General features: G+C 41.3%; 2 protein-coding genes and 1 long non-coding RNA gene across 4 annotated transcripts; 1 reads left to right on the forward strand and 2 right to left on the reverse strand.

Annotated features, from left to right (window-relative positions):
- Positions 1–24,527: 24,527 nt before the first annotated feature.
- Positions 24,528–76,974, reverse strand: PCP4 (Purkinje cell protein 4). Its single transcript, XM_042789028.1, has 3 exons — positions 76,910–76,974; positions 56,312–56,363; positions 24,528–25,327 (listed from the first exon to the last, which is right to left on the reverse strand). The coding sequence occupies exons 1-3, from the start codon at positions 76,916–76,918 to the stop codon at positions 25,200–25,202; spliced, it is 189 nt and encodes a 62-aa protein (XP_042644962.1). The 5' UTR covers positions 76,919–76,974; the 3' UTR covers positions 24,528–25,199.
- Positions 76,975–96,280: 19,306 nt separating this feature from the next.
- IGSF5 (immunoglobulin superfamily member 5) lies at positions 96,281–129,802 on the reverse strand. 2 transcript variants are annotated; one of them, XM_033011307.2, is made up of 9 exons: positions 129,545–129,802; positions 126,588–126,788; positions 118,539–118,859; positions 117,199–117,507; positions 111,882–112,013; positions 111,350–111,374; positions 108,119–108,231; positions 106,054–106,130; positions 96,281–97,235 (listed from the first exon to the last, which is right to left on the reverse strand). In XM_033011307.2, the coding sequence occupies exons 2-9, from the start codon at positions 126,643–126,645 to the stop codon at positions 97,167–97,169; spliced, it is 1,104 nt and encodes a 367-aa protein (XP_032867198.1). In that variant the 5' UTR covers positions 126,646–126,788; positions 129,545–129,802; the 3' UTR covers positions 96,281–97,166. The 2 variants fall into 2 exon arrangements, with proteins under 2 accessions (XP_032867198.1, XP_032867199.1); XM_033011308.2 differs by lacking the exon at positions 108,119–108,231.
- LOC116965886 lies at positions 110,945–121,545 on the forward strand. Its single transcript, XR_004409761.2, has 3 exons — positions 110,945–111,047; positions 114,374–114,485; positions 119,807–121,545. It is a non-coding gene; the product is annotated as an uncharacterized LOC116965886 (long non-coding RNA).
- Positions 129,803–137,729: the final 7,927 nt, after the last annotated feature.

Genomic DNA, 137,729 nt, shown 5'->3' on the forward strand with positions numbered 1-137,729 from the left:
CAGTAGCTTTTTACTCCAAGATACCTTTATTCCAGCACTCTTCATTCTCAAAATAGCATTTTCACATATACAGAAAACATCTCGGGATTTTTCACAAACTAAAAGTCTTGGCCACATCAGAAGATGTCAGGTATAACCTTGATTCTTCAAACAGTTAAGCAATCTCCTTAAAAGAAGATTTAAAGTATAAACACAGAAACTGCTTTGACATGTGCAGCCAAAATACTTTCCAGTTGCAAAGCCAAAACTCTATTTATGGTGCACTTCTATCACGAAAAACTGATGGTGTGGACATGCTGTTCGCTGACATGTTTGGGGTGGGCTGTGATGGGTTGTCCTGAGTACTGTGCTCTGGAGAAGGCTGTGGGGGCAGTGGTGGGAATTTGCTCCTGGTGGGACCCGCTGGTCCCTCCTGGGGCCACTCCAGGTGCAGCGGCTGATGCTGCCCAGCACACCCGGGGTCCCCGGGCCCTACAGAGCTGCAGGACTGGGGGCTGCGGTGGTGAAGTCACCGAAGGCTGAAAACACTGCTGCAGGCTGGGCCATGCACATGGTTTTGTGCAGGGCTTTGGGGTCTTTTTTTTTTTTTTTTTCAAAAAAATGCACATACATTTTTAAAGGTTACAAATTTTTGTGACGTTTCTGTTTCTCTTTTCTTGCGGGTGGTGGTGTAGCTGACGAATTGAAGCCAAAGTGTAACCCAAATAACTGTTTACTGAACTCTTCAATTTTCTCTTCCTGGCTACCTCTGAGACCTGGGCAGTGCTCATGTGGCTGTTCATAAGTGCTTCTGAATGCTGAATTTGACCCCAGTCAACCCAGACAGCATCTGTCAGATGGCAAAAACTGGCTCCTGACTGACAAATAGAGGAGCAGTATGACTATAAAAATAAGGGTGGTAGGTGCAGCTTATAAAGCTATTGGATCACATATCATGCAAGAACCTCCCATACAACTAATCCCAATTGACACTAATTTCCATGTTTTTTGAAATGTTTTTAAATTGTCATTACACTTTTGGGGGGCAGTTCAGAGCTCCTCTCTCCTAAAGTTAACCTACAAAGAAGCTACAAGGTCTGCAGGAAGGCTCTTTCACCAAACAGCTCCTGCAGAGAGGGATCCCTGCTTTTCTTCACTGAGTCCCATATAATGGGAATTCATGCTATGGGCCACATCCCCAGCTAGTAAAATTGAATACCAGTCCTCTTCCAGCTGATGATATTGTATTGCTTTACACTACTAATAAAATTGGTCTCCCTCTTTTATTTGGGGGTGCAGGGGGCGGGGAATGGGGGGACGTCTGTCTACAGATACAGACATGGTTTTGCATCTGTATGTATAAGACACACTGTTTAAGTTACAGGTACCTATGTATGCAAACACATTTAAATTAATATATGCTTGCAATATAACCAGTGTGTCTTCAATTCATATGCAGGTATTAGGTAATACAGTACTTTACACATACACAGAACTCAAGTAAAGAGTATGGGGAATAACTTTATGTTGAAAACAGACATGCTTTCGGGCAGATGAGTTCTTTTTCAAGTCATCTTCAGGGCTCATATACCCCAAACTTGTGTTTCTTCCTTTTTTTATACCAGCTATTCTAATAAATAATTGTATCCTTCCCTGAAAACCTTGCTTCACCTAGTAGCCTTAGCCCATCACAGCTATAGCAGAGTTCGTGTTAGCTGAATGCAAACTGCTGCTTTCTCGAAGCTTTCTCATGGACACACCATGCTGCCCAGGCCTGACACAGCCCCCTTTTCCTATCTGTGGAAAATTACTGTTATTTTTCCAGGCTGTGTTTGGGTTGTTTGTCCTATCACAGCCCCAAACACTGCAATGCATAACACAGCCCCTTGGTTCTGTAAGTACATGGGGGCTTGAGATCTGCTACTCTCTGGTGTATGGAAAGAGAAGGCTTAATTAAATCTGTCTATCAGTAGGTGAAAGGCTTCTCTTTTTTTTTTAATGGGAAGATACACAGGTAATTGCCTTTTCGATTTATCACCTCCTGTATCAGGGCTACTGGCACAAGGCATAGAAGTATTGTACTCTGAGTATTGGCACGAAAAGGGAAGATGTGGGGGATTTTCTCTGGCAGTCCAGTTTGGAGGACCATCTGGACAGCAGCCTGGGAGCAATTCATCAGCTCTGTAAAATGAAGGTTAGAAGCCGAATGTCTTTTTTCTTCTGTAAGAGCTAGTTAAAAGTAAACCAGATTCTGCTGTAATCAATTATTAAAAGCTGTTCATTTAACATCACTGTGATCTGGCGTAAGTACAGACAGGGCAAAGTGGTTTTCCAAATCTTATTGACTTCCCTAAGTATCCTATTAGAAGACAAAAATGTGAGTTTGTCAGCAAAAATATCTGCTGGAGGAAACAACACAAAACTAAATGAGATTTGGAGAAGGAAAATAGTTAAATGGGAGCTCCTGGTGCAAAACAAAAATTGCAATGCTTTAATTTTAAGTGGCCCAATAAAGGAAAATATGCTCTGACAGCCCTTTGATATACCAATGTCTGTGGGGCATAAGGGTCTGCATCTGGGATCATGTATATGTTCTATACATAAGATAAAAATGTATGCATGCGATAATATAAGTATGTGTGTAGAGTTAACCATCACAGGTCTGCACTCTGGAGACAGAAGAGGTGATTCACCCCCTCCTTTGCTCCTCTTCTGCTCTGGTCAGTATTTCAATGAGTCATATTTCACCATCTGTTTTAGGAGTTGACTGTGCATAATGTACGTGGTAGAGTTCATAGAATCATAGAACACTTTGGGTTGGAAGGGACCTTTAAAGGTTATCTAGCCCAACCACATCTGCAATGAGCAGGGACATCATCAACTAGATCATGCTGCTCAGAGCCCTGTCCAGCCTGACCCTGAATGTTTCCAGGGATGGGGCATCTCCTACCTCTCTGGACATCCTGTTCCAGTGTTTCATCACCCTCATTGTAAAAATTGTCTTCCATATATCTAGTCTAAGTCTACACTCTTTTAGTTTAAAACCATTACCCATTGTCCAATTGCAACAAGCGCTGCTAAATTCTTATAAGCCCTCTTTAAGTAATCAAATCCCACTATAAGGGCTCCCTGGAGCGTTCTCTTCTCCAGGCTGAATGACCCCAACTCTCCCAGCCTGTCCTTAGAGGGGAGGTGTTCCATCCCTCTGAACATTTTTCTAGCCCTCCTCTGGACCCACTCCAACAGGTCCATGTCTTTCCTGTGCTGGGGACCACAGAGCTGGACACAGCACTGCAGGGGGGGTCTCACAAGAACAGAGTAGAGGGGCAGAATCTTCTCCCTTGACCTACTGGCCACACTTCTCTTAATGCAGCCCATGTACCTTCATTTGGCCTTCTGGGCACATTGCTGGCTCACGTTCAGCTTTTCATCCACCACTACCCCCATGTCCTTCTCCACAGGGCTGCTCTCGATCCCTTCATGCCCCAGCCTGTACTGATACTGGGGGTTGCCCTGATCCAGGTGCAGGACCTTACACTTGGCCTTGTTGAACCACATGAAGTTCACGTGGCCCCACTTTTCAAACTTGTCCAGATCCCTCTGGATGATATCCCATTCCTCAGGTGTGTCAAGCACACCACTCACTTGGGCTAGTATACAGCAGCTGGAAAGCATCAAGCACACTGTTCACAGGATTCAGGATAAATAAGTTCAATAACCCATGGATTTTGAATATGCATCAATTATTTCATTATAGACTAAGGGAACCACTTACATACAACTGCTTTCTTTACGTAGCAAACTAAAACAACAATAAATGAAAATATGAGAGGGCAGCAAGGAAAGGCAGCAGAAGTTAACATACCAGTACTGCAAGTATTGCACCATTTTTTCTCAGTTCTTCCAGCAGAATTTTTGTTTTCTCCAACTGATCCTCTGTACAATGCTTTGTAATTCAATTTCTCAGAGCCTTATTAGCTTTGTCAGCAAGGCTTTTAACTTCTAGTTTTTGAAATCACGAGTCCCAGATCACCAAGCAAAATGAGGGTATGCCTAAAGCCCAGGTTGTGAAGCTCAGTCTCCAAGGCAAAGTTCTCATTAATTCAGTATGGCCAGTATTTTTTATAATGGATCTCACATAAAAATGTATGCGCAGCACACACTCTTAAGTGCTTTAATAAATGGATAATGATGTAGAAATGCTTTAGGGTTCCTCTTTTCTTTCCCTTCTGTTGTGGCTTAACCCCAGCCAGCTGCTCGCTCACTCCCTCTCCCTGGTGAGGGAGAGAATTGGAAGAGTAAAAGTGAGAAAACTCATGGGTTGAGTTTAATAGGTAAAGCAAAAACCACGCACACAAGCAAAGCAAAAAAAGGAATTCACTCACCACTTCCCATGAGCAGGCAGGTGCTCAGCCATCACCAGGCCAGCCGGGCTCCGTCACACATAATGGTGACTTGGGAAGACAAACGCCACCACTCCAAACACCCCCCCCGCTTCCTTATTCTTCCCCCAGCTTTATATGCTGAGCATGACATCATACGGTATGGAACACCCCTATGGTCAGTTGGGGTCAGCTGTCCCAGTTGTGTCCCCTCCCAACTTCTTGTATACCCCCCAGCCTTCTCGCTGGTGGCATGGGGTGAGAGGCAGAAAAGACCTTGGCTCTGTGTAAGCACTGCTCAGCAATACCAAAAACATCCCTGAATTATCAACACTGTTTTCAGCACAAATTCAAACCAGCCCCATACTAGCTACTATGCAGAAAATTAACTCTACCCCAGCCAAATTCAGCACACGTTCCTTCTTGTGTTCTTTAATATATGACAGCAAATAATAGCTCTCTCTAAAACAATTAAACAGAGACAGAAAAAAGATCTGTAAATACACTTTATAACTGAACTGTTTAATAGACAAAATTTAAAAACAGAGTCCCTGAGGACAGACAGTTCCAATATATTTTGCATTACTAGTACTTTTAGGAAATAAGTACAATATGCAAAGAACCACATTCAGTTCACATCTAACTAAAGATTTAAAGGGCTCCGTCAAAAACTATTACCACAAACATTTGTTAAACTTTTTTTTTCTTTTAATTTACATCAAGACAGTCCAAAAAATGTCTGTGGAAAACTGTCACAGTCAGTGTTGGCACTGGACTGACAAGTGTAATTGCAGAATTTGGGAGCGTGAAATTACTGGTAAGTTTGTTTTAAAAGAGCTTCATGAGGGAGCAAAATAAGGTCTTTGGAGGGCATGTGCATGTGTCCATGTGTCTGTAACCAAGGAGAACATCCTTCTTTAATGTGAACTGTTGAATTCAGTAAGTCTAGTCATGGAAAAAGGTGCAGAGTTTGGATGAATTATGGCACTTCATACCAGCTGAGTGTGAATACCTGCTTAAATTCTCAATTTTAATTTCTTTTCTTCCTCATTTTTCCTTATATCTTAATAGCATTTTGTATAGAATTAAGTAGTGGGATCTGCAGTGACTGCCTTGCTTGTATGTTCACTTCTGAAGAATGATGGCCAGTCGGGATTTTTAATATTTATAAGCAGGAAGATCCTTGGAAACATCACAGCTGTAAACAGTATGCTATATATACTAGAGCTAGGACAGGTAGATGAAAACATACGGTGTTTTTAATTTCCCTAATGAACATGGTAGTTTCCTCAATATCGTCAAGAATCAGTGTAAATTAGTTTCTCAAAAGAACTGCATTTTGCAGCTGATTGGAGTGCTTGGGTACCACAGGATTATTTCCTAAATGGAAAAAAGGCACATTAGCATGAATATTCAAATAGGACTGTGAACCATTAAAGACCCCTTTGCTCTACAAATAGAGCTGTAGTGACTTTTTGAATAAACTCTTCCTGAAAAGCAGTTTTCTACACATGTAAGAGGCCTGAAATTACATACTTACTATGAGAAAAGGAGAGGTATCTATTGTCTTGAAGGAGAGCAACTAAACAGACCAAAGAGATCAATCTGTTTTTCTGCCCGGATTTTCAGGATTGCTGTTCTTTAACATTTTCAGAAGAATAGTCAAATCCCCAAATGAACTTGAATAAAATTGCTTGTTCTTTTGAGTTTGATGGACTAGTTATTTTTAGTCAGGTTTAGTCACTAGAAGCAAGTACTTTTTTTTTTTTTTTTAGAGAGAGTTTGCACAGATCCTTAAGGATTTTTATAACACTTTAGAAGCACAGGAAAAACACTCTACCGCACTTTTGATGCTTTCAAAGTATTTTAAATGTTTTAATGAAAAACTCCACAAAATCTTGCCAAGAAACAATGTTATACATGTAAGAATATTAACACTCATATTTTAGCCCAGTTGCTGAGATTTATTTTCTTTTCCTATTTTATCCAAAATCTGGTACTTCACTTTAATGCACTGCAAATTTGTTTAGTCAATTTTTATTGCAAGTCAGTACCTATCAGTTTTGACATATATAAGGAAAAAACAGTAGGTGTTTTTTTTTTTTCTTTTGTTATTTTATCAGTAAAGGCTTTTAATGGCTAATGATGTTCCTAATAATTTTCTTCATCTTTTATAGAAAGTTTATTCCCTTCAGTAGCAAGATGCAGAAAGACAGTGAAGGAGAAGTATATAATGGACTAAGTAACTTTATATATAGGAGAAACTCTCCTTCTTACTAGTAAACATGCTCAGCCTACTCTATGTGTAACTTGCAGTGGGTCTGAGAGATCAGATCAGAGAAGCTGGTTTCATATCTAAAAGCACGCCCAGTGAAGCAGACACCTTCATTTTTCTCCATAGCAAAGTCAAAGATGGAAAAAAAAATGGATGCACCGTGGATTTCTGAGAAAGACAGTGCTTAATGTAACTGATGGATAATCTGATCCATTTTCAGCTTTATTTTTGCTTTATCTAAAAGTTGAACCCTGAGTCCTTGATTCCTGCATACTGGTCAGGAAGGAGCAGAACTTTTTTGGTGTATGTATATATATGTATGTACATATATTTGCATATACATATATGTGTATATATACATGTGTATGTATACTTTAATACATAAACTCACATGTAAACAAGAGAAGAAAGAGGGGGGCACAGGTCAGAATGCTCAGAGTCGTTCTCAGTATTTGGGCCTGCAAAAATCATCTGTTTGAATTGATTCCTTGCACATCAAACAGTGTTTGCAGCCTAACGCTATAAAAGCCAGCATTTCTAAAGCACAACTAGCAAATAATCATTGTACAGTTTTCTGTTGTACCCTGCCCTGCAAATTTTTCTTCTTATTTCCTTCTTGTTTTCCTTCTTAGTTTTTTCTTTTTCACTGAGGAAATTTACACACAGAGGCTTAAGCACCAAAACCTGAGGTTTGCTCTTTCTTTCACACAGGCAGGCTGAAAGTGCATGTTTTTCTCATTAGATGGCTTTTATGACTTGGAAAATGGATACTGCAATCTCAGTATGCAGTTGATGCATGGTGCACAGATGCAGTGCCTTGGAAAACATTTGCATTGACTATCATGATGTTTTCCTAATTAGATGCCTCAGAATACAGATCTATTTCCAGCACAGTTTTTACGTCGAACTGCACAACAAATTCAGTTCAACTGGCAGTTTAGCTTACTCAAATGCCATCAACAGAAGTTCGCTGAAATAAATTAAAGAGGCAGTAATGTGCTCGTAGCATTAACATTAGCATTTCATGGCCTTTAGCTAGCTGAGGCAATAAACAAACTCAAACTGTGAAGTGTCCTGCTCATGCGGAGAGAAGGGGCATCTGAGGGCTGAAGGCTGATTGCCGCTTCTCATCAGACACCATCACTTGCATTTTTCTGATGGGGTTTTGAGAACCTTAACCACAGTCATAAAGTATCTTGTTCTCCAAGAGAGAGTTAAAGGTGTGAAATAGAACAAAGGAAGGTAAAATGGGGGATGGATGTCAAAGAAAACTTGCTTTAAATAAGCTGATGGAAGGAGTAGCTTGATAGCTGAGATGCAGCGTCTCTCCTTCTTAAGTTACTGATTGAAGTGATGGAGGTTTGCTGATTGAAAACCAGCCGGCATGGATTGTGATTAAAGGTTTTTCCCTCCAGTCGTCCTTCAACCAACAGCTCATGTGAAACAGGCTGTAGGGAGAGCGAGACAATCTCTGTTAAGATTTCTGGTGAAATTCAGAAGAGGTACCTATGTTTTCTCCTATCATCTTACTCTTTCCACCACTGCTGGAAGCAGAAATGCTTTTAAGTACCTGGAGCTGCATATTTAAAGTACAGCTGAAGCATGATTTTAACCACTGCTTCAAGCTGGTTCCCTAGAGCCACAGACAGGCGGGGATGTAAGCCATTACACTTTCAGAAGTGCTGAGAGATCAGCAGCCCTCCCCACAGACGACTATTTGGTACTGATTGAAAGTGGCTCTTCTAGAAATGAACCATCATGGTGAGAAACATGATTTTGTCCAGCTATTAATGCCGTGACTTTATCAAGTGATGGCACAGGAAGGAAAGGGACAGTGCAGAGGTGAAAGGAGGCACAGAAGTGATGTGGGAGCTGCTCTGGTAAGACAAAATGGTGCCAAAAGCTGAGGTCTGAGGTGAGAAGGGGTCTGATGAGGGGAGAAAAGAGAGGAAAAAAATAAAAACTGCACCTTTCTGGAAGTCAAAACTGTGTTGAATTGCTGTCATTTTGTGTCAAATTGTGGTGTTTTTTTTTTTTTTTGAGGAACATGGATTGCTTAAAATATTGGGAATAGAGAAGTATTGTAGCAGGAGAAGAGCTCAAAATGGAGTTATTTCAATAGGTGAGCTATATGCTCTCTAAGCAGTTGTGGATGGGAGCCCCATGCTAAGGGTAATGAAGGAAGGGAGCTGGTTTCTGCTCTGATTTAAGCAGATTTCCTGCCCCAGATTTTATTTCAGCTCAATAAGGAGTAAGTTTGCCTCCAACAAGCAATCTTCTAGTGGAAATGAGCAGGTGACAGGGGTCATGGTGTTTATGGCTTTCTGTTGCCACGGGTGACACATTTGACAAAAGAAAAAATTGTCTAGTGTGGGAAAACACTTCTGGTCAACAGGAGTTCCTCAAAATTAAAAAAAAAAAAAGGACACTTAAAATCTGAATCCTTTCCAGACGCACTGTATGGAGTGAATACATCCACCTTGCTTTAAAGAACCACCCTTTATTTTATTCACATGCCATCTGAGCAAGAGACAAGAAGCCAAATCAACCATGAACTCCCTGCTTCAAGGGTCTCACCTATACTATATGCCAAAACCTGAGCTTTCACCCACGGCATCATCCTTCTGGTGGGCTCCTTAGCAAAGTTCCAGTCCAGAGCTTTTCAGGCTGACACTCAGGCTCCACTACCTCTAAGTGCAGAGACCAATCTGCTGGGGCCTCTGCCATACCCTACAGCAGAGGCTGTAGCTGATAGAGGACTGGAAGACCAGCCAGAGAGGGCCAGCGACCTGGGGCTTTCCAGAGAGTGATGGTGAGACCTTCCCTCACCTGCCACCACCTTCTGAGTGGCTGAGCTGGTTACCACATGCTGCTTCATTTCCACCAAGTGATGTCAATTGCTTGAGAGCAATACCTAAGATGTTATCACAAAAAGTTTACACCTTACCACCAAAGGGTCTTCATTTTTTCATGCCATTTATATAAATGTGCCTTCAGCTACCATGAGAACTGCAACGCCAAAGAGCAAAAATATTAATTCTGTTCCAGAAGATTGCAGTTCATTTAAACACCTGCTAGCTTTACCCTGGCAGGCTAGGCTAGGATTGCTCTGGTATTTTACTGTAGTTTAGTGTTTGATGATCAGTTTATATTCCATGAATTTTTTTCAGGTAATAAATACTAGCTGTATGTTGCAAAGCATCTGGAGTCATTTGTTAGTCCAACACACAAGGGAAACAGAACAGTCAGCACAATCATGGTCTAATTTTAAAGCTAGGATTTATTTATGTCAGCTGGTCAAACTACAGCCTTTCATGCACTGTGATTGTAAAAGTAACTGCAGTAGTAATGGTCCATCAATAAGGCAAATTGCACCTTCAGAAAGGAGAAAAGGCATTGCACTTTCTGCAATCAGTACATAGATGATTTTGCATGGCGGAAGAGAGAATAGCCATGAGATTTAGTACAGCTTCACCTGAAGCCATTTCTAGTTCCTTGGCATGGTACTGAACCAGAGGGGCTAATTGCAAGGCAGCCTGCAGAGCAGTTCATCAATATAGATCTAGCATAGCTTGTGAGAACAGCAATTTAAAAACCATTTTGGTTGCTTAGAAATGTGGGAATACAGACAGCAATATGACTGCTGTAGCATAAAAATACAGCAGGGTATGGTCCATGCTTGTTCTCACCAGTAATTAGACAATGAAAAAAGGTTGTTTTTCAAGACGTTTCGGACCTTAAAAAGATAGACTTTGATAGCAACCGCCTTTCATGCTTTATCAGCTCCTATTTTAGCTGAGGAAGTAAGCAAAGACCTGTTGAAAAGAGTGGAGCTTGATTTTCTGTGGCCACTGATGATTCAAGCTAAAGCGTGTCTCTTGGTATACAACTAGTTGAAAAGGGAGCAGGTCTGCATAAATATTTTCAAGATTGAAGTGAATCGTTAGCAGTGTTTGTGAATATAAACAGTACACTACCAGAAAACTGTCTCTAGCTAGACAACATATCATGATGTGCAGCTAGTAACACTAAAGTTAAGTTTCAAAGAAATCACTGCCTTCAATGTAATAGAAAAGAGAATTGCTGATTGCTTGTTTAGCTGATACACTGCAGAAACAGCAAGCATGGTCTCTCTAAGACATCAGTTTAAAGCCTATAGGACGGGAGGTTTCCGTCACTTTTCCCTCTCTGCCAGAAGATTGATCATGTCAGCCTTGACAACTCGGAATTTCTGAGGCACAGAATACTCAGCTCTGCACAAGAAAGCACAAAGAAACTAAAAATGTTCTGCAGCTATAACAAACTATGTTTTAATATTATTTTATATTTGCTAAATTGCATTTTTTAAGCCTCTTAAAGATGGTGAAGATGCAGATGGGTGAACACTGCTTTTTTAATATAAAAACTATGATAATCTTAAAATTAGAACAATCTCATCCTGGATGTGCTGAAGTTTGACATAATGCATTAGCTGAAGGCTAAATTACAACAAAGAAGAGATGACAAATTACTTGTTCATAAGAGTAATTCTTCTCTAAAGAAAAAATATGCAAAATTATTTAATTCACTGACGCACACTTGTTCCCAAATAGCTGAATTCACATTCTTATTTCTGAGAGGAAAATTTTTATTCACTGTTTGAACTACATTTTCTGAAGGAATAAAAATGTGACTTTGAAGACTGTAGACATTTGTAAAAGGGGGGGAACTTATGACTGATTTATGTTTGTTTGTATCATGTATGATGGGAACTGAAATACTAAGTAAAGGGTGTGTGTATGTTGGGGAGGACATCAGGAATCCTGTATTACAGAAGGTCAGATTCTATTTTCAAATATCTTTATTTTTCAGAATTCTAGCTTTCCTTCACACTTAATAGTTATGGCATTTGCTGTGTAAATTTCTAACTCAAATATATCAGCAGAAAGACGACCTTGCCAGATTGCAGAAATATGCTAAATATTAAATCCCTTAAGGCTTATGTTTCGCTCACACATGCAGAGAAGTTTCAAGAAATTATTATGAAATATAAATATGCATTACAGTTACACTGAACTTACATAATATCTTAAACAATAAAGTAAAGTTTATAATAACTGAATTTTATGTGTCACAGCCATAGGAAAATGCAGGGAAAAAAAAAATTCTGGGATCCTAAGGGAAACAGTCTTCTCTAAAGGATCCCCTCTTCACGTTGTCCCTTATTTTCACCCAAGAAAGGCAATACCTCTCTTACCAAAGATCTCTGTCACTCATTTCCCCTCAGCCAGATGCTAAGGCAAACAGATCAGCCACCAGTTCCTCCAGCTATTCCTCACCAGGAATTCAATTAGAGAAAACGACTCCTTGGTGAATATACTACCCATTAGCTTCCCCTGGACCTTGAACTCAGCTTCATTTGTAAAGCAGAAATAACCCGCTCAGGAAGGTTATCCACAGAGGAATTTCTTTCAAAGGTCGTGCACACACTTTTGAAAGAACTGAACACCTGTGCATGAGGAATTACTAGAGCTCTTTTGTGAAATGCAGATTTTGTACGCATCAAAATATTGAGCCTAAATGCTTCTGTCTTCCAGAATTTTTAAAATGTACGTGTGTTTGTACCCATATGGGCAATGCATATAGCTAAACATGGCAGTTGGATGTGCTGGCCAGAAGTTCACTGCATATCTAAATATCTCACGTCTAGCATATTTTAAAATTGATTGTTTGTCTGCAGAAGAGCGCTGAAAAAACCCTGTTCTCTGACTGACAGCTTAGTTAATGAACTTAACGAGATAATCCTGTAAGGTCTGAAGTTAAATACCATAGCTATGAAAAGGTATTACCCCTGGTTTTCTCCTTACTCTGACTTCAGTAAATGTAACAGTTCCATGACAAAAGACATGGGTTATAGACCAGTGCCCAGAAAAAATCCCAGCTACTTAAATTGTTCCATTACTGAAGTACAAAGACAAATATTCATCAGCATGTCAACAAAGTTTTAAAAGGTGGCTCTTCATTTTTTCCTGGTGAAATAGTGACTACATGACTCTGTAAACTACACTTAAAAAACAAACAACAACAACAAAAAAAAAAAAACACAAAAACAAAACAAACCAACCAACCAAAGAAAAAAACACAGGGAAAAAAAAAAAAAAAAGGAAACAAAAAAAAATGTTTAACCCCCAAAACTGAGACTTACTTCTTATTTTAGCAATGCAGCTGTTACCAAGGTAGGTATCAGAAATGCAGTACACTTTTCTAAAACTTTGGCTGCACGCAGGGTCTCTCATGTTGCACTAAGTGGGAAAATAACATGGTTATTCTGCTGAACAGTCTATTTAGAAAGAAACCTCTCTAAGATTAATTAATTTGGTTGATTGTATGTAGGCAGATTTCTCTAAAATATTTGGTCTTAATTAATCAGAGAAGCACAGTGTGAAGCTATAGCAATGAGCTATTTTTCCTTATTTCTTTTCAGGTTAGAGGAAAAAAGATTCTGTAAAAATTATCAATTTCTCACTGGCAAATTCCAACTGATTTTTGAATGCAGAATGAAAATCTCTAAATTGCTATGAAGTGAAGTCATAAATATCCTGGGTTATATAATAACAGACTCATATCCTCATTAAAAGTGATGTCTTCAGAAACATTTACTAACTTCTCATTTTTTCCAAGTTTGGTGAAAACTGGTTTGCGAGTAGTCCACCTCCAACGCCTGGCCTATGTTGTTGAGGGATTTATTAGATGTGTTTCCAAGTCTCCATTTACTGTAACTTTCCAGTCTATTAACTACTTACATCTGGTATCACATAAGCATTTCTAACATAAGCACTGCTGTAGTGAATGCAGATGCTATATAAATAATGAAGGAGTAATGGGTTGGATCAACTCCGTCTGGAAACAGGATAAACTCCTCTCTCTCAGGCAGGAGCTCTTTCCGTAGGACCAAACCAGGGCGAGCTTCTCGCTGGAGAAGGAGGCTGGACACTTTCAAGGCTGTGTGAGGCGGTTGCTTGCTGCAGCCACTGAAGCCTGCGGCAGGACCTAAACAGGCGACGGGTCAGCTTGGTTTGCCCTCCAGAAAAGAGAGTTTCAGCACCAGGAAGAGGTCCTGTTCCTCCAGGGTACAGCTTTAAAGCCAGACTCTACCGAGCTGGTGTGTCCCATGGAACTGCAGAAGCCGAGAAGGACGTGTCCCCTCGTCTTGCTCAGCCATTTCTGAAACAGCAGAGGCGGCAGCAAGGGGTTCACAGGAGCTCATTCACAGGCACGACGATTACCAGGCTGCTGTACTCTTCCCTTGGTGAATGCAGACACCTGACCTTCACCTTGCACTTTGCAGTGCCAGAAAGGTGTCTGTAGTAGCTGTACCTTAGTGATACTATTGTACCTGCCTGGAATTACAGGCACAGCTGCTCTGAGCTTTCAAGACACAGAGCAGGTTTGAGATTAATTCAAACAGTCGTGAGGAAAATACCTGTTCCATGATACTGGTTCTCTCTCAAAACTCTCCTTTTCTTGCAGGCAAATCTTGCACAACTGCTAATAGATGCAGATATATAACAAGACAGAATTTGTTTGGTTTTATTTTTGATGCAACAGACATACAAAGAAACAATCAGATGTCACTGCAGCTATGTTTATAAACTGATAGCTAATAACTGGGAACTGGTGCAAATTAAGTCAGATTTATTTTGCTTTAGGTGAGATCTTGTTACTAACAGTGAAATGCACTACGAAGAGTGGTGCTGCTTGGCAGAAACATCATCCATCACAGAATTGCTGCAGTTGAATATAGCACATTTACACAGCCTGTGAAAGATTTGCAAAAGCACCCAGGAGATTGAAGTGCATAAGTGCCAATGACTTTAAATGGTACTTGCTCTTGCAACTTTCATCCCCTGAGACTTCAGTAAACTTAATAATGCACAAAAATACAGTCTGAAGTGTGATCCAGCTTTACATAAGCTTGGCAAGTCTTGCTTTTGTTTTAAATCGACTGATATTGTGAGAAAAAAAACAAAAATGACTGGAAAATTATCAGACTGGAAAGTAGACTCTATAATAATAATGAACTCCTAGGCCCGCTAATACAAGTGTTCCTAAATGCCAACACATAAGATGTTTTTCAGTGGAAATCAACAGGTTAGTTTATGTCAGAGAAGAGACAAGCAGAGGGAATTAACTGGCCTTGACTAATCATCTCACCTAAAGAATACTGCTGCTGACAGAGCACAGGAAAATGGATTCACAGAAGGGAATAACACAGCTTAAAGTGTGTAAACAAAAGTAACCTTTTAAAGTTGATTTGCATCAGAGGCCTTGGCCTATTGTCTAAAAATAATAATGTTGACTCCTGCAATCCAGTCAAGCTTTATCTGTAGTGTATCAACAGAAAAGCTATTCATCTGGGAACGTTTCAGCAAAAAGCAACAGGAAAATGAAGAGAGTGAGATCTGGTTGCTAGGACAAAGAAAAAGCAACACGAGTGCGTGCCTGTTCATGCCACAATAGCTAAGTCACTACCCTGAAAGACTAGCAGCAGCTGGGAAATTAACTTTCTGGGTATATGTGTCATCCTTGACCATGTGGTTTTGTATTCCCGAGATGCAAAACATTGTTCAGTGGCGTTTTGCAAGTCTTAGATCCATCATCTACACATATCGTCGGCTATTTCCGAGGCAGAGAGTAAGAAGGATGCTCCAGAACTGGCAAGCAGGCTGCTGCTCTGCAGAACTGCAAAGGGGACTGGGTGACGTCTTCAGGATTTTCTGATTAATATCCTTTGGAATTAAGCAGGCCCTTCCCCCCCACAAACACACTTTGCAATCTGTTGTCAGGTGGGTCTCATGGTGCGGGAACACACCACACCTCACCAAAGCTGCCCATGGACTGCCCACCCGTGCCCGCAGGCATGCTGCATCCACCAGCCTGAGCAGGCTGGGGGAAGGCTGAGGTTTAGGACACTCTCAGACAGACATGGAGTGATAAATTTTGAGGTGATAACTTTCGATACTGGCAGTGGGGAAGCAGAGCCAAGAGTTTGATCTCACCTTTATGCAGCACAACCTCACTGGTGCTGCAGTCTTGCAGCCCAGCCCCCTGCTCCACACCACTGGGCTGCTTGCGCAGTGAGGTGGCACGCAATGCAAATAAAATTCAAGGGCAGAAACAAAGTGTAAGTTGTTCTGGTGCACCCAGGGCTGCTCTCCAGTGCCTGCTTTCCTGGGTAGCAGCTGCACATCGCTGGTGTACATTTGAGCCAGAGCTCTGCCTGTGTGTTGGCACTGGAGGGGTGCTGTGCAGATGAAAAAGGGATGCTTATCATTTTGTGTTTGTTGCCTCAAAGGAGAATTGTCTGCTTCTATGCAAGCAAAAAAATGTCATCAAGAGAATTCCCCTTCTCAACAAACACTTTCAGGATTTCCTTTACTCTTTTTACTTTTACTCTCTTACTATTTTGTTTGTCACTAGTCCTAACCTTGAAGCTTTGGCTGCTATAAACTATAAATATAATTGAAAATTACTTATTTAAATTAGTCTTATGGACTACAAAGCTTGTAGGATTACAATTTCAGTGTGCAGTACGGAATCAAGATAATGGGCTTTTAATTCAGATGATGAGCACTAACTCATGTATATATGTAAGAATGGAGAAAATGTAGGTAGCTCTCTAATGCCAAGAAAAATTTGCATTAATAGAAAGTGCTTCTTTAACTATGAAACAACCATTTATTTCCTTTGTATAGAAGTATATAGAATATGATGCATAATGCATACTTTTCCCTTGTGTGCATGCACAGCCATACTGAAAAAGAGCAGAAATAGAGGAGCTAATCATCCATCTTTTTGCTGTGCAGCAGATGTCAATAAACTGGAGCTTGTGTTCCATTCTATTAAAATCCCAATGTCCCAGGCAATAACCTATCTCTCAATAAACACAAGTCTAATGTCCATTGAGATGCGAGCTAATACTGAGTGGAAAATGACTTCTGTGTTTACCTGCTTCCAAATTGTATTTTATCCGTTTTCATTTACCAGATAAAAACAATTGATTGCCTTAACTTATTCTTTGTAAAGAAAAAGCCTCTATGATCAGGGAATATTGATGGTAGAAGAATTCTAGTGGAATAAAATTGAACAATGATTTTAAGTTCTCCAAATATGATGTCTCCCCATTCACTTTTTAAACCCTAGATGCAAGAGATGTTTCCGACGTTCTCCAGAGACTGTAGGTACCATATGTCAGGAGAAAGTCTAGAGGGCAAACTACAGGATGACTGATCAAATACTGAGATTTTTATTTTTAACTCTAAGACAGAATTTACGCAGCACAGCTGTGATCCCTAAATGCCTGCCAATTGCCTTGCATAACTTGAATTCATCACAGTGCCTCAGCACTTGTGATGTTGCCCAGGTATCCCCTAAAGACAACACTACACAGTTTAGTTTTACATAACTGAATGGGAAATATCTAAGTAATTCATTATATTAGCAAAAGAGTGAGTGGGAAATTAAATGCTCCAGCTCTTCAACATCAGGCAATCACCTCCCTTCCCTGCCACTGTTCCCCCTCCACCCACCCTTCCTGCTGTAATTCCCCACCCACACCCTACACCTCCTCCTTAATGTATTTTCATTACATATGTCCCCTTCGCCTTTCCCATATCCCCACTCCTTCCGTTACAGCAATCGCCTTCGCTCACCCCTGCTCCCACACCCTGCTACCATCCTCCATCAGTCTGTCACTTCCTCCTCTTCCTCAGCTGCTGGGGACTGAGAAGCTGTGCCCAATGCTGGGACCACACTGTGCTTTAGGGGAGTGTGTTGACTTCACAGCCCTGTGCCTGATCCACTCAAAGGTCTAGTGCTGGTGCTTATTTTTGTCCTGCCTGGTGTTGTGACAGTGAGGCTTGCAGATGTGCACTCCCATCTGCTAACAAATGACCCTGCAAGCTAGCCCTACCTCAAGGCTGTGCAGGACCGGGCTGAGTAGGACTGGGGTGAGTTTTGTGTAATTATCTGATAATCATAGATTAAAGAGAAACAAAAAAAACTAAACATATTCCTAGAAAGGAGACCTAGGTATGTCCATATGATATTTAAGTGGGGACCAGGCACGTTTCCCATGGCTGGTTTGCACTGCATCACCTGTGCAGAAGTGGGGAAAGTGGGACTACAGCGACCCTGAGCACAGTAGGGATGCGAGCAGCAAGGTCCCTGCTGCCAAGAGGAGCCACTTTGCTGCCACCACGACAACTGAGTTTGGTCACACCAAGAGGAGGATTTTAGGTGTGCCTATATCACACAAAGAAATGTGTAACTGTGGTTTGTGTGTGTGATCTGAACTATTTTAATGCCTTCAGGAGAGATGCCAGTCTTCTGCAGGTGTGTCAATTTTCCCCTTCCTATAGTTGTTGTTGTTATTATTAATCATTGCCACCATCTTGTGGTTATTTTTTTATATCATTCACTGTATTAAATGTGGACTTGGCTCCCAGGAAGAAATGACAATGGTTATAGAAAAACAGTAAACAGTGGTATCATTTTGCCAAAAGCTGCAAACTAAGTACAGAAGGTCACTGTACTTTGTGTACTTGATGAGGCCAACAGACCATCCCCTTACACACTCTTCCCCTGTCACATTAGTCCTGAAGACTTCAGTGGGAATATTTATGGTGGAAACTGCTACTGAATGTGAGTAATAGTATCAGTTTGGCCTTTGTGAAACAGCATTAAATCACAACACACTGAGAAGGGGCAAGAGTCCTCAGGCTTATTTCAAGAGCTTTTTTTAGATATGGATAGTCAGACCTTTCTTAAAAAATAATTAGTCATCACAAGTAAAGACAAGATAACTTTTGAGAATAAAAGAGGAATTCATTGAAACCTTTTCCAAGCTTCCAAGAAAGGTTGATTTAGAGATCATTGAAGCCTCTGCACCTGGCTCTAATAATTTAGTAACAGGAAAGGGGAAAGTACAAAAAAATCTGAACCAATTACAATTCCTGCCTGATCTGAAGGCCAAGGAACTACAGATAAAGACATTTACCTGCATTTCTGTATCATCCCAATATTGCAGAGGTGCAGTGGGACTATAAAATTAATAAAGGTGTTTTACAGCAGAGAGGCTCCATATTCACTGGAAATGATGTTCTGACTATAAGCCAACAAAATAATGCTGTCACAAAAAATGCCAAAAGCCATGTAAATTTGTGGTAAGGGGACTGTCACTTGTAAAATAGTCAAGATAATTATGCTGCTGTGCTTGGCACTGGTTATGTTTCATTCGGATGGCTGTGTTTCCTTTCAGGCACACCAATAAATTGGCAGAGTTCAAAGGAGAATAATGGAAAATGAATAAAAAGGCTGGAAAATGAGACCTATGAGATAAGGTTAGGGAAACTGGGTGTAGCTGCTCTGGAACAAATTAATCTAAATGGCAGGAGGGAGGATTTAGGTTAAGTACAAATCAACTTTTATAGCTTTAAGAAAAGTTCAGCCATCGAACAAGCTGCCAAGGAAGGTTTTAGCCTCACCATCGCTAGAAGTACTAAAAGACAGGAGACCATCTGTCAGGGAGAGTGTAGGGATTAAAAAAAAAAAAAAAAATTGCCACAGTTTAAGACTTGAGCTAAACAACCCATTTGTGACTAGACTTTAATGGACTAAAAGTGGCATGGCTCTTCTTTTTAGAGGAATGTGAAGATTCTCTTGATCGTATAAACCAACACAAGTCAATTCTGCTAATTTCAGATTGGGAAGGATGTCTGCATTTGAATATTTACAGGACATAGATGCATAGGTATTGATTTAATCCTATCAATAATACATTATCTTTTTCTTCCCATCAGGCCTTGAACATGTGTATAGAGCTGATATTAAAAAAAGAATATTTAATTTAGGTTAAACCATAATTAAAATCTGAGGTTTATTTTATCCCTTTGTATTGCAAGTAAATACTGGGCCAGCCCAGGCCTGTCCAATGACCTTGGGGCTTGTGATAACCACATTCAAAAAGATTTCAGATCAGGTCAAAACTGTGATGAGTGGTAAATGGTCAGTAATGGATGTAAAGGTGGTTCTGCATTGCCATACTGTTATGGCAGTGAGATGACAGTGGGGTCTGAGCATCTCTTGAAGTCTCACAACAAACGGCTGGCTGTCAGAGGACACCTTAGGAAGCTTCTCTTAGCTGCAAGGCATCTGCTAGCTTGTGGGTCTCAAGGAAACATTAAGCAACCTTGCCCAAGCGCCCTTCAGTGATGATTCATTTGAACCACTGGGACTTTATTTTGGAAGTTTCTACAGTCAGCTGCCAGTTCTAAAACTGGAGCTGGCAGGTAATATCTGAGGGTAGAAGAGGGCACCTCAGACACCTCTCAGATGCAGAGGCCTCTGGTGATGCCTACATGACAGCACCACCACGGAGGGTTAGATGTGCACCACAGCCATGTCCCAAATGCAGGCTGTCACACCACCTGGGTGAGTATCATGTCTTCCCTCCCCTGCACCCACCTCAAGCTTTGGTTTTCATGAAGGAGAAACCGTGACACGTTCCAGCTGGTCTTATGAGGTGGAACAGCAGGGACTGTGGCCATCAGCAACGCTCGCTGTCCCATATGGGAATGTCCCCACTCTGTTGCACAGTTCCTTGGGATCCAGTGGGCTTCAGACTGGTGTTTGGGAAGTGCCAGGTGTCAAATAGGATTCACAGGGCTGCAGGAACACCTCCTGTCAGCAGCCAACTTCACACCAGAGAGCCCGTGCTCCTTTGAGGCTTGAGCTCTGAAACAGAGCAGACACAAGGAGTTGATTACCTGAGCCGAAGAGAAATCACCTTCAGATGGCTCATTAAGATTTGGCAGCGCTTTCCCTTTTCTCCTTTCCCAGCTGAGCTCCTCTTTTGCTCAGAGGATTCCCTTCCACCCATTCGCTTCCATTGCGTACTGTGGCAGATGCTTTCACTGACATATTTTGGCCACTGTGCTCGGCCAACATACTTTGGAGCAATTTCAGGCAGGCTGCAAGCTGAGGCATTGTGCCGGGGCTGGAGCAGACGACAGAGGCGATACTGACGCCCGTTTCTGTGAGCAGCCTGGTCTGTGGGCACGTTCTGCTGGCAGGAATCCAGCAGGGACCCTGCTGCACCCACTCTGGACCTGCCTGGGGCATCCTGCCCATTTCTTGGCCTTGCAGCATGGCATCGAGCTGCGTTGTGTTGCAGCTGGGGTGACTGAGGGCAAAGAAGCCAGGGGAGGGAAATGGGACCTCTGACCTTCATATATATTTGTATAACCAAAAGCTGTCTATATCCCTCTCTCCTCCCTGGGAGGGACACTGGGATATGGAGAGATACAGACCCCTGATGTGGACAGGGAGACTGCAGGGCTCACTGGGGCTGGCAGGTCCCTGGGGCCAGGGCGTGGAGCTCCAGCCAGGAGCAGGGCAGCCAGGGAGCACCAGGGCAGCTCCAGGCCCGGGCATTGGACACCTCCCTTGGGATGGGCCGAGGCCAGGACATGGGCCTGAGGGTGGGCCCGGCTTGGTGGGGCCATGGCTGAGCAGGGCAGGGCTGTGGGGAGCTGGAGACTGGCCTTGCTGTGGCACCACTGGGGTGAGGGCTGAGGGACCCGGGGAGCTGAGGTGAGGCCCTGGACCCTGGGCAGCGTGGGTGAGCCCCAAGGGGCAGACATGGGGTCCTGGCCCTGGGCAGGGTGGGGTGGGGCAGTCAGGGCTGTCAGTGCCCTTGTAGCCTTGACATGACCTTCCTCTCCTCATGGGTCTCAGGGAGTTTTCTCTAAAACTAAGGATCAAAGAATGGGATTTTCATTATCTCTCTTTTCAGGTGATTTTTAAGATCATTGCACAGCATATATGCCATTGCGAGTTTCACTGGTGACATCCTGCTCCTGTGAGAACCAGACACGCCATCCCACCCTTTCAGCTCTTGTCCCTTAAACAGTTGTTTTTCTGCAAGACGACCTAACCATTTGTTCCCAGACCACTTAACTTATCCAAGAGGCATTCATGAGATTCCTGTCAAAACTTCTTGGAAATCCAGCTGCACCCGGATTACCATTACCCACCAGTTTACCCCACCACTGACCACCAGCAGATTTGTGAATCACGGCTGCTCTCAGGCTGGTGTTGATGTATTATGGTTGTACTATGTCATGTCATAGTTGCTCTTGAGCTACTTAATGAAGACAGGCTTTGTAAATTTCTGAATACGCATAGACCCCTTTCTAAAATCTGTTACTAATTTGCCCCTGCCTGTTCCCCTGGAATTGAGGCCAGCGTGAGCAATGGGTTGAACAAGTTGGCCACTGTGTATCTAAGCTCCTCTACAAGATGTGGGTGAACCTCCTCCAGTCCTGGTCATCTGTTGTTACTGATTTGGTTGAGTTACTCCAAACTCTCTTCTATTGATATTTCAGTTTGACAATGAATTCCTCAGATTGATCTAGTACAAAAAAAGCCCCTGTTGTGGGTGCATCTGCTCTGAGCATTAATGAAAGATTCATTTCTACTTTCTGCAAGACCTCTGCTTCCCTATATCCCCATAATTCTCCAGTAGGCTACCAGTCTGAGGAGTGTTTGAAAAAAGTTTCATTTATAACTCTGTACCTTCAGCAAGCCACAGGTTTGCTTTGGCTTGCCTTTACGTGTTTAACTTGAGAGATTTCACATCTTTTGCTGTTTTCCTCATTTGGGCGTTCTTGTGCTTTCTAATGGTGTTTCTTTACCTCTAATAGTCTCCTTTGTTGTTTACTTCTACGGGTTATTTTATGGTCCAAGTAACAATGCGAACAAAGGATTTCTAAGGCTCAGGCAATTGTTCTGATCACTCAACTGTAGGTTATTCTCTTTTGGGACAATCTGAGAGTAATTTGGAGCAGAAGCAGTATAGACATTTCTGTCAAGGGTGTGGGTGTATGCGGTGGGAGTGATAACCCTGTTTCCTGCAAAATTTACTGTTCTGAGTAATCTTTCATGTTACCAATGGGAACTTTTGGTTTAACAGCACAGATATCCACCCAATTTAAATTTTGCTTTCTGTGACTTGGTTACTCCCAGCTAGGTAGTGCTAGTTAAGTACAGAGCTCGGTGAGTGTCTTGAAGTTAAAAGACCCATCAGTGTTCTCTTTTACCCATCTCAGTGAAGTTCCTGGTTAAATCAGACTCCTTTGCTCACCTCAGCAATATCCAGATAGGTCTTTGAAAAGTATGAGTTACTGCTAAGAAAGGAAATTAAAAACTGCCACCTTGGATATGAACAAAGGATCAATGAAAAGTAAGACTCAGGAGCGAGAAAGCCCTCCTCTCCTGGGAACACAGACTGAATCTGTGATACAAACACATTTTCATAAAAAGGAAATTGTCTGACAGGGGCAGCCACAATTAATCCAATTTTAATGCCAGTTCACTATTTCCTCATTATGTTTCACTTTATATTAAGACTGTATTTGTAAGATGCACTCTGAACTTCACATTAAAGAATAGCCCTGCTGCTGAAAGAGCCATAATTCATTTACTAACAGCCCCTGTTGCTGTGCTTCAATAATGTAATTGTTTCTCTGCGTTCCAACCATATGATTATTCCTGTTGTGTAGGAAATTTAAGCCGAAGGAATGTCAGATCATATATAAAAGCCTAGTGCTTACCCATAGTTTTTATTCAATTAAGTAGCCATTACAGAGCTCATGCTATTTCAAATGACATAATGCAGAACACAGATGCAGTCCTTTATTACAGATATATGTTCATCAAAACAAAATGGCACCAACATAATCCAAACCCATTACAATTTTTAAATTATTATGCTAAGGTGATCATTATATGGTGAGCAGCCTCTGTGAAAGACAAGCGGGGAATCCACGGCCTCTACAAACCACACTCTGAGCACAGCAGCAGTGTTATTTGAGGGTTTTTTGTGCAATTCCTAAATATGAAGGAACAGTGATGCTAATACATTCTCCTAGAGTGAAAGCTCTGAGCTGCAGCTTGAAGAACATGACTTTGCCGGTGATGTGTGGGTAAATCATGCATAGGGCTGGGACCTGACCCAGAGAGAAGTCCCTAAGGCAAGGTCTGGGCAGCATTTAGGTGTTTGTCCCCAAACTAAGATCCAAAAATGCCTGTCCATTCCCACCCAGTCTTGCTGTGCTCATTAAGCACCTCACACGTCGTCTCTGCACATGCCTTCTGCATCACCCACGGGATCCATAATGCTTTCTCTGCTCAGCATTTCTAAGGGCTCCTCCTAACCAGCACAGTGCCGGAGCTCCTATCACCCACCTTCAGGTTTGGGCTCCTCACTAAATTGTTGCCCAGCACCACAAGTGCCTTAACCTGCCCAGGGCTGAGGGCCTTCCCCCTGCAGGGCCGCAGCCCGCCTGTCAGAAGCAGCTCGCTCTGCAGCCCTTCAGTGCTGCTGCTGTGGAGGGCTCTCATGGGAAGCGACTGCCCCCAGCATGAGATCCCTCCTTTCCCTCTGCTCCTACCCCTTGGTCCTGGCTTTCTATTCACACGAGAGGGCTAATGATATATGTGTCCTTCGCCACGGTGATCAGAATGCTCCTGTGGAAGGTGGGAGAGGGAGAAATTTAAGACAGATGTTGTTCTGGCTGCTTTTTGTTAATCAAAATTTGGGATAATACAGTAATAAGGTAAGAGGCACATATAAAATTGAATACAGAACAGTGCAAATACAGGGAGTCTGTTATGATTTATTCATCAAATACTGAAAATAATATGAAAAGAGAGAGATGGCACAGAGATAGTTACCGATTATGTAGAGTGAAAAGCTGCATCAGAAAGAGTTCAGAGGGTCAGTTTCTATTTTTACAAATTAAAAAAACAAACCACCAAACCTTCCAAAGGTTTCTGGAATTAGATTTTTGTATATTGTGTCTGATTTTTATTTTATTTCCATAACAGTCAATGTGGTCCAAGATGAGTACTTCTAAATGTTATCATATAAAGAGGAAGGACAAGGACAATTTCTCCACTTAAGCCTCTTTACTGGCATAACTGCAAGACGACAATAAACTGCTCAGTGATTCCTACACCTCTTCCCCTAATGCCAGATTCTGTCTGCAACTTTTTACTTTCAGCTCATTACATGAAAGCAATTTGATTGTCACATTTGGCTAGCAGCTGGAATTCTCCAACTGAGGTAAGCAGGGCTCAGATACATGTTCTCATCCCTCAGCAAAAACCTTGTGACATACGGTAATGTTACGTCTCTAAGCTTTACATGAAGAGGAAAACAGGCATCTGGGCTGGGTTCATTTATAACGCTGTGGTTGCTGGATTAATATGAAAAGACAGATGAAGGCAGACACTTTAATTACTTCACCCTAAATTTTTATTACAACATCAAGTAAAATGGTGAGTTACAGAGGATAATGGGTGTGAAGCATCTGGTATGAAGTCACACACAAGCTCATGGTTTGTTATCTGCCAATGGGGTTTTAAATATTGGTAATTTCTGTACATGCATCTTTGTGTTACTTCTGATTTTCTTGGTAAATCATTTCAGCATTACTTTGTTTTAACCTGTGAGGTAGCTACTAAGACTGGGACCCCGCTTTTTTCTTCTGGAATTTTCTGAACTGGGACTGTATCGCCACAGCTGCCCTTTCTGTCTCTGGCGCATTCATGTCTATGTCAAATTCCTCTTGAACCTTCTTTTGCCCATCTGTTCAAAGAAAACAAAACAAAACATCAAGTTTTTTCAAACAGCGATAATCACTGGACAGCACAGGTGAAAACCCCTGCCCCTCCTTCCTTCACAGACACAGCCATGATGATGGGAAGCATATTCAGAAGAAAACCTGGGACCAGTTTCAGCAAACACAGATGATCAAATCCCCCACCCCCTCCCAATAACAGAGTCTGTGACAGCCCCTTGGTAGCCAGGCACCGAGTGGCGACATCCAAAAGGTGCTCACGGTCACCGAGCATCACCCTGACATCTCAGCAAGTCGTCTCCTGCCCCAGGAGCTGACCGTGAGGGGCAGAGGGACCCCCCTGTGCCACCCTGTAGGTAGAAGTTACTCATATCCCCATGTTTACTGTAAAATAAAGGCACATTAAAATATTTTAAAGTAGGGATGAAGGCTCTGTTCCAATCACATCTCCTGCATTAGAGGGAGAGATAATACTTCCTAAGGCAAATTTCCATCCTTTTCACTTCTTTCCTGCCTTTCAACACATACTGCTCTTCCCCTTTGAATCATTTATGTTCAATCTCTCTCCCACTGTGCTGCTTCCCTCCCTTCTCTCCAGGCTCTGTTGTTGCCTTTCAGCCTTGGTCCTTGGCTCTTTGCCTTCCTTTATTCCCTGGCCTCAGCTTTTCATTCAACTACATTTGGCCTCCATGTGGACAACCCAGCTGACTTTGCTGAATTTTGTTTCCTCCACCTACATGTTAAAAGTGCAGCCCTGGGAAAAACCCCACCGTCATGCAAAGACAACCCTAATCTGCCTGGACCAACGAAGTGAGAACACACATTCACTCCACTAACCTCATCATACCACTGAGTTTCTCCGCTCTATAAATCTGTTTGTTAAACTCACATAACCGTTGTGTCCTGGTCCTGCCGTGAACGACATGCCAGGAGTCTGCAGAGAGCTGTACTTAAAACAGCTGTGGGAATTCACCCATTTTGAACTACTTTGCTTTATATTGTTGAGGTTAATACCTCTGGGATGCTCATCCCCAAGTACTGTTAATGCAAATCAAGGGGAACAATCTCAATGTAGTATTAAAATGAAAAAAGAACTTATTCCCCACTCTCTCTCATTCCCACTAGAAAACAGGGATACCATTTAATGATTTTAGCATGAGTCTTGCAGTATTTCTTGCTTTTACTTCTTGTTCTTATTCAGAACTCAATTTTTGTGTCCATTTTCCATCACCAGAATCCACTCTAAACTGGGCAAATATTTAAAGGGAAGGTTTTGACATATTCCATACTGATTTTATTTTAACTACAATAACCAAATAAATGCAGCTATGTCAATGTATAAGAAGTGTTCACTTAAAATTTTATTTTACTTAGAACAACATTTAAGAAGAAAGATTAAAATGTAAGAAGAAGGAGAAAGTCTGGAGAAGAATAGCTTGAAAGCTTACCAAAACTTTGATTATACAGTATAATAAAAAGTTAGGTTATCAAAATGAGGATTTTATGGAAGAAACTAAATCGTACTAACATTAAGTCACACTTCCACAGCCATTAATTCCAAGAATCTGTACAGTTTGTGTAACTATTCAAGAAACACAACCATAGGAATACAAGTATTGACTTATTTTCATGGGGAAAGGGAGGTGAAGGTTGGAAGTGACTTCTTATGATCACAAGTTGTTGACACAGCCAAGGAGAAAACTGAACTCTCCCATTAAAGCCATGTTATATACTGAAACTTATAGTGGCTTGTCAAAGAAATAGAAATTTCCGTACCAGTTCCTAAACTAATAATACAACACTTCATGAAACTTTTCCTATTGCCAGATACCACCATCTCCACATTGCTAGGTACACAGAAGAGAAACGGACATTATTTTTTTAAATCAAATTTCAGAAGAAATTATCATTTTCACAATGACACGGTACCATTTTGTTGGTATTTTGGGGGGTTGGTTCTGATTCAGTATTTATGGGTTAAAGGAAACTAAGACAAGAATTCACATTTTATATGGAAACAAACCAAAAAAGGACTTAAAATCATCCTGTAAAAAACTAGGAATTTTCAGTCAGAACATGTAAATATAGACTTTTCATTTGAAATTTTTGAGAGCCTGATTAGCTATCTCTAACATCAACCACTTTGTGATATCAATAATACGAAAATAAAAACTGTTTTACTTGTCCATGTGTCAGAATCTCTCCTTTATTTATAGGGTCCTATTAACTTATTCTAAGGAAAAGAGTATCACTTATGGAGAAATATTCTTATTTCTTATGGAGAAATATTTTATCAAAATGTTCATATGTGCAATGTAATAAGCATTTAATCAGCTTTGAAAAAAATGAGACTGATGTCTTCTCATTGCTTGATGATTTTCATTTTTGTTGCAACATTCCAAATTTTAAGCTCTTTCCTAGCCACGCACTAGACACAGCTCCCAGTCTTAACAGTAGAAAACAAAAGTGGAATTTATGCATCAATTTTAGCTTTTCAGTATATAAATTACTGTCCCTTGGAAAGGTCAATAGGGAAAGCCAGATGGATGGGTGAATGGGCACAATTGGTTTCATACCTCTCGATGAGCTCCGGCTTGTACAATACGTTTCCTATTACAACCAAGTCTTAGCAGTATGTTAACTTGCACTAGTGACTCAGCAATCTTACGTTAAGATTTGGTTGATTTAAGAAAATCCAGCATTTAGTATATTTTTTCTCTAGAATTTCCAGGCCAGTTAATCTTTGTTTGATGTGAATCACCATCACTGCTTTAAAATCAATTGTACTACAATAATTTACCATACCTCAAGATCTACAGTAATTTACCATATCTTAAAATCTACCTGACTTCCTTTTATTTTTTGACCCGTGTTCATTGAAATCAAAACCAAAATTCCTGATGAACTCTTTCTGCATTTCTCTTTGTCCCATCACTAAGGAGAAATGGTAAGATGAGAAGTTTTCAGCCATGACTTAGAATTGTAGATTAAGAAATTAGAAGTGTTCAAAAGGACCAAGACACTTATATGGGTAATAAATAAATTGTTAGCTTACGGATGGTATAGAAGTATATATATAACTATCACAAATATATGCATAATGTACATTATAAAACAACATGTATATCGTCAATATGTAATGTATATGACATACCTGTGTTTTCTTTCTCCCTTTTTTCTTTCTATATACACATATGGTTTATCCACATTTGAATATATAGAAAATATATATGACTATATATAGACATACACAAACATATTTGCTTAAGGAGTTTTAAGTCCTGTGTTAAAGTGAAAAGAGCTGGATGGAGTATTTCCTAAAATTTGGGAGTGGATTTTCTTGGAGTTCTCCCTGAAACATTTTCTACTGATGACTGTCACAACACAGATACTTTAACAGATGGATTGTCAATCTGGAGGGAGAATTCAGTGGTGTGCCTTCTTTGGCTTTGTCTATGCTAAGGAAAAAATATTCTAGTTTTTACCTTGAATTGCTTTACTAAAAGTAGCCTAATGATTTAAAATATATCACACCCCACTAACTACACTGGTTTTGTTTCACTGGTTAGTTAAGCGTTAAGAGCATGAGTCCCAACCCCCCAGGGCAGGAGGCTTTGAACTAGGTGATCTTTAAGGTTCCTTTCAACCCAACCCATTCTACAATTCTGTGAATTAAGAATTCACCCACTTAGCTACAGTGAAAACCCAGTCTGTGCTCAGGATATGCACAGACCAGAGATGATCTCACTGCACCAATATGAGTGACTGAAAGCCTTTTTGGACCCTTCCTACTATGTACGCCCCTATGCCATGCTAGCTTTTACTTGTCAGTAGTTGTTCATATACCTCAAACATGCAGGCTATTAATTTTTCATGCTCAAATCGTTAAATTTATGCATAGAACTGAAATCAAGCCCATAAAAATGTTCCTCTTTCATTCACTGTCTCCCACTCCTAGCTTGCCTTTCATGAGGGATCACTAGCTTGGAAGTGATCTGAAAACCCAGGAAATTTTCACTCTCAGCAGGCCAAGGCATAGATAAGCACAGGGTTTACTCTTTGACTTGCTTTCTTTGTTCCTACTGGTGGAGGCACCTTTTTCTAAGCTGCCTTTACGTAGCAGTAAAGGTAGATCTGGATTCCCTCCCCATCCTCAGTCATACACACACACACTTTTGTTGATATCTACACTTTCCAGACTAGGAGCAGATTTCTTTCACTTGGATATCTGAGGATCCCTGGACTACCACAGGCCCACATGAGGAAACTATGAAGAACAAGACTGTTCTCAGTAGATTTCAATTCACAAGCTACTTATGATTTTAAGGAAATCAAAAATCAAAAAGGGTTGATAAACACTGGCCTGCACTTTCCACTTTCTGAGGGGAATTAGTTTCATTAGCACCATAAAAAACAAAACCCCTAACCTTTCTCACTACACTCAGCTATTTCAAGGCTTTCCCTGAAAGATTTACTTCATACTTAGCCCAAATTCCCTCTCCCAGACAGTAACTCCCACTCTTCTGAACATGATGTGACAAGACAGAGGAGTCAGTATGTGTCCCTGCTGGGTTCTGATCATCGCCAACAGAGGAGGTGAACAAAACAATCCCATGCCAACAGTCATGGGTTGGCCATAACAGAACTTTAGTATCCACCGAGTTTTTCAAAATCAGGTGTTTAATGTGGACTGAGTATGGCCATGTGTCAATTCAGGCAAAGGTGAGCTGCGGTGGAACAAACTCCTTGGAGCACATCAACGGCTTGTTGAGTCCTACCATGATAAGGAGCATCCCATGTCCCAGCACCAGTCTGGTGCTACAGGCTACTTTGCAGGACTAAAGACTGAGACAACCTGTAGGGTGCAGATTTTACTTCAGTATAGACAATAGTCATCCCACTAGGAGAGCCTGAAACAGCAGCTAATTAGTTGTTTTCCAAATCTAATATCCTGAAAGCTCATTTCACATCGTTGCAATTGAAAAAGATCTATTTATTCCATTTCCAGATGAAACATTAGAATGCTGTCTCTACAATCTGCTACAGTGCCTCATAATCCATTGCAAACAGTGGAATGATAATGAAGCTGTCTGTAACAAGGAAAACAATGAAGTCTTACACACAAATCACCCTGCAAACTCTCAAGAAAGGTGATGTGAGTGTAATTATTCACAAATATGCCTTCAGCTATTTCTTTCATTTACTTTTCAACTACACAGTAAAACGAATTGTGACAACACTGAAAAAGAAAACACTGTTTATTCCATATGGGTCAAAAGCCTAAAGGAGTCTTTTGTGGCCTTTGAAGACAGGCTGAACAGACTGGTCTTTCCTAAAAGTGTTCATGGAAGGGCAAAAGCTGGTGGGATGGACTTGGGGGAAAAGGGGACTCACTCTTTATTCTCAGAATTTCTCCATCCTCCAGATGAAACAGAGATTGCTTGTCACCTTCTGGAAAAACATTCAGCAAGAAAAGTTGCATGGGCTGAAGCCTCTAACTGGCATTTCACATCTTAAGTGCTATCCTCTGCCCCTGCCCACCTGGCCCACATCCAACAGGAATTACAGGACTGTTCTGAAGATGGAATATACTCATAAAAATACTGCATTTTTCAGAGGCTAAACTGCAGCCTTTGGAAAAAGATTAAATGATGTGTGGGACAGAATCACAGTGCCCCATAACATGCCAGAAGCAGTATTTTGCCTCAGGCAGGATCATTACCTCCCACTGCTCAAAAGATTATTCAAGCTGTGACAATCTTTCTGCTACTCTGATCCTAAGCTATTACACCAGTCTGTCCAATGAGGCAGAACAGTCCCTAATTAAAGAGTACCAAAAAGGGCAGGAATCTCACGGATGTTGACATTCATGTGGAGCATTATCTTTATCTTTGTGTGATGGAAAGAGCCATTTTATCTGACTAGACTTCACAAAGCAACCATCCAGCTAGAGAAAACATACAGGTGCTTAGATGTATGGAGGTCAGATTTAACTCCTTACAAGTACCGGTTTTGAAAGCTTAGAGTTGATGTGGCCATTCTTCCCCCTCTGTATTTCACTGAGGGTGAGGAAGTAAAATGCCAGGTAGAGGCCTCTCTGAGATCATCTGCTAAGCAACTACAGTTTGTTGCTTTCTGTGGTATCAGGAATGAACATTTTCCAGTGCCTTGAACATGGCACTGGTTTTGCGGCCTCACTAGCTTAGTGTATACAGCTTGCAGCTGTGGTCTGGGGACACAGGCTGTTGTGAGGACTTTGCCTCAGCAGCCCTCCAGTAATGGGACAATCCAAAGAAAATTCTGTGTATGAGGACCCTGTTTGTTATAGCCCACTGGGCTGATAAAAGCTCATTAGCATGGTATCTATGTGTGTTGAGAGACTGACCTCCATGATACTGCTGGTGTGATGTAATATTCCCATTGCCTAGAATGACTTTACTGCATCAGGATATTATTGGCCTTTCTGTTAGGTATATCTGGCTTCTGAGTTACTGTCTAGGCACAAACTTCTTGGAGATTATTTTTTTCACATGCATGTTCCTGATGTCACAACACAAAATTCTATGAAATTTTGGTCTAACTTTCCTAAACGGATGGAGTAATTTAAAGCCATTGGCTCTTGTGATATTGCTGGCTAATCTCCAGTTTGGTGGCCATCTGAAAAAGACCTGAATCACTGGGAGCTGTGTAATTACTCACTTTACCAACACGCTAGCATAATGCTAATGCAATACCAGGCCTTTGTGGAATTACCTCAGTGTGACAGTCTTGTAGTCCCATCACCTCTTCAAACACAAGAGGCACAATCCCTTCAGACCTTTAAGCAGTGACCATGGGACTACACAAGACAAATTCTGTCGTCTTCTTCCTGTGCATAACCACACAATGGATTATCACTATCTGACTGTTGTATAGATAATCCAACTCAAACTTTCAGCTACTTCATTTTTAAGGACAGAAATTTTCTCCAATTATTTTAGGAATAACACAATAATTTTCCTTCCTACTCATTAAAAATGTTGCAGGGTGAAAAACTCATTTTGTGACAAAGACTACATCACCACATTTGTCCTTATTTCTTCACTCCATAATGAACTCAGACATTCAAGGGCCACCTTTCAAAGTCAAAGGCTACCTATCTTGTTTGAATGTCAGTGGGGGAAGTTACAGCTTTATGCAGTTTTCTGAAGGTGGTAGGCTCTGGAGAAGTGTACTGTCTACACAACAACCATCTCTGAAGCTGAAGAGCAAACTCTGGAGCTCAGCAGTCTCCTGTGACTTCAAAAGCACAGTGTGAAAGGAAATAAAGGTTATTGTTAGTGATCATATTAAATGTAACAGCTATTCTTACCTGAACCACACCAACCAGCCCCTTAATATCACTCAAAGCAAGCCAAAAAAGAACATCTTCCTATTAGACTGTAAATTACAATTTGGTATAAAGAAGATGACTTCATTAAGCAACCAGAATACTTTCTTCTTCAAATTGACCTTTACTTTTGTAACGCAGTACTGTTACCTCAAATTTGAAAAAATAGTTTTGCTGTAGAAAATAGTGGTTGTTCTTTTATGATTGTAAAAATGTTATTTTGGCATGAAGCTTTTGAAGTGTCTGATTAATCTTTTTTTTTCCTAGTTGAAATAACATTGGAGAGCAGCAGCACTATTTCTGACATAAGATAAACAAAGTAGCATAGAATTATGTATATTGGGATGACATATAATAAAATAGAAAGGAATAGTAATGAAATTTAGTTTACAAAAATTGTATTTTCAACTAATTTGTAGCCAACTACAGACAAATTGATATTGCTCAACAATTAATACAGAGACAAATACTGTTTTTCTTTAAATTCTAATATTAAGCAATCATTCCTCATGTCCAAAATAATTAATGTATCATTTACAGACTTTTAAGATGGCTTACAAATGTATGACTGATGCATAGATAGGTACCTAAGTGTTAATGGGGATCTATGAGGTATTCTGAGCATAAAACTAGAGGCCATAATTCACATCCCCGTGTGGAGATCAAACTTTGTGGAGGTTTAACAAGGAACATAGCAAATTAAACTGGCAATCAGCTGTATAATTTCATCTCTTACTAGCTAAAGCTGCACCTGAGGAGTGCTAGACTGACTGGCAAAAAAATGGAAGCCTCTAGGAGCTAAAAGGATATGGTGCTGGGGATCAAGAGCTGGCACAGTCAGGTCCCTCTGTCACTGCAGAACGATACCACATTAACCGCGATAATACAGCCCTAAGTCCTCTACTTCAGGAGACAGCACCATGATCCTCCTCACAAATTCAGTCCAAGCTTATGAGTGTCTCTTTCTGCAGATGCATGCATGTGATTCCCATTGCCCCAGCCAAGTTTTAAATGGGAATCAATATGATGTGGTTTTAATTTCCCATGCAATTTCCAGTTCTCACTTCCTCAGTAAACACTGCGCCTTTAAACAGCTTTGCTGTTCAACTGTGGAAAGAGCTGCATTTCAACAGTGTGTCAAGCAAGCCACCCTCTTGACTCACTAGTCAACTGCTTGATTAATATATGATCAGTTACTTCCCTATTATGGTAGCATTCAGGCGCTCCAAACTATAGCTGGGAACCCTAATGTGGTTACAAATGCAGAACAATAAATTCGCCCCCCTCAGTACTACGACCTTTGCAACAGTGTCTTCCGCAATCAAGTTCAAAATAACAACAGGAAGACTTCCTCAAGGATACCTCCTAGGCTATGGCTACACCAGGACAATACCCAAGGCTCTGGCACCATCCACAGCTTATCTAGAGCAGGTAAGAGTCAGTGCAGCCACTGGCACGGCTGAGACTGTTCCAGCTAGCTCTCTGCCATGCACTGCCTGGCTACTGTAGCCACATAGCACAGCCAGGACCCTACACTGCAAGCAGGGTGAATGAGAACACTGTTTTTTTGGGGGGAGAGTTTAGCCCTATTGATTCAAGCCATGCTGTGCCACTTTGCACCAAAGTCAGAGAAGAGGCCCTAGAGCATTTTATTTTCTAATAGAGAAGTAGCCTCCAGCCCTTCAAAACACTCTGTAGTTCTAGACTGGTAGGGAGCTGACTCAAAGTGAGCTGGCACTTGCTATTAATTGCATGATGACAACAATACCCAAGAGGCCTTGCAAGGAAAACGTGAGAGGTGTTCATCTCCCAACATGGTACTGCATCCCTTGTGTTGCGCAACAGTTTCGCTTTCCAGGAATGCTCCCCCTACCACCACCTTTGCAGTTTATAAGAGTAGCTAGGGAATAAGCTCAGAGAAATGGCAGCGATCACAATATGCCACACAGAAGTGGCAGAAAAGGGGGCTCAAATTCATGCACTGCCAAAGTGAGATGAGCTGGGGAAGACTGCATAGGTTACAGAGGAAAATCTGTCAATCAGAAAAAGGAGATGAGTCAATCAGAAGAACTCTGGTGAGGAGTCAGGAAGTGTTTCTCTTGACACACAAAATTAGGAAGAGCGAGATTTTGCCCTGCTCATCTTCAAAGTGAAAAACAAGAACATTTTCTAGGCATCATTGTATACCAGCAGATCTCTGTTAGCAACTAATGAGAGAGTTATTTTAAGTTTTCACAGTAAGTTTAATAAAAACTTGTTACATGAGAGCTTGGAAAGTCACACCAAGAAGATATTCTCCACTTGTAAAAATCATCACTTGGTTTTAATTACAATGTATTTAACCACACACTCATCACTGGACAGTACAAGGAATAGGAACTGCACTTTGCCATTCAACATTACACTCCTAAGCAAAGGAGTCACTTCAGTATCTTCTATGCCTTACCACATGGTACCAAAAACCACCTTGTAAATAAGATTATCTGTAAGAAGCATTTACTTTACTGCATAGATTAAATGCAAGAAACAAACAACCTTAATTATGTCCAAACACTGCAACTTTTATTTGCATGAACAAGAGCACTCTTATGTGCTGATAATAGGATAATTACTTTGGCACAATCTCACCATGAAAAAGCCACTCCTTTAATACAGGTGTGTACCATGTTTTTTTAATATTTTGCATTACATGCCAGCTTGGGGGATGCTTATGTAGCAAGCCATGCCATTCTCAAAGTCCTGCAGAGAGCAGTGGAGTTTGTAAGGCTAAAAATGCCCAAGCAAGCATCTGGAGTCCCTTGGAGACAGAACAAAATTGTCACAGGGTACTGGATACAACCCCCAAGCTGAGTCAAACAATCATGCTCTAATATATTCTTTTGGGAGTGTATTGGGCAAAATAAACTTTGCCACCCCTCCATTAAACCAAATGCATCCCAACAGTAGAGCCCCCGAGCTGTGATGGTTCTAAAACCTAGGCTTCTGGAGCAGCTCCAACGTAGTTCAGTCACAGTCTGGGCAAAGACCAGCATACCCTGATAGACATCGATTTACCATGAGACTTGGCCTACCAGTAGACCTTACACGCTCCTGCATCAATTGGCTTTGTAGGTTCTGCTCCAGCATCCGCAAGTGTAACCAGATGTCGTACTGGATTGATGCAGTCTGGTCAGTGGTCTTACTGAATATTCTGTATAGTGAAATTCTCTCAAAAAAGGTACAGAACTTTAATGTCTCTGCCACCTGAAAGCAGTTATCCAGTTGTAGTTGTCTACCATAAAGCAAAGAAATTCTGTTGCTGGAGGGGTCCAGGAAATTTCCACTGTTTTCTTTTGCTTGGGATGTTACCTGAACAGTCTTCATTGAATGCAAAAAAGCCACATTATATATTTCCCTTGCAGGCTGGTTTGCTTAACTTTCTTAGCAAGAAAGGGGACCTCAGAAGAGTGCATGAGAATGTACCGAAATAGAAGCAAGGGTGTAAACAAATGATGATCCTGTGGCAATATGGCTCTGAAAGAGGATGAGAAGGAATTATATGCTGGAGGGTGTTGCCAGTGTATTTCAGGCCATCTTGCTCAACAAACATTTGGAGAGGCACGTTACTTGTTGTGAAAAAGTTCATTAGCCCAAACACTTAAAAACTAGATTCTAGATAAAAAGCTCTGTAAAATTCTGGATAAAAATTCACCTAACCTAACTTACAGGTATTTACATCAGAGCTCATCAGCAGATCACTTTAGAAACCTACCACTCAACAGAGAAAAATAGGCACTCCAAGGGTGCAATACATCTGACCTACTTTAGGTAGACATTTTAGGATAGCATGAATCTCACCCTTGAATCCCCTTCTTATATTGGCTAGTTCTTTATTATCTATAAAGGGAGCTCAGGGTGACTACTTCAGATGTAGATATTGATATATAATCGAATAACATTCCCTGAGCCCGAGTGGTGCCTCAACAACAGATTGCAGAATTTCATATGAACATACTTATCTGATATTTTATGTGAAATTCTTTTTCATCAAACAAATTATTTAGCCCTTATGAAAGGTACCACACTGAAACTGCAGCAGTCAAGAAAACGTACTTGCTTCAGGAAAGAAGAAAATAAAAGAGGCATACCTTCTCACAGTACTCCATCTGTGTGCTTCCATCCCATTGATGGCAAGGGAAGAACAGCTCACTTTCAATAGAGGGTCAAAACGAGCATTTGGTCCCTCTGCTGAGAAACTGCCAGTTGTGCAGCTGATCTGGATCCTCTCGTGTTCCCTCAGGAGCTGACTGAACAGTCTGCATACATTTCTCTTTTTATAGATATATAGTTGAACAGACAAAAAACCTGTAACAGCACCTCTTGCTATCCTTTCAATTTATTTCGAGAGGGGATTTTTGTGCATGTATGTGTCTCTGCTTGATATGGAGAGACTATTTCATGCTCAAAAGCCTTTTTTATTTTTTTTTTTTTAAATGTACATCAGTAAGACTTCTTATATTTCCCTAATAAGGGATTACAGTTAACCCCATGACAAATACTTGATATGAACAAGTAGGCAAATGACAGTTGCTGTGAGAACTATAATTGAATTTGCAAACTACTGCAAACACCAAATCTCTGCTCTGCTATTTAACTAATAATGAACCAGATGACAGCTACTTCCATTCTGCTGAAGAGTAGAGATGCTCAAAGGAACCTTGCTGCACCTGCACTAGCAAGTGTCAAAGTTAGCCATTATTTGCCTGCAAGACTAAGACTACATAAAGGATAAGAAATAAAATGGGTGAGTCAGTTGTACTGGATGTGCTGGAAGAGACAGTTACTTTTTAAAAGGTATTGCTAGTTGTGCTTCACATTGCTGATCCAAGCCAAGGAAAGCCCCCACTGATATGAGATTACAGTCTGCATGAAATGCACAGAAAACCATACTGACCACCTCCTAGTACAGTTCCCCAAAATGAATCCCCTCCCCTTCCTTTCTGGGTCCTGTGCAGCACCAGTGGGTAAAGGAGGCAGCATGGCTTCTGCACAGAAATCTTAGCTGATGTGCACTCAATAGAGGATTCTGATTTTACAGGACAATATACACATATTTGTTAAATGTCAAAGCACACAAGTTACTGCATCATTCTTTAATGGAAGAAATACAACACCCATTCCCCATGCATCCTTGTCTTCTTTTTTCTTTTCCCTTCCTCTACCGTAGAAACTGATACTAAGGTTAAAATGACTATTGGCTCTCAGAACCTGAGCATAGCTCTGCTCTGCCACAAATTTCCTCACACTGACTAATAGAAAAGACCTTATTGGCACCTAGGACAATTTACTGTTTGGCATAAGGGATTAAAAAATGGCAGTGAATAGATTCTCTAGAAGAATGGGGAATTAATCCAGAAGGGCGAGGTGTCCTTCACAGCAGCTTGTTCATTACTTATAGACAGTTACTGTATTGTGAGGCTAAAGCCTGGAATTCTAAAAAGTCGATACCAAAGCTCTGTGGGATTTCTCATCCCTGACTTTAGAGTCTGTGTTTATTGAGTGAGGACTGATGGTATAGGGTAATGTAATTTTCCAAGCCTTTTCAAAGTAGCAGAGATTAATGAGCAAGGTCAGGCACCAAAGGCACTAGACAGTACTTCAAACCCTGTTTCTACTTTCATTTTCTTTTCCCCATGTCAAAGAAGAAAAATTACAAACCTTCTGGGTTCTAGGCACTGACTCAGCAACATCCTGTTTTGAACTTGATGCTATTTCAGATAAAGGGTGGAGGGGTTGTTCGCCCATTAGAATACAGTTACATGTTCTGACAGCAGCTGGTAAGCATCTGGCTGAGGTGTAGATCATTAAGGCTGGGTTCCAATGGGCTTATTCTCAGGTGTGTAGCAAGGAGCATCCACTTGTTTATAGCATATGTATTGATTAATCACACTTACATTTTTTTTTCTTTTATGTTGGTAAAAGCAAGCATGGTTTTCCAATAAAGTCCCAGTGAAAGGAGAAGGTAGGCCCATATTCCTAGCTCTCTATATAGATCAGGAGGTTATGGAGCAGGGAAGGGAAAATGGTCTCCTTATCTGACAGATGGTGCACTTAAACACACGGTACACTGAGGACACAAAGAAAGGTTGTACATGCTTGAAGCACAGTGCATTTCTGAGCTGCCAATGAAAGTGGTGGCTATGAATTATCACACTGGCTCACCACTCAAGGTGGCTTCCAGCCATCAGAGCTGTAACAAATTACTTTTGTCACCTGGAACATTCCCTGCCCCCTCCTTCTCCGGAAGAGACTGTCCTCCCTTTTCTCCCTCCCATCCCGGTCCAGCAACACCTCCTTTTACTTGACAGTCACACCTAACAGAATTCATCTACAGCCAGCCCTGCTGCAGTACTCTTAGTGCAGCCCCACTCAACTTCATGAACTATATACACGTGGCCTCGTGATGGAGGAACAGGAAAGCAAGAACACAATGGTGATCCATATGCAACACATTCCCCTGCATGTATATGACTGGCTTTGTTCCCCCTGTCGATCTCTGCCTTGTGCTGAAAAGACTTGCAGTGACAGTAAAACAGAGAGAAAAGTCATTAAGCTGCACAGGGATATTGACAGGTGGTCACTACACATCCATTCATTTGTCATTTTTTTTGTTTTGTGTTTTAATTAAGAGTCAGGAGTGGGTGTTGACTATATCTCAAGCAGAATCACCAAAAAAAAAAATACACCTTCCAGCCAATGAATTAGGAAGTGTTAGCGCAGTAAACCCTCAGCAAGGTTCAAAGAAATTCTTTGCTATAAGTTTATGGTAAATGTTTTGTATCCTGGCAGATTCATAAGGTCTCCCTGAAACTCCAAAGGTCTTGGGGTGGTTTGCTTTTAAATAGAAAATGTTTTAAATACAGAACATGCAAAACCATTTTAAAACAAAACAAAGCCTAAACTTTAGTAATGTGAGATTGTCTGGAAGAAAATGAGGGTTCCTATTCATTCTATCCCTGTTTTCACCTCACTAAATTTTCACCTGGCACCTTTTAAAAACTGCTATTTAAAAACAATTTTATCAGGAAGGGTAGGCATTGATTTAGCTAAGTGCTTCAAGTGCAATTAGAAAGTTATTAAACCCAGTGCCAGATAGCCTAATTGACATGAAAATCTAACTGAGGCTAGGGAATAAAGGTTTCCCTCTTACTTGTTGTACGTTTATTGCACACAGAAAACCATCTTAGAATATGAAGGTTGTAAAGTTGAGCATGAAAAAGTTCGTAAACAAGCTACACTGATACCATCATGCAATTAATTCTGCATAGACAACTATAATTCTGGAAAATCCTGTTTCGAATTCTTGACTTTGCAATCTTCATAGTCTTAGGAGCATGTTGCACTTCCTATATTTAAAGAAAAAAATTATATTCTGCTGCAACATATGGACAACCACATGGTTCCTCAGCATGATTGCTTGGAACTGTTAGATCCACCACATAACTTCTTGTTTTAATGAGGTAACTGATAGTGGTAGTAGGCTGTTGTCCTCTACTTGAATCAGCAGGAAATGGGATGAGTTGCATATTTTGCTGGTGGGCTTCATATAGCTGACAGGAAAGGAATAATGAGATAGCAGAAGGTAGGGGCTGCAGGCTCAGGGACTTAATCATTCATTGATGCCTTCAGATGTGGTGGCCATTCCTGTTCCATCTCATCTGTACAAACTCAGTGCTAGTTCCATTTTTTTCCCAGTCTACATCCTCATCATGGTTCCCATTACACCTCTACAATGCTGTTTCTTTATTTGGCTAGTCCTAGTCCCCAAAACTGTACCAAGGCATTCCCTAATCTCAGAACTCCACCCAAGGCCCTTCCCACACTAGCTGGCTCCTGGCTTCTTACAACCCAATTCATATTCCTCCCTCCCAAAACCAGTTTCCATTCAAAAGTATCAAACCCTCCCTAATACTCTAGGGTTCTAGTTTCCTGATAAGACTTGCTGAACAACTGCATCATTCCATCCTTTGACCTCTCTGCTCCAGCTTCTGTGACCATCTGGTTACAAGGAGGTACATTTCCTCCTAAACAACTGTGGCGTCTTGGGAACACAGAGGGGGCACAGCCATGCTCCTAGTTTCAGTTTCTGGCCAAAGCGTAGCTTAGAGAAGCAATTAGCAACAACTAAGAAAAACTAATTTCCTTAAATCTTGCAAAGACTGTGTTTGTATAGTAGTTTTAGTGCTTACTGTTTGGCTCAGTGATGTTGAATTTCCATTAAAAAAATTAATTGCTTCACTGAACGTATGCAAATTTAAGACTTGTCTTTCTAAACATTTATAACTTGGCCAATTTTGAAGACATAAGTTGCATCCCAGATGACAAATTTTACATTTCTGTTCATAATTACAAAGGCTCAGAACAGTCAAAAAAAGGCCACAAGAAATTGCTTTTAATTGCTAGACATGCTAGAATTTTGTTCAAGCCTCATTTTTGGAAACAACTGGAATGACTTTGCTGAACCCTTCCAAAATAATTCTGCTTGAGGCAAGCAATCTACATGACAAATTTCAGCCCAAGCAATTGGATTTCAGCAAGGCTGTCTACAACTGAAAAGGAAGTTTTAACCAGCAGAGTTCAGCAGCTCTGTTAATTGGCCTTGCCATCAGTCCAGATTGTAATACACAAAATAAGTGTATATAATATGAGTAAAAGAATGTAAACTAAATTAAATAAAAAGTTATGGATAGCTAGAAAATCCTTAAAAAGGGGTCAAAACCAGAGTGTGAATATGCCTGTGCTGGTGTTTTAAGAGTTGCTAATGATTTCTTGCAGTTTTAACCTCGGGGAAAATAAAACAGTTGAGTCAATTAAGAATTATTACAAAGCTCTCCCTTACACATTTTGTGTTTGAGGATTTCTCTAGCACTTAACTCTGCTACTCATTTAAAGCTTCTCTACAAAACATTTTCCCTGGATGAATTTAAGCAATGACAGGCACTTTTTAAGTTCTGTTTGGATTTACAGGCATTTCAGATTGTCAATAAAGCTGATCAGAAACAGCATCTTAGCTGATACACAGTTGACTAACCTCAAATCATTACACCAGCCCATGTTTTCTCATCTATAGAGAATCATTTTTCCTTCTATTTCTGTGGATTACGAGCCCCATGAGCTTACAATGTTAGCACCTAGAAGGAAGACTAGAAATTTCATGCATTTCCTCTGCATCAGAAAACACAAGCTGGGTTAGTGCAATGAAGAATTTAAGTTAGGACTTAAACGCCTAACTGACAGCACAAATGTTGGCATATGCAGAATGCACAGTACACAGCACACCCAAAAACTAGTCTCTCTTGCACTAAAACCCACCTCATTTTATCCACTGCTCAAATGTTAGACCTGAACGTAAGCAGAATCAATTAAATATTTTTCCTTTCTTCTGCTCAGGAAATCCAATATTTAGTCCTTCCTTCCCAAGCTAACAAGGCAGAGAACAGTTAAAAGTCTTCTTTCCAAACCCCCTATTTTGAATACTGTTTTGTCTATTCCTTTTCATTTTGTGGTGCTCTTCCACAGGTGTTCATCTGCTGCCTACTCACCTGGCCCTTACTCATATCTAGTGTGGGAAACAGTAAATGTTTTGTGAGACAAGAGAAATGAGAGACTGGGTGAGGGTCAATCATGTCTCCAAATTAGAGCATTAGTCAGTAACCTTCTTTTGATGAATGTATACTCTTTAGTAAAGACCCCAACTGGAACTCTGCCTGGGAAAATAAGGAGAAAAAATTAGGCAACTAGAGGGAGAAGTAGCACTTGACCTAGCTGTGCTGAAGACACATTAAATTCTCTGGGGAAGGAGAAAGAATAAGGAGTGAGACAAACCCAGCATGAGGGAGACAATAAGAATGCAAGCCAGGGAAGAAACTGCTTGCGGAAAAGATGAAAGAAACTTCAGTTTATGAAGATGGAAAGAGAGTAAGGAATAATTAACTTGACCCATCATAGCAGCCCATCCTGCTTGGCAGAGGACCCGTAGTTTGGAATTGCCCCTGATCATCCCACTGCATCACATGCTTCATCCCACTCTCACGGGCACTCTCATTTGTGAGAATAAGGGGTCTCACTGACAGAAAAGTATCTACTTATACAAGACAATGACTGGTTAAAAGCTTCAGTATAGCAAGTGCCTCTTGGGCCTTGCATAAGCCAGCAGAAATCACTGCCAGCATAGCTGTGCACTAACTGAGGATCTGAGTCTGTTTTCTGTTGCTTACCTTAGTCTGTGCAACCTCTGACTGGCAATAACCAGAACAATTTTTTTAAACAAATCAGACTTTCTCCTGAAACACGCTACTGTGGGGGGTGGGGGGGTTGGTATGGAACACCTTTTCTTGAACTGCCTGAAAATCTACATTGCTTTTTGGTTTTTTGTTTTCTGGCATGCTTGGTCAAGCTTATCAACTGTTTTATCACATCCAGACAGCATCACCTACAGCAGAAGTTATCCCTGACAGTGGGAGAGGCAGCTGGCAGCTCTAGGCTGGATACTCACCACTCTCAGCAATTATACTGAAATGTTAAGCTGTGATGAACAGAAGTAGAAGCTGTACTCAGCCTCTTGCAGCTAGGTCAGAAACCTCACAAACACACAGCAGAATAGAAGCAGCTGCTCTCTATCTCAACTCAGGATAATTAGATGCTAGTTTCTATTCTGCAAATTCAATCAAGATCTGGCCCTAAACATGCTTTGTGGTACTACATAATCCTGTAGAAAACTATTTACAAGCATAGAAAATTACTGTGATGTCCTAAGAATTGTGTGAAGCTTGAAACTAAGGTTAGACTTATGGTAGTTATAAAACTTTTCCATGCCAAGTAAATTTTGATCTATTTATACTTTGGAGAGAAACACAGTAACTTCTTGGTGATCTCGCGTAGTACCCACTCCAAGAATAATGGCAGTTGTGGATGTGCTTACATTTGGGTTCATTAAAACCTGAAACTTAGAACCAAATGGAGCAGGAGTGACAAGCTTACACAGGGGGAGAAACTACAAAGAAGTATTACTATCCCTTGATACAGCTTGCTTCACTGATTTTTTCTGTGTGCAGCATTTTCTACTGCAAGAATAGGAAGAAAATAAGTATTCTAATTCCTACTCACTCTGGACCTCAGCTGTCTACCATGTAGTAGAGAAAATGCTAACATTAGCAGCAGTAATCGTTTTAAGATGATGAGTAAAGAACAAAAATCTACACTAATTCTGCTGCATCTGAGAACAGCCTCCAGATTGCATTATTCACAAGGTCTGACTGTGGCATGGGAGGAATGGTGAGAGTAGCCAAAAACTACAGTTTCTTTTTGATGTTGTTCCATAATGGAATGGTTTTTAGCTGAGAGACCTCCAGAGGACTCCATCGGATGACTCAGTCTCACTTTTTATTTATGTGGTCCCTCATTTAAAAACCATAACCACTTAAACAGCAGTTGTGACACTTATCTTTGGCATAGGGCCACAGTTTCAAAGAGGTCCAGCAGTCAATGCAGACTAGGTCCATCAAACCTCCTGGACATGGGCAGAACAGCTCTAAGACTTGCACTGGGTCCTACTGTGCATGACACAGGCCTGTCTGCCAGTGTGCTAAGCATATACAGTATTGTTTACAGATCCTTAATTTCCAGATTTCTTTCCACTGGAGTCTAGAAGAGCTATTTCTTTACCTTGAATTTGACAGTTTGTCTGAAATGAGGCAAAGAGGCACTGATGGACAGAATGACTCATGACTGAATAGCAAAGCCTGTGTCCATGTCCTCCACTGACAGCATCTACCACCCATTGATAAAAAAGGTCCAAAGTTACCTATCTTCCATTTGTCCTTTCACCTTCTTGTCTAAAAGAAGCCAGGAATGTTTTTTTCCAGCTTCTCCTAGGCAATACAACACCTTTGCCTCCCAGAGGTAGTCCTCAAAAGAGATACACAGAGTTTAGTTACAAATAGATTCATTGTAAAGGTCACCAAGAAATTTTTGCTAGTGAAAAATACAGCTGTCTGCTTTATGAACAAAATCATTAGATGAGATCATAATACACCTGTGCTTTGCACTGTCTGCTAGTAATTAGTCTGCTGGCTGCTAGACCAAGAGGTAGCTGCTTTAGGATGCCAAACAGCCTTGAATCCAGCTGCCTCAGCTCCATCTAGACATCCTTCCCTATGTGGGTTCTGACCCCTGATAATTTGAGGTGAAAAGGGGGCAATATGATTCTCATCTGTGCTATATGAACAGCCATCCATATAAGCCAGGATGGGGGTATTTGCATTCCCATCACACCCCAAAATGGGGCCCAAACATAACTGGAGGTCTGTTATTAACATGTGCATCCACATCTTTCCTCAAAGGTACTACACCTGATAATCTACATTCAACTTGCTGAAATCAGTGTAAAGAAGAATAAACATAGCTTCAAACTTTACTAATCTCTCCCCTTCTACTCTTCTGTTTAGCTGTACCACATCTGCCACAAACCAGAGAATCCAGCCCAGAACTTCCTCCATAGCCAATTCTTGCTTCCTGTCAGGAATATGGGTCAAACTCCACAGTGTCTATAAGGACTTTAGTCCCAAATTCTTAAGGTGCTACCAATTTTAATGAAAATTAAACTATTTTATGAACACTGAAATAGAAAATTAGTAAAAATCGTTTACAGACAGTAGTACAACACTGTTTAGCTGGAGAAAACAGTGCCTATATAAAGAAGGCAGAATGAACAGAACAAGCCCTTAGAACACCTACAAAAGGAAAGTCTGATAAAGGCTAATCTAAGCTTCAAACTACAGAATACCGAAGTCACAATGCATTGGAAGTCACCACCACTGTGCAATGCAACAAAAGATCCTCAGCTGAGGAACTCTGTCCTACACACTTGAAAAAGAGAGCTGTTGCAACACATTCCCCAGAAGCACTCCTTCCTGAAAACCTATGAAAAGTAGAAACAGCCTAAAATCAAAAGGCCATTAGCAATCCAAAAGGCTTTTAGCTGTCTGTATGAGATTGGTAACTTAGATTAGAAACTGCGGAGCCAGGATAGTTACTGTAGGATTAGTATAGACACAATGAATTCCAAAATCCTACAATAATGTGTTATTTTTCTATGTATTATCCTGGATTTTAATTAGTTTGTGCTAGCAAATACATTTGTACATGTCCCTTTTTTACTGGCAGCTTTCAGAGGAGCTAGTAAATTGGTCACTGTGGAGGATCAGTGTTTCACTAAAACCAAAGAAATAATGTTTTCCCCACCTAGAGTCAACCAGCAGTCTCAGGGATTTTTAGGTATAAATTAGAATGAGAGATACTGAAAATACAGTTAGAGTATTCATTCATCAACTGCGATTAAATAATGTTACTGTGAAACCCTAGAGAAGTGCCGAGAGCTGAGTTCCAGTCTCTGGACTACCCACAGTACCTCCCAGAGGACCCTGCCCTATTTTCCACTGTGACTCTTGAAATGCCTTTTCCACAGCCAGTGCTATCCAAGTTTCTTCTTTTCTTGAGAATTCCTCCTTAGAAGAGATGTATTTTTCTCAGTCCTTCCTATTTGTAACCCGCTGTGATCTGGGGAAAAAATGAACCAATATCAAGTATGCTTGACCAAAGCAAATGCTTTCATCAGATCCAGTATCCTAGCTAACAAAGACCTCAAGCCAGGAAACATTTGGATGTTTTCACATCCAGATTTCCAAAGAGAAAATGGCTGGAAAAGCTGTCACAAGTTGCCAAGATCAGCCAGTTCTAAATAAGGATGCGGTTGCTTGAGGTGGGATTAGGGAGAAATTAAATGCTCAGGTCCAAACCCAACATTCTGAAAAACCCTGTTGAGCATCCACTTAACTCCAGAGATATACAGGATCTAGAATTTCATTTTAGCCTTGATAGAGTTGAGCAAATCAGAAACCATTTTATACCTAAATCAGGTTAGAATCTATAAACAGACTCTGGAGAATCTCATTCTGATAACTATCATGTCACAAAAGAATACATTTCTCTGTTGACAATAAATGGAGCTTTAGGTCTCTCACACAGTTGTACACCAATACATACTGGCAAGAGGCATTTCACCCCTAACCTGTAGAGAGGGACAGTTTACTATTATTACAGCTCCTGTTCAGCACAGGAACCCAAGACATATGTGGGCTGAAGACCCACTTTGAGACACCCTTCTCTCACGTTGTACAGACAACCTAGGCACTTTACATAAAATCCTGAAAACCACCCTGAACACCAGGACTGAAGGTGCAGTGGTCCACTTGTTCATGCTGTAGCATCTAATTTCTTTTTGCAGCCTTAATTGTTCTTAGTTCTGGTCACTAGTTCAGCTAAGGACCAAATTTTAATCATGTTTGTGACATTCCCACTGCTCTAAGTTCTGGTGCCTGCTTACACAAGGGAGCTTGATAACACTAAATTACAAGCTAATTTTGGAGCATCGAGGTAAGTGCATTAAGACAGCTGTGTGCTATAAATTAAAATCTTCAAAACCTTCAGAAAAAAAAAGATTAATCATTTACCAAATTAACAGACAAGGAACTCTCAAGTGGAAAAGCATTTTCATTTCATTTACAAAATCAAGACTTCTGGAAAAGAAAAACAACAGAACAAAACAAAAGCCTATCATATGAAGTAAGGCAGATAGTGCATACAGTCAAGAAAAGTCATGTTTCCACAACAATAAATCCTGGTAACCACTGTTGTGCATTGACTGTATTCCTCTTTCATTTTTTACTTCCATTAAACTAAAAAACATGCTGCTGAGCTACATCCACCTCTTGTAGCCTTTTAATCATCTGTTGTTAATGTCTGGGAACATGCAGAGATAGATCTGCAACTTGTGCAAGTCAGTCCAGATCTATCAACTGCTAGTGTAAATATGCTAGCTTACATATGTCATTGACTCTAATCCTGATAAAGCCCTAAACCATCCTTGATGAAATAGGGAAGATTCATTTCAGAGGCAACATTATTGGTTTTACTAGGGACAAACAAGTCTCTAGATAACCCATGTCCTTCAATTGGTTTCCTACCAGCAGCAAAACTGAACTAAACATTCCTTGCCTCAGTGTTGAAGACAGTACGGTTTCAAATGAGTGCACATGTGTGGCAGCAAGCCTGTGAGTGTCAGCCACATGCCAGTCATGGAAAGAAGTTTCATCCTCCCTGGTGCATAGTCAGGCAGCACACTGATAATTACAGACTGATTTCCAAAAGAAATATGGCACCTGGCAAAGGCATAATTTCAGTTCTGCCTTTCCACATTAATACCTGATGGGAACTCCATGATATTTATGAGTCATCTAAAAGTCAAAAACCAGCAGCATCACCAAAGCTTTATTATTACTGTTTTCTTAATTTACAACTAACTTTTTTTCCCTAATGACCTAGCCCAATCTTTATAGACCAGCTTCTCAAAGGACTAGGGCTCCTAACACCTTTTAAGTTGTTAATACCAATAAAATTAAGTTTAATACCACTGAATTAGGTACCTCTTAAATGCCAGGATCCCAATGCTAGAGGAAGCTGCATCCAAGTCACATTGTCATTGTTGAAAAGACAAAGAAACTGAGACAAAAATCTTACCAAACAGGGAAGTCATGGCTGTCAGCTAACAGCAGAAACTGAGTCAGAAAGCCAAAGCCAGAGTGTAACAGGCCACAGTCAATGCAAATATCAAAAACCCCAAGGACAAAGGAGCATGTCAAGATACTTGTGGGTATTCTGAAGAGGCTTGGATCTCAGACTTAAACACCACTCCTATCTCCATTCTTTCAGGCAATTTCACTGCTCCTCCATATTCTCAACTGAACCTGGTTTGCATGACAGTATGGTTTCGGGGGAGAGGGGGAGGGTGGTGTCTGCACACTATCTAACACAACAGGGCTGTGATCCTCCATTAACTACTGAAACTAAGTTCCAAATGAGCATAGTTCATGATGATTTCTTGGGCTGTTTCTAAACTCAATACTGCAGGAATCCTGCAGCTCTACTAATTTCTACCATCTCCAAAAGTGCAAAGGAGCAGACTGTATGAGTGAACATATATAAGTATACATACTTGTATACATGTATTCAATTCTCACATTTTTAAAAATGAAGGTTAATTTTTGGGTGCACTCAGAGCATCACATGTAAGCAGGCACAGAAGTCTCCCAAGCTGCATGCAGGCACTGTGTGCAAAACAAAGATGCCATAAATTAATCAAGTTATTCTCATAGCAAGCTGGAAAGAAAGAGATGGACTGGGGCAAAAATTGTTATTGTTATCTCTATTTTTAAATACTTGGAAGACACTCTGTTACTATGGTGGTGAGGACCATATAAGTACCTAGGCAGATTCATTTGTTGCAGGAGTGTTAAGTGTGAGGGTTTTTTCATCTCTTCCTCTAAGGGAAGAAAAGAGGGAGAAATAAAAAGATAAAATTATTTCAAAATATAAGGCCTTAGAAAGTGAGTTAAAGCTGAAATTGTTCTATGGTAGTGTTGTTCTGCTTTGTTTTTTCCCCTATGGGACTTCTGCATTTCATTTGCTCCCCTGGTACTCTTTCATCAGATCAGAAACCATTCTTTTCCTCTCCAGTGCAGTCTTAGAGAAGAAAAAAAAAAAAACAAACACAAAACATGCAAGAAAAAGCTGCATAATTAACATTTTATATCAACATACACACAGACACCCTACATGTGCATAATGCTATATTCTTTGTGTCAGTAGATGAACTTATTTGGTAGTCATGAGAGTAGTTATAAATGATACACAAAATGAAAACTTGCAGGGAAGTCCAAAGACAGGACATTGGCCAGACTACTTGAGCACTGCTATCTTTGCTAATTAAACTTAATACACTGGGGTTTCTTTGCTTTAGTTTGTTTTTTTTTTTTGTTGTTTTTTTTGTTGTTTTTTTTTTTTTTTTTAATACTTCTGTCTAAACATTTTAAAATGAAAGCTTCTCATTACCAGAGGAAATGCAGGAGAAATGCACAGTATCAAACCTGACTTGTCAGATAACATAAGAATAAGAACAGTACCTGCTCTCTTACAAGTATTACTTAAGTTTAGATTATGTATATTCATTACTTTAAACTCCACCAGAGGATCCTCTCCATGAAACCAGATGGCCACTGCATGTGTACAGATACTTGTGGGGGTAGGTGAAGTTTCAGTACAGAAGGTGTCTACTTTCTCTCAAGCACACATAAAAATTACTGCTTTAAAAGTTTTTGTTGTAAGACAAACATAAGAAGTTGTTGAAACAAAAATTTTTGTGAACAATCCTTCATTGTCATCATTGCCCCAAATAAACAAACACAGAGTACTCCTCTGGAGAAGACATACTTATCCCTGGCCTCATGAAATGGAAATTCACCTAGGAGAGGAAATGAAGTTCATGTGTGATTCCTCTCTCATCCTTTCATCATCCTCTCTAGGGATGATCTGTGAACAATCTGAACGCCTTGTTATTAAAGGCTTGATCGTTCTTTAGCCAACATGCTGGCTGCCTGAAGAGATGAACAGGCTCCTTGATAAACAGACCAGTCTGGGCAGAGGAAGAGAAAGAGGCCAGGAGGGGACCTGAGACTTACTTGGCTTTGTTCTGGGTAAACTTTATATATAGCTGTCCCCAAGAAAGTGCCCAAAATGAAACTCAGCAGATAAGGCTGCTTACATTGTTTTTGCCATGCATGGCTATGCCTTGACATGGCATTTGTCTAGAACTGTTTACTTTGAATTTTTCTCCTTGCTCTGATTTATAGATCATGGTGTTGAGTTCACACAGGATTTTTACACCTTCCTCTGAGCCCAAGCAATCTGTACATGACCAAATACAACTTATGTAACTATGCTGAGGGTTCAAACAGTTTTGTATTTAGGCTTTGTGAAGGTGTTGTGTTACTTAATGGCTACACATACTTCTGTGAATGTCGCCAAGGCACAGACTTCTTATTTTAAGAGATGGGGCATGAGGTACAGCAAGTAATTCACATGTCACTTCCTAAATCCCCACTAACACCAACTAGGTTGTATGAGACAGGACAGAATTTGGCTCTGGATATAGATTGAAAGAAGTGGAAGAGACTGCATTACTGATTGGGAGATCATATTCTGCGAAGCACTCCTTTCAAGGGACAAGGGAATTTTAGCAGAACACCGTAGTAAAAAGAGATAAGAAGGCAAGGTAATTTTCATCCCAGCATTCAATCTAATACCCAGGAAAAAGTATTAGTTGCACAACAATACTCCTCATTCTAACTTCTGATTAGTGCTGTGGGGTTGAAATATCAGAGAGCAGCAGTCTGAAAGGGTTGGGGTTTTTTTTACATTGATTCAGCAGTTGCTTGCATGACCTATTTCATCTTTGCCACACAAGCAAAGTTTTGTGGGAAAGAAAATGCACAAGGCATTTAAAGACAGCTCAGTCTGTCCCTTCCTGTGACTAAAGAACATGACCTCTAGACCTGGGCAGATATAGCAAACCATGCTCCATGAGATCCTTTGAATATTTATACAAATTAGCCTCATGTGTTCCCTCCCTTTTCAAAATCTTTTTTCCACAAGTTTATTTGTAGGGCTGTTGCCAAAATCAGTACATTTTTACTTAGTCATTGGACAATATTAGTGGAAAATTAATTTCAAGTTCTTAAACAGATATTTATATTAGACCATACTACAATAATGAGCCTGGACTCAAGCCAGGAATTAAAGCTCTATTAAGCTAAGAACTCTGCATAAATAAATATGAGGATTATTATTCACTCTGTCAGACCTAGCAAGATTCTTTATTCCTGAGTGCAGTATGCACAGAATGCAGAATTTCCCAAATTCCTTAAGTAGATGAAGTGGGTGAATGGACTCTTGATAACACTGCAAGATACATATCCCTCCAGCAGGAAAGCTTACTAGAGAGGCATCTTTATTCTACCATGCATGATTATTTTACAATTCTTTATCATTACTGTTAATGTTTTCTAGAAGCATTCAGATTTAAGTGAGCTTAGGTGGCTCCATTTTAGATGTAAAGTAAATTCTTATTTATTAACTCTCCTGTTTCTTTATCCTTATTTAAAGGCATCCCTTGGTGTGCTGTATGGAGAGGAGGAAATGCAGAGCATTTATTCATTTGGTTTTCTGACCACCCCAAAGCAAAGGTCATACACCATGTCCTGGGTTTGAGTGAACAAGACAAATGCTTGAGAATGAGTAGAAACTGAAAAGGGCTTCAGTTTTTCAGTACAACTGACCATTTTGCCATGGTTGTATAGGCCTAATCAACCATAACATCAGTTTATACAAAACTTACTAATTTTCATTTCACTCAGACCCAAGAATTTACGGAACTCATCACATGAAAACATGTATTTTGTTACTATATTCATATTGCTGAATGATTAATCTGATATTCCAAGAAAATGATTAACAAATACCAATTAATAATCACATGCCCTACATAGTTTCAGAAGAAAGGGTGAGATCTATTAATAGGAAAAAGAGTGATTCTAAATTTGAAGACAGAAATAATTGGTTCTGATGCAATAATTTTCCTGCCAGTATTACTAGGCTGTAAAGAGTAGATTGTAAACCAGCTTGCAAATTACATAGCAGAAAAACCACAAGGTGATGTGAAACAGAATGAGAAGTGACAAGTGTTAACCTACAAAGGAACTCTGTGACATTGCCCAGGTAGTAAGGATAGTAAGGTAGGAACATCCTGTTTTCATTTGGGATGAATTTGCAAACATGATAGACCAGATCAAACAGGCGAGCAAAAGAAATTATAGCTTCTAATTCACACTGACTCTATTAGATCAAGTCAGAGTCATATAGGAGGGGGTGAATGGCAATAGTACTTTGGATTTTCAATGATAGACAAATTAAGTTTGTAATGGCATACACAAATAAGTATGTCTTGGCTTTCAGATATACTGAGGTCCTTTCAAGACCCAGTGAGGTTATGGCAGCTACAGTTACATGGCTCCTATGTACAATTTTTTATATATATATACAGGCGTTTCTGTATGCATAGTATTACTGCTAATTATTAGGGTGGTGTATCTTTAAAAATACTCCTTTGACCAGTTTTCACCCAGGAAAGCTAGTTTATGTAATTTACTCCCAATACTTTTGTCTTTCCCCCTCCAACAACAGAATGAAGTTACATGGACTTCCCTGACAGCACTATAGTATCTTTTGGATGGAAAACCTACTCAGCATTATACAGTGCCCACTGAAGCTATCAAGAGCTCTTCCACTGACTTCACTAGCCACTGATGTACCATGAGAGCACACTAATGCAGTAGTCACTCTTCCTTAGGAAGACATGAATCACCATCTGATTTTGATCATAACCTCTGAAAGGACAAACTACAACTTGTTCAAAAGGTCACAATAGACAAATGTCATCTAGGGCTTGACCAACATCCAGAGAAGTCACTGAAGGTTAACAGTAAAATTCTCAGTGTGAGTAAAAGTTACTCCAACATGAGTGATTATTCAGTGTTTGTAATACTGATACAGTTTCAAGAACTACCAGGCTTGTTGCTGCATAAAACCCAAGAAGATATGGTGGTATATACTGCACAAAATATAGTGGAGAGGAATCCTGTCCACTAATGACCAGTGCTCTGAAAGGTGAGAAGAGGGAGCTTTGTCCCTCACACCTTACCACCTAGCAGTCTGGAAGATTATTCAAGGCAGGTGAAGGAAGATAACTGATGAATGAAGGTCCCATGTAAGTACAACACTCCATTCATCAACATAACAGTATAGACTGTGTGTGATAATGGGAAAAGAAAATACCATAAACTCTTGTACTGTAGCATATTACTGCTGTAAACTACTGGCTTTTCTGAAGCTCAGTTCACTGATTATCCACCTGAGCCAACAAGCAAGGCTGCTAGAACAAGGCAATGCCAGTTCAGTAGACATTGGGACTGAGCCTGCATTTTGTGTGATAAAATCCTCCACTGAAAGGGAGGCTAGCTAAGAGAGACCACTGCTGTGACGGTAGGAACTAAATACAACTAAGCATATAATGTTGCAATCTAATGAAGGTCAAACAAGAACATGTATTCATGTCTACCAAAACTAACACTACTATAAAAGGAATCTTCAGAGATTAAATTTCCCTGAATGCCTTACAGTGACAGCAACACCATACTTGTCTTCCAAGAGGGAGAACGCTGATTACCATGCTCATTAGTTTTATTTTCTCCAGTTTTGAGCCAGCCTAGGAACAGGCCCAAAATTAATTTTCTTCAAACACCACACTAACAAAACTTGACCCATAGCAGTGTCTCCACTGTTTGAATCAAAACCCCTAAAAACAGCTGTGCCTCTTTGTTGTGAGGGCTAGTTTTCAGCACCTTTTCCTGATCTTGTAATCAAGAGCAAGGACAGCAACCAGAGTAGTTTGCCTTTGTAAACATTTTCAAAGCATGATTTTAACAAGATGATGAAAGGTTTTTTTGGTTTCTCCCATGCCTTCTCAACAAAAGGGAAAGTTTCCTTTGACAGGGAAACAAACATCTGAGTAAGAGGCTGATAACAGTCACAATGAAAATTTAAAACAGATATACTGTAGACTTCTGGCCAAAAAACATGTAACAGGATTTATATTGTGTATGTAGGTTTACAGCACACCCCAGTTTTCAGAGGAATAAAGCACTTCTGTTGAGTTCTAACAACACACAGCGAATAAGGACAAAGAGCTATACATTTTTCCTGCTTTGATTTAGAATTCAATCTCCGGTTCAAGGTTCTGATTCTGCTTAATTTTCATCCAAGCATGGGGATTAGTAAAATCAGAAGACTATTCCATCTCCCCTACTGCTCTTCTATTTTACATAGGTGACATTTTCTTGTTTTAATTTCATTACAAAAAATAATTGGCATCCATTTGTCTAAGATAAACCGTATATCTTCCTGTTTATATTATACCTAAAACTATGCTACAACTAGAATCATATATTTGTGAATTAATGATGCAGCCCTTTCTCACTCAAAATTCCCTTTGAGAAAAAAAGAATTTGCTTTTAAAAAGGCTGCAGCATCAGTAAATCTAAGCTAAACTTGACAAGAGGACAATTTTATTTGGGAAGAAATACAAGGCAAATGAGCTCAGTTCATAATGTGCTCAAACAGTAAAGAGAAAACATGCTTCCCATGCTGCCCAAATGGCTGACATAATTTTGCTTGCTTTCTTTTCCTGTTTACTTGAGAATGCAAATGGCTTTGCTGTCAGGGTACATTTGTTCCCACTAATTCAAGACACTATAACAAACCAAAATATTTATTTCTTTTTTCCACCCTAATTTGAGTTTTATCATATTGGGAACATCATCTATGGATTTCATTTACTGTAATATTATGCAAACAGCCCTTGTGGGAAAGTCACACCTCTGTAATACAAAAACTAAGCATAAAGAAGTCTCTTAATATTTTAGGATGTGTTGTCTCAAAGGGCCCAAAAATTCTGTTCAGACAAACACATAAAGGCCAAAATGCATATCTCAAATAACTACTCAAATATCCCACCTCAGAAAACCCTTGGCTTTTCAGAGAAGGCTTTTTAGTAGATGGCATGGACTACCAGAATATATTCTGTTGATTAGAACTGGATCATTAAATAGAAGCAGACAGAATATTTGTATAGTTAAATCCTCATCCTGTTCATGAATGAACAAACTGATGCTGCCTCATTCAGCTGGGTATATAATAAATCTAACCAAAATGTTTTCCTTTGAAAAATGTTTTTGACAGTAACTGGATTTTAATCAAGTGATCATTTGTGTGTAAAGCATTTCTGCCTCCTATAGGAAATAAAATGAGATTTCAGCTAAAAAAACTACTGTTTTCTTTGGAAATTCAGTTTGACTTTCTTCAGGAAAAAAAAAAATATCAACCTTTTCCAATTAGAGTTGTTTGTGCCACTTAAGGGGCAGAAATTGGTTTCTGCCAGCCCCTTTGGTAAAGTCTAAAAAACAGTGACTCACCCCTTCAGGCAGTGGAGCATGAGTCCAGATTTGCTCATGTAGAGTGCTGAAGTTAGGAGCCTATTTGCCATATGGTCCTTCCATGTGAGCTGCTCCATGAATAGCCTATCTCTATGAAGACTCAAATGAGCTCTTTGCAAGTGGCTTCTAACTTCAGTATCTTAGTTATGGGCCTAAAATTAGGTGGGATGAATCAGACCACAGAAACTATGTTTATGAGCAAGTCCTTTGTAATCAGTTTACTTTTGTTTGCCTTCCCCATTCAGGTAGCAGTTTCTCATAATACTTAACCTAGTCTCTTGATGTCCTTTTCACATATACTTAACACTGTCTTGTTCTAGCCTCATTTGTATTTGCACTGACTCCTACAGATCCCTTTGGTTTACCATAGCACAAACTCAGAATCAGGTTGCTACTTTAGTAGATGATTTGAACACAGAAATCTAAAGAAAACAATCCCACTGAAGCCCTTCCAGTTTTTAACACACATTCAAAAGGTAAGATCTGAAGCCAAGGCCATTGATACCTGACATTTATCATTACACTTAATATTTTGGCTCAATTTGACTCAATATTCTCCATTAAGAAATACAGTCTACCCTTACCATTCTCACCAGATGTCTTGTCTTTTCCATTTGTAGCTCCGGTTCCTTGTCTCTGTTAGGGGAAAAGAACCCAAAACAAGTGGTTAGAACTTGAACATGCATTTTCCCCTTGAAATTACTAGCAGTTACAGCCTGATTTCTTCTCAAAACCTTGTATAGTCATTCACTCTCATGCAATGTTGCTCCAAAACACTACCAGTCAGAACAGGAATGCTTAGTACCATTTAGGTACAGTTGTATGCATGCAACCATGTGTAGTTATGTTAGTGATGGGATATGTGTAATCAAGTTTCCAGAAGTGCAAGGGTATGAGCTACAGTAGGACATCTCTTCAGGTCCCTGTTGTGCCTCTATTTCCATGATTATTCTGACCTGTCTTTGGCAAGAAGACTCATCTTTCTGCTTTGGCTACAAGTGGAGATGGAGCTTCTCACTTCAATTCACTCTGCCCAAGAAATAGTCTCATGACTTTCCATGAAACGGACTGAATTAAGTCACTCTCAGTAGCATGTGGCAAACAGAAGTGCCATCCAAAGAAACATTTACAGTGGCAGGGCTGTATTAGTGTGATTACACTACTAAGTAACTTTCTAGCTTAGGAATGGCCACTATGAAAATGGTGCTGCATCCCCCAGAGAAAGCATCTCACAGGTGGAATTAAGGTACTTTAGCAAGTATGGCAAAACTTGCATTTATTATGCAAAGGTATTCATACTTGTGTGTATTACTAAAATGGACTAAAGAATTCATCCTCCAAGGCTGTACATGTTAAAAAAACTAGGAGTATTAAATTCAGTGAATAAATCCAGCTGCAGCACATCCTCATGCATCAGGAACATCAACAGCTACAGTAACACTGTAAACGAAATAGTTTGTACCAAAATATGAATAGTTGTATCAATTCACTTATTAAAATTCATACAGGCATACTAATCTGAAGGTATTTACTCTAGAATATCTGGTTAAACTTCTCTACTGCTCTGGTTTCTGTCCTTCATCTCCCACAGCAGTGGTATTTTCAGGGTATTCTGCGTACATGGAGCATAACTACAACATAAGTACAAAACCTTCAGGTGTACTCTTAGCTCTTCTAGAAGCAAAAGGGGGAGAAGAAAAAACCTCTTCAAATCGCTCAGGAGAACACAGAACAGCTACATATGGTTTACCATGCATACATATGCCAGTGGTGGGGTTTCTCATCTTCTCTGTGGCAGACTTTGGTGCATGTATGTCTGCTTTACTGGCTCTGCCTCATTTTCACTCTGTGCAATGAGACAGAGCATCCCTAGAGAAAACAACCAACTCCATAACCACAGCTACAGTCTCCCCATACAATGGAAATATATTTGTTTCTCCTTGGAGCTTCAGAGCTAAAAACAGGAGAGAAAACTTGGCCAATAACAAAGATTGGAATGCTAAAGGAATCAACATCTTTTACAAAAGCATAAGTTACCAACAGCCAGAAATCCATAAATCCATCCAACCACCAGCTTTGCTAAAGATATTAACCTTTATACCTCTAATGTTTGGTTAATATTTCCATATTTCAATTTCAGTACACACTTGAAACTGGATTTTAGTATTAATTTACCGGGACCTCTCAAAAAAACAAAATACCAGATTTTTCCTATCTATAAAATCATAACTATATTGCTTTTTCCTCTCCTGTTTATTCTTAAATGATTTTTTAAGTTATCTTCTTTCCTGAGCATTTCAGGCTGTGCTACTTAGCCTTTATGAAAGCTTCTCTTTCCTCCCTAGGCTATACCTGTCATGTTCTGTCTGATATTGATGGAGTGCTGGAATATGGATCCACACGTTTATTTCATGTCTCAGGATTGCCCCTCAGGGAGAAGGGAAAGTTATCAAAGAAAACAAATAAAAACTTGGCTTGGGTCAGTGAACGTTTTTCTATCCATGAGGTCAAGATTTTTTCTTTAAGTCTGAAATCAGTCTAAGTATTCCACAGCGATTCATTTGACTGGTGACCACTGGACATACACAGAATGAGCCTGAAAGTCTGCCAAACAAGCTTCTGATAGCCTTTCCTTCAGCTATATACATATTTTGATCTATAAGCACTGTGCTGTCTCCCAAGTGAGTGAAATGGATTTGAAAATGAAAATCATTTTCTCATTAACAAGGTATTGCAACTTATGAAAGAAGCCATATATAGTGTGATCATCTAACAGCAAAGCCTTTAGCCTTTTATTTCAATAAATTCAGTGGACCTATTTTTTAAAATATTTTCAGGATGTTCATATTAGTAGCAGGAGTTTCTTGCTTCTTTCATCACCTTTCATGATGCTACCAGAGGCTGCAAAACAAAGCTTATCTTGTTAATGTCCTTCAGAGCACAAGAAGACTAACCATGAGGAAGAGTTACTAGGGGTATTTTCAAGAAGCAATGGATGAAAGCCCTCCAAAAGCTGGTATAACAGATATTGTGCTCAGATGCAACAGATCAAATTAAAATCTATGAAATACAAGAAAAACAGTATTAATTTCTGGGGTTTGTTTTTAAACAGAAAATCCTCAAGCTGCTGACCATATTTTAAAAGATAGAAGCAGTCTAACACTTTCTGTTTCATATAGCTTGTAGCCAGCTTCCTTCATTCAAAGATTGCTTCTAAAATTCCCCAGCATTTTTTAAGGCAGAAGCATTGAATACTTCCCACCGAAGAAGAAACAGCCAAAATGAACATGAGTACAAAACTGTAATGATTATACAGTAAAACAGGATAAGCAGTTTTGTTGCTGTGTTGTGTGGGAGAAAACAGTTCATGTCTGCTTGGGGCTGTATTAATTTTTAACTCAATTTTTTTTTTTAACAGAACATCAAAGGCACATCATTAAAAATGTCTCCAAAACCAAAGTCATTCCCAGTTTGTCAGAAGAGGAAGGGAAAAGGCGTAATGCCATATGCCCAAAATTCCAGTAAGAACAGAACAGGTTTACTTTCCTGTTACATTCTCAATGCTATACACAGCAGGCAGTTAAAGTGGTATGTAGAACTGTACTAAATTAGTCCCCTAGGTGTACAAACTAAGGTCAAAAGTGAATTTGCAGCACAGAGGACTTCTCAAGAAGAATGTTAAATTACTGCTGCAGCTTTTCTACTCATTCTTCTAGCCTCTCCTGCACCTCCAAGCCTAATTTTTGCCTTTAATCTGACATTCTGTTCTTGCCTAGAAATAGTCTGACCTTTTCAGTTATGCTTCCAATTAGCACCTCAGTGTTAGAGACTGTAGCCAGGTGTTGATTACAGAATTTTTGGGGGCAGAGGGGTTGTTTGTTTTTCAATGAGCCACAAAAAGCCAAAGATCAGGGACATGAAGCTGCCAGAAAGTTCTGACAAATGGGCCCTTACAGTATTAACATTATTATGCTACTTTATCCTAGTGCAGAGCCAACAAGGTACAGCACACTGTAACCCAGTAAAGCAGTGGCTGCATATTTTCAAAATATATTATTTCTAGAACAAAAGAATGAAAGAGCATCCAGGGCTAAAATTAAGAGTATAGAAACAGTGGAAAGTTTTTGTAAAGTGAATAGAGAGAATGAGTGTAGACTTGACTCCGGACAAAAAATTATTTCATTGACACATATGAAATTTTATTAGGATGTTCTGTCTGTCAAGTTGGCATATCTTAAGCTTTTCTGAAGCCTTGTTTTGCTACCAACTCCATCCCTAACAAAAGGCATTACATGTGTGACAAAGAAATACATGCTGGTACAGTGTAACACAAAAATGGCTGTGGGTCAGCCAGCTGTGTGCCAAGCAAGCCTTTATTCTGCACCACCATCTCTTCTCCATACAAAATTTTTTCTGGAAGAAATATAAATTGAATCAAACTAAACTATTTCATAAGCACCTTTTTTTTTCATAGCTTTTTGCTTTAATTGAAAAGAGTTCAGCTGCTTTAGCCTTAAAATGAAGTACTGAAAAATGCATTTTACAAATTTATAAAGTTTATGATCTTTCTGAAATTAAAATGTCACTGTAAATATCTGCTTAAGGACCTTCCATGTTCTCCAAACAAGGAAAGCTTCCTAGTCAACAGCAGAACCATCAGAAGCTATAGCAATTTCTACCTGCTGTTTTTTCAGGACTAAGTATTTCCTGTACAGTTTCTCAAATCAGGAAAATTAGGGTTGACTTTATCCAGGAACAACCTAAGTAACAAAGTTTTTACAGGCTGATCTTTAGTGTTGGTTGATCTTTGAAGATACTGAGAGTTTTAGACTACTGAAGTAAGCCCCAGTTGAGGTTCATTAGACTACAGGCATAGGCAGATCCCAAAGCATAGTTCTTACACAGACATTAGTGCCTGAAGGTCCATAGTATGTTTTAGTTTTCCCTATGTGGAATTTTGAGAACACTGCATTAGCATGCACGCCTCCTAAAAACTAAAGAATGAATTGGACAAGTCCATATTGAAAAACAGAAGACCATCAAACGTGGGACCTCCATACTTCACAGTCTCATCTTCCATGTACCTCCTGCCCAGGCATATTATATACAACTCCCCTGGCTCTAGGAATCTAGAGTTTTCCATGTTTTTAACAGCAGGTATAATTTTTGCTATTAAAAAAAACCCAGAAAGATACTCAGTTTAAAAGCAACTGTGGGCACTGAGGGAAGCATCAACTATTACCAGTAGATTAATATATTATGTGTACATGTCACTTGAAAATAATTATGCAGTGAGGTGATATCCTGAGCCAACTGAAATCAATGGGAATTTTGCAATTGCTTCACTAGTGAAGAACACAAGCTGTGTGTCAGAAACTAAATGAAGATTCAGAATTTAAGTAGGGGCAAGAACCAAGCAGCTATGGCCTGGGATGACTGGATATACTCTGCAGAACTCACTATTTCAGTGTGATAATTTAAACTCTTCTTCAATGGAGACTTCTGTTTCACTGTTTGACAACTTTAATGTCACATATCGACTTCAAACGATAGCACTCAGCATTTCACACTTTTAAATGTGAAAAACTACTCAACCACAATACAGTAGAAGGACAAAAGTTATTACCATGTTTAAGACAAAAAGTTAAGAGCAGGAGAAATTATGCTACTGTGACAAAAATTTGTTTGCTGAAGCTGCAAGGGATACCCTGCCTCTAAGTAATGGGGCTGGAACTTTAGCACCACTATTTTTTTGAATTATTTATCAGAAAGCATGAAGATGAACAGCTGGGAGAGAAAGTATAGTGCTAGAGAGCATAAATTCTGCCATTTCACCTGTCGTCTCCTATTATAAGTCTTCACAAAATTAGTCTGCAATACAGGCAGATGGCAAATCCCAAACTTCTGTAATGTACAGGTTGATTCATATTACTAACAGCTAGTCACCTAAAGCACATCTGTAGACAGAACTGAAGAATCCCAGAGAGAAGCTTGAATATAGTAATGAAAATTGCATTGGAAGCTACACAAGCAAACTCTCCCTACTGGTCTATTTGTGTCTCCTTTACAAGTTCTTCCACTTTTTTCCCCACATTTTATAGACATGGTACTGAATACTTACGAGATGAAAGTGTCCTTCAAAGCCCACATTTAAGGTAATTGCATCAGGTGCAGAACATCTAGCCAATATTTTGTCTGAGGGATAAATCTCATAATGTGTCTGTTACTTCTGTCTTACACATCATTGTAAGAAACCACATACCACCTTTTCTGGGCAGCTGACAGAAAGGAAAAATATGTATCAACATACACTTGAGTACAGAGCAGTCACCTCCTGGTTATGACCAAGCTTACATTTCTGGTAGAAGTAGCTTTCTGGAGTCTACCATTTTTCCCCATCCACTCTCACCCTTGGATCTCAGTTCTTTAGGACTATGTAGTACCGTCTCTGCATGCTCCTTTACTCAAAGGGAGTTTTCTACAGCCAGTTGTCTGGCTGTCTTTCATTGCCAGGGAAGCATAATATTGCCAGAACAAGGGTGCCAGAATCTTTCAATACTCGCTGTCAAAACTAAACGATCCCTGGCACTGACAATTTCTGTAATTATCTTTATGGGTCAAACAGTGTTCTACTTGACTAGCTCTTGATTGTCCTTAATTTTATTAAGGCTCCCCTATAGCTATTTTAATAAATTAAAACTCCACAGGTGGACTGAGATGAACTGATGGGATTCAAACTGCAGTGGCTGTAAGTTGGCACAGTGACCAGCACTGGGTTTCTATGACTTTTGCAGTCACTGAAAGCACAAGAGTATTCACACACGTGCACACTGTCATCCTAGAAACCACAGTACTGTTTGTCAGAAATTAACAACAAGGTTCTGGCTAACTACAGATTTTCCTTCTAGACACTGTGAACCAGTGCCTGGCTCTTGCTATTGCAATTATCTGGGCAAGATACAATCTCTTCGCAATTTCCTTTCATCTTTCTATAAAGGACACAACCTGGACCTCAGCATTCATATCCTTGCATCTTTGACAGTCATTTATACTGGTGCAAATTAAGTCTCAAAACACTACTTTCATAGACAGAAGGAAAGCACTATATTCAAGGTATAGCTGTCCATACAAGCTGCAGCTTGTGAAATGCAGTTTGGTAGGTTGTCTGCTGGTGTAGTGGTTTCTGCATTTCCTCAAGAAAGAGGGCATGCAGGTTTAGGTACTGCTTAGCCAGGGTGAACCCACAGCTCCCATGACACAGCACAGGGAGGCATGCTAGTGGAAGGCCCTGGCCCTCCACTGATCCACTGAACAACAAAGCACAGGAAAAGCAATGGGAACTGAAGGAGTAACCTTGAAGCTGTGGCTTTTCAGGGTAGTTAAAAGACAGGGTTGCAATCCCAGCTCCTGGGTTATTTTGTTTGCAGTGTGGTCATTGTCCACGTAAACCACTTTTTGTTTACATGCCTTAATCATAGGGTTGCTTGCAGAGCTATGGGCATTTGCCTTATAGGTGTGATTTGTTCACTTTTGCCCAGAGCTTTTGGCTTGAGGTTAAGTCCTCAAGAACAAGCACTCCTGAGCATACACAGACAGAGCTTCAGCACCCAGCACTCTTTCCAGCGAAATGAGACACCTGATGAAAACAGGCAGAGAGAATCACTGTTTGGGATGTAAGAACCCACTTACAGTGCTGTTTTTAAATAGTCTAACAGCACAGAGAAGAACTTTCACTGTGCCCCTTTTCCCAATGCTGGGCTATAATTTATAAGTCAGCAGTGAGAACCTGCTGATTTTGTATTCAGATTAAATATAATGTTCTAAACAGAATATTTACACCAACACCAAATGTGAACAACATAATTAGCACAAACAGTAGCTTGCTTAATATTTATGTTATAATTTGAATTAAAACATTATTAAGCAGATATTTTTCCAAAGACACTGTAATCACTTTTTTTTTTCTGAGGTAGGGATTAATGGAACCCTTTGAAGTTAATTTCGAAAGCAGCTGCAAGAATGTATTTCCCAAATCCTGTTAATTACCATGCCAGCCATGAGAAGTAATCCCTCTTTCTGCAGGAAATGGAGGATTTGATGCTGCAAGGCATATTTACAGGGGTAACTCATATGTAGTCAAGTCATTGCCTTCAATTCAACAGAATTACACGAGTAGAGTTAGAACCTCAATGTGGTACTGCGGAATTTCTCTAAACTATATGTTAAGTTTTGTTTAGCAAAGGGCAAAGAGGGTAAAATCAACTACAGAGTAAGCCTTCTCACACCACTTGCCAAAAAATTACCTCAGCTCTCATTTGGACATGGGTGATACAGCCCGTATCCCAATTACACTGGAAATTGATACAGAGGAAACATCAAGGTGACCCAAGAGGAATACTGCAATTACATAAAAAATGATTAAGCTAGATGGCATAAATGAAAAAATGAATGATGTTCTTAAGGTGGTCTCTTCCTTTTTTCTCCTGTTATTTTTTATCTATTGGTAGCATCAGACATGGCACTACAGTGCCAGAAACTGTACTTTTGGGCAGGAAACATGCCTAAGAACTCTTACTTCCCAGTCTAGCCCAATCCAGCTGCACCTTCCCATCACCAAGGCCTCACTTGTTTGCCTGCGATTGTTTGCAAGGTCATACAGAAAATAGGAGCACTAAAATTATTAAAGTTAAAAATAACCCTTCAGCAGAGCTGTGTTGAAATCAATCATTAAAGTGATCCAGCTAGAAAATGCACAGCTTGTTTCTGTTGATCATTTCAGTAATATAGTTGATGTCTCTGATCCACAAACAGTTGTACCAGGGTACCAGAACAGGTAACAGGCAGTACCATGGAGAGGAGGCACTGCAATTTTGTTCTGGAAACTGAAAATTGGAGTAAGTCACTGCTTCATACCACAAAACATATCAAGCTGTATCTCCCTGTGATGTTGCATCACCTCCTAGCAATCATTACTCCGCAAAAGAGCAAAACATGGAGCAACATGGGTACATCCATGTAGCCTAAATTATAAGCCTTGGCCACCTGTGCAGGCAGTACAGCTAATGGCAACTGACTGTGGCATCTGGTTAGCAGCAAAACAGAACCTTGGGGACCTGGGAAAATCATCTGGATTCAGATGGTACCTTGGGTATCCCTTAATATCAGGATGCCCAGATAGGAAGAGTGCCTTAAGCCAATTAAGGAGTCAAGAGTCCTGGCATAATATAACTGATTATGGATGGTCGTTTTGTAACAGATATTTATGTTATATTCCATTCTTCCAAACCCTTCTGAAGTTTAGGGTAATTTAATTTGCTGAGCTACAAACCCAGCTGTAATTGAGTTAGAGGCTGTCTTCAAGGGACAGCTTGGGTTATTAACGGCAAAAGTCTGCACTGATAAATTGCTTCATATCTGATCATATTGGCTATCATTATTAAAACAGGCTGCTTCTTCCTAGACTGAAAAAACTGTAGCATTTTTTCTGTTGATTTTTGTTTTTATTTCCAGCTGTACAATTAAAAACTTGTTTCCACTTTCTTCCTATTTCCCCACATATTTCAGAGGTAAACAGATGCTATTAGACTACACTAGTAACTGGCCAGCCAGGTTTTAAAAATGTATTAATTATGGCAGTTTCAAGTTACCATGCAAAGGAACTTTCTGCCCTAACTCTAGGGCAGAGCCTTCTGATTTTCAAGACAAAAGCAAGATGAAGCGGCAAGGACTTTTATGCATCACTTATTCTACTCCTTCAAAACCCTGGGCAGCCAATCTGGTCAGGGAGCAACTCCAAGCAGCCCCCACCAATCTGCAGTTATGACAGTAACTTCCTTATAGCTATTCCAGTAGCAGGGGCATCACTGGACTGAGTGTGTTACAGCCTTGGCAACACACCCTGCCCAGGGGCTGCACAGAGAGACAATGCAAACCTGTTAGCTCTGGCTCTGTGCCACAAAATGATTCATGTGAGGGGAACCCTGAATTGGCTGCTGAAGCTGCCTCAAAATGAGACCTTGCTTTACAGATTTGTCCTACATTGTTCTAGTCTACCAGAAATGACCCACTGACTCTTTAGGGGAGCTGATTTTGTTTAAAGTGTGATGCAGTTCAGCGCAAAGCTGTCTTGGCCTCATGAGTCTAAACTGCAGCCAAACAATTAGAAACAACCCTACAGTACTAAAAAGGAAAATGAACAGGGTAATGCACAAGGTCACCTTGATTGCCAGGAATCAGGGACAACAATCAAAAACACTGACATACAGCAAGCAGAAAAGCCAGATCACTCGCTCTGTCTAAGAGCTGGCCAAAAAGTAGTGATTTTCACAAATCAGAAGCTCCCAGGACCCTGCAGCTGCTCAGTGAAATTGATGCTGCTATCAACTTCATTGTTAATAGCATCAGAGAAGATAAAGAAATTTTCACTGAGCAGCTGTAGGTATTTCCCAGGGTCCCTGGGCTCAGGACAGACCCACCAGGTTACCCACCCTAAGAGTAAGTTCTTTACAGTTCCTGTAGTGCTGTAGCCATGAAATCAGTCCAGGGGAAACACGGTCAGGCAGATTCAGAAAAGCTCCCCCATATTGTTTCAAACACTCCCTCCAAAGAACTGTGTTTTGCAATTCAAGTTCAATGAAAACTTGCAAGTTTCTCCACTCCAATTAGTCATTGGTCATTCTTTGTCTTCAGTCTGCCATTATGTATCAGGCTCCATACTGCACTTCATGCCTTGCATATGAAGTGAAAGAGAATTGTTACCCAACTAGACATTTTCACCTTACTCACACATGAACCTAGCAAACCATCATGCAATGCCATTAAAAAAAAAAAAAAGACCCTAATGTGCTCCTCCAGAAAACAGTCATCCATATATTTTGTTTATATTCAAACATACCCATCCTCTAACTAAACAGAAAATAAGTTCCTCAGAAGTTTAATGCAGAAAGCAGGTAAAAACATTTTCTTAAATTCAGCCATGTGCTGCCTGACACTGCAGTCAGACAAGAGGATTTATTAAAGGCTTACATATCATGACTGCAAGAGATATTGCTAGAATTCAGATATTTTGTAACATTTTTTTAAAAATTTACAGCCTTAATGCTAGGTCCTTTGCTACCAATGTTTCTGCATCTGCAGATACATGCCGTAAGTCCAGTTCCAAAATGGAAATGCACCAAGCTTCTAGTCCAAGCAAAGAGTACAAAGCAGCACTCAGAATAAAAACCCTGTGAAACAAATAACTACTCCTGTAATCTGAGAGCTTCATTCAGCTTGGCTTGGATGTTCATGCTGTCCAGTAGCTTGCTGAAGGAAAGAAGTGATAGCTAGCCAAGTCTGACCGGCAAATTAAAATTGGCATGAAGCTGGTCTGCCTTAGGCATTTGGCTGCCCTGCTTCAGCTGCGGCACATGTGTGATGGCACACACAATTTAAAGTGTGCCAAGCCAACAATGTGTTTGCTCTTTCCTGGTGGTAAGCGTGTATCTGTCAGATCTGAGTGGAATAGTGGTATGTATGAAACAGGTATGAAGCCACATCTTATTTTTCCACCATGTCATCTGCAGAAAGTCACCTGACTAGTCATCTCCTCTTGTATAGTAAATTCTTCCTCTTCCTTCCTATCAAATTAATGTTTCTAATTTGTAGCAGTTTCCATCTTCTGTCTCCCTTTACTGCACATTCTTCTATTATGTTTGGCATTCAAGGAATGAGATTTCAATGTCATTCAGATTTCCTTCCAGAACACCACATACTATCGCTTAAATTCAAATAAAAGGCATTCTTCAGAGTATTCCAATTAGTGTTAAAATTACATGTTTAAGAGTCAACATTCAGAGTACTCAGTATTTTAAAACAAAAATAATTTAATCCTGGGTATTTAAAAGAAAAGTGTATTTTCTACAAGAGAAAGGGAGAGAAACAGCAAGAATCCCATTACTTAAAGCATTCAGGCTAGAGAATGAAAAGCCCTAGAACTGAAGTGAAAGACATGCTTGTAATTTTTATGAGAATTATTTTTCTGTCTCTGTACCTCTCCCCTACTGACCCACTCAAACTTGGACTTCAGCATTTTTCAAATGTGTTTTCATGTTTAGCTAGGCATTACACGGTGGTTCATCTCAGCCCAGCTTCTCCCCTTCACCAGATTATGTTGCATTTGTCTGATGAAGTCTGCACTTGGCTTGTTTGGTCTCTTTTAAATAAAAGTCCATCTTCAACATCCAAAACCTAACTCCTTCATCCCCTAGTAGAAGAGGGCACTCATCTGACCAACCCAACCTCACACAGCTGCCTATTGAGGGTTTTGCTGAAACACACACAGCTTCTTAGCAGAGATGCAAAGGTAGAGTAGTATGTGGGTAGTGGCACCCATCAGGAATGGATCAGTTGACTAAGTCTGGATCAGAAACACCAATTCATCGAAGCCAAACTTTTTGTGGCTGTCCTGGGTTGAGTGAGTGGTGGAGTTTTTTGGTGGCAGGGGAGGGGGCTATCGGGGCGGCCCCCTGTGAGAAGCTTCTCGAAGCTCCCCCAGCTCCACGTCAGCTCCACTTCTGTTTGGGAAATTGAGCCAATCGGCTGCGCCTCTGTGATAATGTATTTAAGAAGGGACGTGGTGACGAGCAGTCGGACTGGTGAGGAGGAGTTGCTGCAGCTGCGTGAACACCAAGGTCAGTGGAGGAACGGAGGAAGAAAGGAGGGGGGAGGTGTGCCGGAGCAGAGACCCCCCTGTATCCTGTGGTGAGACGGCAGGGTGGCCCCCCCCTGCCACCCATGAAGATCTACGGTGGAGCAGACATTGATTTACAGCCTGTTGTTCCTGCTCGGATAATCAAGGTTCTGTGCCCGAAGAAGGCCGGGGTCTCATGGGAAAAGGTAGCCCCGCTGCTGTAATTCAGTGCTGGGAGGATTGCAGCATGAGGGGGAGTCCCACGCCGGAGCAGCTCGGGAAGGGCTGCAGCCGTGGGAGGGAATCCAGTCGGAGGAAGTTAGTGACCCATGACGGAGCAGTGTGGGGAACGCTGCGGCCCATGGGAGGAATTCAAGTCGGAGGAAGTTTGTGGAGGACTGTCTCCTGTGAGAGGGGGACCACAATGGAGCAGGGGGGAACAAGTTTTGGACACTCCCCTCACCGAAGATGAAGGAAGTGGCAGCACTGACTGCACCCCCCATTCCCTGCCCCTGCGCCACTGGGGGAGGAGGTGGAGATATCGGGAGCAGAACTGAGCCTGGGAAGAAGGGAGGGGTGGGGGGAAGGTGTTCTCAAGATGTGGCAATGCTTCTCACTGTCCTACTCTGTTATGTGTTGTTAGTGTCTGTAATAAATGTATGTTCTTTTTTTTCTTCCCCTAACGAGTCTGCCTTTTGCTCGTGATCATAAAAGGGGGATTTTCCCCCATCCCAGTCCTATCTTGAACCCCAAGCCTGGCTCTCTGTCCCTTCTCATTGCTGGAGGGGAAGGGAGAGAGAGGTGCTGCATTGTGGTTGGCTGTCAATCAGACCTAAACCACAACAGTGGCAAAGTGTTGTATCTATAAAAACACCCTCACAAATTGCTGGTCTTCCTTCACATCCTGAGTGTCACTAGGAAAAAGTCCAATAACACCAAAATTCAAGAAGTCAAAGATGTCCTCAGATCTACTCATTTTTGCCTCATCTCCTTAGTTATACACTTGTACCAGTTTAGGAGTTTTCATGATCTTGATAGCTTTTTCCCTGAAATCTAACTTCTCCTGCAGTCAGGATGCTGCCCACTACTATTCCAATGCCTGGCAATTCCTCTGGTGTTAGATTTATAGAGAACAAAGGATCACCAAGGCAGATGGACAGCCAGGTGCCCAGAGCAGGGGTACCTGGTGGGTAGCAAGGCTTATTTTGGAGGTCACAGAGGACATAAAAGTGCAAATCATCCCCAGGCATCAGCAGTGGGTACTGTCTGCTTTCCAGCAATCTGCCCAGTGATTCTGAATCTGTTCAGATACCCAATTTCCTTGAAAGTTCTCCTATACCCCCTACAAAACTATGACACTTTCTGTGAAAAACTGCTTCTCATGTAATCCTACTAGTTCCTGTTAGAGATGCAGACTTGACAGGACTGTTCCGGATAGTCTCACTGATTCACTCCAGGAGAGCCTACTAACCCTTGTCAAGGTTAACAAGCTTTAGCATAAGAGTTGTCCCGTTTCCAAAAATAGCCCTAGTTAGTGCTTAGGCATTTCTGAACTGCGCTCCATCATTCCCAGAAAATGTGCACCTAAAATACCTCCAAATATATTTACACCAGTGCATACAGCTAGCCACAATCCCTACACATCTCCCCGCTTTGCTTTTAGGAGATTCATTTTGTGCTGTGATCCAACACATCCTTGCCTAGTTCCAGTGCACAGCAGTGCATGCCTCTTCTGAGTTTAAGCCATTACAGCCTGAACATTTGGTTTGGGTTTCTCTGGTTCTATTACTGCAGCTTTCTAGACCTGCTGGCACTATCCAGCATCTGGCTCCACATCACAGCTAGAATCAAACCTGTCAGCCAAGGAGTAGCAAATAAGGCTCGTGATAGAACACCTCAGACCTTTCTGTCAGGCATTTGGACACTAAGACTCTGTGGTAAAGACACTCAGTATACACTTGAATATGTTTTGTTACAGTCAGAGCTCTGTCTCTCCATACATCAGAAAATCTGAAGCCCTCATACCTCATGTCACCCATTCCACCAGCTCAGTCTCAGTCCAGGAATCTCTGAAGTCTCTTAAGTCAAACATAAGGGCACTACCTTTCAAGTTTGTTGTTCTTTTTTTCTCTTTTGTTTCTTACTTTCAGCTTTAACAAGAGAGCTCCAACATCATTTTTGTCTATCACAGTACTCTCCATATCAGCTACACCACTGGTTGAAGTAATATCTTACACACTATATACTAAGGTGATAATGTAAGAACATTCAGTGTCTGTAAAATAATACTATTCTCTAAGTTGAAACACAATTCAGCTGTAACTAATATTCAAGGCATGTAGGCAAACAGTTTTCATGTCTTCTGACTAAAATTGTGCTTCTTCCTCCAGATTCCATACTAGTCCATAAACAAGGCTATATCCACTTGGTATGAGTTGATCATATGAGATAGGACCAGCCAAAGACCAGCTATGTGACACTTGCCTAATTTACCTGTAAGTATACTAGCTTGGTCTCAGAGGGAGCAGACGGGCAGAGTGGGGATCAACTGTAACCTCAAATCCTGTCATAAATAACAAGTTTCACAATTACAACTCTTCTGCTGTTGCTTGCTCTAAGTTTACTCCATCACGATTGCCATTTACTTCACAATTAAGAGGAAGGTAGCCTGCATAGTCTTTCTCATGGAAATAAATTATTTTCTTAATTAAAAGTAGAAGGGGAAAAGTATTTCTTGGTTATGATTTGACCTAGTTTCTACTTATCTACAATGTCTTTTTTTATTTAGAAACCCAATGTCCAAACAACAAAAGAAAAAGAAACAGAACACCTTTTCTTAGAAAGGGGGAGAATGTATGTTATTCATCTTCATTAGAAGATGATATGTCTTGCAAAGAAAGCATTACACAGCTCAGTGAATTTAAGGCTCTGTTGCAACTGATAGGATGAAGAAAGGCATAGCTTTCACCTGATACACTCAGCCATAATCTCCCAATCCTCTTCAGCCAAGAAGTAGGTGTCTCATGATTGCCACACTATTACAAGTTTTTCTGCAGCAAAGTTACAGAGAAGAGGTAAAACACATAGACACAGACACATTTTACAAGTCATCCCTAAAAAAAAGCAAGGCATACAACAGCAGTGGCTTGGAAATAAAATATTTTATTCAAATCAATAAGCAAGCACCCAGCAACCTTTGATGAAAAGGACACCACTGTTCCTGTTGAAGTTAACTGCTACCATACACCACATTTCATCATGAACATGATCTAGATGTAGAAACTGTTGGAAGATGACTCTTATAAGATGGCCAGTACATTACAAATTTAGGGATATTGGACTAGAAACTAATACGTCTTTGCAACCTGAAGTTATATTCTATTATCGAGTACTGCAGTACGCAGGTCGGAGTTTTCCTGTTTTATAAATGCAGGAGTTTTTGCTTTAAGTTACTCTTTTATAGGGAAACATGGTATCTGAAGCATACTATTAAAGCTAACTGCCCTTTGTTAAAGTCCAGTATTGTGTGAATCTGTTGGCATTCTCTATATTGCAAGAAAACTAGCATGCTTGTTTCTAAACAGTACATTTGCCTGTTTCACCAAATTAAGATTAATTTGCAACTTCACTTCTAAGTGTGGTTTTAGAAAATGCCTGATCTCACTGAAACCACACTGATGGAAGTAGGCAAAGTGACAGATCTAAAACTTACTGTTCTCCCTTCCTTCTCTTTTGAGCTGCAATTTACCACCCATCTAATAAATAGATGCGAAGTTAAAATTAAAAACCAATGTTCATGTGCCTTATCTGTCCCACCCCCATCCTGTAACAACTGCAGAATTTCCTACTCCACCCTGCCATGTTCTTGATACACTTTTTAGATCAATACAGTTTTGTACCTATTGTGGGTATAGCCTCAGTAAAGCCAATAGTTAACAGTTAGTGGTCATAGCAGTATCTGAAAAACACATCCAGAATGGCCCCCCTAAGACAACTGTCTGTCTCAGACACTACCCTGGACTGCAAGCACCACACAACAGTAGCTCCTTTGGACAAATACGGCATGTTTTCTCCCTACCAACAGCAGCTCTGTGATTTAGTGCTGTCAGGATTATTGGTGTACAATGCTCACTTCAGTGTTTAAATACATCTGGTTCTAAGACCCTAAATACCATTTCAGTGGAACAGATTCAACTGAATTCAGGAGAGCAACCCCTGAAAGAGCCCCAGTTTTCCCATTTAACTACCCAAAGCAGCTAGTTTCAGGCAGAAGCTTCCACATACACCTCATGTTTCACACTCGGCCATGTCCCTCTCCTCCTTTAACAGCCTCCTGGTGACCACACTTGTCCAGAGTGATAGAGACATATTCCAGGTTCACCCTCAACCTGGAAGGAAGACACTATGTGTTACTCTACCAGCTTAAGGACATGCCCAAACCACCAGGCCCTGTGTTATCACCAGTTTTGAAAATAGCTGTAGCAGAGACTGCCTTGCTGATTACTGTCTTACACACACAACACCAAGGGCTGGTGAAGCTCAAGTTTCAGAAAGTCTTTGACCCCTGTGTTAGGCTGTATCACCTTTCCAGTAAAGCCTCCATCTTTGCCAAGCTAGCTGCCTGGGTACCTCCCCCACTGCAGGTGATCTGAGCTCCAAAAGATTCATTACTCCAGGCTGCTGAGGAGAGCTCTCTGGATAAGCAAGCCCCACATGGCATCTCATACCCCATGAATGCCCTACACAACCCTATTGCAGGTCACACAAGCACCCTTCATGATCCTTTTGAAGGTGGATACAACACAGCAGTTACTTCAGGGTTCGAGAGCCCAGAGGCAACATAAGGCAAAGCTGAAGAGCTTTCTGTAGCTCAAGGAAGAAACAAGACCTGATGTTCTTTGTATTCAAAGCCTGACCAAAAAACCTGACATTTATGCAGAGATCAAGTCCCCAGCTAAGAGACCTAAGCACTCTATAGAGTCAAACCCCTAACACCTCTCCTCATGTCTTAGGAATTTCACATGTCTGGTTGGTTGACGCCTGTTTCAAAAGGCAATCTAGAATATTCTTGCTACTGTCTGGTAGCAAGGCTGCTCCTCAAATACATAAAGCTGCTGGCTCAAACCCTGCCTTAAGTGGTACACATCAGCACCCTGGCAATCAGTACCACACTTCACTCTCATTGTGTAAGGCTCTTCCAATGCAAGTTCTTAAATCACAGGTGCCTCAGGCATGTAGGCTGATTAGGCCTATTTCCCAAGCCGGTCTCCCAAAGTCAGACACCTAAATAACACTTTAAAGCTGAACTCCTGCCCTACACACCAGCAATACCACACTGACCTTTCAATATCAAAAGGAAATAAATGTGCCCAGCAAGGCAATCTCAGATAATGCTATTTTAAGTTCTGACTCCTTATACATGTGCTTCATCCCTGAACCACTGGAACAGCATCCAGGGCTGTAACACCATATTGTTTAAGTACACTCCTTCCCAAGTCCAGACCTGATTCCTGATGACAGCTAGAATCATTCAGCACAGGAGGAAAGAGTAGAAGTGAACATCGTAAAAATGTCTGGGTGATGAAATTCTTCTTGAGAACCTTCATTCCACAGGAATACTGCCACCATGACCAGACATCATCTGCAACATGTCAGATAGTTAAATGACTGATAAGATGACAGGATTCCTTGTGGTGAATCAAGCTTTTGTCAGTTGTGAATCAAGAGGCTCGCTGGTAAAACTACTGGCTGTGAATAATCATTTGGCATTGGTGTGATCCCATCATCCAAGACTACTTCCCCTAATTCATCCTGTGTGACCAAAGATCTATAATGGAAGATGGGCTGCATCTCACAGGTGCTCACTGAAGCAGCTGATATTTTCCAGCACAGCTCTTCTCTCTAGGCTCATTAAAAACAACTGAGCACACATACAGACCTAAGGAAAAGGTTCCTCATTTATGTAAGGACAGATATTCCAAGACACTTCAACACCTAAAAATGCATTTCAGTATACAGTGATGTTCCCGAGAAGTTCCTGATACAGCCAAGTGATCTATCTGCCACTAAAACCAAGCCGCAGGAAGCACTCATCATGTTTTGTAATGCTATTAGGCAAACTCTTACATATTAAGTTCCCTGTAACTAGTTACAGAGCCTGACTTCTGCCAAGTATCTTAAACACATTTTCAGACAAATATTGCAGAAGCAGTGTAGGGGGTTTCTGTAGAAAAGTTCTTATCCTTCCTGAAAAAAAGTTATCTTTTAGAAAATAGAAGAGTACTATAGTCAGATGAACAGCTGCTTCCTGTTCAGCTTTTTCCACCAAGAAACTGGTAATCACTGCCCATAAACAGTAAATAAGTTAATTTTGCTTGAAGCATTAAAATAAGAATCCATGCAAAGTCTCAGCAAATAATTTGAGAGATATGAAAGCTCTCTCCACAGATTTCTGCAACCACATTTCAAGCTCCACTCCAATCCTGACAATTGTCAACATAAAGCAAAAAAAACCCTTCCCACCCTCCCAACACCACTCTATTTGGAATAATCTTTTGATGGCTCTAGTTGAGCCTCTTTTCAATCACCTTGTCCTCAGATTTTCTAGCAGATTAAAACAAAGAAAATAAAAATATTTCAGTTATGACATTACAAGTGAAATCCACTGAGACTCCCTTCCAAATACAGCAAACATATGTCTAAGGAGCTTGCTTTCTGATAATCTTTTTTGCCTCATTTTTTTAACAACAGTCTTTTGCAGTGAGGTGGAATGGTCCAGCTGCTTCCATCTGCCTTTTGGCAAAAGAATCATCTTTTGAGAAATAGCTGACAAGCAAGTAACAGCAAGGAAGCTTTTCTCCATCAGAGCTGTGAGCAATAAACTCTCCCATACTGTCAGTTGAGTAACAGTGACAGTAGCACTGAAGACAGAGTGCAGTGGTAAGTGGCATACGTACGGGGCTTAGTGCAGAGAAAGACATCTTCCAGCTCTGAGGGTTTGCTAGGATTACTGTTCTGTGAGGTACAAAGAGATCTATTATGAAGAGAGAACCCCTATCCTGGAATTAGCTTGATGTTTATCAGGACTTTTAAAATCAAAATGGCAAGCAATCTAACTATGAAGGGGTAATTACTGAGCAAATACAACCTGGCAGAGACCTCAAACAAAAAAGTGCTTTGTACAGCTATACAAAAGTACAGCATTATCACCCAGTCATTACTCCTCACTAGAAGATTTTTTTCTTTGAATACTATCTTTAAGAAGTATAACAGTGTATCTCACAGAACACTTCAGCTAGCCTGGGTAGCAGAGACAGTGACTGCAAAAAAAAACCCCACACAGTACGAACTCTATCCAGTTGATACAAATATAGGCAGCAGCGAAGGAGAGGTCACAGAGAGCCTGGTGCATTACACCTGGACTGCCTGATCCCTGCAAGCAGCACAAAAGTACAATGATGACTTTTTCTTGCTTTCTCCATCTGGCCTGACCTGCAAGCCAAATGTAAGCTTCTCAAATCCCTGCACCAGAGACCAGGCTACTACACTACTTGTCATCTCAGGTTTACACTTCATCTAAAAACAGAGCTGAGCATAACACCTGCACAATAATTAGTCAAAACTTATTTGGTATCACTCTTAATTTTACTCTTGCTATTAAGAAAGGAATACCCATTTGTTAATGAAGCAGCAGGTCTTTTATAACAGGAACCAGCTTCCAAAAATAGGCACTGGGCAAGTTGCAGTTACAGGTATCTCTACTGATTCCCAAAGAGAATGTGGGATCTGCCAGCTGAACCTGCCCAGCATTTCACTGACTACACTGTCAAGTAGCCATCACACCTAACAACACTAACAAAAATATTAATTTGCCCCAGAAAACTTTTCCATTGCAAAAAAAAAAAAAAAGCACAAGTGAAAAAGTTCGGTTTATTTATTTACAAGGGTATAGGCAATCCTTACATGCTTGGCACTATTTACATTTTTTCCTTAATTGTAGTCGTTTCCAGGACAGTACTTACAAAGTTTACATCAGCATCCAGCTACAAACAGGTTTGGTATTTTTTTCCCACGAGCTCTAGCAGACAACTTTCACACAACTTACTAAATCCTTCCTTCTGCATAGGAAAGCATTCAATACATCTTTAACTTAAGAAGAGGGGTTTTTTTAATAGCTAGATCTCCGCTGGTGCTCACAGTCCTTCCAAGGGCAAAATACTGCTTTCAAGGAGTACGCACACGTGTGGAGATGTGCTTTTCGGAAGACGGGGTTTAACAGAAGCGACGTCTCTCAGACTCCCCACCCAGCAGAGAGACATCCCTCAGGTCCACCCGCTTTGCCGGGAAGTACAGCGGAAGCCTCACCGCGTTCCCAGCGGAGGAACCACCCCACCCTTCGAAAAGGGCAGGTTACCCTCGACGCCAAGCTCTCCCTCCAGCCCCCCCCGCCCCGGCTCGCTTCCCGACGGGCCGCGGCCGTTCCCCGCCTCAGCCCGCCCCAACGGCCGCTCACCTCGCTCATGGCTCGCGGCAGCCCGGCTCGCGGCAGCCCGCCCGGCACAGCGCTCCCGCCGCGCCCGCGCCGCCCCTTAAGTAAGCGGCGCCCCGCGCCCGGCCCGGCCCGCGCCAGCCAATCAGCGCCGCGCCCGCGCCGAGCCCCCCTCGCGCCCAACCCCATCCGAGAGGGCGCGGCGCCCCCTGGCGGCGCCGGGCGGGTGCGGGGTCCCGGGGTCTCCCCGCCCCCCACAGCCGGGAGCCCGCCCCCGCTGCCTCCTCCCCCGGCGACGGGCAGGGTGGGGGTCCTCGGGCTAGAGCTGCTGCTCCCCCCAAAGCCCCGGCACAATCTGCGCTCTCCTTTGGGGGGGGACTCCCGGGGCGCCCCTGCGGAGGGAAGAGGCCGTCACCGAGGGGGGCAACTGGGCACCTGGGGGTGGGCTCGGGCGCCCGGCTCGGGGCGGGGTGGGGGGGAGCGGGTCTTCACGTGGGGAGGTGGCCTGAAAACGCGACTTGCTGCCTGCTGCTCGGATTAAGTAGTCGAAGTTTCACGGCGCGCTCCGCCACCCGGGTTTGCTCTTTAGCGCTGGAGGAGCTCAGCAAGTCAGCGTGAGGCTCGTTGCCATTTTCTGTTGAAATACAAAGCGTTTCTGCCTCAAGCTGCTTTCGCAGGTATGTGGAAGAGAGTCTTTTTGGTAATTTTGCTGAACGAATAATTAAAGCAAAACTTTGGGAAGTGTGCTGTTACACTCCAGCATCCATCTTTTGATGGAGGACAATTACTATATTTGGCAATACACATTCAGATGCTCTGACTCATGTATCTGTGAAGAAATATAGATTCAATTTGCTCTGGGAATGCGTTTAACTCCCTCAAATTTTTCTCAAATCAATAAAAAAGTTAAGGCATTATTTTGGAGAGCCTGAGAAGCTTGCCAAACCTTTCCACATCCAGGGACTACCTTGCAGAAGCCTCTTCTTTTCATCAAAATCTATCTACAGGGTGAGTCTTAAGAGAGGCAGTGAAATAAATTTTGTGAGATCTTTCTGGAAACCGCCTTTCCCCTTTGAGTTGCAGAGGCGTAGGCACTGCAGTTTCACCTTCACGTACCACCCACCACCAGGAATAGCTGCGCAGTGAGGAAGGGGAACATGGAGCCATCCAGTTGCAGTCACCACTGCCACGGATTTCAGTCTGCTCCTCTCCGAATGCCTGCCTAGCCGTGCACTCCTCCCGGTGCTCTTCCCCAGCAGGCCTGGGCTGGGATCTTCCACCTGAGGATGAGGAGGCTTCACAAGCAGTGGAACCGGGCGTGTGTATCCTGGCAAGAATATAGGGACGCTGCTCAGGGATGTAAGGATGGGATCAGGAAAGATAAGGCATGGTTAGAGCTGAACTTGGCAATGGATGTGAAGAATAATAAGTGCTTTTACAGGTACGTCGTCCAGAAAATGATAAAAGAAAATTTACCCTCCTGGTAAATAAAACAGGAAATCTGGTGACAACCAACATGGAGAAGGCTGAGGTACTCAGAACATTTTTTGCCTCGGTTTCCGATGGTAATCTCTCTTCCCAAATCTCTAAAGCCCCTGAACCTCAAAGCAGGGACTGGAGGAATGAAGTCCTGGTGACTGCAAAAAGGAAATCACACCTATTTTAAAAAAGGAGGACCCTGGAAACTACCGACCAGTCAGCCTCACCTGGTAAAATCATGGAGCAAATTCTCCTGGAAGACATCAAAATATATGGAAGACATGGAGGTGATTACAGCCAACATGGCTTCGCTGAGGGCAAATTGTGCCTGAATAATCTAGTGACCTACGATGGAGTGGCTGCATCAGTGAACGAGGGAAGAGCTACAGATGTCATCTACCTATACTTCCGTAAGGCCTTTGATATGGTCCCCCACAACATTCTTGCTGCTGAATTGGAGAAAAATGGGTTTGATGGGTGGACTGTTGGATGGATAAGGAATTTCCTGAATGGCCACGTACAATGAGTTACAGTCAATGGCTCAGTGTCCAAGTGGAAACCAGTAATGAGTGGTGTCCTTCAAAGGTCTATACTGGGACCAATACCATTTATATCTTCATCAGTGACATAGACAGTGGAATTGAGAGCACCCTCAGCAAGTCTGCAGCTGACACCAAGCTGAGTGACGCAGGTGATTCACTGGAGGGAAGAGGTGCCTTCCAGAGGGACTTTGACATGCTTGAGGAGTGGGACTGTGTGAATCCCATGAAGTTCAGCAAGGCCAAGTGCAAGGTCCTGCACTGGGGTTGGGGCAACCCCAGCGTCAGTACGGGCTGGGATATGAAGGGATTGAGAGCAGCCCTGTGGAAAAGGGCACGGGGGTACTAATGGATGAAAAGCTGGGCGTGAGCCAGCAATGTGCGCTCGCAGCCCAGAAAGCCAATCCTATCCTGGCCTGCACCAGGAGAAGTGTGGCCAGCAGGTTATGGGAGGGGATTCTGCCCCTCTGCTCCGCTCTCGTGAGACCCCACCAGGAGTACTGCCTCCAACTGTAGGATCCCCAGTACAAGACATGGGCCTGTTGGAGAGGGTCCAGAGGAAGGTGATGAAAATGGTCAGAGGCCCTGAGCACCTATGAGAACAGGCTGAGAGATTTGGGGTTGTTCAGCCTGGAGAAGAGAAGGCTCCGGGGAGATCATATTGTGGCCTTTTATTACTTGAAGGAGGCTTATAAGAAAGATGTATAGAGACTTTTTACCAGGGCCTGCACAGGGCTGTGGGGATGGGGATGATACAATCTGGTGCAGGGCTTGATAACAGGAAAGTGGTAGATGTGTGATTTGCTTCCTGCTTCCTTCAGGGTTCTGGGAAGGTGGAGGAAGTTGAGGGCATGAATTAAAGATGGGCACTGGAGTCCTCAGCTGGAGAAGGAGGTAAATCGTCTCTGAAGAAGTAAAAGTGCTGCCTTTTATTTCACTTAATTTCCCAGGTTGACAAGAGCCAACCCACATACCTTTGTGAATCCATTCATATCCATTTACTTGAACTGATAAACATGTTATTGTATCAGCTCAGAAACTTGCTGCCCTGACTTCTGAGCAGGAATAAAATGCTAAATTGTGATTTATCCTTGCTCTGGAGAAACTCGCTGCCTCCTGACAAGGTAAGAGCCAGCACAGTTCTTCTCAGTTGCTGATATGATTACTAGCCTGAGCCAGCCACTGGGACCTTCACAGTCTTGATTTTCAGCGAGGACATCTGGGATCCAAGTCTTGCAGGGAAGCAGAGAGGTGGACAGCAGTATGCAAACCCATGCAGTGTTGATCCAGCAGCAGGAGGAGGACTTTCATTTATTTGCCCTGTTAAACACAGTGACATATTTACAATTTGTGACATTATTAGACTAGTATTTGATCTTTAACCTGAGCCAGTGCTGTGTTTGTGGATAAGCATTGTCCCTTTAAAAAGTAGTTCACAGCACAAGGTAGTTGGAGAAGAATTACCTCACCAAATGCATGGATATATGATTTTTAGGTATAGCTTAAGAACCAATCCTGCCATTCACAACTGGAGATCACAGTGCTGCAGGGACTCTACTTTTTATGAATCTGAAGCTTGAACAGATATTCCCTTTTTTTTTTCTTTTTGAGGCTTCTCCGGGTTACTAGTGATAAAAAAAGAGGGAAAAGACCCCTTTTAAAATATAATCCTTGGTCCTCTTTTTTTACGGCAATATTCCCAGGACCTCCGCCAGCATCTGGCATTTTTTACAATTTACATTAATTGTCCCAGTTTTTGTTGTGAGCGGACCAAGTGGGCAATAAGCATGGTAAGCATTCGTCGCATCAGTAGCAGTTTGTTCTGCATCTTCAGGGGTGTCAGTACAGTGTAAGGACCCAAAGTAATTATGAAGTTCAGCCCCTGAAGAAGCTTTTATATTATGTGACAACATTTTCCAGTGAGAAGTAATTACAGGTACCTTGCATTAGTATTCATATTCTGATAGGAGTGCCATTGGTCTGTCAGCCTATGGGTACAAGGCACAGTGCTAACATAAATTATTAAAGGCGTATTTCTGACCAAAGGGCTCACAATCACATGACAAGTGATGCAGACTGCTGAGAGAAAAATCTTTTCAGTTTCCATTGACACTGATGGGCGTCCTATCAGTCTCACTCTTCACCATCAAAATAAATGTGTCAAATTCAAGCAGAAATCTCATGGTGATTATTCAGGCTGTACTCCACTGTACATGGAGGAACTTGTTAGCAGAGAAGACTCTTTGCACTAGATTCAGTAGGGGAACTTAAAATGTTTTTATTTTCTGACCCGTTTTGAGGAGTTCACAGCTTCCAAGAGAGGCACAGTGCCGAGCACACGGGGCTGATCTGGGGAAGCCCAGATGTCCCATGGCATGGCCCTCAGCCCTGTGCCCTCACTTGCAGTGCCCACCCACTGCAGGACATCCTGCGCTCCCAGTTCAGCACCTGCGGGCAGGACTGGTGTGAGCTGGCATTTTGAGGAATGAGCTGTCCGCATTAGCTAGTGGGAGAAGTGGAGGAGGGTGGAAATCCCTCTCTTCTTGGGGCCCTGTGTTAAATTTGAGTTCATAGCCAGGTGCCACACTTTTCAAATACAGCACCAGGCATGGTCACTTCTTGTAGAGCAATGACCCTGATGCTGATGGCAGTACCCTCCATGCAGTGACTCTCTGCTCTGAGGACAATTTGCATGTATTTCATCATGCAGTCATAGTATAAGATGCATAATCTACCCTCAGACAGGTCCCTTAGTGAGCACAGGACTCCCCTCTCCCTGATGAAAGCCTCTGACCCGCAGAGATGCATCTGTTGTCTCTCTCCCTCTGAACAAAGCTTGCTCCCTGTCTCCTAGGTTTGCATATCATATGCTGGAGAAAACTTCCACAGCCAACCAAAGCAATCTAGATATAAGCTAGGCTGAAATGTTATGTGCCTCTCCTACTTCTTAGTATGAACCTACTGAACTTAATAGCTCTTGAACGAACACAGAGACACAGATACATCTTAATCTTGGGTACAGCCTGAGCTCTGACATTTTAATTTATGAGCCAGTTTAGTTTGACATATCTTGAGTTCTGGAAATGCATCAGCAACCTGAAATTTTCAGAAGGCTCTTAGATTAAAGATAACCTTCATATTTGTTTTATTTATACTTTTTCATTTATGCTGTCTGATGGCATCAAGTTTTGGTTTTGAGATACCCCTTTGCTGGCAACATTTCTAACCTATTTCAATCCTTTAGCTTAAAGGTGCCACAAAGATCAGCTTTTACTGACGTACACAGCTAAGCAGTGACGTTTCTAAATAGAGAAAATGTTCTAAGCTAATCTATTTTCAAGAGCTGTTGTAATCTGAAAATTGACTATTAAAATACCACCTTCGTATTCATCTTGTCTGCACTTGGTATGTGTTCAACCCTGTCTGCTGTCATATGACTGCAGTTTTACTGCCTTTTACTCCCACTTACCTGAAAGACTCGGCAGAGGGGAGAGCATCTGAGATGGATCCTGAAGCAGAAGGGCTCACAGGTTTCCAAGGAGTTTCACCTGTGCGAAGGGACTGAAGACAGCTCTTCTCTGCAAGACTGAGCAATGCCTTATTGGAGAACCGTGTGTTGCATATACGTAAGTGAAGAGCTAATTGTACACACACTCTTTGCAACCAGCATAGCACACACCTGCATGGTCTTACTCCACTTTAGATCCTGCCATTGAAGGTGTCTAGTAAGTGAAGTGGTCCTACTAGAAGTACGGTTAGCTGCAGAATCATTCCAGAAGTAACACAGAGTGCAGAGAAAGATGACAGCTTAGGCTGCTATATTTTTCAGTCAAAATTGATTCAAATCAAATCAAACTCAAAAAAGATCAAAATGAAAATAGGGCTGCGCCTTGAAAGGTGTTCCATATTCCATCAGAGCAGAGCCACTCTGGTAGAATATATTTGAATTTTTAATGTGACTGCGAAAACTGACATTTCCCAGCACTTGAGGTCAGTACACTGAAATGAAACCTATACAGCTTGCTGGTTTTACACTCTGCATTTTTAGAGGAGGAACAATTTCACACAAAATTTCTGAAAAAAGGAAAAAAAAAAAAAAAAAGTGTGTCTTGCAGCTGAAATCTAGGATGTTGATTTTAAGTGGAAAGCTTTCATTTCAGAAAGAAGTGTTCATCTGAATACTGGAAAATAGAGGGGGATCTAGAACATCACCTTAATTACAGTGAACATGCCATAATTATTGTCTTTGGTTTGATCCTTGATGGTGATAAATTTAACAAGCATAGTCTTAAACACTACATGATGTATGACTGGTCCTTCACATATATCAGCTAATTTGACCAAGTAAAAAAATTAAATTCCACAAGCTTAACTCCCATTAGTATGTCTTTTTACCTTTTAATTAAGGAACTAATAGCTGTGGGTAGTGAAACAACAAAATACCTTTGAAGATCTGGGTCTTAGCGCCTTTGTCACAATCTCACCTTTGTTCTCATGTAAGAGGAATGAGTCAATGGTTCCAACACAATCTCATCGTTGTCGGTGTCACAAAAATATCAAGTATAATTTGGAAAAATCGAGTCTTTTCTCCAGAGAGTTGCATGACATGAGTTACAGTACAGTGTGAGTCATCTTCTATCCTAAAAAAAAAAAGCCACCCAAATATGTGTCGATTCTTTGGTCTGGCCAAAGAATGTTGAAGGCTGTAATTCAAAGATGTGTCCTTAACTTTAGTGTAAAGAAAGCCATTCTCGGTTTAAGCCAAATTCCCTAAACGTTTCAAAAACTGAAAAGTGTTGTGGGTTTTGACTCTTCAGTTGGCTCAGTTTTACAGAAGACAGAGGATCTGAAAATGTATAGCATTCAGATGTTACTTGACACTTACCCATGGCAGTTAACTTGTAATTAAAAGGTAAAAAGACATAATAATTATCAGTTACAAATTTTCAATCTCTGTACAGACAAAAGAATTAATGTGACTAAAAAGATCTACAACAATTATAACGTACAGTATGGAGAGAAGTTTAAAGTTTACTCCTTCCCTTACTTTACTTCAGTGACTTTGGGGAAATTAAAGGCAAATTCTCCATGCTCAGCATCTCTTTCTGTTCCTTTAGGATTAAACAAAGAAACAAAGGAAAAATCAAACTTTTTCCCCCTAAAATTCTCAGTGGCATCTTACAGAAATAAGGAATTTCTTTCCAGTACAATCTGAGAGCATTAGGTGCTGCATATATCTGTATATATACATATATATATATGTATGTATGCTACATATGTCAGGGTGAAATAAGACTTCTAGGAGAGTCTCATTGGCTCTTGATCATTACAGAAGAGTCAAGGTTCAGGGTCAGGGAGCCTTTTCCCCTTTGTGCACTCCCTAAATCCTTATTCTGCTCAGAGAAAGGATCTAGACGGCTCCCAGCTTCAAAAGGGAGGAAGTGTACATGCAAAGGTAACATCACTGCCATTATTAACCTCTGCATGAAACTCAGGGATCACACTCTTCTCTCCTACTCCAGCTGCAGAAAGTTGGTTTGACCAAAAATGAAGGGTAGTGCTACAAGACATCTTCCACTGTGCACCACCCGGTACTGCTGCCATGAGTGCTGGAGCTGCTGGATTATTATTTTTTTTCTTGGTCTCTATAACAGCATAAAGCTGTAGTTCAGAGGTGTTTCCTTCCTGTTTGCTTTTCATCTTTAGACAGCAAAGGCTTCAAAACAACCTCTGATCTTTGTGTCATAGCACTCCCAAGTTTTGCCAGACATTTTACAGGAAAAAAGAGAAAGTCAGGACATTCAAACCCTTTCTTTCCACTTACCCTAGAAACCCTTTTAGTGCTGTATTGATAGTAATTACACATAACGTATTCCAGTAAAAGAAAGTTAAAGTTGCCAGCCCAAGTGATGCATAATGAGCCGCTGCCAAAATGAGGATGCATACTTCATCTCTGCTTTTCCCTCATGCAAATACATGTTGAGGTTCTTCGCTTTCTCAGAGGGCAGGAGCCTGACTCTGCTGCACAGGGTGGACCATGTTAGGGCATGGATCAAGACCGAGCAGTTAGCTGGAGAGGGAAAACCTTAGCAATGTTAGGATTTGTACATTGGAAGCTCAAAAAAAAAAAAAAAAAAAAAAGAGGATTTGTCTCCATTGCTAAATGTCTCCTTTAAAATATATTTATAGATTGATATGTGAAGCTTTGGAATTCTGAACCTCAGCTTATGGGGTCTTTTGTCCCTTACATACCTGGTTTTTAAATGGAGCTGGTTAGAATTAACATTACATACAATGTTGGCTGGAGGTAGGAAGCACCATATGGACTTGATACTTCAAGAGGTCCCTTCTAGGCCTCTTTCCTACATTTAGTTTATTCACAAATGGGATCTCTTCCACTTATCAAGGTAAAGATATTTTTGTAACATTCAGAAACTGAGCTAGTCAAGGAAAATGTAAGATCAGCACTTTTAAATTTCTGAGCCGCGAAACGCAACAACAGACTGAGACAGATTGTGCTGACTTATAGAAATACCCATTTCATAATGGGCATGCTCAGAGACCCAAAACCAGGAACTTTAACATAGCCTGTTCTGTACCACTGAGTTAAATCTCTCCTTTTAGCAATGGTTAATTTGCCGAGAGGAGTATGAGGCATGGAGAGGAAAAGAGACAAAGTACGCAAGAAAAAAACAGCTATGTGTGTTCAGTATGTAAAGACCTAAGCTGACAAATAGGTATAGCTAGTTTGACTGAATCTTTTTTAATGAAATTATTTGCATTTTTTATGTTAAGAAATTATAAAATGGAGTTGGAAATAAAAGCAGCTCCCAGTTGACTGATGGGAATGGATGACCCCTCACTAAAATGACTTCACTTTTAAAAGAAATAAATACTTAGTTCTGTTTCCTTCATTTTTCCTCTACAATGTCTGTGTTACCAAAAATAACACCTCGTTTAGCTATTTCCTATGGGCTAACAGTGACATTTCAGTTTAATGGTTGGTGACTTTTCTGAGGGCCCTGTCCACCTTCTAGCCTTGCTGGAAAGTGCTGTCTCTCTGACCCACTATCTTTAATTGAAGTGTTATTAAGTAAAGGTCCTTGTAAAGGTCAACATAACTCTAAAATAGATCCATGAACACAGAAGAGACATGGTTCTCTGTCCTGACTCACTGCAATATCATTTTATTCAGCACAGAGTTTTCCTTGGTGGTATTTCTCAAGCACCATCAGAAGGTGAGCTTGGAAGGCTCTTGGGGATCTCTCTGTGGACCATGAAAGGACAAGTTTCCCCTGAGGGAATTTCAGGACAGCACTAACCACCCTGATTTGTGTCCTGGAAGAGCATCTCTCTCTTTCTCTCCCTCTCCTTTAATTTTCTAGTTAGATGAGGGAAAGGAAAGCACCCAAAGTTGTTTTTTAGCTCTCGTGAATATACTCCTAAGGCCTGGCACAGAAACCTTCCCCTAGAAGATTAAAGTCTTCTATGGATGGCAATGGGGGAGGGTGAGAACAAGGCCAAGCGGTGGGATACCCAACAGGCTATGTGTCTGGCACTGTGCAGCTTCTACATTTTTTTTCTTATTATCTTTCCTCTTTAAAATGCAAGCTAGGTCACACGTAGCTTGTTTAACACTTGCTGTTGCACAGAAATTAAAAATAGCTGCATCGTGTTACTTAGGACTAGAAAAAAAAAGCACAGTTAGATTTAATGCATTCTTATGTAGCTGATTTGTCCCTGTGAAGCTTGAGGGCAATGAAGCATAGAGGGGTCTAACATTTACCCTAGTACTCTATGATCTGACCAGAACTAAAGTCCAGTACATACTCCATCAGATGTTCAGAAAGAAAATAATTTTGAGTCAATTAAAAGCAGTTCAAGCACTACAGTGGACTAAGCACTGTGATGGAGCACTGGGTATGGCCCTTAGGGACTAACTAGCTCTGATCTCAGCTGCAAAATTCAGTAGTAGTCCTAGATTTAAATTTTTTCAGGCATTTTGTTTTTATGAATAATAAGTAGGTTCATTTACATAAATTACTCGAAGGAGTTTGTGAAGGTCAGTGGAATCCAATTCCGGGTTCTCTTAAATATTTAGTTTACCATCTCTTTGTATTTAAAGTTTCAGAAGCTGAAACTTTAATGGTGTTATGCAACTGTAAACTGATGAGTTCACCTGATATTGAGGAAGGGAAGGGTATTAAATAGCATACCTCTTATCCATGAAAGGCCAAAAACTTGCCAGCTTCTTTTACAGAGGACATTGCCATTTTGTTGAGCATTTATCTATCTTGTTTCATGTTTCAAAGAGATTCATATAATCAAAGAATAGTTTAGGTCAAAAGGGCTCTCTGGAGGTCGTCAGGTTCCCCAGCTCAGTGCAGGGCCAGCATCAGTGAGATCCCTGTGTTGCCTCAGGAAGAAGCTATGAAGTACAGCCCACATAAGGAAACATAGGGCAACCATTTGATGGTTTCTGGACACTGTGTGCAAGGGATTCTGACCTAGAGCATGGAAAATTTTTGTTTGTGCATGTGTATTAGCTTTGCCGATAATTCATTGTTATGTCACCAGGCGGTGTGGAATTAGATATGTGAAAATATTTTTATAGAAATATCAGATGAGCAAAGAGGGCTTCCGTGTGTACAATAAAGTCACTGTAGTTCCCATCTCGAGCACATGGTCTTTATTTGTGGGAACATCTCAGTAGTCCTGATACACACTGCCTGGGTTCCTGCAGCCATCTGGTCACAAGTTTTTCTCTGGGTGGAAAACCAGCCTATGTAGGTACTTGATTGTGGCATTATATCAGGACATGGCTGTGCCAATCTCCCCCTGCACGTGCCTCTTAGTGGCACATCTCTAGAGGCCACAGCACTTCTTGGGCTTTGAAGTATGCCCAAGCTTTCTGGGAGGCAGAAAACCTTTGAATCCAGGGCCTGAGGGCAAGGGCTGCCTAATGTTGGACCTCTCTTACCCTGGTACAGGAGGAAAGCACTGCCAGTCCTGCACTAGCCTGTACGGGTGACTCAGAATCTTTAATGGATTCTGAAGCTTTACTTCCTAATGGGATTTTCTGTTGTTGTTTGTTCTTGAGAGCATAATTTGATGAGGCACTGATCAGGGCAAGGACTGCGAAGTGAAAGCATATTGTATACATATCCTGAAGCTCTTGGGCAATACTCACTAATACCTCATTAAGCAGGATGGTTAATTACGTTTTCAGTACTGCATCTGTAAAGAGTTTGTTGCTTACCTGCTTAGACCACATTTAAATTCAGTATTAAAAAGCAGTGACAAAATACTATCACTAACCTATGCACCATATATCAGCAATCTATGGGGTTGGGTGGGAAAAGGCAATTATGATTAATATAAAATTGGAAAACAAGTAATGCATGATTTGACTCTTCGTAGAGCTGTTAGCAGTATAGGCCAGTATCTTGTCTCAGTCTCTCTAAAGGATCTTCAGTGTAGTGTCTTTAAACAAAATAATTTCAAATGAATGAGGTTAGGTTTACAACAGCAGAATAGACATGAGAGTCAGCTTTTTTTCTGCTTTCTGCTGCTGAAACATGGCTTTCCCTCCCCGTCTCTGTTCTTCTTCCTCCCTGACTGCTGCAGAAGAGGGGGAACTATTTTGGACTGTGACCAAGGCAATTGCCAGATATGTTTCTTGCTAGTTCCAGTTAATATCATGCAAAAACATGTGCAAGCACATAAACATCCCAACTCAACTCCATTTCCATATTAGATGTTTATTCCCCTTGTGCCATTACACACATTTCTATTTTAAAGGAGGACATGACTGATGCCTAGAGAATAAACTAACCATTATGTCATTGGGAGTTTCTGTGTTATAAATTATCTTGGCCATAAAGTACATTAAAAAATGTACTTGACTATTGAGAATTGCCATGCTCTGTGTGCTGAAATGCCAGTTCTAACCCAGGGGAAGGAATCATTAATTGGGTAATGAAATTGAAAACATGATATTAGATTTATTACTTAAATTGTTGATTATGCCAATTGACCTTTTAGTTAGATCTTTAAGCTTTCACAAAGTGCTCTTGCTCCTTTACAGGAAAAAAACAACAACTCTGTGCTAGCAATTATATTCATTTGACAAGTGTGTTTGTGAAGCAGAAAACACAGCAAGCAGAGGAAACTGAGTTCAATGAACTCTTACCTGTGAGGTCTCCAGCATAACATCAACTCAGGCAGCGTGAGCTGAATGCTCTGCACTGTGCACCTGCAGGAGGAAAAACAGTATAGTTACAGCCTAGCACTTAAATGTAAATCGTAATTACAGGCTTTTTAGTTGATGTTTTGAATTAACTTGGTCAATGACCCACCAGTGTGTCTGAAGGCAGTGCTTCCTTGGAAGATGAGCACACAGAAAATGAGAGGCAGCGTGCACTGCCACTCACTTGCCCACTGTGAACTTTTATCATTAAGCGACCACAAAGGGCACAAAGGACATAGGTGTCCATGAGACAAATCTTACCCAGCAGCAAAATTAACAAATACAAACAAAGGACTGACTTAAGTAGTGTAACACTGGTAACCATAGCTCGTGGCTCTTCTTACAGTTTCCATTTCAGAGCACTACCAATGACTTCATAACCATCTGACATTAATTGTATCCACCTCTGCCCTACCAAAAGAGATTAGTGATAGAAATTAAGGAAGCTAAGGCTTTGTAACTTATTAGCTATGAGGCTGAAGAGTGTAGCAGTATAGCAAGAGAAGAAAGAAAACCTCCCTGGTTTGGTGGATGATCTTCCCAATATGCATTAGAAAGTCTTCATTAATTATTTCTGATTGCGTTCATTGCAACAACTGAATTGCATCTGCAATGCAGGGCAAAATTTGTCAGCAGTCTGGCCATTGAGAGTAAAGGGATATGGATTTCCTTCCGTATTATTTCTGTGGTGCCATGTGGCTGTTTGCAGAGTTTCACAGACAGACGAGGAGTCAAGACACCTGCTCTGAGACATTTGAGTTCCTGATTAAACAAGTAAAGCTATGAAAGGTGACAACAAACTAAGGGCAGAGGGGAAGAAAAAAGCCGCAAAGAAGGGGAAAAAAAACCCTTTATGGAGAGGAATAAAACATTATTTGCAATAGCACAGCTTGGGTATGCATAGTTCAGAGGTGACTGTCGCAGCTACTCAGCAGGAAAGCAGTTGCACTGAAAAGGTTTCTGGACATGGAAGCAATTTTCTTTAGGCGTCTGCATAGGGGCGGTACTGCGGTGCAACAGGAGCGAGTGGCTCTGGCCATCCTGTACTGATATGCACATGTTGCTCAGTGAACACAGATTAATAAAGACAAATGGCTTGCCTCCTTCTTCTCTCTATAGTCTGTAGACTATTTGTTCTCCCGTGTTATGTGGCAAAGTGAGTGGTTGCCCAGTTTCTCCATTTGGGTAAAGGATGCTCCCACTTGTGTTTTGGGAGTGATCATCTCAGAGCAGTGGAAATATATGTGTGCTACCACAGCCTTGTCCTCCTCCTTTACCTTGTACTTTCCAGCCCTTGCATCTTCCAATGTTCCATCCTCTTTAGTACACGCACCTTATAAACACCTTTAATACACACAGCTAATCTTTATACATTGGAAAAAAAACATAAAATGTGGAAGCCTTAGAAGGAATATGTTTATTGGCAACTCTGGACAGTCCTACTAAATGAGAAAGGTATTTTAATTTTAAAATAGGCTTACCACACTGAAATCAGCAAAGATTTTGCCTGAAAAAAAGGAACAGAATCTTGACTTGTATTTTAATACAAAGTTAGAAAATTTCCTGTCAGTAGATTATACTCCAGTGATGGTTCCTCACCAAATCACTATGACACGGTGCCACAGGATCATGGTGCCATAGTAAATGATTGCCTCATGCTTTAAATAATTGCATGATTCAGCTATAGCCCCAGTATGACAGAATCCATGATGTAACCATCATATATAATTTTAGGGGGAAAAAAAAAAGGTTAATTTTATTTTAACCTGTTTTGCAATTACAGCCATTCTTCAAAGCATATTGCTCCACTCGGGGAGTGGCGCACTGCCTCGCCACCGGGTATGAGGACTCTGGTGATCATCAGTCCCATCCTTGTCATTCCTCCGTGTTTGTCCCCTGCTCTGGCAATTGATAAAAGGAGTGGGGGAAAGTAACTGTTCCTCTGTCAGCTTGGATGCCTCCCCAGTGTATTTCGATGGCTCAGCATAGACACTGCATCTGTCTTTGTCCTCTTTGAGTTGTTCATTTCTCAAACAGAGACTATGAAGCAGTGATCAAATTTAAAGTCTTTTCTGAACTCAGGCTGAGGTACTGACTCCTCACAGGCAGCATCAAAGGGCTTGCTTCATAACGTAGATCTTAATGAGAATGTCTTTAGAGGATCAGGGAGCAGCCTTGCAAATTTCCAAGACGCAGATCTCCACGAAAATGACTGCTAAATTTGTTTGTATTTTAACAGAACAGTCCCTGTTTTGCGTGGTTTGAGTGTGTCTAACTGCTCTATTCCAAAAAAAAAGCTATCTGGAGTACATAGGTCTAACTTTCAAGCAGCAATTGCTGCCCCACCACTCTTTTGGTGTGGGCCAGCAATCACCATGAAGATTACTGGCTTCTGCATAGGTGCTGCAACATGCAAGGGAAGTGCTGAGACAAACCTAAAGGGCACAGTGCTCATTTTAACAAATTATATGGCTTTGTAGTAAAACCAGATAAATGTATTACTTCATCAAGAGAGATTCGTTGCCTGTCCTTTGGAAGAACAGTAGGGTAACAACTAAATGAAACTTGGTGCCTCTGAGGAATGGTATGGAAATCCCAGCATCTTGCACCTCGTAGCACCTTGTGAATCCTTACTCCACTAGGAAAGAGAAATGCAGACTGCCACCATCGCTGAAAGACTTTCAGCCATGGTGCGGGAGGTCTGACCCATGAGCCTCCCTTCATCCTTTCACAGCAGGTCTAAACTGGGTTGTAGCACACTGGTGTTTGGAGCAGAGAGACCCAGGGTGCATGAACACATGGTCCAAGCAAGTGGAACTGAGACCACAGCATCAGTATCTAACAGGAAAGTCACTGAGACTAAGGGGATCAATAGTGCAGATGAGCCAATTCAAGGTCAGAGCAGCCCCTGGGCTTTTGTGATGGGAAGCTAATGAGTTGGAGGCCAGGATGAGATGGATCTGGTTGGCTTCTCTAATGAAAATATTTCAGTATTGTTTTCCCTGGATTTTGGCATTCTTTCCCCAAAACAAACAGAGTGTTTTGCTGGAACATGATTTAAAAAAAAAAAAAAAAAGCACTTAGTGTAAGCCTCATTTGAGGGAGTGATCATACCACAGTAGAAAATAAACAATATAAATAACATCCGTATGACGTGAGTTCTGCTATGAGAACTAACGCCGAGTAACACTGGAAGCTCCCAGACATTAATTCTCTGAGCTGAAAAGGAATAGCTTATTGCAGTATTCCTCTGAGCCAGCAGATAACCATATTCATTTAAATAACTATCTGAGCTAATCTAGCATAAACAATCCAGGATAATGTAAAGGAGTTGTTAACAACCTGCACCTCCCAGAGAACAGAGAGCAGGGTGAGGAACAGGTAAGAGAAAATTGAAGTCCCCAGGGCAGAAGGGCAGGAACCTCATTCAGAGCTAGAGAGAGCAGCAATGCAGAGCACTCCTACTAAATCCCACCTCTGCAAGAGCACAGCTCGCTTCTCCAGTGGCTGAGGAGTTTTGGTGCAGACATGTTAGTGTAGATCCAACTTCTCTTTCTTTCTCCGTTTTTTTTTTTCCGACCAGCAGTTCAGGACAGTCAGTTGAGTTTTGCATAGTGTCCTCCTGAAGCCCCCATGGAAATACACAGCCATCCATGTGTGTGCATAGGCCAGAAAGAGCTTGCAGATAGAAGGAGTATGTTTTATTGGATAAGCTGGTATTGCTGGAAATATAGAAAAACTTTCAGGTATGCAAGCCCTTATTCAGGTCTGAAATAGAAGCAGCAATTTTCAGAGCTAAATACAAGCTGAGAACAAATGCTCAGATGTTAATTAAGTATGTAACAATTAGGCCTTTTTTAAAGAAAATATATTTGGTAGCTGTGGAGAAGAAAGGATGGTAAAGAGGGAGCAAAGTGAGAGACAGAGAAAGTTAAAGTTAAATGAAGCTGCTTGTCACCTAGAGGGAAGAAGAGACAGGTAGTTTATAGCCTGGGGAATGAGAGTAGATTGTGGTGAGTGGGAGGAGAATCTAATCATGAAAGTCACATCTACCAAGAGCGTGCTCCTCCATATCAAGAGGCTTTATGAATTTCAATTCTCAACCTCATCTTTAGAAGAAGTTTTTGGAGGCTGTTCTGAAAAAGAGTATTAACATGCCAAAGGTGTTTTAGAAGAAATGTTCCCCTGTTGGCAGCTGGGGTGGTTTTTTATTATAGCTTGACCATATGAGACCATTTTGGTGCAGACTGATTGCTTCATTTTAATTATGCAGTTACCGTGAGGCCACCGGATTAATTTTATTATATTTCTGGGAATATGGGTGTGGGATTTAGAGAAGGTCAGGGAAGGAGAGTTGGGGGTGGGCCCCATTTTAGACGGGTAAGATCTATTTGAATGAAGAGGAAAGGGTAATAAGTTATCTGTAAGACTTTGAGGGAAACATCCTCCGGTTTTCCAGGAGCTTCTGCTGGGGAAGCTTGTAGGAAACAGTGTCCTCCCTGCCTCATGCAAGATCCTTTCGAGAAAAGAGAAGATGAAGCCAGTAACCAAAGAGCTGTCACCTCTGTCACTGGCAGGCCCAAATGCTTGAGAATGGTGTATTTTAGGTTAGCAGCACCACTTGTTATATATTCTACCAAGTAAATACTGCAAATACAGGTTCTATTCAATCAAATCAGTAAGAAACTAAATGTTTAGCCAATATTGTGAGTATTCTTCAGAAAGAGATCATCTGTTGGTTCTGCTCAGCCCACACAAACCTGAGGTGCTTTTTTTTTTTGCAAAAAGAAACCTTCACATGAAGCCAGTGTTATTTTTAAGTGGCTTCCTAGTAAAAGTGGCTTGAATTTTTGAGAAATATAAAAATGGTGAGACAACTCTAGGAAACCTTACTGTATAATGAAATACTGTTTATCTCTAATGCATTTTTTTCCCACATATACATGTACAGAATTAAAATCAGAACATTTGTAAGGAAACGTGGAAGGGCCTTATGCTATCAAACTGTGCACAATCTGTGAGTAGTAAAAAACTAGATACTTCTAGATTACTAAAATGTCCCTCAAGTCATAATTATAAATCAATATGCATGTGTACAAAAGATTGGTATCTCCACAAAGTGCCTGAAATTCAATATTTTTAGTCTACTCTGTCTTCTGAAAGTGCCTGAATATTTTATATTCCCTGTGTGCTAAAAATTGTCTCTGAATTTTATGTATTGTTGTTTGTGGAGCTCTATTTGCAAACATAAGTAACAGCTAGTACTGGAGGTGATACACAGGCTGTATAACGTGCCTGAACACAACAAATCTGGAAGCATATAAATGCCCCTAACTATAAATTTCAAGGACACCATAAGAATTTTTAACCTCATGCTGATGCTGTTAAGAGTATACCACAGCTAGTGTGGGTTGCATTCTTGTAGCTGGCAGCAAGGAAAATAGCTCCAGACTCTGGCTGGTGTGCATGTTCCCATGGTTGTGGTACTTATTTATGCGGAAACCTTCGTTTCTTCGAGTCGGTGGGATGTGCAGTCAGTGGGGTGTAATGCCTATTGCTGCGCTGTGTTGTCTGCTGGTGAGCGGCCCCCGAGGTGAGCGTGGCACACTGGAGCACTCTCCAGCTCACAGGCAGGATGGGCAGCGGGAGGGCGAGGTGGCTGCACGCCCCTGACGCCTGCCCATCACAGCTTGGAGCCGTCAGCAGGGAACAGGCCTCCCACACAGTTCCTGGGTTAGGGGGTCTCACATCGGCCAGCGCATTCAACAGCAGTGCCAGGAGGTGGTTTTGCCCAGCCACAGCCTGAAAACCAATTTGGGAAGCACTGCTGGTGTCCTCTGAAGAGCCTCAAGCACCAGGCAGCACAGCGTGGAAATCTCAGCGGGGACTCCCCAGCGTAGAAGGCACCGTACTGCTGAACACAAGAGTCTGTCTTTTGGCTCAGAGCGTGTGGCCTCTTGCCCATGGCCTCAACACAACAGCATTTTTGGTTAATGTGGAAGGATATAGATTAATTGGAGAAAAGGCTTTCTTCAGTTCTAGGTTGGTTGCTTTAATATGATACCAAATAATACCGAAGCTAAGTTTGAAATCAAGGGCTTTGAGATAAACAACACAGTATAGTTCGATTCCTTTTCAAAATACATTCTAAGGAATCAACATTTTCTGCAGGGAAACTACTGCCTCCATGGAGTTTTCATTTCTGTATTGCAGGGTTACTTTTCTGGCAACCAGAAGGCTTGCTAACCATGCATGTGCACAGAAAGCCAAAGATTTTTGTCCCCAAGCCACAGGCTGGTGTTACCCTGGGCCTCTCTCTCTCATGCAATGGCCATTCCTCTAATAAAGCAGATTTTTGTTTGTGTTTAGGTTGCATCAAGCTACAGTAGTAACTAAGAGATGTCAGTAATAGCAATACTTGTATCAGAATAAGGCAGATGTTTCTCTCAGTGCATGGTTATTTCAGAGAACAAAAACAGATATTCCACAGTGTAAATTGCCTATATTTTCTCTGTATAAAACTATAGCCATTTACATACCATGTTGTTGGTACAATTGCATTCCATGGGAATGCATTTCAAAGCTCCTCCTTAACCGAACAAAACAGAAATAGTGTAGATGGTCAGAATTTGAGACAGCTTTGTATACAATTCCACATGGCAGACCGTGAATTGGTCTCGGCTCTTCTTCCAACAGATGACTGAAAATGCGACTAGCATAGAAAATCTGTCAAAATTTAATGAGATGCCAAATGCTAAACAGGAAAAATAACTTATTTTTTCCTGAGATCAGGTTTCAGATTTCTTATTTTTGCTGCACAGATTACCAATGAAAGTATTCCTATGCAGTTGCTTCTTTCAGCACTCAAGGAACACCTGCATTAGTTCATACAAAAGATTAACGTGCAAAGCACTGAATAATTCAGAATGCTTTGAGTGGGTAGAAAGACAAGTACACTGAAAATGGCTTGTTTTTCTGGAAGAAGTTTGCCTCTTTGTAAAAAACTAATAAGCTTGAACTTTTTTTATTATGAAATACAAAATTTCAGACAAAACATTTCAGCTAAAAATCACAATTCTTAGATAGGGAAGGCACATACAGGGTCCATATGCCAGATCTGCTCTACTGACAAAGTTGCCTTGCTAAAGTGCATCTCCCGTGGTAATTATCAACTCCATCCCTAATGAAACAACTCGGTTCAGCATGAATACCAGCAACCATCGCTTGCTGTGACCCAAGACATTTGGCTGCCAAACTTGGCCCACAAGTAGAACAGAGACATAAAGCATTCAAGCAACAACTCTTAAAAGTCAGGAGATTCAAATCCACATTTTTCAGTTTAATATTTTTACATTTCAATCAAAACAGGAATTTTTTTTGGCACAGAGGTGATTGGTTTTTATATAAAACTGGAACATTGGCTTTAAGACAAATACCTTTAACAAAGAATGTATTGAAATGAAACAAATTCATTTCTCATCCACAGATAGTTTTGTTAGAAATTTTGAAACTACCCTTGATTTTATTACAGAACAGAAATTGAAAAACGTTGTTGATCTATAAGCTCAAGATGATCAGCTGTACAAAAAGTATATTTAAAAAGCAGTAGATATTGTACTAACTGGCATTATTATTAACCAGTTCTTCTGAACTAATAAATCTCTTGCAAGTCCAGTCCTTGATCTTGTGGATAACCTAACATTTCTGTCTGATAGGAGTTTTGTTGATTTCCTTGGGATTCAAAGCACAGATTCTTGTTCTTGTAGAGTCTCATCGAATTCATTGTCTCTGAAGTTAAGGATGTCATTTATGTCCATTATTTTTCTGAGTTATCATAAGCTACATTATAAAGGTTGCAATTTTATTTCATTACATAAGAAAAAAAAAAAAAAAAAGAAAAATAACTTATGGCTTAAACTGAGAGAACTGGTGTTAATCTTTCTCTGTTGCAGGAAGCCATACAAACGTGTAGAATGCAGCTGATCGATAGAGAAATTTTCTGGAGAAGTACATCCTAAACAAGTGTCACGTTTCTAATTTTCTTTGGGCTGATCAGATAATCAGTACGTCTTTGAGGTTGCACCTACGGGAGAGTAAAAGCCGTAATAGAACTAAAAGAAATCCTAGAAAAGCAGTCCCACAAGGATCCTCAGGAGGTTACCTGCCAAACCCTCACCCCAAAGCATTATGCAAAATGAAATCTATCATCAGCAACCCACTCAAAATCTAAATACAAAGGAAAGGTTGATCAGCAGAACAAAACATGCCACACACTGATAGCAGTTCTGGGAATTCATTAACTGGTCTTAATGCTATCTGAGAATTACTTGTGGACTCTACAGTCTGTACTCTTTTAAGCAAAACGTGATGTTGGGCATTTCTCCTCTGGTTCTCCTAAAGAAACTACCTGTGAAGCTGTAAGAAAATCTTAACATTTGACATTGCTTTCCAAATACATTAGGAATTGCAACAATAAGCATGCAGGTATTTCATGTATCTGAAAGATCGCTCTCAACATCTCAGTGTTTATTCAAGGCAGGTGTTTTTTTTAAAGTTCCCGTGACTGGCATGTTTTCACTTCCACCGACAGCAGCCTCATTTCAAACAGTCGACAGTGAGATCAGTGCAGGGCAAATGCTTAGCAGTTTTGAAATCTCTATCCTCATTTGAAATCAGTGCAGTGGATTTCTAGTTCTAATTAAATATGTGCTTTTTCAAAATATAATTGCAGAGGAAAAGAAAAAGAAAAATGATTTCTAAAATTCATCCAAGAAACATACACTTTGGATATTTATATGTGCGACCTCACACAGATGCTTACTATAGCTCTAAGGAATGAAAATTTCTTCCAAAGTTATAAACATGTATCTTCACATAGCTTCCTAAATGAAACACTACAGTCAAATGGCTTGCTGTGGTCAGGCCCAATGTTGGTTTTATCTACCTCCAAATAGATGCTATCTGCTGGCTACTATTCCTTGCATCTCCCTCACCTTGTCTCAAGCCCCTGGAAATTAATGGAAATTCTACTGTTCTTCCCAGCTGGTTCCTAACTCTTGACCAATCTTCCTGTGGTTTGTTTCTGGAGCATTAATCATGTACAGTCCGTATTGCCTTGGTATTCTTCCAGTATTAAACATCTTAAATGATGCATTTGGTACATATACATTATTGAATAAGCCATAGAAGAAAATGTTAGATAACAAATGTGGACAACATGTCTCTGGTATTTAATGAGTCCCAGCACCTCAAGGAAAACTGTGGGATAAATATAACTATCCTAGAAACATTTCATAAGACAGCTGCCTTCTGTTTTAAACACAACTCTCTCTCTTCCCCTCGCTCCTCCCCATCCCTTTTTGTTGCTAGAACATACTGCTGTTTTCTAAATTTACCCTTCTTTACTGTTTATTTTTGCAGAGAGGAGAGGTGCTCTGGGAAGTAACAGGATTGCCTGTCTCTGCTCAAGAGACCTTTTCCAAGATCTCTCTGCTGCACTTAATTTCTCGCAGTTCAGCCCAAAGACCTTACTGGTACTCAGCAGAGACATCACTCATTCATTTCCAGAGCACATCAAAAGTTTCCTCTGGTCTGTGTTTCTCTGGGGATTAATATATAATGAGATTTGGTCCATTTATGGCAGAACAGTTATTTGGCATTTCCTGATCATTGAATTACAGGTCTGTTATGGCAGGCTTTCTCACTAGGACAGAGGTTTTGAGAAGCTCTCTATTACTGCTCCCCCTGCCCTCCAAAAATAACAAATTTACAAGTAGAATGGAAAAAAAAAAAAATCTGAAAAAAGCTGAAGGCAAGCATGATATTTGTGGAAAGCAAGTATTCCCGGATACTGTGGACTGTCCTTTGAGTATAAAGTAAACTGAACTAGTTGGCATACTGAGTAACCAGAAAGTTGCAGAGGGCATCCAAGAGCATCTCATTGAACACTGTCTCTGAAACTTCCTGAAATAGGTCATTATTTGAATCCCATGTTTAGTAAAATACTGGAGTGGGAATATTTCCCAGAACTTGTTGCACAAAAATAGTGTATTGAACCCAGATTTACTAAAGCCGAAAAGACATTAATCAGAAAGTTCATCAAGTAATGTTGTGGAAAGAAGCAATGTTTATGTCCAGTAGTAGGCAATATTACAGAAGATTTTGGTTTGCATGTGATTTTGAATAGGAGGGAGCCAGAAGACTTGCCCAGCTGGATCTAGACTGCCCCACTCTTCCCTGACAACACTGGGGAAAATGTAGTCCAAGTTACCTCTTCTGCTTTAAAAATCTCATCTGCAAGAATGAGCCACCCAGCCGCTGCCTGGTCATGCCATTTCTCCTCACCACCAAAGGAGAAACCAAGCAGCAAGTTTGATCCTGGTGTGGGGGACTGTGCCCATGATGGCTCACCTCTGCTCTGTTTCATCTGTCATAGTTATTTGCTTTAGAGCAAATGCCCTAGGTTATATATATTTAATTCTCACTGTGCTCTGATATCAATTAATGAATAATTTCATGAATTTCAATCAACTCATGCTGTGTATTGGCCCATTTTCTGTGGAGCTTTCTCTGAAGTAGCATAGCCTCACTGAGGTTGCAGTTCAGTGGATATATCTTCACTGAAATGGAGGCTGCTGGCTGCTGATCAAAGATTTAAAATTCATTTTCTGGTGCTACAGAAAATCTCATACAATGCATTATAATTACAAAATGCAGAGGAGTAGGACCACAACAACCATTTCATATTTAGACCCTGATATGCTACAGCTGCTAGAGCCTCTGTGTGGTTTTGATTTCAGAGGTGTTTCTTCTTCAGATTAATTCAGTGCTCTACTAGTCCTGTCTGTCCTAGTCTAAGAAAAAATGGTTTTGTTATTCATTACATCCTACACATTGAAGGGAAAAAAGACAGCTCTAGTGGTTCACTGCACAGCCCAACATTACAGGAGCGAGTTTCTAAGGTGGTCTGTTCTATCAGTAAGGATAGAATATTGTCAGGATTTCTTTTACTTAGTTTTAAATCTCTTTGTACTGTCAGCTCAACACCTAGTTAACTATGGATATTTGACAGCCAAATGTTTCAGTGCCTGCCTGTTGACTTAGCATCTGCCCTGGATGCCTTTTTATAGGGATATAAAGCAACTATTATACCGGGAAAAGTTTTGCATAGTTTGTTGGTTTGATTGGGGAAAGAGATGCCCAAATCTTTCCAGCTCTTCAGCCAGACAAAAAGAGAGCTAGCAATACATGGATGAATCAAAATGTAAAATTAGTGTGTGTCTCAGCTGATTTCAGGGCTGAATACTTTGGTGATGTTTTGAATACCAATCTTCAGTCAATGAAAGAAGGACTTCTGCTATTACAACCATGGTGTAGTCATATCTGCAACCCATATGACATGAGTGATATGAATGATGAACACACATCTGGCATTATGAAATAGGGCTCAGATCTCTGAATTCATTTGACAGATGGCAGCTCCTCAGACACTGACGCTGTGGGAATGTGTGATAAACTGAAGACTTTGCCTGCTATTAGCCAGACAGAAAAAAACCCAAGTCTAACTGCATTAGAACAAATTGCTGAAATTAATGTGGTAAGAGTACTTCCAAATGTGTCTGCATGCATCATACATTTGGCTGTTAGAACAAAAAATCAGAGAGGCACATCTTTCTGTTTCTGAAGGTTATTTTTCCCCCTGCCCTCAGTTTTTAATTCTCATTCCAAATTCACTTCATTTACAGGAAAACACCCGCCCAAAAGTTCTGGATACCCTCAAATTAATTTGGATACACTTGGACACACTAAAAATACAATATTGCTTCAAATAGCAAACCAGTTCCATGCTGTCAACTTTCCATACACTCAGCACATTCCCCTGTCCATCAACAGACATACAGCCTGGAAATTCCTTCTCATTTCTTCGTTGGTTAATCCCACCCACATAACTTCACTCCTCCCCTTCTTCCGCAGATACCTGGAAAAATTATACTATAAACTACACCTGCCTTTTCTATATCTGTATCATCAATATCTATTACTCTCTTAAGCAAGATATGCTGACCAATGAGTATCATAACATGACATACTCTATAGTGCATTTCATCAGTGGGGTAAAATTATTTGCTGTCATTGGTTTATATTTCTATTTTATTGACCTTTTAATTTGATTTTGATAGCTTAATTTTTCTTTTCAAACAATCCTCAGAGTCAGAGCAGTTATATACAGTGCAATAAATGGACCTACGATTCATCATTCATTTCCTTCCCAGTATAAAACCACAACCTCAACTAAATAATATTTCCAGTTTATAGAGTGTCATTTGGAGTAGTTAAGAAGAAAAATAGATCCTTCCCCATTAACGGAGCCATGACTCACTCTGGATTGGAGGGGAGGAGTGTGCTGTGGTGGTAAGTGCAAACCTCCTGTACCTGTGTTAAAGTCAGCTGAATTACACCAGGGATGAATCTGGCCCACTATAAATGAGCACACACTTCCACTTATGACATCATCTTCTGATTTATCACAGAGACATTTATGGCATATTAAATGGACTAATTATGAAGCTTGTGTAGGAGACTGTCCAGTCCTACAAGATGCTGAGTCCTTAGAGCTCCTTTTTTACCAGTGGGACTTGGAAAAAAAAAATACAGTTCCCTGGAGGTGGCACTCGGGACCTGGAAGAACTGGCCCTATGGCCCTTGTTCCAGTTAAACTGCCTGTGGGACTGCCCCAAAGTCTGCTAGAGCCAAGGTAAGGGATCCCCCTCATTGCACCTGGGTTTGGGAAGGAGCTCTGCGCAATGGGTCAGGGCATGTGAAACAGCACCTCAGATGGGACCTGGGTCCCTAACATTCGTCTGGCCTGTAGCTCAGCCCTGGGACTAGAAGCAAGGATCACTCTCCTCCCACTGCTGACAGTAACAAAATATGCAATTAAACAGAAGCCTGTAACTTTACTGTCCATTTGACCTTTTCTTGGCTAATGTAATCTGAATTAAGACCTTCCAGCACCCCTGACTGATGCTCCTGGCCTCCTCTTCCAGTAGCAAGTAATTTTTTCCTCAGCTCAATAATTTAGTTCGATATTCATCATTTTTTAAATGTCTCACACACCTTTTTATTCCCCCTTCTTCTTCTCTGAGGTATTACTTTTCCCTAAGGTGATTTGCCAAATCTTTTGTTCATGTTGTGAATTGATCAGTGCTATTGCTGGGCAACATTTATCTTCTGTGACATTTTACATTAGTTTCTGATTCAAAGAGTTTGAATGGCCAGTAGCTGACATAAGTGATTTTCTCTTGTCACCTTTTACAATGAGATCCACCACATATTTCAGGCTTTGTACCTGCTTGAGTCCATGTGAAAAAACTTCAGAGGAAAAAAAACATCTGATGCAGTCTCCCTTAATCTCTCAAATAATTTAAAATTGTAACTTTTTACATATGAAACAGAAGGGATCAGATTTGATGTTGACACCCTCAGAGATGCAGGGAGACTGCCTAATGCCTCTGACCTGTGCAGAAACTTTCCATCCATTTTTCTCCTGGGAATGGGAGGAATGGACTGTGCAGCAGCCTCTGTCCACTCAATATTCTAACGAAAGATTTTCCTTCACTGCGGTTGCCCTGCTTTTCATCTTGTTACCACATCCATGAGCTTCTTTTGATTTTAAAACTCTCTGTTCAAACTTTTCTCATATAGACCTATTGTCTGGCCTTGTGGCTGTGGTTAATCCTGATTCCATAAGGTGACAAGGAAACCAACCACAGAAATCTTAACAATGTTCACCTTGCAGAGGTGGAGAGACAAGGCTTTAGGTCTTCAGTCTCTGTGACTCTTTCCATCAGTAGATGGGGTTCTTGTTCCTTCCCCACCCTGCTCCTGAGGGAGGACTTGGGTTCTTCACTCCTTCTTGACCTCCATAGAAGCACTGCAAGGACACTTGCTCATTTTTCTTGATTATCCAGGGACAGAGAAGCAATTTGCTGGAGTCCACCCCTTTATGACCTGCTTCACTGTGGAAAAAATTCTCTGAATAACTTCTCTTCCTCCTGTTTTTTTACTCCCTACTTCTCATTAAAAAGTCAAGAATAATAAAGATGAAAAAGCTTTGGGAATGTTTCCAGTATCCAGGCAGGGAAAGACAACTGAGAAACACAGCTTTCTGTGCTTAGAAAATGCCATGGCAGGAAAGCAGGTGGTTTCTGAAGAAATTGTTTGATTCAGCACTAATCAGCAAACAGTTAAATGGTTTGCCATCTGATTTCTCCTATTTGACAGGAATTATATTATAATGAAAGAGCACCACAGTGTTTGTTATGGAATACATTGGCAACAGTGGTAATTGAACTGTACTAGAATGCATCCAGTAACACTTTTTGTCAGAAAACCTCTATTATGCAGTTAACAGAGGTTATGAATGTAAAAGCAAACCACTTATTTTTTTGTCTGGGAAATGTTTTAGTATGTTTGTATATAATGCCATAAATTTAAATCACGGACTACAAATCCACAATTTAAGGTAAACCTTCATCAACTCCTACATATACGAGATGGGGCCATCACAATATACTGAGACGCTCTCTTCAAACTGATAGATAGTTTATCTTCACAAGCCATTTTTAGATTGTTAAATATTCCTCCAATATATGGAAAATAATTATAAATAATTTTCACCTCTAGATTATCTCTTTGTATTTTTCAAAAATGTGTGTGCAGTTATTGATGCAGCCACCATAACAGATGTGTATCAAATATTGTCCAGGGGCAACCGCTTTAACAGAGATGGAAACTTTCTGCTGTGTGCCTGTGATGGCTTTCAATGTTTCCCTAGCCACCGGGCTGCAAGGGACCTCCTAGGCCACCTAATCTGGCATTTGACATGGAGGACTGCACCTACATTCATGTTTCAGTTTGGATCAGGAGCCTGAACCCAATGCTTGTGAGCCCAGCCTCCTGATGGTCCCCACTCACAACACTATTGTTTTCGCTGTGGAGCTGTCCGAGACCACCCAAACTGGGTACCCTTCTGATGACATCAAATGGCTTAATGTCCTTCCAGTGCACAATCAGTGCACATCAACCATCAGTGAGCATCCAATCACTGGGAAATGGCTACGGCTAACTGAAGCTATCGCCTCCCCCTGAAATACATAAAGGGTGTGTACGGGGTCCTCAACACAAGCCTTTTTGCTTCTCAGAGCAGTCTGTAATGTGCCACATGCCTTGTGCATATAAACATAGCAACACCTTGCAGTCCTGTTCATAAGCATATCAAACACTGTATGAAACTGTTGCTGAGGGTTATAGATCCACACCGAACCCTCAGCTGTTTTAAATATGCTCTTCAGCTTTGCTTTAATAGTATTTTTTTTGGCAAGTAATTAATGTCAAACATAATAACTACCAGCCACAAATACATCAGTATCATTGTTATTATTTTTACTGTTATTAATTTGATCATTGTTTTAATCTTTGATTGAGTACTTCCTAAATTTCATTGTGTGCCAAGCGAACTAGACACATTCTGTTATGATTTATACGCAATGTCATCCCAAGACAGATTTCTGCACTGCATGTGTTGAAACAGCTCTTCAAAAATAAGTGAGTTATCATTGTGTTGAGGAGCAAACTTGGTACCACATCACTGCCACTTTCCCAAGAGAATATTGGCAAAAACCACCATGGATGTGCTAAACATATTTTATAAATATATGGCATAAATTAAGATGCATGTTGTTGTGCTAGAAGCTCAGAGAGCCCAGCATCACCCTTCAGAATGGAGGTAGCTGAGAACAGAACAGGTAGAAAAATAAATACTAAGATCAGCGTAAAGTTCCTGACTGAAGCAACTTCTGAAATGTGGAAGTGTAATTGGAAAATACAATCAAGAAATGATCCAGAGAAAATGCACATTTATTTACTGTATCTGCACTGGATTTTGTTTGCAAAAGAACCTCAAGCCTCACCTTTGACACTGCCTCCATTTTATATCCACATCTCCTCCAGTCTGGCAACTGGGGAGAACAACAAAAATGTTTCAGACCTCCACTTTGGCAAAGGCACCTACACAACAGCTGTCCAGAATTATTACATGCTCAGAGCAAAGCAAGCATCCATATTATAATGGTTTAATGTATAATATACATAGAGGTGAATTCTCAAAAGCCAAGCCAGAGTTACTCTTGCTGGCAAGGCTGAACAAATTAATTAATGGTAATAGTGGGCTTGTGGAGAGACAGAAGGATACTTTTTAATCCCAGGAATGATGAAAACACAATTGGCTTTACCTAAGGGAAGTCTGTCCCAGCCAGGTCTGCCCATCATGCTGGCCAGCAGAAAGGCCTAGCTGACATTTGGAGGAGGAAAGACATGAAAAGCAATGGAAAGGGAATAGCAGACACTGACTGAATGCCTGTCAGAGTTCAAGATGCATCTGGGTGTTGCTCTTAGTCATATGGTTTAGTTTTAGGTAGTCTGTGAGGAGCAGGGAGTTGTACTCTGTGATCCCTATGGGTCTCTTCCAATTTGAGATATTCTATGATTCTATCAGGGGGAGTCTGTGAGTTCATAACTTTAACATGGGAGGTGTGGAGGAAGATGTAGCAGAGTTCTGAGGGGAACAGATGTGACTAAAGATTTATTAGACATTTCTTCCAAATATGAGGGGTGGTTGTTTCTCCATCACCTCCCATCCACACCCTCAAATCAATCTAAATCTGAGGCTAACACTGAGGGCACTTATCCTTATAAATCAAACATTCAGGAATGCTGAATTCCACTTACACAACTACAGCTGTAATTTACTTATAAATGTCTACCTCCACCCAAAATCTGTTTGGATCTAGTACAATACACACTGTGAAAAAAGGAGGTCAAGATACCAGCATTACAATTACCTTTGGTACAGAACTGGTATGTAATTCTGCAGCAGGGACAGTGAACTTTGAAGACATTGGTGGAAGAGAGGCAATTCCTGCAACAAGAATATACAAGATTACTGTTATTTGGTGTCCACCATGGCATGAACCACAAGCCATTCAGGAATACAGCTAAGTATGCTTTAATATTGTGAGTCAAATTCCAGCTAACTTGTTGGGCTAACATGGCAAGGTTTCTGTAGCAGAGGGGAGCTTGTCTGTGAGAAGACATCAGGATCTGCCCCCTATGTTCAACTGAGCCAGTTCCAGCTGGCTCCAAGGTGGTCCTGCTGCTGGCCAAAGATGAGCCCATCAGTGACACTGGTGGCACCTCTGTGATAACATATTTAAGAAAGGGTATAAAATGCTGCACAACAGGAACTGGGAAAGAAGAGTGAGAAAATGTGAGAGAAACAGTCCTGCAGACACCAAGGTCAGTGAAGAAGGGAGGTGAGGACATGCTCCAAGCGCCAGAGCAGAAATTCCCCCACGTCCTGTGGAGAAGACCATGGTGATTCAGGTTGTTGCCCTGCAGCCCATGGAGGACCACAGTGGAGCAGATATCCACCCTGCAGCCCATGGAGGACCCCACACCACAGCAGGTGGACGTGCCCTGAGGGAAGAAGCTGCAGCCTGTGGAGAGCCCACACTGGAACAGGGTTCTGGCAGGAGCTCTGGCCTCACAGAGAGGAGCCCATGCAGGAGCAGTTTTTCTGGCAGAGACTGTGACCCCCTGGGGAACCCACATTGGAGCACTCTGTTCCTGAAGGACTGTACCATGGAAGGGACCCACGCTGGAGCAGTTCTTGAAGAACTGCAGCCTGGAGGAAGGACCCACATTGGAAAAGTTTGTGAAGGACTGCATTCTGTGGGAAGAACCCACTCTGGAGCAGGGGGAGAGTGTGAGGAGGAACAAGCAGCAGAGACGATGTGCTATGGACTGACTACAGCCCCCATTCCCTGTCCCCCTGCGCTGCTTGTGGGGAGGAGGTAGGTGAGCTAGGAGGGAAGTTGAGCCTTGGAAGACGTGGGGGTAGTGGAGGTGGTTTTAGTTGTCTTTTTTTTTTCTCACTATCCTACTCTGTTATTAATTGGCAATAAATTAAATTAATCTTCCCCAAGTGGAGTCTGCTTTGTCTGTGACAGTAATTGCTGAGTAATCTCCCCCTCCTTATCTTGACTCACAAGCTTTTCCATCTTATTTTCTTCCCCTGCCCTGTTGAGAAGAGGGAGTGATAGAGCAACTTGGTGAGCACTTGGTGGCCAGCCAAGGTCAACCCAGCACACTAATGAATATGAAAGCAGCCCATCTAGGACCCAGTAGAATCAATTTGTCCAGGTTTACTTAGTTTTCCTTTTATTTTTATAAGTACTACATTTTACAATACTACCTGCTCTTATTTCTTCACAATTTATTTGTTAGAAAGAAAAGGATGTATGCCTGGATTATAGACTGTGCACAATAATTTTATGTCATTAAGTGTTTGATTAAATGTTTTAATAATAATGTGGTTATAAATGCAAGTGGTGGGTAATGATTTGGTGGAGATTTACATTTGCTTGTGAAGAGTCTTTGTGCTTAAGGACTAGAATTTATAATGCCTTAGTCATTTATCAGTAAAATCATAGTTCACTAACTGCCTTTTTTTCTTTCCTTCTTTCTTTTTTTTTTGTTCTTTGGTGATGGTGGTGGATTTTTTTGTTTTTACAGATGAACTGCAAAATATTGCCTATACTGACTATTGTATGGGAATCCAGTACTTCCACCTCTGACCTCAGCAGATACTTGGAAGAACAAAGGCATTTAAAAAAAAACAGACCCAGAACTAAAACTAAATTCAACTGCAAAGAACTTTGATGTTTTTACGATACTTTTGGAAGATCATACTCTAGAAAATCCAAAATGTTCTGAAGAGGTTCAGGCCAAACACAAGTCCTTCTCAAATTATTGTGAAATCTTGTAACGTAATTGCTTGACACATTGTCCAAAATGCCTATGTTGAGAAGCAATTTGGCAATATGTGATTCACCAGCTTAGACTCACTTGGGATTTGTTTTGTGTTCCACGGCTCCTCTGGAATGTATCCCTGATTTTCACTACCATGCCTTTGCCTGTTTTCCAAATTGCCATCTTTTTTCTTCTCAGCTGAAACTTTTCTAGAAACAGAAAGGCTTGTCATTAGTACTTCGTTATGGTATGAGAACTCCTGGGGAGTGGGCTATGGAGAAAAAAAAAATATCTTATTTCTGAAAAAATAGGTGCAAAACATATCTGGGCCTTCCAAGTAATTAGTTAGTACAAATCTTGTCCCATATTTCACAGTATTACCTGCGAAATTCTGTTTAGAAAGTTCCTGTCAGCTGCATTATCAGAAAGCAGGAAAATACAATGAACAACCTTCAATGAGTGAAGATACTGTTCCAGATCGTAGCTTTTGTAGGAAATTAATTTAGATCTCTAATTCTGAGTTACAGGATATTCAGTGGCCCAATAATGGAACACTTGTGTAAACTGATCATTTTTGTGATTTGAGCCCCCCCAATTGCAAAAACAACGCATGTTATCTCACACCACCACAGTTAGCTCCCAAGTGATTCATCTGAACACTCCCAAGTTTTAAATTTACTTTACAAGCAAGCATAGCCACAGTGAAGTTGACAAAACTTCCTTGGTTAAAGTTACACATACCTGAATTTGCAGAATAGTGACCTGCATAGCTGCAGTGTCAAGGGTGTGTCTTTTTACTCAAAACTCTTATGCTAGAAGAGGTGCTACTGCTCATCTCTTCCTACCATGGACTCCTCTCCAGGATAGTCCCAGGTCCATCTTTGCCTAGGTTTCTGGTGTGGCAAGTACAAATTGATGACAGGATTATGACAAGCAGGGATTTCTAGGGGAAGGGGGAAATATTCCTGGCTGACAATATTTGTGGAAATTGCTGCATTTACTTTTTTTATGTTTAGTAGAAATTATTTTGCAGGCCCATAGAGCTTCAGATGAGCACTACTGATGCACACATAAGTCTGGCGAGCCAGCTATGACTACATGGCTTTTTTAGGAGATAAACATGTTAGATACCACTAAAAAACCTGTCATGGTTTTTAGAAGACAAGAGCAATTGTTTAGGAACACCACCTCCACATGTTACATGATATTGCACTGTCTATTTTATCTGGTCTTTAGATCTCAACAAACTCAGTGTAGTAGCCAAATCGAAAGCAGCTACAAAAAAGTGTGGGAGGTACAGAAAGATAGCCAGCCAAGTTAAAAATAAATGTGGAAAGTAAAATAATATATCTCTGGTCTCACCACTTCTTCACTACTACTACAACACAGCTTCCAAAATCTGGACAATCATCATTCTTTTTTACTGCAGGTAGATTCCCCCCAAGAAAAAAAGAACACTGAACTGACAAAATCTGTAAGTGATTGTAAAGAATTCCTGTGATTTCAGTGTCATTGTTTGCAGAAGCTAAAACTCTGAAGAACTGTCAACACTGAGTTTTTAAGTTCAAGCTGAGCTGTAGAGCCTGGACTCTTCCCAGTGGTTAAGTATTTGCTTAAGCGTTTGCTTAACTTTCAAGGTGTAAGCAACGTTTATGAAGTCAGTACAACTCATGTTTGAAGTTAATGGGAAAATAGGAACTTTGCTGTACTGAGATCTAAAAACACACATTCTGTCATGAAGACAGAATTGTACTTGCTCAGACCAGTTTCAAAGACATAGCAGGAAAGTAATACTATGCCCTATTCTGGACCTGTTCAGGTTGTCTGAAAGAAAGCACGTGTGCAGACCCGCATCAGCGAGGCAGGGTGCAGGGACGGGCACAGACCTGGCCGTACCAGTCCCCACTGCTGGGCAGATGCTTCCCTGCATGCTCAGCTGACTTTGCCTTAGCAGGGTTGACCCTTGCAGAAGTCTTTTGGCAGAACCAAGTCAGAATCCAAGCAAAAAGGCCTTGTAGAACTTTATTCATAGTAAAACCGATATGCAAGTTGTACCTGCTTTTGGCCTCCCATTCCCTGCTAATTTAGTCCTGCCCTGTTTATATAGCTGCACTCAGTAAAATGATCAATTTAGCATCACAAACTAAGAAATCACGTGGAAGTTTACTGGTGTGGCATGGCATTATTAGCATCATTTTCTCAGGAGAAAGCGTTGTTTGCCTAATTTCCTTATTTTGCTTTGCATCAATAAAGTGGTCTATAAGTGGAAATTTGTAAACAGACCTTCAAAAATTTCCCCACAAGAGGTAATTAATGAAGCTAGGTGTTACTGAAGTGCGAGGCAATGTGGTGTAACATTTTGTAAACTCATTAAGAGATGGGGAGTTGAAAGCCCCGCAAGCACAGGCAGAGTATGAATTTACAATGCTCCTTTGACGCTTAGAAAAAATAACTCCGGATAACCCCACTGATGTTGCTGTCAGAGCCACTCTGATGCCGATAAATAGGGTCTTAGTGCCGATAACCATCAGCTCATGATTTCTAAGCTTTTCCAACTCTGTGGAATAATGTAGCGACAGCTTTGTACTCAAGAGCGCCTGATAATCACTTGATTAAGTGTTGACACTCTTCATCGGGGCAGCTTTATTTATTTAGTTAGTTTTTATCAGCCTGACGCTAATGAACCTTAAAGGAGACGGGGAGGCGGTCTAATGTGCTTGCCAATCTATCCCAATTAGCTTGCGGCACGGCTTCCCGCCGGCAGGTTCGGGGTCCCCCTTTCCCCCCGCCTCTTTCCGCGGCGGCAGCCCCGGCGGAGCTGCCGGGCTCGCAGTGACCTCCTGTGGCGACGCGGGCGATCGCCCCGCACGGTGCAGGCGGAGCCCACCCCCTCCCCAGACCCCCCCACACCCCCTCCCCGGGCACCTGGCGGGGTATAGCCAGCTTTGAAGGATTTGCTTTGCCCAGCAGCTTCGGCAGGAGGGGCTTTTCAGTCTGTGATTTGGGTGCTTGCCGAGTCAGAGAGGTAAGCGGTTGCGGGGGTTTGGTTCTTTTCTCCCGGTTTATTGTGGGAGCGGCGTTCGCAACCTGCTGCGAGCTGGGGGGGGCTCGCTTTTCGCCGCTAAGGTCAGTCCCCTTCCCTGCTTACTGCTCCCCCCTCTCCTTCCCCCGCTGTGCCCACCGAAATGGGTAAGGTCGCGCAGCAGGGCAGCACCCGAGTGTCCTGCGGCGGTGGGACACGGGAAGGGGCACGTCCCTCTCACCATCCTGCCGCAGCCTGAAGGGGTTCGGTTACAAGGAAACAGTCTCCCACCTCAGTCAGCTCACCTTATTTCATTTTGATATGTAGATCCTGAGAAAGAAGGAAAAAAAAAAAATGTAATGTGTTTAAAGTGCAGAAAACTAAAATGTGACCTACCCTAGAGCTCCTCTTACAGCATGAACTGTGTTCCAGCTACCACAGGAGCAGCTCTCCTCCCTGTTTACAAAACTGTGCAACATCCCTGCAGGACAGCTTACACAGCAGTTGGAAATGAGGCAGGCAGCACTGAAGGTATGCTTCAACAAAGAACTTCAGCATAGGAACTAAAAGCCAGTGAAAGTTAATGTACTGAAAAACACAGCCCCCTTGCAGTTGATGCGAATGGCTGACACTGATTACTTCAGAACCAATTTATAAGAGAAACAGCAAGGTGAAAGTACGGAGCATCTTAACCAGGTCATGGTTAAGAGCCAGATCTCTCTGCTCACACTTCTGCTTGCAGGTCTTTGCACAGCACCAGAGCTGACACAAGTAGGAGATTTATACCTAACTGAAGATACTTTTCAAGGTAGAGACCAATCGTGGAGGTCCACTTACCTTTCTTCTTTAGGCAGCAGCAACGTACAACAACCGCAACAATAATGATCAGAAGAATAAGACCAACAAATGAAAGCACAACTGCAAGTACAATAACCCACGTGCTTCTGTTGTCTTCACTGTAATCATTTTCTGTTAAATTAAATGGAGAAGCATTGTACTATCAGAGTTTCAAAACATAATTTTCAGAAGATTTACATTTTCTGTGAAAAGCTATTAACTGCTTGTTGATTATTTAAAAAGGAGTCTGTGTTTTCCAAGTGGTGGACTCTGTATTTATAGATACCGCCCAAGAATTTAAAATGTTTCCAAATGCAACTTCTTTATTGCAATTGTAACTTTTACCACTGTTACTTCTCTTCTGAAAACCACAGAGTTGCAATCTTCCAACCTAAACTTTATTTTGTAGGTATGATGGGCCTCCCAGCATCCTTTGGAGACATTTGGGGTTGGGAAGAATGGTTAAGATTCAATTTAGATATCTATGCCAGATATATTAAGCGTCTTGCCTAGCTGCTCTTGTCAGTGGAGAGAAAATAGGTATTTTGGGTTACAATTCATTTGGCTAGGTGTGCATGTGTCCCTTTGGATAAGATGAACAGCTCTGAAGAATTGTCCATTTCTCCCCACAGACCACAGCAATAGTCTTAGGTGACTAGTACAGGTGGAGATCTCTAGCCTGTAGATATGATTTTCTGATGAATTCCATCTCGGAATTTCTCCCACTGATTTCAGCAGGTGTTTGATTTGGGGACATACTCATCAGAGCATTTGTTATCCACTTAAAGAGCCACAAAGAGCAGAACCTGTAGAGCGTAGCACCATTTGGGAATACGTAGCTACTAATTCATCTTCTCTACCAGCATTCTCGCAGCATTAACTTAATAATTTTTCTTCGCTGTAATCTACAGAGTTAAATGAGGTGATTTAAGGATAATTCATATCTTGCTGAAATTGGTTGCTATGACCAAATGGTTTTCGTACAGAGCTCCCACATGCAGAGAATTTAAAAAATACCTTGTATTTCTCATGTGGCTGGATGCACAAGGAAGATGTCGGTTCTGATTGTCACATCATCCTGCCCTTTGCTTTTGACCAAATATTTCAGAAGCACTTCTAATTTGACTGCCCTTTGAAAAGCAGCCCCAAAATAATTTTGCCAGTTGTTTAGAAACAAGCTTGCAATCCAAATTACAGGCGTGAGACACATCTGGACTTGACAAAAGCCATTTTGTCATGCTGAGTTTATGATTGCCATTTCCTCATCAGAGATCCCAATTAACAACTGCACGTCCACATTTAGCTGACCACCTCTGGAAAAGGTACAGCAGCAACGTCAGTGACCGGCAGCTGCGCAGCGTCAGGGCTATGCCCCTGATGTGTGAACCAGAGTGTCTGCTGGTTTACCTGTGGCAGGGAATAATGCGAATCCCTTCTGTCCACAAATTTGCCTGGGCATATGTTTGGGGTTTGGAAGTTTTGGACTGCAAAGTTACAGGACCAGAGCCTCCCGCAAAGTTTGAACCTCTGTTAGGAGTCTGCCTTCTCCAAAGCTCAGGCCATTATGATTAAGCAATTTATTCTAGTCTTCTCTAATCTTACTGCTCAATCAGCTTGTTTTGTATTGCTTCTTGCTATTAGAGAGAACAAGCACTCAGTAACCTGCAAACTAGTAGTTAATTCTGTAGGCTGTAAGCAGTTGTGATTACAATTGATGTTAAACTTGTTCATAATATTTTAATCTAGAAGTACTACGTTATCTAGAAGTATATTCTATCATATTTTGTTCCATAAAGTGTGCCATGGGGATTTCAAAATGCCTAAAATATGAAAGACAGTTATTTAGCTATAGGGAAAAGCTTAACCTTATTGTGAAGGGAGGAGCTAAACACAGCTGCACAGGCCCATACCTCCAGGCTGGCTGCTGCACCAAGGTATCTCACTCCCTGTCAGGTTGAGGCTACCTGCCAAAAGAGTATCTACAGTGCTGAAGTGAGAAGGACAAGATACAACACAAACACTCCCAGCACTTCAACGCTGTAATTTCTCCCCAGTTTTGGAGGTTACAGAAAAAAGCTGAAGCTGGGACCAGAAGATATGAATGCAGGAGGTGCCAGCTCAACACACAAGTAGGGGTGCAAGAGAGGGGTAGTAAGGCATGAGGGCATTAAAGTCCTTTTAGCTCCATTAGTAAATCCACACCAAGTTACATGAGGTGCTTAGCATGGACAAAGCCAATTCCTCATTCTATAGGGCCCCTCCTCTGCTGCTATCTGGACCTCTGGCTCCTCACAAAGCTGACCAAAAATTTACTTGGGCTAAGTATCTGCAGAAAATTGAAATTTTCCCTGACACATACTGTTGATCAGGGAGAAATGAGAGATTGGAAAAAGCGGCACATTGCTTCTTGGATACTTTGGAGCTTTCTAGCTAACTTAAAAAGCAAAGGAAGATCAGGCTCATGGCAGATTCCCTATCTTCATCTTCTGCAGGTGAAGGTCCACATGAAGTCAACACTGAAGCCAAAGAGAGCTTGGACCCAGCTAAAGGACTCTGCCATGGACCCCATTTCCCAATAACAGCACTGTGAGTGCATCTCCTGGGGTAATTCTATAAGAGTTTCCAAATTTGGGCCTCAGCCAAACACCACCGTGAGTGAAGTAAGGAGGAGGAGTGACTGACATAAAAATGCATCACCTTGTATGGAAAGGTCTGGGGTCAAGACCAATCTAGAGGTGCACAAAGGTAGGACGTTCGTTGACCAGGAGATGGCTGGCTGAAGAGGGATCAGATTTTTGGTTGCAGTTCTTGTGAATGGACAGATATTGCTTGTGAGGAACATGAAGGAATTCGATTTTTCAAGCTTTTAAGTGTAGGCTGAAATTGATATTACCATAGATTTGGGAAGGGCTCCTTAGGTGTTTGGAGCTAGACCTATTCTTTCCTGACAACAGCTAGCTAAGGTTGAGTGTATATATTAAAAGTCAGACAAGCTCTGAGGTTTCAAGTGTGATATATACATTATATATCTTCCTCTGTCACAATGTCATGCCTTTACTTCATTCTAATAATTTAAAGACCTCATATTCTCATATGCTGACAAATTTTGAGTGGCTGCTGCTGCACAACGATTTCTCCAAAGAGAAATGAATGATGGTCCTATACAATCACTAATTATACACTAATAGTTCTTCATGACATCTGTTTTTCTCCTCTTCTGATTTACAATGAGTAGCTATGGAAACTGAGGGTGCATACCTCAGTACTTCACAAATGAGTAGGCAAGGGAATTTATTAATTTCCTTGGAATAGTTCTGTTTTGCTTAGTCAGTAATTAGGATCAATGTGACTACAAAAAAGTCAGTTAAGAATGGTGAAATGACCTTTTTCAACTGCATTACAAAGCATGTACTTCTGAAAAAGGCCTGCTAATAATGACTCATAATTAAAATAAAAGGCACAGTTACTCAACCTCTCAGTTGTTTATATGTCGAAACTTCTAAACCAAACCCCTCATCAATCCACTGTAAGAATGTCTTTGTATGTGCCATGTTCACCCATTACAGAAGAAGAATCAGTTCATCAAGAGAAGCTGTCAGCATGATTATTGAAGTTCACGATGCTCACCACATTGTAGAAAGAAACGTAGATTTGAGGGCCTACTCTGTACAGAAGACAACTGGAGATGCAAAGACCCATTGCAAAAAAAAAATCCATATAATCTATGCATTTCCTGTACCACAGGATAAGGCTAAAAAAAGCCTTATAATAAAAGTCACTGTAGGGTGGACTGTGTCACCATAGGAGACAGTCTACTTATACCCAGTAACTTCAGCTCCCTGCCATGCAACTCATGCTTCAAGTTTAGTTTGCCTTGAGACTCCTTTACCTGACAGTTGAGACACTTGGCTAGTCCCAACAGAGAAATGCTTCTAAGGACAGTTTGGTATTGTCTCCCTCATCTGCATTAAACGCTGCTAACCTGCAGGGAGATACTTCCTCTTACTTGCTCTTACTGTGTTACGGTTTGGAAAAGAAATACATTTTCCATGGGCTTTTGTTAGACTGTGAGGCAGACCTATAGTGGTAGTCCCACTTGCTTTGTTCCACACAGACATCACAGAGCAGATAAAATCACCTTTTTCATAGGATGAACCTCCTAGTACTGTGAATGTGTTAAATTATGAAATTTTATTTTCACAGAATGTGAGTGAAACCAAAGATCAGCAGCATTACACAAAGTGCTGACAACCTTCGTGAAAATATTTAAGGTTATCAAAAGTCTTGCTAACTGTTCTTGAGAGAATTGCCCAACTTCCATGCTTGGATTAAAGTGACCTGGAATTTCATTAAATAAATGCAATAAAAAGCAACCAAATGCACCATCCAAAGAATTACATATGTTGCTGCAGGACATTTTTGACCTTCCTCTATGATGTGACAGAGACCATGCCAGAAAGAGAAAGCAGGCCCAGTAGCAATTTGATCCAAGAATACTTTGAGGTAAGGTCCATGAACATGCAGCTTCTCTTGATGACCCGATTTTTGTTCTGTGATGGGTGAATACACCACGTACAAAGATGGTCTTATAGCAGATTGGTGATAGGCATACAGTGTAGAAATTCCTACATGTAAATGCTGCCATCTGCAATTAGGTGCCAGCCTCACTGCAGCCCTGGGGCCACTACCACCACACTACAACAGCTCTATCACATCTGATCATTCCTCATTTGGAGAACTTTCTATATGCACCTGAAATGCTAGTCCAGAATTGATTCTGGGTTGTGTGCAGAAACTGGGAGTAAAATCTAGGGGTTTTTTTCCAAGTCAGTGATAAAACAGGTGTTGAATATTACAGAGAACAATTTCACCTGAGGGTTGTTTGGCTTTGAGTAAATGAGGTCTAACAAATTATGTTAATATGGCAAGCATGGCTTAATCAAGGATATTTGAGATCTAAATTCATTAGATGTTTACTTGGTCAAGGAGCAAGGGCCGGTTTTGTTAATAGTGGATCCATAGCAGGAGTCAGTGACAGATGTACTGCTTTGTTTGTCTTGCTCAGTCCTAAATTGGACTTTGTGGTTCATTAGACTTGTACCAGTCCTCTCACAGATGTGAATTTAACTCTTACCTACGTATCAGGTTGTGATTACTCAGTCTTAATTCTATCACCTTTGCACATCTCATATTATTTCATTTGCAAACAAAAGACTTTTCAAAATAAACCAAAACAAAACAAAAAGCACACTTCTGAGTATAAGCAGTATGGTACAAGCACTACAGTACAGGCAAAGTACAACAAACATTCACTTACCTATATTAGAGCTGACAAAAATAACAGTTACAGTTGCGTTCTGGGGTTTAGGGAGTGCTTCTATGTCAGCTAAACAAGTCAAAATCTCAGTGTCCGTCGGAGTCAGAGTTAGGATGCTCAGGGCATTGTGGAGGCCATTAGATCCTTGACTTTGCTGGGTAACATACCTCGACTTATCAATGAGGGAGTCATTTGTCATCCATGTAATGCCTGGAGCTGGAGCCCATCCTAAGGCTTCACAAACAATTTCAACTGTTTTGTTCTCTTTTACTGTTAAGGTGCTATTTTTGATGAATAAAGATCCATTAACTGTAGGAGGGAAAAGATGTTTTGTTCCTTCAGAATATTTGGCTGCATTGCTTTCCTGCTGATAGTTTTAATTCTTATCTTGCTACCCAGAAATAGCTATGCCTTGAGATACTAAGTAAAAACAATCATTAACAATCATGTGCATGATATAAACATGCAGATGTTGCAACTTCATGGACACACTGTCCAGAATGTCTAAAGCACAAGTCTCAGCTTTCAGTACCTTTCCAATAAAAACCAGGAAATTATACTTTTTAGCCATCCTGATATATTTCCAGCTGAAGGGCAATATAATGAAATAATATTGTTTCTCTCTAAGTTTTAAGTATGATCGGGTTTTATTGGGAAAGGTTTACGGCTAGATGACGAGATGTTCTCATTTCATGAAGCACTTCTTTGACAAATGGATATTGTCTAGTGGTTAGATCTTGCTTTACTGGCTGCACTCTGTCACTACTGATGCTTCAGAGAGGAGGAAGAGGTCTCATATACAGGGGCTTGACATGTAGGAACTTGTTCCTTGGAAATGGTAGCTTGCAGCAGCAATCACATGAAGAGTATCACCTTGTGTCTCAAGGGCTTTACTTCTACACGCCATTAAATCAAACTGAAATAAGCTGGATACAGGCTGATTCCCGAGTCAGAAAGCAGGAGGGAAATCTGCCCTGAAGACAGCAGAAGGTTCAAGTACAAAGATGTGTGTAGGGGTAATCCATACTGTTTCTAGACAAAAGATAATTTTTGACTGACTGCTGGTGTGCCTGTTACAGCCTTCAGGCACTGTAATGCAATCCAATAAAGAATAAGAGATGTAACAGGAAAAAACAAGGGCGGTTATAACGTTTGCTAATGGTACTCTGAATGTGACTTTGAGACCTGCTTTGGCAGTAAAATTAAGACAAGGAGGACAGGAGGCAAAGGATGGTAAATGAGAGCATGTACTCCTTCACAGGGATAATTTGAGCAATTTATCAGAGGATTCCTTTAAGTGCAGTATAATAAAATAGCTTTCTATTGATGGCTATACGCACCTTGAACAGAAAGAAATGCAAAGCTGGTCTCACTAGGTTGCTGGGTGCTGCATTCAATTTTTCCAGAGTCGCTCAGCTGGGTGTTGTGGATGATCAGCTCCGAGGTAAACCCAGTGCTACTGGTATAATTTTGGGAGGTGAAGCGGTCTGATGTTTCAACTGGTCCTTGAGAACTGATGACAGTGAGGACAGGATTTCCATTGGACAGCCAAATGAGAATTATCCATCCTAACGACACAGTGCAATTAAACCGGACTTCTGAACCAGCAAGCACCGTTGCGTTAGTAGGGCCATTTAGAATTGAGTAACAAAAGCCAAGACCTGAAAGGAAGGAAGGAAGAAAGGAAAAAAAACAGCCTGTAAATACATACACACTGCCACCACCAAAAGCCTTTGACTTAATTTTTACTGCCAGCAATTTAAGGCTAAAATTCCAGGCACCCTGGTTCAAATAGTATTGTTCACTAGGAGCACTGGGGTATTAAGCACTTAGTCGTGTATCAGGAAAGGCTGTTGATTCAGCTGAGCTGGCATTTCATCTTTGACAGTCATCAGTACCTGATACTTTCAGGAAAAGATTCTTGTCTCATTTTCTATAACACCTGTCAGTAAGTAGCTAAAGATAGGTATGGTGAATTGAAATTGCAACTGTATAATGTTAATCCCACAGCAGTAAGCACTGGTCAAATGCTACGTTGCTACAAGCCAGTCATTACAAACCCAAGAAGTACATGTTTATATAGTTTAAAAGATCTTAACCAGTTCAAAGATGGAGGTGTATAATCTAATCTTTCATTTCCAGTTTAGATTAAATGCTTTTCTTTAAAGATACATTTGATTTCTTGTCTCTCCTCCTCCCACTCCAAAAGCACCTATCTTTCTTCAGTGATTCACTAAAAAGCTGACTTACCATTTTGCTAAAAGAAAAAAAATCCACTTTTAAATAGCAAAATACATGAGTTCTCTAGACTTTAAATAAAGGAGTATGTAACTGGTCCCTTTTCCATACCTCAGATTGCCACTGATTTTTTGCAGCCCCAGTATATATCCTTCTGTGTTCTTTCCTCTATTCATCTGCCTCTTCCCTTATTTCTCATGTATGTATCACATACATACTTACACACCTTCTCAGGCTTTCAGTTAACCAGAGCTGCTGTAATTCATGAGGTTTTCTTCTTTAAAATATAGTATGAATTCTGTCTATTATTTTCCAGAACTGAAAGCTCCTTTCTAATGAAGGCATTTTGTTTTCCTTTCCTCCTCAACAGGCCCAGGGCCTTTCATTGCCCTCAGAGGAATGAAGGTGCAGCTGTTGCCCAGGCAGATGGTGGATCCCCTGCACGTGGGAAGGCAGAAGCACTAGCTTTGACCAAGCAGAAAGTGAAGGAGGCATGAAGGCAGACACCCTCTTTTTCAAAGCAGCAGCTGTGACCTCAGTCCTTGAAGTAGCCAGGGGAAACTGTGCCATTTTGAAGGCAGGCAAATCTCAAAGCATTACTCAGAGAGAGGCCACTGTATAGCCCAGTCTTTATGAATGACAAACCTTCACACTGTAAGAACATCCCAGATTATTTGGTTGGTGTTATAGAGAAGAGGACTTCAGAGGGCAGCTCACCAATGACTTTCCTGTATTGAGGAGCCCAAAATGATATGTTTTCATAAGCCAGTCACTTTACTAAGTCACTGCCACCCACAGCCCTGCTGGCTGCAGGCGGAGTGGAAAAGGAGGGAGAGGACTGCCATTGCAGGCCCTGCTGCCACCGAGGTTTATCTCAGGGGACTTGCCCATGCCCTGCATGCATCCCACCGGGCACAGCTCTTCCTCACCCCCCACAGCTGCCAACAGCTCTTCACCTGCCTCTCTAAGCTCAGGTCTGCTCCCTTTTGCCCTAGTGCTTACCTGCACCTCAGTGTGACAGAGCTGCTCTTTGATGGAGGCATTGAAAGGTTTCGGTGGCAAGGGACCTCAAGAAATCCCTAGCCCAACCCTCTCCTCCAAGCAGAGCTAATTTCACCGTTAGGTCACTTGCACAGGGGCCTTGTCAAGTCAGATTTTGAGTATCTCCAAGGAGGGAGGTTTCACAAGCTCCCTGCAGACTAAGCAGTCCTCCTACCAGTGAGATCTACCTCAACAGTGAGTTTTTTGTCACTTATTGGGAAATTTTCATGCTGAGGAATCACCAGCACTGCCAGTGATACCTCTAACGATTGAGGCTGTAGTCTGCATAATTACAGCAATTAGATACTACAGTCCATAGCAGCCTAATTAAAACTCCATGTCTGCAAATTTGGCCTGAGAATAAGTGTTCAATTATTTTCCAGGAGAAAGAAAACCTGAAATGGTCATTACTCAATTGCTAAGGGTATTCAGGACAATGATGTGATTTTTAAAGGTTTCAGTCAATCCAGGCTTTGTACATTTTAGGTAGTTTATTCATTAATAAATAAAAATTATTGAAATATTAATTTTTCATTCAGTCAATAGCTGATGTGAGTAAGAGAGAATATGCTGTATTGTTTCACACAAAAGAGGTGTTTGATAGTTGCATAAATGGAACCAGAACCCAATCTCAGTTACAACCTTGCAACCAGAGCCCCAGTAAATGCACCCAGGGCATAGGGTCTGTAATCGCAGTGTTCCAATGTTAATATCATTTTCTAATTCCCAGCTCACATTTAATCCTAGACAGTGTGTATCTAACCATGTTTGTGCCAAGAATTGTTCTTTAATATAAATAGCTCCTCTCTTTCCTCCCACCAGCCTCATGTATTTACAGAAAAGAGCCTTTTCATTCTTTGTTTTGAGGGATTATACTAACCTAGCTCTCCCTGGTTCTATGTATAATTGACTCTGAGTTCTCTCATGTTTACAAAAACCCTTACAAAAATTTTCCACCTTAATGGGTTATGTTACTTCTGCCATGCACCTCATTCTCCAAAGTATACCTGCGTGTGAGCAATAAAACATTAAATGAAAAGCAAACTTCACTTCCACTGATAGTGAATAAAGAGAGATAAGAAACAATACAACATATTTCTGTTTAACTTAAATGGCTCATTTTTTTCCAGTAACATTTATTCAAAGCTCTCTTCAGACTTGTAAAGGTGAACTGAAATGCTTTAAAACACGGAACAGCTTGAAGATAAACTCAGCAATCAAATCTATGTCCATACCTTAATATGTTGCTTTACAGTTAACCCAACAAAATGCCTAAAGCCATTTCCTCTCTTTTCTATTTGCCACTTTCTGAATGTTAGGGATTGGCCACATGTCTGTGGATGACAACATTTACAGAGCCACAGGTTTTCTAATTAATGTGCACTGATGAAGTGCATTCCAGTGAGAACATTTGTCACATAATATGGCCCTCTTCCCTGATTTTCAACATCCAATTGTCATGAGTTCTATTCATAACTTATATTACCAGGGTTGAGACACTATCCTAAGCTCAAATGTGTCTTTGAATTATCTATTTTTTCTTGACTTACACTGTAGAGAGCCTTTACAGTGCTACTCCTCGTACATCTATGATGTCTATGTTCATGTGATGATTTTTTTTGATTTTTACACTTTGTTTGAAGCCTTCCTGACTAGTTGAAGTGGACATAAACAGCTACCATGATGATAGCCAAAGCCATGAACAAACTTCCTTAAAGTTAACACCAAAATGCATTTAGTTGTTCATGAAACAGGAGCTGCAGTACTTGTACACACTGCTTTTCTTAATGCAAACTGATATCTGTGCATCTGTAATTTATTTCCATGCCTCTGCAAACACTTTACTTTTTTAAGGAGTCGTGGTTTGCCGTGGCTCTGAATAAATGATGCCACTTGCAGTACACTGCTAGCTGTTAATTAATCATTTGCTATGAGATCACGTCTGTGAGTACCATTATAGTCTTGAAATTTATCCCTAAACATGAATAATCAGTGATCATCATCTCTAAAAATACATAGATAATCTTGCTTTTGTTTTCTTCACAGTCAGGACAGTATAGGCAGGTAGGTATGCGTTATTCCTTCATTTAACAAATATAATAATCCATTTTTTTATCAGTCCATAGGTATGGCAGGTTCTACATCTTCTTCCACCAACCATATCTACTGGATCAATAGATGGTCTTTCACTGATTTCTGTGAGCTAGAGAACAGGTCGATAAGCCCTGTATGGGGATCCTATGGGTGGTGGGAGGACTGAGGAGTGGGACATAGCTCAGCCATGCCTCCATTTAGATACGAGTAAAGTCCCAGTACAACCAAAAAAAGAGCTTCATGAGCCTTCTCCACCTGCTGCCAAAGCATTTTTGGTGGCTTTAACTTTGCCTCTTTATCTTTTTGGGTTTATTTTTTATCCTGCAGTAACATGCCAAGTCCTGAACCAACAGTGCATTCTATTGTCCAACCCATGTATAAACACTGATAAAGTAACTTGTGTAAGGTCAAAGAGGACATTCATGACAGAAATGGGTTCTAAACCCAGTTACCGGTGGCTTAAGCCAGTGCTATAAGTCCTTTTGTTGTACCTTGCTTCTTGCACTAAGGAGAAAATTTTAGTGCTGGTTTCATTTACATACTGCTTAAAAGATATCTTGCAGATGGTTGCTTTTAGACAAATTAAAGCCTCAGGCTAGATTGTCATTACACTTTACAGGAATTACGTGTTCAGCTCTTAACAGCTGGTTTAACATCTGTTTTCCCACACACAACCAGTAAGAAAGCCCACCCAAGCAAATACCAGCTTTGCAACAGGAAAATGTTAGGCTGTCTTCACGATATTGCACCACCCCTTGACTTTTGAAGAACAAAGCTGAGTTAGGGCACTTTCTTTGAGGCACATCACTAAATGTTTACAAAGCAGTCACCAGCAGTAAAAGTTTGCTTAAACTGATAAGTATTTATGGTATTTCAGCTGCTCAGTCTTTCCCAACAGCATGCAGAGTATACACCAACTGCTTTATGAGCTGCTTATTCCCTCCTCTGTCATATAAATTCACTGTCACATCACTGTGGGTTTTGAAGGAACAAAAGTGCATCTCATTCCCTGGATGACGCCTGTACTGAGGGAACCTCATTTGCCAAAGAACCGCCCATGCCCTTCGTCACCAATGTTTTTTCTTCCACGCTTGAACTAACTCTAAAGGACCACTTTTTCATGCTGAAGGTTTCAACAACAAGGGCACTGGAACATAGCTATCTTCTTTTCCTTCCCTCCTCTCCTCTGCTGACTTTGTCTTTCCCTTTTTATAAGGGACCTTTTTGGATGCAGCACAGTGAAGGACAGGGTGGGCTTATCCTTTTGCCATAATGATTCCATTTTTTTCAGCCTTATTATTGTTTTCAACATAATCCCCTCTATACCTGTATCGCCCTTCCATCAACACTGCCTTCTATCCTTCCATTTCTGCATCTGGTCTCTGTCTTGTCTCTTCCTTCTCTGCTATTTCTGTTTGAATTTCTACATTTTTTCCTTCTGGTCTGTTTTAAATTCCTTTTCCTTTTCACTCTTTCTCTATTCTCTTGCCCACTCCACCTTGTCTTCTGCTTTCCCTGCCTCATTGCTGGCCCACTGCTCCAGCAACAGCTCTGCAATAAATTGTTTTAGATGTGGTAAGATTTTTCTTCAGCACATCTCAAGTTTATTTCAAAAACCAACAGCCCTGCAGCTGAGCTTTTTGAAAACCAAAATAGGTTAGAGCTTGTCAAAGCCTGCAGGAAAGGACTAGCTTGTTTGCTTATGTTAACAAGACTTTTTAAATGCTTAGAGGATGTTTCTGTCAAGAAACACCAGTCTGCTGGTATTCAGCAACACGTATTTCCACCCACCTGCACACAAACATCTCCATCGCCCACAGTATGTCTTCCCATCTCTTCTGTTGCTCGCTGTTTGACAGCTGTCCTTTCCAGCCTCTCCTGGCTCTGCTGCTGGACTACTCTTGTCCTCCTGCCCTGTCTGTTGTCTCCAGTGGTGAGGGTCCCCAGTCTGGGGCCACAGCAGCACCACCACTAATATCCTGGCAGCAGGCTGGGACCCTGCCCTGTGTGTTGGCCCTGGGGTCTGCAATGCTATCACTGCCAAGGGGCTCAAACCAGCCTCCCCATGCCACCCAGCCTTGAGACTCACAACACCCTGAGAGCAGCAAAACTTCTTTCAAGAGCAACACTCGTCCCTCCGCAATACACTTTTTCTCTCTGCTTTGGGGTGTGCACCTGTGGCTGCATCGCAGAGAGAGGGCAATGCCTGCTACCCCAGTATGGCTTACAGGTGGGGCAATAAAACACCCCTTGCAGACATGCTTGACTAAAACCATTAGGGAAGGGTAATAGAAATCCTCTGAAATGTGTTGTGCTCTGCTCTGGATGCCTGGGAAGACAGTGCAAGAAACAGAACAGGCAGAAATCGAGGCTTCCTTGTTATAACCTCTCACTGTCCAAAAATAAGAGATATAGGGACTTCCTGAGCCAATGATTGCATCTGCACCTATGAATCTACCCTCCGTGATATTTGTTTCTAGCTTTTTTCAGCCTATTTGTAATTTGGTATCCCCCATATCCAGTGACCATGAGCTTTACTATTTAATTATATATTGTGAAGAAAAGAAGAAAAATACATTCTTAAATCTTCTTAAATCTTCTGACTTAAATCGTCTTTCTGATAGTTTTATTTATTGTCACTACTTCCTCTTGTTATGAGGAATTTTGAATAACCAGTTCACCATTCACATCCATATTTTAATATAATAATAATAACAATAATAATAATAATAATAATAATAATAATAATAATAATAATAATAATAATAATAATAATAATAATAATAATAATATAACTATTTTAATAATTTTTTACTATTTCTTCTTTTTCACAAGCAGAAAAACATCCCAGTCTAATGAAGGCCTCCTCATACCTTTGATCAACTCTGTCACACTTTATGCCTTTCTCAGATTTAATGTCCTTTTTGAAATGGAAGGGCTAACAAAACTTCCAGTATTCAAGATATAAGCTTTCTGCGAATTTATATAAAGCCAGGTTCCACTGTATTTCCCTTACTGAAGACACTAAGCAGTTGAGTTTTCTCTTTTTCAGCAATTCACTCTCTTTCCAAGTTATCTACTCTTTTCTCCACTAGACATCTTCAGTGAAGTGATGCTTTGCATGGAATGCTTTCCACTCCTTTATTACTTACTTGGCATCATGACATTTTCTGGCAAATCTTCCTAGTTTCTTTTTGGATTTGGCTGCCCTAAGTAATTCTGCACCACCTGCAAAGTCTGCCACCTCACAGCTCAGTCCTCTTCACTAGGTTGTTTAAGAGCTTGTTGAATACCATACATCCCTGTGCAACTCCACTGGGAACACCACTCTGCTCAAAAAACACAACTCTTATTCCTGCATTGTGTTTCCTTTCACCAATTATGAAGCCATGACAATATCTTCCCCCTCATCCCACTGCACCTCCCTCCTTTCAGAGTCTGTTAAAATCCCAGATAGACTATAATAAAAAAAAGATATTAGCTTTGTCTCCGTTATCCAACTCAACACTTTATATTCACATTTTCTTTAAAGCTCTGCCACCAAGATACCTTTTATCTGAATTCACTTTGAAACTCAGACATGTGAAATGTAAATTGGAGGCAGACTAGCAAAATTATAATTTGCACATAGCTCTGGAAGCAAAATCAGCTGCTGATACTGAGTTCTTACAGATGCCCCCTCAAAAGCAGTCACAAATAGACAGGAGGAAGATGAATGCAAGGAGAGGAACAAAGAAGTGTGACATCCCTTCTCACTGGAAGCAAAAGAGGGCAGCCTCCCCATCTCCTCCCCTCCTCATCCACTGCTCACTCCTTCAAACTGAAGCCCACTCTAAGCCACCAGATCATTCAGGCTTGAAATGCAAACTTAACCATTTCAAAGAGTTTAAATAACCCCCTGCTGGGGCTGACCATTCAATCCAATACCACCAGTAACTGCCATTTACATTACTTTAAAATTAGTTCACACATTTTGTCCAGGGTGGTTCATTTCATGAGTTATGAATATGTCCTACCTGGTAGCAAGGCAGTTAAGATGAGAGGAAGTAAAATGAGTTTCTGGAACCTCTCCATTGGAGCATTCTCTCCTGGTCCCTAAGGCAGAAAGCCACCAACGGTCACTGCATACTTGAGAAGAAGCTGAAGGGCAGAACTTATCAAGACTTGGTAATGAGCTGCTGCTTTGCGTCCCGTGATAAAATGTGACTTTATGTGACCTGTATTACCAACAAGGGGAGAAGATTAAATGAGGGAGGGTTTGGAAGGAGATTAGTATCTTTCTTCAAAACAACTGTTTTAAAAGTAGTGGAGGAGCTTTGTTCAGCAGAGAAACCTCTCCACTATGGACCTCACATCTCATGCCCTTCATCCCTCCTGGCTATTACAACACTACTGCTTCAGGATTGACTGTGTCAGGGGTGCTCCATCTACATCATTAAAGTTAATCATGAGCAGCTGGGAGAGATAATTCTCTAAACTGCCCACAAGTGGGTGTGTATTGTGGGTGCGCCGTCAGTGTTGCTGGCAGCGCTCTGTCAGACTAGTGAGCCCTGTGCTCCATCACTTACTGTCATGCAGGGCAACTGCACAGGGTGCCAGCCACTCCCCTGGGTCGGAGGGGCACATACCTCCGATCAGAGGGGTTGTCACCCACCCCGCTCAGGGAACTGATGCCTCCTGCGCCAGGAGGCCTTCAGGAGGGGAAGTGGGAATATATCTCAACGCACCGCTACACCCAAAAAGTTTGTTTTAAGGTATTTCTGTGTGCTTTACTCCAAAACTAGGATTCCTATTCATACATTTCCAGGAAGAGCCTGGTACCATCATTGCTGTGGCAGTCCCGTCAGGCCCTCACCACGCAGGGGCCACCCTGTCTGGGAGGAACAGCTCCCACCACCCTGGGCTCTCCACCCCACCTGCCTCGGGTCAAGGATGAGGAACACCAAATCTCCTCCCAGGTCCCCAGACTGGGCGCTCAGAAAGGCTGATAGTGCAGAGAGGGTCCCCAGAATTATATCTCCGAACCTGAGAGTGTCTCTTTACACCCCAAAATAAAACACCACTAGCTCTCCACTGGGGTCAGAGATAAGATACAGAGCTTGGATGCGAACCATCACCTTACTTCAGCATTTTCTGCTTTTCCAGTGTTTGTGATTCACTTGTGTGATATTATTCTCCTCCCCCTCGAAATGTGGGAGAGAGTTTGACTGTGCTGCTTGGTTTACAAACTTCTCAGCTGGGAAATTGAAACTTGTCTTCATGAAAGGGACATGGACCAGAGAATGGGGTTTTGTGGCCAGCCCAAATTTCTTGTCAGGAAAGTGTTTTTGATTTCAAGAGTGTTCTTTGTGGCAGCTCTGTGCAATGCATAAATAGTATCACCACAGACACCCTTAGTTTCCTGTAACAACCACACTTTTTTAACCACCCTTTCGCTAAAACCAAAATCACACCAAGGCACAAAACACAAAAGACCTGGCCCAGCTGTTTTGCTGCCCTTAAGCAAGCAGTTCATTTCGCAGTATCTGTGAAGACCCTGCATTAATTCCCGGCAGGGCTTTTGTGAAAGCAGCAGTGGTGGGATGGCACAGGGGTGGGTGGCAGTGCCTCTCAGCGGAGTGATGGTGTATGACTGTCCTGCAGCCAGAACTTCCCTGTCCGCTTCATCACAGCAACCAACAAAAAACATTTTTGCTGTCTTTCCAAACATGTTCAGCTTCAGCATCAAACTATACCAGAGCTCTGTTCACTGCTCAGTGCTTTAAGCAGAGGTCTTGCTGAGTTCACCGCAGCAGTCGTGACCTGACCAGCTCAGCTAGCAGCTTGTTCCGTGTTTTCCCGTTTTGCAAGCTTTCGTTTTACCTCGTGAATTTAAGGGACAGCCCTGTCAACTAATCAACATTTTAAGCTGAAGCTGTGGGCTGATTTCTCCATCTATGTGTTGGGAGGGGGGGCTAGTTTATAGGCTGATTTAGGTTTGCCCAGTGCATTTTGAAAGGTTTTGGTTTTTTCTCACTTCCACATTTCATGTGCAGAGGAATACCCAGTGGGCAGCTGGGGCAGAAGGGTCACCATGCAGGGTTCGGAGGGATTTCTCCTTGTTCTGTCACTGTGATAGCTCTCAGCATGTACACAAACCAGTCAGTATTATTTAAGAGTTAGTGTTATCTGTCATATGAAGTGAAATGTCCTGAGTAAAGCACCAGGAAATAAATCAAAAAATCAGTGCCGTGTCCCTTTCCAGGAAGCTTCAATCCTAGGCAGGATCTACAGGTCTAGAGAGGCCCCCACTGGCCCAGGCAGCAGCCTTCATACCTCCACTTACAAATCCAGCTGCAACAATGCAAGCTGATCTGAGCAAAGTTTTATGGAGAAGGATAAACTTGCTAGAATCTTATGCCCAAATTCAGGCCAAAATCAGTAAATAACTTGGAGTGAAGTTAAGCGAGAAGGGAAATGAAGGGATCTATAGCGTTTTGTTTTGCTTCGTTTCAAAATGGACTTTCAAAGGGACAGGAAATATTACCCGATCCCCGGATGAAACAGGATATTTTGGCTGATGATGAATTAAATACCTGGGGTTTGGCCTGAGCTGTTTTATACCTCCTCTGCAGGTGCGCGAGGTGACTTGCACCACCAGCACTGCTGTGCATGGCTCTGAGCCTACTCCCTCCTGCATCTGCACCGGGGGTAAGGGGATAATATCAACAATATCGCCCTAAAGGAGCGGCAGCCAGGTCCAGCCCAGCACAGAGTGGGGGGCTTGGATGCTTTGGGCACCCCGCAATGTGGGAGGCACCCACCCCAAAGACCGGGAAGCACAGCAGAAGATGGGCGTCACAAAATGTCCCGGCTTACCCCTCTGCTGCCAGCCCAGGGGTGGCTTCCCTGCTGTGGCAGGATCGGAGGAGAGGGTTAAATTATCTTTCAGCTCCTTCTGCTGGGAAGCAAATAATGGCTCTGGAGGGGTTACCTGGATTGCTTCCCCAGGCGCTGAGAGGGTGTCTCCGACCGCTTTCCCTTTGACGACGAGCCCTGCGGGACGCAGGAGGAGGACGAGGCTGGCACAGCGTTCAATGCGAGGAGCCCCAGGCCAGCCCTCACCTTCTCGCCCCGGGGAAACCTCCCTCAGGAAACCTGCCCGAGGCTCCGCAGCACCGCGGGGAAGGAGCGCCGGCCTCTGCCGCCTCTCAGCCGCCGGGCCCTGGGGCACACGCCTGCCCTGACATTGTCCCCATGGTACAGTGAGGTAAGGATTGCCTCTCCCCTTCCCCCCGCCCAAATACGTGTGTCGTCGTGTTAATATTTAACCGGTCCTGCAGGAGGAAGTAAGGCACAGCCGATGACACACACACGGGAGCAAACTTCATGCTGTCCCAACCCGAAAAGCTGGATGGGCGCTGTTGTCTGACGTCTCGGCAGAGGACGGCCGTGCCACCTTGCTGGGACGTGACGCGGGGCATGGCGGGAGGCACGGGATCTATTTCCCCTGGTTTACAACCGTGCGGGTGAGTGCATCAGCACCCCACGACAGTTACAGAACTGCAGGCAGCATGGCAAAGAGCAGAAGCACCGTCTGTGGGCTCTGCACCCGCTGTGCCCTCACCAACAGGCGCTGTCACCCACAGCCGGGGGGTGTCGGGGTCCATCGGCAGCCCCTGACAGGGTGAGGGGGTGAGCTGGGGCACATCCAGGGGGTCCAGCCAGGAACAGAAGGGCGTGAGGGTGGGGACAGGGCTGGAGACAAGGCCATGACATGGCGCCAAGGGGCCCGCCCAGGGAACAGGGCCAGACATCGGGATGGGGCAGGCTGCGGTATCTCTGAGGCAGGGGCTGATGGCCTCAGGTGGATGACATGGTGTCCTGGGCTGTGGACAGCGTCGGGGAGCCCCAGGGGGCTGCCAAGGGAGGGTCAGGCCTGCTGGTGCCCTCAGGGTCCCTGCAAAATGGGCCCTTACTCTGAAGTGCACCTTTATAAGCAGCTGGTGAGAAAACTGAATTAGTTTACCTTCTTTCAACGAAAAATACAGGCGTCGTGTATTTTTTTTTCCTTTTTTATTTTCATATTCCTTTCTTCCTTTCAGTTTTTATTTTGGGGAATTTTTTGTGCTACATCAAGAAAATATTTGTTAAAACATTTCATTTAATTCTGAAATATTTTGTGTTTGTTTGTTCAGTTAAATCACACCTTTTCCTGCCACTTGGATGGTCTTGTGTTCACCAAAGATGCCGTGCTGCCTCATGAGAGATGCTCTTTCAATGGTTGCAGCCTTTGTCTTCATTTTAGAGCTCAACTGCATCCTTCGCATTACACCATTATTGGTCAGTGAACTGATGTGACACATCAGGAGATTTTTATGATGAGTCCATCTGCTGGGAAGCTTAAATCACAAAGAAAGGACATATGACTTTCTTGAACTATATTTCCTACTAAACACAGTGACAGTTCTAGCAAGAAGAAATGAATGCCACACTGACTCAAAATGGAAGGTTCAGTTCAGCAAAAGGAAATTAAACATTCTATTTGGGGAATCTTCATAAATTGCCAAAATTAAATTTCAAAAACTTTGCTTTATTAGAAAAAAATATCACCCCGACTTGTTAATAGTAATAATAACAAAAAAGCTATGAAACCTGCAGGAAGTTTTTTTGTCCAGTTATAATTTTTAATTTTTGCTTCCTTGTTTTTACAAACATCTCTTTTTTTTTAATTCTAAAATCTCACACCCTTGTTCTACCAACAGCCCTACTTTCATAACAGTATTCTTGAAATACCTTCTGTAAAGTTATGTCCAGATAAAGCTAGAGGAAGAAAATATCTAGTAAGCAGATTCCGTCTGGTTGCCCAAGTAGGAAAAGTGCAAAAGGTTAAAATGGATTGACTGGATTTTTAGCTTGAATTAATAAAGATAATTCTTCATAAAAAATGCTTTGGAAAGGATAATAGCTGCTTTTAAAACTTTTACAAAACTATCATTTGGCACTGCTGAGAAGAGATTGGCTTTGTCATCTTTGTAATTGCTCTTCAGGTAGATTTAAGCTCATTCCTTAGCCTCTTTTCTGCCCAGCTGAAGCCTTGCTCCCTCAGATTCTCCTCACTGGTGCTGTGCTCTAGACCCCTGTCCACTTGATATCCTGCCACTAGACCCTCTAGCTTCTCTGCATCCTACTTGAACTGAAGGTCACAAAACCACACACAGATTTCCAGATGTGTCTAGTAGAGGAGAATAATAGTTTCTCTGATTTTGCTGGCAACACTTCTCTGAATGTGACCTAGTGCATGGTTTACCATATTTGTGATGAGAGGGCATTGCTGGCTTGTGTTTATTTACCCTGGTGTTCATTTCATCCAGGTCTCTTCATCAAGATTTTTACCCACTGTCACTTAGGCGGTACCACTGCAGCCTGTACCTCAAGGTTGTTGCAGCTGACATGCAGAACGCTGTGCTTCTTCACACTGCATTGCATGATGTTTCTGTTGGCCCAGACCTCAAGCTTATCAAGGTCCCTTTGGATATCACGTTGCTGCACCTGTGCTACAGCTGTCTTTACAGCACTAGCTAATCACAGGCTGATCACCTATCTCTTTACCACTCTGAGGTCTGTTGTGATCTGGAGATTAGCCATGTCCTTAAACATGTATGCACATAAAGATGCATACACCACTCTGCTGGACCCCATCGCAGGCGTTTCATTCCCATCTCCTCAGTGTAGGGAGGACAGGTGGAAGCCCACAGCAGGAACTGGATGTATTGTGGCCTAGAGCATCCACTGTATTTACATTCTGCTCTGGATGTGACCAGGGTGGGAGTCATCAGAGCACCTGTCACCTCCACCCACACACTCAGTGGCTTGGCCTCCTCAGCTGAAATCCTCCTGGATGAATCTGGTGCACAGTAACTGGATTCAAATGTCCTTTGTTTTTCCTGAGGCTGCTTAGGCAACCAACGCATGTATTAATATTTTATTAATTATTTCTCACTGCCCTTGTTAGCTCCTTCCGTACTTTGACTTTCCTAATGAACTGTGATATAGTGATGAATACAGCCATTGGCACTGGTTAGGATCTGTGTGGGATAAGACATTACACAGCATGGTAAAGTGTCTTAATCCGCAACTGCTGAGAACATCATGCACTATCCATGCTCAGGAGTGTTCAAAAGATCAGGCCCTAAGTTTGCCAGTCTGATGCAAATGGAAAATCATTTTGTGAATCATCAGCCTGCATACCAGGCAGATTCCTACCTCCCACTCCAGTTTCTCTAGACATTTCTTTCCAATTCCTCCTTTTTCTTCTGCCTGTGAGTAGGAGGATTTTCACCCATTTTTTTCCCCTCAACTCTTTCCAACTCTTTTTTGCACACCATATAATTTCTTCTGCATGGTGCGTAGACTGTGGAGCAACACTCAACATTTTTTGTTCTGGGGTGTGTTAGTCTGAAACACGTCTATACAGTTTGGTGTGCAAACTCACACAAGAATGTCCAAGTGAAATGGACTTTCTGAGAGTCTCTTAGTGAAGCCTTCTGTCATTGTCATTGTGGCCATAAATGTAATTAACTCTTTTTTCTCACAGGAGGATTGGATAGATTGTCATGATGGAAAATGAAGAGCATTTGGACACCTTCATTTGCAAATTAATTTTAATATTTGATAACGCAGCAGGTGAAACCACCAGTCCCTACTCTATTATGTTAGCTTATTTAGCTGAGTTGCAGAAAGTATTATCAGAGGGTGCAAGCATTAAAATAGCAGAGAAGAGGCACTTACAAATCCAACATTAACGCTGATTTGAGGTCAGTGCTAGAAATAGGAATAAAAGTCTTCGTTTCCCCATGGAAACTGTCTTGAAAATGGGTTTGAGCATTACAAAGACTTTGAGAAATGGTTCCTTACTAAAAAAATGTTCTTTTCTTTAGCGAAGAACAGAAGAACTAAAACATCTAGAAAAGACTAAGGTAGGAGACAAGCTGACCTAGTGACTGAATTAGCTGTCTCTATCTTGACGTCTACAGGACACTTCTCTCTGGTAGCCAGTCAGGCCAAAGAGGTGCTAAGCTGTAACTTTTCCAAATCTGCCTGCTTTGTTTTTTCCTCTATCTATGCTCTTACAGCTTTCCTCTACTGTTTGCCAAAATATCTGTTGCTCTGAAAAACACGTTTTTCATTCAAAACAGATTTTATTAGTTAGCTATAGAAGTCAAGTGAGATACACAGATCCCTCTCCTTCTCTCACAAGCTTTAGATTTGAAAATCTTTTCCTTAATCTGTTAATATATTGAGGACTCATCACAGTTTTTAGCTTTGATTTGCATTTCTCCTTAATCAGGACCCAAATGCACTAGAGGGAAAGATCTAGAAATAACAGGGCTGTGCCATTTCCTCTTCTTATTACCTATGTGACTATTGAGATGCATTTTTCCCCACCTCATTTCCACTTTGTAGGGTATGAGAACTCCAGAGACCCATTTCTGCTTTCATCATCAAACACAGTGAAGACTCGGTGCAAGCTGGAGTCCTTGCTGTCTACTACATATACATTTATGTGAAAAATTAGGATACATGAAATGTCCCTGTGTTGCACAAACAATAACGTAGTTTGTTTCCATATTTTAAAATAAACCTGTTTGTAAGAAATGGTTTCCTGAGTAAAGAAAAAAAGAATAACTGGACAGATATATTAATTATCTGAAAGATACTGGTGGTATCCTGCAACATCCCCACTGAATAGCTGACGTGATACGAAGTGGGGCTGTGGGGCACTTCCAGAGGAGCTGCAATCTGTATGAATACCAGCAAGCATGTGCATCATGCGGGACGCCCTCCTCATCTACTGCTAGCCATCTAAGACACAAGCATCTATCCTAAACTATTTATCAAGGATTTTTTCTGTAGTCATTAAAGATATAAAAGCACTACCAGATGATGCTTCACCTATCCTGATACAAGGGTCTAAGGCAGGCAAGGTATGTCACCCTTTGGTTAGGCCCGCTTCATTATTTTGACTACAGAGTAGTCTGAAAGACTGGGTTAGACTGTATGTGCTGTTTTAGGCTACAAAAGTTAACTGAGACCAATCATACCAACAGAAGATGTTTCATGTTGATCTGAGGAGTCCTGTTTTATCTCCTTCCTAAGAAGGCAGGTCATCTTTGTCTTGACCTGAAGATTCATGAAGTGATGCTACCATGAATAGAGGCCTGGATAAATCCTCAAAAACCTCATAACACCAATATAACTCATCTGATTTTTTTTGTTCAGAGTTTTGTCTTCAGCGTTCTCTTGCCGGTTATTATAAAGCCATAACTCTGTGAAGAATTGCTGTGGGCCTTTAATGAGGAAAGCTTTGGATATAATCTTCCAGACTTTCACACACAGGAGGCCACAAGATTAAACACTTTATTTGCATGAATATCCTTTCAGGTTTTACTTGATGTTAATAAATCTGCACAACTGGAATGTAGTTCTCCAGTACTTTCCTGCCAGCACTCCTTCTGAACCGCATTCCATGTTTCCCCTTTGGCAGGTGCATTCATCCTCTCCAGCACTGAACTCAGTGGTTAGTTGTAGCTGGTAAAATGAAAATGTCCTAATTCAGAGAATGTAGATGAAGACATTTGTCACAGAGTCCAGGCAACATTAAGTAAGAAAGTTTATTACAGAATGAAGGAAGATACAGCTTTGGTGCTGTTAGGGGGAGTGTACATCTAAGAAGGAAATTTTTGGTGTTCTCTAATATATCTGTTCCCTTAGCAACATTTTCTTTAGCTTTTGAAATGTTTTGTCTCTGGTCCAAACAGTTAGCTTAATTGCTCTGGTTATCATTCAGTCTATTCTAAGGAACTTTTCAACGTATGATAGCGTGCCAAGAAAATGTAAACATCATTCTCTACACTCACTATAATCACTATTACATTTCTCATTATTGCTTAGGGTCATGATTTTAGGCTCCCTCCTGAGCTTTGTATGTGCAGCCAGATTCTTCAAGGAGTTCAGGCAAAGTGCAAACCTCTCCAGAGCTCCTTTAAAACTGGTGCATTCAACACCTATTAGCCAGTGCATGGCAAGTCCAGCTCTGGACATGTCAGGTGAACAGTGCACAAGCCTTGTCAGTGATATGCACACACAAGCACTATGCCCAGGGCTCCAAATCCCACAGGACTTCCCCGATAATGCCAGGAAAACTACCATGAGAGTATGAAATTATGCCCCTTTTCTTTCTTTCCTGATGATTTTGCAAGGTTGCCAGTTATGAGAAATGTTAATACTTACACCTCTGAAAATAGAATATTAATGAATATTCCCTAAGTGACCTGAAAGCGTGATCCAAACTGACACTGCAATGATAAGAGAGCAGATTATCACCATAAAAGTAGGTATTATAGTGGAAGAGCTGTGTCTTTTTTGCATTTTCATGAAAGACATCCTTATGACTGACATCTTACTGCTCCCTTTGGGCATTCAGTTAAGATCAGTAAGTAGAAATGGCAGGGTTTTTTTCTTAGAAATGAATGTCTCCTATGCACTGTATCTGTGATACCGAGTGTGGCTGAAAGCTCCCCTTTTGCAGTAAGAGAAAGTAAGTCCTTGGCAGAGATGGTTTCAGATATTCAATTCCTCTTTATTTGGCAGAGTAATGGAAGTGCTCATGAGCACTGATGTATTTTGGCTTTCTCTTACAGAGGAGCAGTAAACTTTATTTTTATATTAGTCCATTTCCTTTGCAACACTTGTATACAAAATAAGATTCCCTAAAAGCTTAGAGAACTGGTGGGTACTGAAAGCTCTCCAGAATATAGTAAGGGCTGGTATGTTTATAGGGTAAAGTTTCCCGTCCCCTCTTCTCCCCTATCGCATGCAGCCCTTCCTTCAGCAGAGCTGGAGAAGGCAGTACTATTCAGTTACAGGGGCCTCCGGCAGCAAACCTCCTGCCACTTGGGTTACACCTGCAAGGCATGCAAGGTTTGGCCTCAGCATAAGGGGATGGGGTCCCCAAAATGGGCTGGAGGAAGGGCAGGTAAGCACAGAGCTGCATGGCACACCCTCGCCCTCAGCACCCAGCTCTCCCCGCCGGCAACAAGCGCCGCTATGCTGCCACCTCCTCACCCCCAGCAGGAGCAAGCTGCATTACTCACGCACAACACGGCTCACTCCCACTCCTGCCTCATGGCTCAGCTCGCTCTTCTTTTCAATTCCCTCGCTGAACCTTTACTAGCAGAAGCACGTGTAAAAGCTGCAGGTCCTTTTATGTACTGGAGTCAAACATTTACTTACAACTGCTGTTCCAGCAATAACAATTAAATTAAACATGAAGGGAATAGAGCTGCCTGGAAGATCTACAAGCTGGAGGTGTAAATCACACCACATAACTAATTTATGACATTCTGTGCCTACAGCTGTATGCTGACAGTTTGTAAGCGTAAAGGGGGCTGTGATTTGTAAGTGCTTTTAGTGACGGAAGAATAGGAAGCCGATTACACAGGTCTCTGTCCCTTCATCCAAACTCATAAATTAAATGAGGTCATGTTAGGTCAGTAACTGAACACAAGGGATATTGTGTACATGGTTCAGTTGGAGATTCCAAGAAAGGACTTGGATTTCTCTTTCCCCACAAAAATAATGCATTTTTTAATTTGCCCAAACGTAAGGCAACAACAAGGTTATTTCTCAGCTATTGAAATCGTCTAATTATATTTTTCAGTGAAAATGTACTTGAGTGATTTTTTAGAAGGATAGTCTTAAAACCACTGTATTAGTAGGCTTTGACAAAATCTCTATTTGCTCAGCCAGAACATATGCAAATTCAAGTCTGGTTTTCAAGCTGGATCTCCTATGTACTGCATATATCTAAATCCTGTGACTCACATGCTTTCCTCTATACAGTGTGATAATATTTGTAGATATTTCTGGAAATATATTGGTGGGATGAACTAATGAATTTAAGTCCAGCTGTAAACAAACAAAGAAAATGCACCATAAAGATAAGTGAGGAAAAAAGATAAAGCAAAAGATAAACGTAATAAGGGATAACTTTTCTAGTTATGGGTTTTCGTTCATAACTGCTTGTGTTTGGCAAACAATCTGATGGCCTTCAGTTATTTGACACTTTCCTCTTAAGTGGTAGGGGAACAGTGCCTGTGCTTCCATGTCCCAAGAAG

Source organism: Tyto alba, unplaced genomic scaffold (genome assembly GCF_018691265.1).
Source record: "Tyto alba isolate M040663 unplaced genomic scaffold, T.alba_DEE_v4.0 Super-Scaffold_14, whole genome shotgun sequence".
NCBI lineage: Eukaryota > Metazoa > Chordata > Aves > Strigiformes > Tytonidae > Tyto > Tyto alba.

Excerpts from the sequence above, each read along its gene's own strand:
- PCP4 (XM_042789028.1), bottom strand. Across the intron at positions 25,328-56,311 it reads CAAGACATCTGGTGAGAATG|ATGGGCAAAAGAAGGTTCAA; the intron begins GTAAGGGTAGAC and ends TTCTTTGAACAG.
- IGSF5 (XM_033011307.2), bottom strand. The coding sequence starts at position 126,645 with ATGGAGAGGTTCCAGAAACTCATTTTACTTCCTCTCATCTTAACTGCC. Across the intron at positions 117,508-118,538 it reads TGCATTTCTTTCTGTTCAAG|TTAATGGATCTTTATTCATC; the intron begins GTGCGTATAGCC and ends TCCCTCCTACAG. Across the intron at positions 106,131-108,118 it reads GAACACAAAACAAATCCCAA|GAATTGCCTCTCTTCCACCA; the intron begins GTGAGTCTAAGC and ends TTCTTGTTGCAG.